The sequence below is a fragment of the Salvelinus namaycush genome, chromosome 7, assembly GCF_016432855.1.
Source record: "Salvelinus namaycush isolate Seneca chromosome 7, SaNama_1.0, whole genome shotgun sequence".
Lineage (NCBI taxonomy): Eukaryota > Metazoa > Chordata > Actinopteri > Salmoniformes > Salmonidae > Salvelinus > Salvelinus namaycush.
The window spans coordinates 15465873-15607373 of NC_052313.1; the positions used below are offsets into that span (position 1 = coordinate 15465873).

The 141501-nt window shown below is 42.9% G+C and overlaps 3 protein-coding genes and 1 pseudogene across 3 annotated transcripts; 1 reads left to right on the forward strand and 3 right to left on the reverse strand.

The window, feature by feature from the left end:
- Positions 1-1509: 1509 nt before the first annotated feature.
- Positions 1510-3596, reverse strand: LOC120050625 (annotated as a pseudogene).
- A 3085-nt stretch (positions 3597-6681) lies between these two features.
- On the forward strand, positions 6682-74767 carry dnah5l (dynein, axonemal, heavy chain 5 like). Its single transcript, XM_038997213.1, has 72 exons — positions 6682-6936; positions 8952-9140; positions 9225-9289; positions 9442-9490; positions 9943-10014; positions 10113-10214; positions 12321-12507; positions 13076-13241; positions 13560-13653; positions 14281-14379; positions 15903-16084; positions 26683-26802; positions 26994-27195; positions 27831-27926; positions 28048-28221; positions 29789-29878; positions 30366-30521; positions 30895-31034; positions 31242-31393; positions 31668-31846; positions 32420-32543; positions 32749-32918; positions 33144-33236; positions 33635-33838; positions 34073-34153; positions 34243-34647; positions 35534-35652; positions 35738-35874; positions 36011-36173; positions 36315-36426; positions 36512-36640; positions 36727-36926; positions 37371-37524; positions 37661-37927; positions 39575-39703; positions 39942-40157; positions 40663-40809; positions 41149-41321; positions 43158-43336; positions 43614-43801; positions 44398-44592; positions 46143-46277; positions 46453-46642; positions 47080-47297; positions 48314-48625; positions 48808-48897; positions 49135-49368; positions 49455-49622; positions 49722-49928; positions 50524-50853; positions 50991-51197; positions 51524-51754; positions 52391-52545; positions 52876-53540; positions 55428-55708; positions 56376-56591; positions 61724-61891; positions 62752-62970; positions 63059-63235; positions 64303-64485; positions 64763-64933; positions 65135-65513; positions 66677-66948; positions 69801-69965; positions 70094-70361; positions 70484-70605; positions 71380-71727; positions 71923-72111; positions 72263-72395; positions 72636-72844; positions 74041-74262; positions 74549-74767. The coding sequence occupies exons 1-72, from the start codon at positions 6682-6684 to the stop codon at positions 74765-74767; spliced, it is 13437 nt and encodes a 4478-aa protein (XP_038853141.1).
- A 2075-nt stretch (positions 74768-76842) lies between these two features.
- LOC120050627 (caveolae-associated protein 4a-like) lies at positions 76843-83740 on the reverse strand. The gene is made up of 2 exons (XM_038997215.1): positions 83384-83740; positions 76843-77421 (listed from the first exon to the last, which is right to left on the reverse strand). The coding sequence occupies exons 1-2, from the start codon at positions 83738-83740 to the stop codon at positions 76843-76845; spliced, it is 936 nt and encodes a 311-aa protein (XP_038853143.1).
- Positions 83741-98524: 14784 nt separating this feature from the next.
- Positions 98525-111924, reverse strand: LOC120050351 (tomoregulin-1-like). The gene is made up of 10 exons (XM_038996936.1): positions 111240-111924; positions 105974-106083; positions 105503-105632; positions 105316-105342; positions 105030-105126; positions 104002-104150; positions 101190-101246; positions 100349-100469; positions 100008-100169; positions 98525-99677 (listed from the first exon to the last, which is right to left on the reverse strand). Exons 1-10 carry the CDS (start codon positions 111454-111456, stop codon positions 99593-99595), a joined length of 1155 nt encoding a protein of 384 aa, XP_038852864.1. The 5' UTR covers positions 111457-111924; the 3' UTR covers positions 98525-99592.
- Between the last annotated feature and the right edge of the window lie 29577 nt (positions 111925-141501).

The window sequence follows — 141501 nt, forward strand, 5'->3', positions numbered from 1 at the left end:
ATACACTCAATTAGTATTTGGTAGCATTGCCTTTAAATTGTTTAACCTGGGTCAAATGTGTTGTGTAGCCTTCCACAAGCTTCCCACAATAAGTTGGGTGAATTTTGGCCCATTCCTCCTGACAGAGCTGGTGTAACTGAGTCAGGTTTGTAGGCCTCCTTGCTCGCACATGCACATTTTCTATAGGATTGAGGTCAGGGCTTTGTTATGGCCACTCCAATACCTTGACTTTGTTGTCCTTAAGCCATTTTGCCACAACTTTGGAAGTATGCTTGGGGTCATTGTCCATTTGGAAGACTCATTTGCGACCAAGCGTTAACTTCCTGACTGACTCACTTTTCGCACCAAAGTACGTTCATCTCTAGGACACGTCTCCTTCCTGAGCGGTATGACGGCTGCGTGGTCCCATGGTGTTTATACTTGTGTACTATTGTTTATACAGATGAACGTGGTACCTTCAGGCGTTTGGAAATTGCTCCCAAGGATGAACCAGACTTGTGGAGGTCTACAATTTTGTTTCTGAGGTCTTGGCTGATTTCTTTTGATTTTCAGCTGATGTCAAGCAAAGAGGCACTGAGTTTGAAGGTAGGCCTTGAAATACATCCACAGGTACACCTCCAAGTGACTCAAATGATGTCAATTAGCCTATCAGAAGCTTCAAAAGCCATGACACCATGTTCTGGAATTTTCCAAGCTGTTTAAAGGCACAGTCAACTTAGTGTATGTAAACTTCTGACCCACTGGAATTGTGATACAGTGAATTATAAGTGAAATAATCTGTCTGTTGGAAAAAGTACTTGTGTCATGCACAAAGTAGATGTCCTAAACGACTTTCCCAAACTATAGTTTGTTAACAAGAGATTTGTGGAGTGTTTGAAAAACAAGTTTTAATGACTCCAACCTAAGTGCATGTAAACGTCCGACTTCAACTGTATGTACAATGCTACAGGAGTTTCCATCAGCTGTTCAAGCTTCTTAATTTGAAAATATCCCAGGTCTAGCCAGTGAGCATGGCAAGCTCATCACCATCATCTTCCTCCTGTGTGCTTTCCCTCAAGGCATTCTCAAGTCTGATCCAGAACACCTCCTGGTCACGCTCGTCTGTGGCCCACAACACGTATGTTTTCCGATGCACCATTGTTCATAACCAAGTGTAAGGAGAGAGACAGGGATCTCTTCGAGAAACACCATCAGAAGAACGTCGCTCCCCTCACACAGAAGTCTGACTGGCCACCTGGAACTCCAGGGCCACTACTCACTGCGGAGAAAGTCACGGGTCACCATGCAGATTGTGCGTCTGGCATTGTAGATGGCTGTTTCAATGTTCTCTAGGATAGCCGTGCCCGGACGGAAGTCGCGGTGTTGCAAGCACAGTCGGAACAGAGCTGATCCTAATCCTAGTCCTTTCTAGACGGGCTACCAGCTCACTTACGGCTCATATCTGAAGCTGTAGCAACCTTTCCCCGCTGCCTTATGCCTTCGAAGGCGAGGCCGCAGGAGGCGGAGCATCTAATGGATGGCAAATTTCTGATTGTGCCAGATTAGGCACATGGTCACAGTCACCAAGTCCAGAAGGAAGGTGGCCAAGAAAAGGCTGTGGGAGAACTGGTCATAAGAGCTTGCTTTGTCATCTAATTCCCGCATGTAGTGAGCTGTCCCCATATTGTCACAGTGGCGGTCATAGATATGGGCTATGTGCACAGTAGGATCATTTAAAGCTTTTGAACCTGGCATTTGGGCGGGTACAGTACAGTGGGTTGTCGCTGATATCAAGGAATCGCAACATAGGGAGGTTATCAAACAAAGATTTCTCCAAAACGTGTAAATGGTTGGACTGAATTAGTAAAACCTTCAAGGAATTCCCTGGAGGCAGTAAGTTGTCGGGTAGAGTATCCAGGTCTGTTTTGTAAAAGGTCAGCATTTCCTGTGATTTAAGTGGATGAAGGACAGTACTAGATTGGTGTTACTGAAAGTGATGCCGGTCCCAAAATTCCGTCTTAAGTTGACAAGGGGGACAAAGGTATTTGGATGGAAATTGCTCAAAATTGTGCTTACTATGGATAAACTTCTTACGCGCACTTACTCCTTAAAGAAGCCCGGTCCAAAATGTTCAACTCCATCTCCACCAGGGCCTTGGTAGCGTAACTCCACATACTCCAGGGCGGAGTGTTGTCCTTACCAAAATAAAGGCAGTTGTTATACAACACCGGCTGTTTCAGTTTCACAAGACATTGTAAGATGGCAGGAGTTAATCTTTTGATATGCTTCCCAGGTCCAGGTAATCAATATGTTCCAGGTCTTGGAAGGATCCTTCCTCAATGTATTTGATAATGAGGCCGAGGTCCAGCTTTCACAAGTCTGCTGAGTTTGCTGAAAGGTTGATTGGTGATGTATCTAATGACACTGTATAGCATGTAAAACTCTTCAAGGTTCTGTAAGTCACTGAAAGTATGTTTTATGAATTCAATGATTTCATTTCGATAATAGACAAGCATCTAAGGTTCCTTAGAGGGAGGAACCAGCGAGGGTTGAGTTCTTGAATCTTGCTTCTATCTAGACTTACATGCTGACCAGACAGCACGCATGTTGATTTTGTCCCTCCACACCAGACGCGATCAGGACACGCAGGTTGAAATATCGAAACAAACTCTGAACCAATTATATTAATTTAGGGACAGGTCGAAAAGCATGAAACATTATTGGCAATTTAGCTAGCTAGCATGCTGTTGCTAGCTAACTTGTCCTGGGATATAAACATTGGGTTGTTATTTTACATGAAATTAACAAGGTCCTCTACTCCGACAATTAATCCACAGACAAGACGGTAAACCAGATTTGTTTCTTGTCAACTCTCCTTCTTCCTTCAGGCTTCTTTTTCTTCTTTGGACTTGATAAGGGGGTTGGCAACCAAATTTACTGTGCATTACTACAACCGACTGGAGTGTGGACCTCAGTTCATCTTTCAATCACCCTTGTGGGTATATACTCCTAAAAACCAATGAGGAGATGGCACGTGGGTAATTGCTCCTAAAAACCAAGGAGAAGATTTAAGAGGCAGGACTTGCAGCGCTTAGAGCGTCACAAATAGAACCAAGTTCTATTTTAGCGCCCGGCTACGCTAACGCACGCGAGCAGTGTGGGTGCAATGATTGAATAACATGTATGTGTACATTTATTTTGCAATGCTCGGTCACGCGACATAAGCGCTGTGGTCAGCATGTTAGGAACGCCTAATTTCTGAGGCCAGTAAACGTATCCATTTGAATGTTCAGCTAGTTATCATTAAGTTGTAAAGTTTAAAGACCCTCAAGGCTTTGGAAGGTGGTGTGAGAGATTTCCTTTAAACCACAGTCAAATAGATAAAGTATTTTAATTTTGCTCCCATCCTGCACGAGCTGGGATTCTCCCAAATCCCTAAGATTCGCTTTTTCGAAGACTACCATATTTGGTGTGGAAAATTCTAACAGGACAGAGACATTTGGAGGTAATTTGGATCTTCCAAGATTGATCTCTACTCTAGAAAGTGTGTCCGTTACATCCAGGAGGCCGCAAATAGTGAAATTAGATCTTTCAAGCGAAAAAGAGAATGCCACCATTGAAATTGTTTTCTTTGTCTCCATTGGAATTCCAGCCAGGAATTCTGTTTCTATCCCCATAAGGAGCAAGAGCTTCAATCTGTGGTTGTGAGCAAAAATGCCTGACTTTGGATATAATCCAGAGTTGTTTGAAAGGTTTATGTAGGCAAGAGCAGGAAAGCCACTGACGTTCAAATGGTCAATGTTGTTGCCCAAAAGACTAAGCCAGGACAAAGAGGTGGTGTTGTACACCCCATTCTGTACACTTTGTAGTTTATTCATATAAATGTCAGCCAATTCAATGTTAGGAAGGAACTAAAAAATGTAATAGGAAATTTTGTTAATTTTGTTTTTTGGACAAATCGAGGACCCTTAACTGTTTCAGGTCGGGGAATACGTCAACCTTGATCACTGAGTTGTTTCTGGAGATGTTTAGAAAAGACAGAATGTGTAGTCCTTTGAATTCACCTCCACTTAGAGATGTGAGTTTGTTCTGGTCCAGGGTTAGTACACCCAAATTACGGAACATGAGAAATGTCTCAGGCGGACTGTTTTGAATTTTGTTCTTGGACAGATTGATCTTGGTGGCATTTTGGGGGATGGTCTGTATAGCATCCGACACATTCACAATGTTTTGACTCCTACACCAGATAGTGGAGGGGTCATTATAGTTTTCCTGACACCCCTTAAATCCATAGCCCCAGCTGAACCTGATGTTGATGAGAAGCATGAATAAAAGAAAGGATCTTGACATCTTCTCTTCACGGCCAACTTAACCTGAAGTAAAGCAGGGTTTTAAACCGGAAATACAGAAAAGTAACACAAGCTAGTAATCTGAAAAAAATCACAACAGCTGTGATGGAAACAGGTCGTTTCGGTAAATATTATAAATGCCGACAGATCATTTGTTCGTTTCACATGGTGGGATATTTTTGTGTGGGTAAAATTTATTATGCAATAAATGGTGGTGGAAACGCCTTTATGCGCAAATATTGATATAATAACCATCATATTGAAAGTAAACTTGGAGTCACGCGATGATATGGTGTGTGGTCCTCCCACTACGACTCAGGAAACCATGCAGTTTATTAGGCTACAGATTATTAGTATTATTATGATGATGATGATCTTCACAGGGGGGTGAACGTACACAGTGATCTTGATGCTACTTTCCAATAAATATGAAGGGTCTTTTTCTGGTGACATGTTGATTGATGCTTGACTGCCATTTGACAAATAAAAATATAATCCCATGTAGACTAGTCTACCTGCACAGCCTACCCCCACTGTATCTGCGAGCTGTTGGCTGGAGCGCACGTGCCAAGACTACAGTAGGCACATTTTCTATTCAACGCAAACAGTTTTTGTGACTAAACTATCAATGGAAACACATTGAACATCCATTTTGTGTGCTACGTAATCGCGCACTGACTTTTATACAGACCAGAGAATCTTGTTTCTCGTGGTCTGAGAGTCTTTGGTGCCTTTTGGCACATGATTCCATATGTGTTATTTCATAGTTTTGATGTCTTCACTATTATTGTACAATGTAGAAAATAATAGAAATAAAGAAAAACCCTTGAATGAGTAGGTGTGTCCAAACTTTTGACTGGTACTGTACCACGGCTAAGGGCTGTGTCCAGGCACTCCGTGTTGCGCCGTGCTTAATAACAGCCCTTAGCCGTGCTATATTGGCCATATACAACACCCCCTCGGGCCTTATTGCTTAATAATAAACCTTGCTGAAATGTATCCCCTACATGCCTACAATCATCCCATACTGCATAATAATACATTGAGACGTTGGCGGCAGGTAGCCTAGCGGTTAAGAGCGTTGGGCTAGTAACTGAAAGGTCACTGGTTTGAACCACCGAACAGACTAGGTGAAAAATCTGTCTGTGCCATAATTGCACCTGTAAATCACGTCTGCTAAATGATGTACATTTAATTCGCTGTGGCTTTGTTTAAGCTGTAGCTACTACCTAGAAATAGTCTACCCCCAGGTAGTTATATGATATGGATGTCATAACGGAAGTTACCAAGACAATGATTAGTCAATCATGGTAAATACAAAAACACACTGTGATTTAACATACTTCTCATTTATAGAAGATGATATCTACCACTTGAAATACTACCTTATTGCATTATCTATGTTTGTTTCTCTTACAAAGGGCATGCTCCAATACATCTATTAAGCCTCACCACACCTCAAAATAAAACTTACCTGATTAATCAATAACATGATTTGATCAATTTTACAGTTCAACACATACACACACACACACACACACACACACACACACACACACACACACACACACACACACACACACACACACACACACACACACACACACACACACACACACACACACACAGAGAGAGACCGACAGACAGACATAGTTCAAGTATCATTCGCGTTGCCAGACTTGAATGACCTCTAGTGTATTCATATGTGGGCAGGCATTTGTTTGACTTACTCCTCTGCTGGTTTTCAGTGGATTAGTCATCCTGGCCAGGGCTAACGTGTTTAGGGTTGCCATGACAACAGTCAAACTTTGTCAGAGTAATTCACCCATTGAGTGCCTTTAGCTTCAGCTAGCTGAGCTGACTCTAGAGGCTCTTTTACCACACATCCAGCAGGAGAGCAGGAAGAGACAGAGCAGAACAACGGAGGGGAAGGTCTGGTATATTCAACATTTAATTTAGAAATTGTTGGATTATTTATCCTGTGTTCTTTTCCATTTGTGTGGATGCGCATAGTGAATGTTATGGAAACACTTGAACTACAGTATCTATAGACAGTGCAGCGCATAGTTTGATTTCAGATTATCATTATACCTGGCATGGAGCATTAGACAATTGCACAATATAAGTTATTCAAATAATAATTTTCAATGGACAAATGGGTTTATTTGTTAAGACTATGTTGTTCAATACTGCAATAAAGTTATGCGTAGATCATGTAAAGGTGTAAGATAATTTTAGCAAACTGGATCAAATTAAGATCCTACACTTGTAGGACTCCAAGTTGGAGGCCTACATGGTGATATGATTTTAACCACCCAAAAGTGACTATTAACTAACTCCTCTGCGCTTTAAGATGTGTGACACTCAGAATCTCCAGCCAGTTGAAGTAGTGGACCCTGAGGTGGATGAGGGGTCTGGCATCCCCCCAGCGGAGAAGGTGGATCCAGGGGAGGAAGTGTCCAATCCTCCCACAGAGGAAAGCCTTGACTCTGGGGAGACGATGCAGGACAGCCCTGAGGAAGCAAAGAGGGAACCAGAGAACAAGGCCGAGGGAGAGCTAAGCCAGACAACTGCACCCGACCATTCAAATGAGTTAAAACCTCCACTTGTTAGTATACGAAAAGGTATTGTGCAGGTGCAGTGGCTTGCGAAAGTATTCACCCCCCCCCCTTGGCATTATTCCTATTTTGTTGTCTTACAACCTGGAATTAAAATATATTTTTTGGGGGGTTGTATCATTTGATTTACACAACATGCCTACCACTTTGAAGATGCATTTTTTTTTATTGTGAAACAAACAAGAGCCACCTTTTGCCGTAATTACAGCTGCAAGTCTAGGGGTATGTCTCTATAAGCTTGGCACATCTAGCTACAGGGATTTTTTCCCATTCTTCAAGGAAAAACTGCTCCAGCTCCTTCAAGTTGGATGGGTTCCGGTGTACAAAATCTTTAAGTCATACCACAGATTCTCAATTGGATTGAGGTCTGGGCTTTGACTAGGCCATTCCAAGACATTTAGATGTTTCCCCTTAAACCACTTGAGTGTTGCTTTAGCAGTATGCTTAGGGTTATTGTCCTGCTGGAAGGTAAACCTCTGTCCCAGTCTCAAATCTCTGGAAGACTGAAACAGGTTTCCCTCAAGAATTTCCTTGTATTTAGCGCCATCCATCATTCCTTCAATTCTGACCAGTTTCCCAGTCCCTGCTGATGAAAAACATCCCCACAGCATGATGCTGCCACCACCATGCTTCACTGTGGGAATGGTGTTCTCGAGGTGATGAGAGGTGTTGGGTTTGCGCCAGACATAGCATTTTCCTTGATGGCCAAAAAGCTAAATTTGAGTCTCATCTGACCAGGGTACCTTCTTCCATATGTTTAGGGTGTCTCCCACATGTCTTATGTCGAACACCAAACATGTTTGATTATTTTTTTCTTTCAGCAATGGCTTTTTTTCTGGCCATACTTCCGTAAAGCCCAGCTCTGTGGAGAGTATAGCTTATAGTGGTCCTATGAACAGATACTCCAATCTCCGCTGTGGAGCTTTGCAGCTCCTTCAGGGTTATCTTTGGTCTCTTTGGTGCCTCTCTGATTAATGCCCTTCTTGCCTGGTCTGTGAGATTTGGTGGGCGGCCCTCTCTTAGCAGGTTTGTTGTGTTGCCATAATCTTTCCATTTTTAAATAATGGATTTAATGGTGCTCCGTGGGATGTTCAACATTTGGGATATTTTTTTATAACCCAACCCTGATCTGTACTTCTCCACAACTTTGTCCCTGACCTGTTTGGATAGCTCCTTGGTCTTCATGGTGCCGCATGCTTGATGGTGCCCCTTGCTTAGTGGTGTTGCAGACACTGGCCTTTCAGAACAGGTGTATATATACTGAGATCATGTGACAGATCATGTGACACTTAGTTTGCACTGGTGGACTTTATTTAACTAATTATTTGACTTCTGAAGTTAATTGGTTGCAACAGGTCTTATTTAGGAACTTCATAGCATTTATTTCATTTATTTTTTGAAACAAGTTATTTTTTTCATTTCACTTCACCAATTTGGACTATTTTGTGTATGTCCATTACATGAAATCCAAATAAAAATACATTTAAATTATAGCTTGTAATGCAACAAAATAGGAAAACTACCAAGGGGGATGAATACTTTTGCAAGGCACTGTATATGGGTAGAACTATAGACATACAGGAAGTACAAACACAGACCATGCCATACAGTACATATAGATGTGAAGCTCTGATTTTATTGGCCACGAAAATAGACAGTCATGTTTTGCCATATCAACAGACGTGGGTGTGAGTGGACACAGGCGAATAGGAGCTCACAACCCTAAAAGCACCAATCACACGGCATCGGCAGCTCTTCCTTCCTCAACTGCCAGTACAACTGTGAGTATTTACGAAGTCAAGACAGCTGAAAGGGTACAAAGGGCGTTAACCCCTCAGTCATTTTAACTTTTGATGGGCAACAACTGATCAGTTATTCATATCTCACAATATGGGTGAAGTTTCTTAATGTGGAAAACCCTAAACCCTGTCTCCCTAAACGAATGTCACAGTAGCTCCGCCAGGTTGTGTTTTCTTTCACTCCCATTCTGTCCGGATGTGATTAGGTTTCAGGGAAACGGACGATGGTACTCTCCAACGAAGCCAGGAAAGAGATGGCCAAGCAGGCCAGGGCTGCCAAGGATGAGCGTCGGGCCATGCTAGACGCCCGCCACAAGTACCTCATAGCCAAGCTTGTGGACAGTGTGAGCCTGGGGGAGACTGAGGTGGAGGAGGCCTTTATATCGGATGACAAGGTAAGGGGGGTGGGGGGTTTGGTCAGACATTCACAAAATTAATCCAAACTCCAATAATACTAACTGTCATAAACTCTGCTCTAGTTCAATTTGATAGAGGAGTTTTTTGCGCCTAATGGATCAAAGAGGTTGATATTCTTCTATCAAGACATGAAAGCGGTAAACTGACCTTTCTCTTCATTGTCATCATTAAAAAAATGGAGTGAAGAACATCAGTCCTATAATATTACATGATGGTACTTTCCCCATCTCCCTTTTTTCAGCCTTCATCAAACCACCCAACCTGGGCAGACACAGTCAGTTCTACCCCCGGGCAGAAAAAGCTCTTTGTCACCACTGGAACTTCAGAGGTAACGTTTTGCTGCAGAATTGATTGAAGTCGGTGTTGGTTCTACTTCTACTTGAAATCCTCGTCCGGAACTTCTTCCATTTAATAATTATCTCTGACAAAAGTTTCTAGCCCTAAAAAGGGACTTGAATGCCATCATGGCTTTCCAAGACACAGGCTGTAATTTTCACATTATTTCTTTAAAGTATACAGTCCTGCACTCAACACCTTGCAGGCATAGTCATGGGGAAGAACACTCTTCGTGAAATATACCAGAGCCACCCTTCTCCAAACAAGCGTGTCAGAATTACCTCATAATTACTAGTTTGGTAATGTTTGTATTACGTTGGTATTGGAGACAGAGCCTCTGCCACTTCTTAAGTGTTGATTTCCATGGTATCAGTAAAAAACAAGACGCTTTCTTTGTTTCTCTCATTCACCAGACCATGTGATGGGTTGGCTCTTATGTTTCAGGCCTTACTTGAAAAGTGTTTGTTTTTCTTGAGAACGACAGACAAGGCCATAACGACCGCCAATGTTTCTCAGGTCAGTAAGCCTAGCGTTTCTGGCCACCACTTTAGTGGCACTGTTTATGGATTGTTTCATTGTTGTGCTATTGCTCTTGTACCACTTGTTTCTTCCAGGAAGTGAATTTCGGAATGCTAGACTGCACTAATGGGAGCATTTTGTACAGTATGGAGAAACTGTTCTCACAAATTATGCTGCCTGCACTCAAGTCTCAAGAGGTAATTCCCTATTGAGTATAATGCCCTATCAACATGCATGCTAAGTTGTTCAAAGTAGACAGAATAATCAAACACAACATAACAGGGCGCTGTAGTGAAGCGGACGACACAACAGTGGTAGGCCTGATCACCGACAACGATGAGACGGCCTATAGGGAGGAGGTCAGAGAACTGGCAGTGTGGTGCCAGAACAACAACTTCTCCCTCAATGTGAGCAAGACAAAGGAGCTGATCGTGGACTACAGGAAAAGGCGGGCCGAACAGGCCCCCATTAACATCAACGGGACTGTAGTGGAGCGGGTCGAGAGTTTCAGGTTCCTTGGTGTCCACATCACCAACAAACTATCATGGTCCAAACACACCAAGACAGACGTGAAGAGGGCCCGACAACACAGTTTCCCCCTCAGGAGACTGAAAAGATTTGGTATGGGTCCCCAGATCCTCAAAAAGTTCTGCAGCTGCACCATCGAGAGCATCTTGACCGGTTGCATCAAAGACCTATATTCTAGGTGGTGTCAGAGGAAGGCTCCAAAAATTGTCACAGACTCCAGTCACCCAAGTCATAGACTGTTATCTCTGCTACAGCACGGCAAGCGGTACCGGAGCGCCTAAGTCTAGGTCTAAAAGGCTCCTTAACAGCTTCTACCCCCAAGTCATAAGACTGATGAACACTGTATCCAATGGCCACCCAGACTATTTACATTGACCCCCCCCCCACCCAAACCCCTTTGTTTTTACACTACTGCTACTCTGTGTTTATCTATGTATAATCACTTTACCCCTACCTACATGTACAAATTACCTCAACTAACCTGTAGCTGTGCACATAAACTCGGTACCAGTACCCCCTGTATATAGCCTCGTTATTGTCATGTTATTGTGGTACTTTTTATTTAGTAAATATTTTCTTAACTCTGTTTCTTAAAACTGGGACGCAATCGTCCCACCGGCCAATAGCCAGGGAAAATACAGCGCGCCATATTCAAATAAAATGATATAAAAATCAAACTTTCATTAAATCACACATGTAAGATACCAAATTAAAGCTACACTCGTTGTGAATCCAGCCAACATGTCAGATTTCAAAAAGGCTTTTCGGCGAAAGCATAAGATGCTATTATCTGATGATAGCACAACAGTAAACAAACAGAGTAGCATATTTCAACACTGCAAGCACGACACAAAACGCAGAAATAAAATATAAATCATGCCTTACCTTTGACGAAATTCTTTTGTTGGCACTCCAATATGTCCCATAAACATCACATCACATCCCATAAACAAATGGTCCTTTTGTTCGATTAATTCCGTCGATATATATCCAAAATGTCAATTTATTTGGACCGTTTCATCCAAAAAAACACAGCTTCCAACTTTCACCCCTTCACTACAAAATATATCAAAAGTTACATGTAAACTTTACCAAAACATTTCAAACTACTTTTGTAATACAACGTTAGGTATTTTTAAACGCTAATAATCGATCAATTTGAAGACGGGTGTTCAATACAAAAAGAAAACAAACTGACGCAACTTTTTTCGTAACGTGCCTCTCTCAAAACATTTACTTCATGTGACCCTCATTTACGATAGCCCTACTTCTTCATTACACAAAGGAATAACCTCAACCGATTTCCAAGGACTGGTGACATCCATTGGAAGCGGTAGGAACTGCAAGCAAGTCCATTAGAAATCTGGTGTCTCTAAGAAAACTCATTGAAAAGACAGTGACATCAAAAAAAAAAAAAATCTGAATGGTTTGTCCTCAGGGTTTTGCCTGCTACATAAGTTCTGTTATTCTCACAGACATGATTCAAACAGTTTTAGAAACCTCAGAGTGTTTTCTATCCAAATCTACTAATAATATGCATATCTTATATTCTGGGGATGAGTAGCAGGCAGTTGAATTTTGGCATGCTATTTATCCGAAAGTGAAAATGCTGCCCCCTGCCCACAAGAAGTTTTAAGGGCTTGTATGTAAGCATTTCACGATAAGGTCTACTACACCTGTTGTATTCAGCGCATGTGACATATACAATTTGATTTGAACTCACCTATATCTCCTCTACTTCAACCCCAATAAATGTTTTGTTCAATGCTCACCAGAATTGGGGCTCCATGAAGGATGGACTTCAGAATGTTCAGATTCAGGACTTCCTGAGTTCAGTGGACAAGTTCATTAGCAACCTCTCCTCCGCCAGACTGAATATGGAGGGAAGGTTCCAACTCCACAGAGTGGACACTGGACAGAGCCTAAGCAGCCTGCTAGGCCCAGCAGACTACACAGCTGCAGGTATAGAAGTTACCTAAGTTATGGTTTTGAAGTTTTTGTGTGTGATTAGCGACTGTCCAATCTGTTGTATGTTGTGGGAAATGTATTAATTATTACTTATTTGCCTGTCACTGTTATGCCGAGCAATTATTCCCCCTTAGGGATTAATACAGTTGATTTAATTTAATTTAATTGGTAGTCCTGTGCAAAGACCCTCTGAAAAATCTATTTGAGTAGAATATACGATGTATAGTACAGCGCATCCACAGGAGGCTGCTGAGGGGAGGACGGCTCAAAATAATGGCTGGAATGGCACAAACAGAATGGCATCAAACACATGGAAACCATGCGTTTGATGTATTTGATACCGTTCCCCCGATTCCGCTCCAGCCATTACCACAAGCCCGTCCTCCCCAATAAAGATGCCACCAAACTCCTGTGTGTACATCCTACAAGGGCAGATACTGGACATGAACAAGCCTCATAGAGAAACGTCAACGTCAGCGGTACTGCTAAGCTCATACTGCATATGAGAAAAGAAATGCTCAAAGTAAGTCTGTAGCATAGACAGTTTGTCTCTTCCCTCCAGCCAATAACTCTGAACTGGTGGAGGAGCTGGAGGGAGTTCTCCTTCACTGGGCCCACCAGATCGAACAGGTGCTGACAGAGGGCGAGCAAATGAGGAAGGAGGCCGATGACATAGGGCCCTCTGCTGAACTGGAGCATTGGAAAAGCCGCATGACCACTTTTAACAGGTACCCATACTCACTTGTCATGCCACCCACCAGAACAATCCCCCCTTTTTCTGACACAGGTGTCAACTCCACACTCAGTCTGTCTCATTACAAAACCTTAGAACATCTGTTACATTTATGTAATTTGGCAGACATTAGGGTCAAGTGCCCTGCTCAAGGGCAAGGCCCTTTCGATTACTGGCCCAATGCTCTTAACTGCTATGTTTCCTGCCTATTCCAATGAATTGTTCTGTTATGCTGGCGAATGCTGCATGTCTTGTTTGGTGTGTTGGTTGAGAGCACACTAGTCTATATTGAATGTGATCTATGTTTTCTCAGCCTAATGGATGAGATCAAACGACCTCATGTGAAGAAAATTATTGGAGTGCTGCAGGTGGCCAAGTCAAAGACACTAAGGACTTGGAGAGAGCTGGTCAGTTTCACTCTCTCTATTTTCTATATACTGTATAAGTAAAGGCCTCTATTTTCTATATACTGTATAAGTAAAGGCCTCTATTTTCTATATACTGTATAAGTAAAGGCCTCTATTTTCTATATACTGTATAAGTAAAGGCCTCTATTTTCTATATACTGTATAAGTAAAGGCCTCTATTTTCTATATACTGTATAAGTAAAGGCCTCTATTTTCTATATACTGTATATGTAAAGGCCTCTATTTTCTATATACTCTATATGTAAAGGCCTCTATTTTCTATATACTCTATATGTAAAGGCAACCATTTATTATCAGTTACATTCAGTCAATTTTAACATGGATATTTTTAATTCAAGTGTTACTTTTTGGACTAATGCTCATATATGCTTATAATATATATGCATATAATGCTTGAATTGCACCGTTGGTTAATGGCCAGTAAGTAAGCATTTCTCAGTAAAGTCTACACATGTTGTGTTCGGCGCACGTGACAAATAAAGTTTGATTTGATATCCTGCTACAGAGTACAGTGATTTTCATTGTGCATTTCACACAGTTCAGTGGGGTTGTGTGGAAGTAAAATCAAGCCCTGTAGAAACATAACACAAATCTTATCTGCTGTAGGATGGAAACATCACTGTTGTGGCAAATGAAGCAAAAGACAATGTGAAATACCTCTACACATTGGAGAAGTTCTTTGGTCCACTTGGAAAGTGCACTCCGGTAAGAACGTTGACATCAAACAACATTTTATTGGTTGCATACATATATTTAGCAGATGTTATTGCAGGTGCAGCGAAGTGCTTGTGTTCCTAGCTCCAACAGTGCAGTAATATCTAACAATACACAACAACACGCACAAATCTAAAAGTAAAAGAATGGAATTAATAAATATAGAAATATTTGGACGAGCAATGTCGGATTCCGGAGTATATATATACTGTGTGTGTATATATACAGTTAATTACATTTTAATACATACATATAGACATTATATAGACAGTATGTGATGGGACAAACAGACATTATAGACAGTATGTGGTAGGATGTACAGACATTATGGACAGTATGTGGTGGGATGTACAGACATTATGGACAGTATGTGATGGGATGTGCAGACATTATGGACAGTATGTGGTGGGATGTACAGACATTATGGACAGTATGTGATGGGATGTACAGACATTATGGACAGTATGTGATGGGATGTACAGACATTATGGACAGTATGTGGTGGGATGTACAGACATTATGGACAGTATGTGGTGGGATGTACAGACATTATGGACAGTATGTGATGGGATGTACAGACATTATGGACAGTATGTGATGGGATGTACAGACATTATGGACAGTATGTGGTGGGATGTACAGACATTATGGACAGTATGTGATGGGATGTACAGACATTATGGACAGTATGTGGTGGGATGTACAGACATTATGGACAGTATGTGATGGGATGTACAGACATTATGGACAGTATGTGATGGGATGTACAGACATTATGGACAGTATGTGATGGGATGTACAGACATTATGGACAGTATGTGATGGGATGTACAGACATTATGGACAGTATGTGGTGGGATGTACAGACATTATGGACAGTATGTGGTGGGATGTACAGACATTATGGACAGTATGTGGATAGAATGTGTAGTATATCTGAGGAATAGTATATGTACAGCAATAGTTAAATAGGGTGGCCTTGACTAGAATACAGTATATACATGTGAAATAGGTAAAACAATATGTAAACATTATTAAAGTGACCGGTGTTTCATGTCTATGTACATAGGGCAGCAGCCTTTAAGGTGCATGGTAGAGTAACCGGGTTGTAGCCGGCTAGTGACAGTGACTAAGTTCAGGGCAGGGTACTGTGTGGAGGCTGGTGATAGCTATTTAACAGTCTAATGGCTTTGAGATAAAATCTGTTTTTCAGTGATATCAGGGTGGGTGGAAATATGCAATAGATTGATGAAAATGCTGCCAAATAATATTCTAAGACTATATATTCTGAAGGCTAGAAATTCTAATGCTTATGACTTTAGCCATTCGGATTAATGCTTTTGCAAAGTGCAAACAGTCCTCACAGCCTTAGCTCATGTATGTTTATATGCAGATCCTTGGAACTATGCATGCCACAAACAAACATAAGATATAAGACGACAAGACTAAAACACTGCACCTGTATGTGTACGACCAATTAGACAAGAGATGTCCCTGTTTATTACCTCTTCTAGACGACCATGTTGGAACACATCCCCAGCCTGATGAACAGCATCCGTATGATCCACAGCATCTCCCAGTACTACAACACCTCAGAGAGAATGACCTCTCTCTTTGTCAAGGTCACCAACCAGATGATTACAACCTGCAAGGCCTACCTATGCCAGGATGTGGCCAAGGTCTGGGATCATGACAGGTATTTATCCGGATATAATAATATATGTGATCACTGAAGGAATTGAACCCACAACCTAGGCATTGCTAGCAGCACACTCTTAGCAAATGAGCCACACAGCTGGCTGTCATCCTCCCTGGTACAAAATCAATGATGCTCTGCAATTGTTCTGGTCTGCTGAAGTAAACATGTATTACACGTCCTTAGCAGTGTTCCTGCCTGGTTGCTACAGAAACACGAGTGGACATTGTTAATGTTTTAAACCTGTATTGTCAGATTTATGACATGTTGCATTCTTAACATAAAAAAATGGCCCTTGTTATGCAATTTATGTATATATATATATATATATATATATATATATATATATATATATATATATATATATATATATATATATATATATATATACAATGCATTCGGAAAGTATTCAGACCCCTTGACTTTTTTCACATTTTATTACGTTACAGTCGTATTCTAAAATGGATTAAATAGATTGTTCCCTCAACAATCAACACACAATACCCCATAATGACAAAGCAAAAACAGGTTTTTAGAATTGCAAATGTATTAAAAATAAAAAATAGAAATAAAATATTTACATAAATATTCATACGCTTTGCTCAGTACTTTGTTGAAGCACCTTTGGCAGCGACTGCAGCTTCGAGACTTCTTGTGTATAACACTACATGCTTGGCACACCTGTATTTGGTGAGTTTCTCCCATTCTTCTCGGCAGATCCTCTCAAGTTCTGTCAGGTTGGATGGGGAGCGTTGCTGCACAGCTATTTTCAGGTCTCTCCAGAGATGTTAGATCGGGTTCAAGTCCGGGCTCTGGCTGGGCCACTCAAGGACATTCAGAGACTGTCCCAAAGCCACTCCTGCGTTGTCTTGGCTGTGTGCTTAGGGTCCTTGTCCTGTTGGAAGGTGAACCGTCGCCCCAGTCTGAGGTCCTGAGCGCTCTGGAGCAGGATTTCATCAAGGATCTCTCTGTACTTTTCTCTGTTCATCTTTCCCTCAATCCTGACTGGTCTCCCAGTCCCTACTGCTGAAAAACATCCCCACAGCATGATGCTGCCACCACCATGATTTACCATAGGGATGGTATCAGGTTTCCTCCAGACGTGACGTTTGGCGTTCAGGCAAAAGAGTTCCATCCTGGTTTCATCAGACCAGAGAATCTTGTTTCTTAGTCCTTTGGGTGCCTTTTGGCAAACTCCAAGCAGGCTGTCATTTACCTTTTACTGAGGAGTGTCTTCCGTCTGGCCACTCTACCATAAAGGCCTGATTGGTGGAGTGCTGCAGAGATGGTTGTCATTCTGGAAGGTTCTCCCATCTCCACAGAGGAACTCTGGAGCTCTGTCAGAGTGACCATCGGGTTCTTGGTCACCTCTCTGACCAAGGCCCTTCTCCCCCGCTTGCTCAGTTTGGCTGGGCGGTCAGCTCTAGGAAGAGTCTTGGTGGTTCCAGACTTCCATTTAAAAACGCTGAAGGCCACTGTGTTCTTGCGGACCTTCAATGCTGCAGACATTTTTTGGTAACCTTCCCCAGATCTGTGCCTCGACACAATCCTGTCTCTGAGCTCTACGGACAATTCCTTCGACCTTATGGCTTGGTTTATGTTCTGACATGCATTGTCAACTGTGGATCCTCATATAGACAGGTGTGTGCCTTAATGGAAACAGGATGCACCTGAGCTCAAAGTCTCATAGCAAAGGGTCTGAACACTTACAATAAGATATTTCTGTTTTTTTATTTTTAATACATTTGCAAACATTTCTAAAAACCTGTTCTCGTTTTGTCATTGTGGAGTATTGTGTGTAGATAAATAAGGAAAAAATTGAATTTAAATACATTTTAGAATAAGGCTGTAACGTAACAAAATGTGGAAAAAGGGAAGGGGTCTGAATACTTTCCGAATGCACTGTGTGTGTGTATGTATATATATATATATATTGGGTTCACTTAGAAATGTCCTTGTTTTTGAAAGAAAAGCACATTTTTGGTCAGAAATATAGTGTAGACATTGTTATTGTTGTAAATGACTATTGTAGCTCGAAACGGCAGATTTTTTAATGGAATATCTACGTCGGCATACATAGGCACATTATCAGCAACCATCACTCCTGTGTTCCAATGGCACGCTGTGTTAGCTAATCCAAGTTTATCATTTTAAAAGACTAATTGATAATTAGATAACACTTTTCCAATTATGTTTGCACAGCTGAAAACTGTTGTACTGATTAAAGAAGCAATAAAACGGTCCTTCTTTAGACTAGTTGAGTATCTGGAGCATCAGCATTTGTGGGTTCGATTACAGGCTCAGAATATATATATATATATATATATATATACAGTACGAGTCAAAGTTTGGACACATCTACTCATTCAAGGTTTTTTCTTTATTTTTACTATTTTCTACATTGTAGAATAATAGTGAAGACATCAAAACTATGAAATATCACATATGGAATCATGTAGTAACCCAAAAAGTTTTAAACAAATCCAAATATATTTTATATTCTTCAAAGTAGCCACCCTTTGACTTGATGACAGCTTTCCACACGTTTGGCATTCTCTCAACCAGCTTCACCTGGAATGCTTTTCAAACAACCTTGAAGGAGTTCCCACATATGCTGAGCACTTGTTGGCTGCTTTTCCTTCACTCTGCGGTCCAACTCATCCCAAACCATCTCAATTGGGTTGAGGTCAGGTGATTGTGGAGGCCTGATTTGTTTAACTCTTTTTTGATTACAACATGATTCCATGTGTGTGTGACTGACGGTTTCAAATCGGTCTTATGTAGCAAAATATGCAATTGTGTTTTTTACATTGGATAAAAGTAGAGACGCAGCGCTACAAAATGGTATATCATTCCCTACAGTTGAGGAAATTTGGCTTTGGAAGTTGATAAACTTGATAAACTATAGCTAACCAAGCAAATAGCTCTTTCTGTCAAAATTAGAAACGTGTAATATCTGAAAATGTATCTAGCTAGACTATCTTACATCATTATACATATACATCGTATACATCATTCATTGTTGGACGCGTCTCCTGTCGGATGCGATGGTTGCCCTTAGTTTGAAGACATAATCCAGAGACAGGTGTTTTCGCCATCTCCTTAGCTATCATACTCGAATTCCACTGATTTCAAAACTCAGTCCTTCAGAAAGCGATACATTTAAAAAAAATTAAAAAAGCAGTGTTAGACAGGATTACCTAGACATACTGACCAGCTGAAATTGACAGAAGCGTGCTATATGGCAGACCAATCCAAACTCATCTCTCAGCATGTCCAGCCGACTCATTATCTTAACCAATCATGGCTAGCGGGAAGGTTGCTCACTTTTTCCGTGGCTAAACCAACTAGGCTTGTATTTAACAATTTTATTCGTATTTCCAGATGGCATACAAGTTTGTTATAAAGGCATATAAAAGTTCACATGTTTGAGAAGGCATTTCTGCCAAAAAACGCATTTTTATTTTAAAAAGAGTTTACATTAATAGTGACCCGTGAAACAGGTCACGTGTTATTTCATAGGTTTGATGTCTTCACTATTATTCTACAATGTAGAAAATAGTAAAAATATAGAAAAACCCCTGAATAAGTAGGTGTGTCCAAACTTTTGACTGGTACTGTGTGTGTGTGTGTGTGTGTGTTATATATACAGTGGGGCAAAAAAGTATTTAGTCAGCCACCAATTGTGCAAGTTCTCCCACTTAAAAAGATGAGAGAGGCCTGTAATTTTCATCATAGGTACACTTCAACTATGACAGACAAGATGAGAAAAAAAAATCCAGAAAATCACATTGTAGGATTTTTAATGAATTTATTTGCAAATTATGGTGGAAAATAAGTATTTGGTCACCGTCAAACAAGCAAGATTTCTGGCTCTCACAGACCTGTAACTTCTTCTTTAAGAGGCTCCTCTGTCCTCCACTCGTTACCTGTATTAATGGCACCTGTTTGAACTTGTTATCAGTATAAAAGACACCTGTCCACAACCTCAAACAGTCACACTCCAAACTCCACTATGGCCAAGACCAAAGAGCTGTCAAAGGACACCAGAAACAAAATTGTAGACCTGCACCAGGCTGGAAAGACTGAATCTGCAATAGGTAAGCAGCTTGGTTTGAAGAAATCAACTGTGGGAGCAATTATTAGGAAATGGAAGACATACAAGACCACTGATAATCTCCCTTGATCTGGGGCTCCACGCAAGATCTCACCCCGTGGGGTCAAAATGATCACAAGAACGGTGAGCAAAAATCCCAGAACCACATGGGGGGACCTAGTGAATGACCTGCAGAGAGCTGGGACCAAAGTAACAAAGCCTACCATCAGTAACACACTACGCCGCCAAGGACTCAAATCCTGCAGTGCCAGACGTGTCCCCCTGCTTAAGCCAGTACATGTCCAGGCCCGTCTGAAGTTTGCTAGAGAGCATTTGGATGATCCAGAAGAAGATTGGGAGAATGTCATATGGTCAGATAAAACCAAAATAGAACTTTTTGGTAAAAACTCAACTCGTCGTGTTTGGAGGACAAAGAATGCTGAGTTGCATCCAAAGAACACCATACCTACTGTGAAGCATGGGGGTGGAAACATCATGCTTTGGGGCTGTTTTTCTGCAAAGGGACCAGGACGACTGATCCGTGTAAAGGACAGAATGAATGGAGAGATTGAGATTTTGAGATTTTTTGTGAAAACCTCCTTCCATCAGCAAGGGCATTGAAGATGAAACGTGGCTGGGTCTTTCAGCATGACAATGATCCCAAACACACCACCCGGGCAACGAAGGAGTGGCTTCGTAAGAAGCATTTCAAGGTCCTGGAGTGGCCTAGCCAGTCTCCAGATCTCAACCCCATAGAAAATCTTTGGAGGGAGTTGAAAGTCCGTGTTGCCCAGCAACAGCCCCAAAACATCACTGCTCTAGAGGAGCTCTGCATGGAGGAATGGGCCAAAATACCAGCAACAGTGTGTGAAAACCTTGTGAAGACTTACAGAACACGTTTGACCTCTGTCATTGCCAACAAAGGGTATATAACAAAGTATTGAGATAAACTTTTGTTATTGCCCCACTGTATATGTACACAGTTAAAGTTCACATACACTTAGGTTGGAGTCATTAAAACTTGTTTTTCAGAAACAAAATTGTAGACCTGCACACCAGAAACAAATCTCTTGTTAACAAATCTCTTGTTAACAAACTATAGTTTGGGCAAGTCGGGTAGGACATCTACTTTGTGCATGACACAAGTAATTTTTCCAACAATTGTTTACAGACAGATTATTTCACTTATAATTCACTGTATCACAATTCCAGTGGGTCAGAAGTTTGCATACACTAAGTTGACTGTGCCTTTAAACAGCTTGGAAAATTACAGAACATGGTGTCATGGCTTTTGAAGCTTCTGATAGGCTAATTGACATCATTTGAGTCAATTGGAGGTGTACCTGTGGATGTATTTCAAGGCCTACCTTCAAACTCAGTGCCTCTTTGCTTGACATCAGGTGAAAATCAAAAGAAATCAGCCAAGACCTCAGCAACAAAATTGTAGACCTCCACAAGTCTGGTTCATCCTTGGGAGCAATTTCCAAACGCCTGAAGGCACTACGTTCATCTGTACAAACAATAGTACGCAAGTATAAGCACCATGGGACCACGCAGCCGTCATACTGCTCAGGAAGGAGACACGTTCTGTCTCCTAGAGATGAACGTACTTTGGTGCGAAAGTGCAAATCAATCCCAGAACAACAGCAAAGGACCTTGTGAAGATGCTGGAGGAAACAGGTACAAAAGTATCTATATCCACAGTAAAACAAGTCCTATATCGACATAACCTGAAAGGCCGCTCAGCAAGGAAGAAGCCACTGCTCCAAAACCGCCATAAAAAAGCCAGACTACGGTTTGCAACTGCACATGGGGACAAAGATCGTACTTTTTGGAGAAATGTCCACTGGTCTGATGAAACAAAAATAGAACTGTTTGGCAATAATGACCATTGTTATGTTTGGAGGAAAAAGGGGGAGGCTTGCAAGCCGAAGAACACCATCCCAACTGTGAAGCACGGGGGTGGCAGCAACATGTTGTGGGGGTGCTTTGCTGCAGGAGGGTCTGGTGCACTTCACAAAATAGATGGCATCATGAGGAAAGAAAAGTATGTGGATATATTGAAGCAACATCTGAAGACATCAGTCAGGAAGTTAAAGCTTGGTTGCAAATGGGTCTTCCAAATGGACAATGACCCCAAGCATACTTCCAAAGTTGTGGCAAAATGGCTTAAGGACAACAAAGTCAAGGTATTGGAGTGGCCATCACAAAGCCCTGACCTCAATCCTATAGAACATTTGTGGGCAGAACTGAAAAAGTGTGTGCGAACAAGGATGCCTACAAACCTGATTCAGTTACACCAGCCCTGTCATGAGGAATGGGCCAAAATTCACTCAACTTATTGTGGGAAGCTTGTGGAAGGCTACCCAAACGTTTGACCCAAGTTAAACAATTTAAAGGCAATGCTACCAAATACTAATTGAGTGTATGTAAACACTGGGAATGTGATGAAACAAATTAAAGCTGAAATAAATCATTCTCTCTACTATTATTCTGACATTTCACATTCTTAAAATAAAGTGGTGATCCTAACTGACCTAAGACAGGGAATCTTTACTAGGATTAAATGTCAGGAATTGTGAAAAACTGAGTTTAAATGTATTTGGCTAAGGTGTATGTAAACTTCCGACTTCAACTGTATGTGTATATATATATACACTGCTCAAAAAAATAAAGGGAACACTTAAACAACACAATGTAACTCCAAGTCAATCACACTTCTGTGAAATCAAACTGTCCACTTAGGAAGCAACACTGATTGACAATAAATTTCACATGTTGTTGTGCAAATGGAATAGACAAAAGGTGGAAATTATAGGCAATTAGCAAGACACCCCCCAAAACAGGAGTGATTCTGCAGGTGGTGACCACAGACCACTTCTCAGTTCCTATGCTTCCTGGCTGATGTTTTGGTCACTTTTGAATGCTGGCGGTGCTCTCAATCTAGTGGTAGCATGAGACGGAGTCTACAACCCACACAAGTGGCTCAGGTAGTGCAGTTCATCCAGGATGGCACATCAATGCGAACTGTGGCAAAAAGGTTTGCTGTGTCTGTCAGCGTAGTGTCCAGAGCATGCAGGCGCTACCAGGAGACAGGCCAGTACATCAGGAGACGTGGAGGAGGCCGTAGGAGGGCAACAACCCAGCAGCAGGACCGGTACCTCCGCCTTTGTGCAAGGAGGTGCACTGCCAGAGCCCTGCAAAATGACCTCCAGCAGGCCACAAATGTGCATGTGTCTGCTCAAACGGTCAGAAACAGACTCCATGAGGGTGGTATGAGGGCCCGACGTCCACAGGTGGGGGTTGTGCTTACAGCCCAACACCGTGCAGGACGTTTGGCATTTGCCAGAGAACACCAAGATTGGCAAATTCGCCACTGGCGCCCTGTGCTCTTCACAGAGGAAAGCAGGTTCACACTGAGCACTTGAGCACATGTGACAGACGTGACAGAGTCTGGAGATGCCGTGGAGAACGTTCTGCTGCCTGCAACATCCTCCAGCATGACCGGTTTGGCGATGGGTCAGTCATGGTGTGGGGTGGCATTTCTTTGTGGGGACGCACAGCCCTCCATGTGCTCGCCAGAGGTAGCCTGACTGCCATTAGGTACCGAGATGAGATCCTCAGACCCCTTGTGAGACCATATGCTGACACATGCACATTTGTGGCCTGCTGGAGGTCATTTTGAAGGGCTCTGGCAGTGCACCTCCTTGCACTAAGGCGGAGGTACCGGTCCTGCTGCTGGGTTGTTGCCCTCCTACGGCCTCCTCCACGTCTCCTGATGTACTGGCCTGTCTCCTGGTAGCGCCTGCATGCTCTGGACACTACGCTGACAGACACAGCAAACCTTTTTGCCACAGTTCGCATTGATGTGCCATCCTGGATGAACTGCACTACCTGAGCCACTTGTGTGGGTTGTAGACTCCGTCTCATGCTACCACTAGATTGAGAGCACCGCCAGCATTCAAAAGTGACCAAAACATCAGCCAGGAAGCATAGGAACTGAGAAGTGGTCTGTGGTCACCACCTGCAGAATCACTCCTGTTTTGGGGGGTGTCTTGCTAATTGCCTATAATTTCCACCTTTTGTCTATTCCATTTGCACAACAGCATGTGAAATTTATTGTCAATCAGTGTTGCTTCCTAAGTGGACAGTTTGATTTCACAGAAGTGTGATTGACTTGGAGTTACATTGTGTTGTTTAAGTGTTCCCTTTATTTTTTTGAGCAGTGTATATACACACACACACAGTGGCAAGCAAACTGTATGTGAAACCTTTGGAATTACCTGGATTTCTGTATAGATTTGTCATAAAATTTGATCTGATCTTCATCTAAGTCACAACAATAGACAAACACAGTCTGCTTAAACTAATAACACACAAACAATTATACGTTTTCATGCCTTTATTGAACACACTGTGTAAACATTCACAGTGCAGGGTGGAAAAAGTATGTGAACCCTTGGATTTAATAACTGGTTGACCCTCCTTTTTGCAGCAATAACCTCAACCGAACATTTTCTGTCGGAGCGGATCAGACCTGCACAACGGTCAGGAGGATTTTTGGACCATTCGTCTTTACAAAACCATGTCAGTTCAGAAATATTCTTGGGATGTCTGGTGTGAACTGCTCTTTTGAGGTCATGCCACAGCATCTCAATCGGGTTGAGGTCAGGACTCTGACTGGGCCACTCCAAAAGGCATAGTTTCTTCTGTTAAAGCCATTCTGTTGTTGATTTACCTCTGTGTTTTTTGTCGTTGTCCTGTTGCACCACTCAACTTGTTGAGCTTCAATTGGCGGACAGATAGCCTTACATTCTCCTGCAAAATGTGTTGATTAACTTGGGAATTCATTTTTCCGTCGATGATAGCAAGCTGTCTAGGCCCTGAGGCAGCAAAGCAGCCCCAAACCCCGATGCTCCCTCCACTATACTTTACAGTGGGGATGAAGTTTTGATGTTGGTGTGCTGGGCCTTTTTTTCTCCACACATAGTGTTGTATGTTCCTTCCAAACAACTCAACTGTAGTTTCATCTGTCCACAGAATATTTTGCCAGTAGTGCTGTGGAACATCCAGGTGCTCTTTTGCAAACCTCTGGCGTGCAGCAATGTTTTTTTTGGACAGCAGTGGCTTCTTCCGTGGTGTCCTCCCATGTCCTCCCACACCATTCTTGTTTCGTGTTTTACGTATCGTAGACTCGTCAACAGAGATGTTAGCATGTCCCAGAGATTTCTGTAAGTCTTTAGCTGAAACTATAGGATTCTTCTTATCCTCATTGAGTATTCTGAGCTGTGTTCTTGCAGTCTTCTTTGCAAGACGGCCACTCTTAGGGAGAGTAGCAACAGGGCTGAACTTTCTCCATTTATAGACAATTTGCCTTACCATGGACTGATCAACATCAAGGCTTTTAGAGATACTTTTGCAACCATTTCCTGCTTTATGCAAGTCAACAATTCTTAATCTTAGGTATTTTGAGATCTCTTTTCTTCCAGGGATGGTTCACATCAGGCAATGCTTCTTGTGAATAGCAAACTCACATTTTGTGAGTGCTTTTTATAGGGCAGGGCAGCTCTAACCAACATCTCCAATCTCGTCTCATTGATTGGACTCGAGGTTAGCTGACTCCTGACTCCAATTAGCTTTTGGAGAAGTCATTAGCCTAGGGGTTCACATACTTTTTCCAACCTACACTGTGAAAGTTTAAATTATGTATTCAATATAGATAAGAAAATATAATCATTTTTGTGTTATTAGTTTAAGCACACTATGTTTGTCTATTGTTGTGACTTAGATGAAGATCAGATCAAATTTGATGACCAATTTATGCAGAAATCCAGGAAATTCCAAAGGGTTCACATACTTTTTCTTGCCACTGTATATATACTGTATGCCATAATTATACCACATTATACACATAAATATACCCCATATTAATCAATCTCCATGTGTGACAAATTAAACCCTGAATGAAAAATATTGATTTATTTTACAATCTACCAAACTGCAGCTATAAACCGTTTCGACCTATTTCCGTAAAGTAAGTAAGCCTCTGAAATTGAAGTAGGGATGCAGGCAATTTTTCAGCACAGTCATGGTATGCAAGCAATATTATAAGTCACCCAATAACTTCTTGCAGAAAGTGACCCTGCTTTCCAACTCAAAGACTCTGTAAACTGCAGTACTATGCTCATATTTCAGGACAAATCTACTCTGAAAAATGTTGCTTCATTCATAAGTACATTTGTCTATTCTAGAGGACATTCAAATTAAAGCAGTTAATTTGACATTTTAGCTTCCAAATAATCAACAACTATGGTGATGCATGTGAGGTTATGTTTAAAATTGTGCTTAAGTAAAGTAAACCTACGACTGTGCCAAGCAACTATTGCGAAATAAATATTATAGTATAATTATATTATTCACACTTTGGAAGGATTTCTATGCCTTATTTGTTAGCATATGAAACAGTGTTGTTGAAGGACGTCTATGGCATGTCTCCTCTCAGAAACGAGATGTTGAGGAGGATCAGAGAATGCACACAGCTCAACCAGGAGTATCAGCTGTGCTTCCAGAGGGTGCGAGAGAAGCTTCGGGACAACCCCAACGACAAGCAGTTTGAGTTCAGGTAAACTTTTCTTTTCCTATTCTCAGTTACCTGAGTTACCTGAGAATAGTTCTCAGTTACCTGAGAATAGGAAAAAACTCAGTTTTACCAATAAAAAACTCAGTTTTACCTATAAAAAACTCAGTTTTACCAATAAAATAGTTCAAAAACGAATTTAGCGCACCTCAAATAAACACTTCATTCCACTGCAGTGAGAATTACATCTTCGGCAAATTCGACACATTCTGCAAGCGACTGGAGAAGATTGCAGACATGGCCTCCATTTTGGAGGACCTCGCATCTCTGCAACACATGAAAGTGGAGGGGATCGAAAAGATCTTTGTTCGCTATCAGACCATTGTGACCACCGCCAAGTCCAAGACCTACAATGTGCTTGACCACCGCAAGTTGGAGGTACTATTTTATTTTAATTAGATATTTGACCTATATTTTACCAGGCAGGTCAATTAAGAAAAACATTGCATTTACAATGATTGCCTGGCAAGAGACATAAAGCCTACTGTGGGGCAGGGGGCGGGGATAAAAATGAAACACAGACGGAAGACACTTGGCAACAGTACAGATACATCACCAGACAGACAGTGGAAGCAAAGCACATCACGACAAGAAAGGCATCGCCGCACTACATGAAGAGAGTCCTATGGCAACAAACACCATGGCACAAACAATGTTAAGGGCAGACAACAGAACAAGAGAAAACGACAAAGTGTCAGACCACAATACAAGTAGCATAGCACTACTGAATAGCCAAATGGAGAGATAGAGGCAACAAATAATAGCAGCGCAAGCAGCCAGTCAGAAAACAGAGTGAGAGTGTCCATGATTGAGTCCTTAATATCAAATGTATGATGAAGTGCTGGTTGTAAAAACAGACGATAATACCAATTGATCAATCTGGCTAGTACAACTGCCATAACTCCATGAAATTGTAATAAAATGGTTTCTGTGAGGGTTTTAAGTTGATCAAAAGAATTGTATTGAATTGTCTCTGAATTGTATGAGTGCTACAGATCCTGCTCTTTGCTCAGTTTGACAGTGACTACACAGAGTTCAAGATCCAGATCCAAGGACTCTTCCAGTCTCTCCAGTCATTGCTAGTGACCTGGTTTGAGCAGTCACTAACCGTGAGTTCTGATCCAAAAGTCTCTATGACATCTAAGGGTACCAACTAATCTCGAATTGTAAAGCATGCTTCTATGATGATTGGTCACCTTTCACTTTGCTGAATTCTTTCTCTACCATTAGACTGAGCGAATGCTTGAACTCCTCTCTAAGTTTGAGAATGGCGTCGGTAAGCAGCTGGACCTCACAGACAAATACATGGCAGTACTGCAGCGCTATAGCCGAGACCTGGAGCTTGTCAGGAAGCTCTATCAAAAGCAGAAGGACAACCCTCCCATTCCGCGAAACATGCCTCCTGTGAGTCCAGCAAATTGGTAGCATTTCATGATAAAAGCATGATGAATTATGTGTTTTTCTTCCAGCATTCTTAAAAATAAAGGAGAGCCGCACACTCTAGGAGCTCAGATGCAAAAAATATTTAATTTACCAACGTTTCGACAGGCAAGCTGTCTTCATCAGGGTACAATCACAGACACTGCGGGATGACTCATTTCTATAGTGTCAAGACACACAGGTGTCTGTAATCATGGCCAAGAGTGGCCTAATATCATTGGTTAATTTCTCAAATATTAAAATGGCATAGAAAGAGCAGCATACAATAAATACAAATGGATGGCATACGATCATAGACTCACTTAAGACCACCCAAGCCTACAAACAACCACAATGGCAAAGTCACAACAATCACAAGAATGGCTTCAGATCAAAGTCCACGTTGAGACCGAAGGGAGCAAGGGTCTTTAAGTTAAAGATCCAGGCAGCCTCTCGTTTTAACAATAAATTATCAAGGTCACCGCCTCTCCTAGTGAGGGTGACATGTTCGATGCCAATATAACGCAGAGACAAAATCGAGTGGCCTGCCTCCAAAAAGTGGGCCGCAACTGGGTAGGTCAAGTTTTGGCACCTAATGGTGCTACGATGCTCTGAGATACGTACTTTTAATTCACGCTTTGTTTTACCCACATAATTTTTACCACAAGGACAAGTTATAAGATAAATAACTGCCTTAGTGGAGCACGTAATAACACCTTTGATTGGGATCGATTTCCCTGTTTGTGGATGTTTGAAGGATCTGCATTTATAAGTGCCATTGCATTGAGCGCAGCCATTACACTTATAATTTCTATCCAGTAGGGGCGCAAATAGACGTTGTTCAGGAATATCTTGGGGTGGTAAATCAGAGTGTACCAATTGGTCTCTGAGATATCTGCCCCGCGAAAATACGACCAAGGGAAGGTCCGAAAACACATTACCGAGACTATCATCGGATTTTAGAATGAGCCAATGTTTGTGAACGATTCCCTTAATTTGTTCAGAGCGCTTTGAATAGCAGGTAGTTAGAATGCAAGAATGCGTCTTTTTGCGAGACTGCCCTTGAAAAAGGTCATGTCTCATTCACTGTTTTGTTATAGTATAATGTACTCAGACCTCTGTGGCTACTGCAAAATACATTTCGCACATTTGCTGGCTGCCCATAGAGCTATGCAGCACTTCCTCAGTTACATTTGATGTAGGATGACTATGGTGTTAATGTCACAGCCTGTATGAAAGAGGATCTAATGCAGGGCTCCTCCAACCCTGTTCCTGGAGAGCAACCGTCCTGTATTTTTTTCACATCTGATTATAATAATTAGCTGGTTGATGAGATGAATCCGGTTAGAACCAAGCCGGGTTGGAGTGAAAACCTACAAGAGGGTAGCTCTCCAGGAACAGGGTTGGAGAGCCCTGATCTAATGCATTTATCCCTTTTCAGACATTTAAGGCGTACTAAACAAATACAGTGTGAAGAACACAGTCAGCACATACAGAATGTCAAGAGTCTTTTTGGTCTTCATAAGTTTTAAAATGCTTCTCTCTCTGGCAGGTTGCAGGGAAGATTATGTGGTCGCGGCAACTATTCCGAAAGATTGAGTTACCTATGTCTATCCTGAAAAACAAAATGGACATTCTAAAGGTAGTGTTTTACAATTTCAATAACATTTCCTCAATTGTTTTGTTTCATATGTAACCCTAAATTAGGTAGATGTGATACTTTGGATTGACACTTTACCAACTTTGTGTCTTCTGAATTCATACTTTTGTGTGGGAAGCAAATCAAAGGAAATTAAATGTAATGTGACATCAATGAAATGTGATATCTACAGTACCTAATTTGTATGGTGGGTGGGTGTCTTGCTAATTGCCTATAATTTCCACCTTTTGTCTATTCCATTTGCACAACAGCATGTGAAATGTATTGTCAATCAGTGTTGCTTCCTAAGTGGACAGTTTGATTCCACAGAAGTGTGATTGACTTGGAGTTACATTGTGTTGTTTAAGTGTTCCCTTTATTTTTTTGAGCAGTGTATTTAGAATGCATGCCCAGTACATTGCTTCATTCTGAGCAGTATGCTCATGTAGATATTGTTACAGAGACTCATGCTTCTGTTTTTGTCTGGCAGACCCCTGAGATGAGGAAGGTGATCAGAAGCTATAACAAGATGGCCGCCGTTCTCCTTGAGTTCGAGCTCCTGTACCACAGAGGCTGGAGCCAAGCCGTGGAGATGGGCCGTCACGGCCTGAATGCATCGCTGCTCGTCAGAGACCCAGAAACAAAGGTTCTGCCCATTCCAAAGTGCTGCTAATGTCGACATTATATTCAGACAATGGCCTTTTACTTAGAGGCCAAAGCAACACCTTGCATTATTTTTCATAATGTCAACATTATATAAGCGTGTGTTGTGCAAATTTGAGATTTACATTAACATTTTTGTCATTTAGCAGACGCTCTTATTCTTAGCGACTTACAGGAGCAATTAGGGTTAAGTGCCTTGCTCAAGGACACATCGGCAGATTCTTCACATAGTTGTCTCGTGGATTCGAACCCGCAACCTTTCCGTTATTGGCCCAACGCTTTTCACCGCTAGGCCTACCCTCTCCGATTTCTCTCTGTTAACTCACCCTTCAATATTGTGATTCTTACCTGCCCAGAAGATATATGTTAATCTTGACTCCTTGGTCCTGGAGGTTCTGCATGAGGCTAAGTGCATGCATAAGCTTGGCGTAACGGTCCCAACGGTGATCCTGAATATGTGTGCCAAAGAAGTCGAGCTGAAGGCCCAGCAAAACAGGTGAGATATTATTGATTGAATCAAGTGTTTCAGTAATCAAGTGTTGAACTAAACCAAAACACCCTGTATCTCCCAGGATCAGGTTTGGTGACCAGGTGTTGACTATGGGTCTAATGTACAATACATGTCTATTTTTTACAACAGTTGAAGCAAAAATGCCCATGGTATCATAGAGGATGTTTTAATAGTGAAATCCCTTTGTCCCAGGCTACAGGAAATGCTGCAGGACTTTGAAGCAGTCTTATCCAGGATCCCTCCCATCCTCCTCCCCCTGATGCAGCCCTTCATCAGACATGTGGAGAACTCTCTCTCCCCAGGGCTCACTACTCTCTCCTGGACATCACTCAACACTGACAGATGTGAGAGAAACACTCTGTAGTTTACTGGTACAATTCGAAAGGGTTCTCCTATTCCAGTCCTGGGGACGGTTGTACAGTATGTGTGCAGGCGTTAGTTCCAACCCTGTGGTAATACACCTGATTCAGCTAATCATAACCCATTAGGAGGATTATGATTGGGTTAAATATCTGAATCAGGTGTGTTACTGCAGGGCTGGATTTAAGCATTGAATCTGGGATTGTGTTCTTTCAGTAATATTCAGACTTAACCAAACAGACTGTCCTTTTCTTGTAGTCATAGAGAATGTATATGGAGTACTGCAAGAACTGGAGCAAGTTGCAAAGGTTGCCATGGATACACTGGAGTGTCGCATCGAGAGAATCCTACAGGCCATGTCATCCACTGCCCTGCTGGTGCTGCCCGAGGATATGCCCGTTTCATCCCAAAACTTTCATAGCCAAGCTGAGGACACTGTGAGGTCTGCTGGGAAGGCACTGAGCATGTGAGTGCTGACTGAGCTCTACAAATTATACAGAAAGGTCAATTATGCCTTTGTTGGGTTAGTCCAATATGTGAAATCTTAGTGTCATTACATGGTTTGATATGGACTTGCAACAAGTGACCAACAGACAAAGGAAAATAAATGATTGGTGTTTTCAGAGTAATCGTCTCTCTATTACCATTACCAACAACAGCATCATTGATCAAATCATCAGGGTATCATTGTTTGAAACGTTTGCTCAGTTTCACTTCAGCTGTTTATCTTGATTTCACTGCAGCCAAAGTAAACAAGTGGAAATGTCTATGTACGAGATGACTGATGAGCTGAAAAAGAGGATGACGCCAGCAGAAGTAGTCAACCTAGAGGTGGGTTAGTGTGACTGACTCGGGGAACAGCGCAAGTTTTCAGGTCTCAGGACAAAGTTACTTTTCACACAAGTGTGGTTCAAGAAACCACCTCTGTTATACATTAGCAGTAAACGCACAACTACACCTGTCAACAATGATAGAGCCTTTGTGTAACGCCTCAATGTTCTCTGATTCAGGGGTCTCTCCAGTGTCTACACCCGGATGCTAAACAGAAGACACGCTGCCAGTCGTGTCTAGCCTGTTGCTTTTACAACCTGATGGCTCAGCTGTGCCAGAGGAACACAGAGGCCCTGGTCAAAGGTGAGATTTACGATTGTTCTTTTACCTATGTGAGGTCATCGGGGTTGGGATCAACTCTGTTTTAATCAAACCAAGACATTCATTCAAATGCAATAATTTAATGAAAACAATACACATTGGCAATAATAGTTAGTTGCTTTTGACTGAGTACCAAAACTGCCCTAAACTGACGTATGTTTTCCTATAATCATTTACATTTTCATAGCTACAAGGTCATCCCTTGATTCTCTGAGGCGAAGGCTTCATGTGGCGAGTTCCAAGTACCAGTCGTCCTCGTACCTGAGTCGAGCACAGGTCCAGGTTCCTCTCTTCAAGGCCTCTATTCAGCTGGCCATTCCCAACATCGTCCTCAAGCCCAGTCTGGAGGACATCCAGGTACTCCTTGACACATTTAAAGAAATAGTCCACAGTCAAAGTTTGTTGGCAAATTGGATAAAAAAGATTAATGGAGAATATATATATTTAAGTCTATTTTATGTTATGAATATACACGTTAGTGTGTTTATTGCTATCTCTTCACTATTCAATTATTTTCCACTGATAAATCACATAGTATGGTGGCATTGTCCTCTGTCTTTGTCCCTTGCTTGTGTCTCACAGAGTACTGTCAACAAAGTTGTGAGCATTGTGCTGTCAATGGCTACAGACATCCCACTATGGACATTTTCCCATCTACATCACAAGCAGCTTCAGGTATGCTTGCTATCTGGTCGATGTATCTGCTGCTTATTACGTCTGTTGTGTTGCCTTGGACTTCTCTACTGTGAATATTTCTTATTGTTGTATATTTGATGAATTTGTACCTTTTCTCCATATAGTGTGTTTTATTTATTTTTAGTGTTATATTTATTTTTATTGTGTGTTGTCCTGTTCACTGTTAGCCAGGTTGTATTGTAAATGAGAATTGGTTCTCAATTGACTTCTCTGGTTAAATAAAAGTGGAATAAATAAATCAAATAAATAAACTAAAGATTCCTGAATGGTATTACTATCATATTTCTTTCTTATAATTATTCCTACCTTAAATATTGTTCAGAAATTGAATGTAAGAAGTGATCCAAATTGGGGTCTTTTCCTGTGCCCCTCTCCAGGCAGAGCAGGCTGCAGTGAGGGACGCTGGGGACGACGGCCCCCTGACCAAGCAGCTGGTCCTCAAGCCCCTGGACCGGCAGCTGGCCGAGCACAAGGACGTCACCAAGGCCGTCATCCAGCTGGGTTCCATCGTGTCCTCCCTCAGGACCGAGGCCGGGGATGTACTGCAGGAGTTCCATCAATTCTCCACCCTGTGGAATCAGGTCTGCTGGGCTGGAAATGTTAGCGATACATAAAAGAATGCTGGTGGCATCATCTTTGAATGATCCATTAGTATTCAAGTTCTACCAGAGCCAGGAATGTACGAAGCCAAGAATGAAAGAGAGAAAGACACAATGTCGATGAATTGATGTACTGTATCCAATGATTTGATATGATTTGATCATATTTGACCGTTCGGATCTACTATATAACATGACTCGTATTGTTCTCCCCAGGACCCAGAGGAGGAAGTGAAAACCTTCCTGGAGACCAGTCCATCCCTCCCAGCGTTCAGCACTCAGATTTCCTCCTACTCTGTTAGTGACATTCACTCATTGTTTTACATATTGGATGGTTGTCATTAGATTTTGATCTGTTTGATGTGTTACTTGCTCACCTCATGCAGACAATGGAAGCTCAGATTGAAGGCTTGCCAGCCTCCTGCACTGTGGGTTCAGTCCTGTTCCACACAGACCACCTTAAGCTCTCCCTGACCCAGGAGTGCCGTGCCTGGAAACGGGCCTTTGGAGCCGCGCTGAACAGCCAGGCCTCAGCCGACATGGCCGACATCTACTCCTTTGTGGACGGCCTGACCAAGAGGCTCCAGAGGCCTGTCGAAGACCTGGAGGACGTTAGGGGAGCCATGGCCTCTCTCCGAGAGGTCAGAGAGGCAGAGATCCGGATAGACGCCACCATCGGCCCCGTGGAGGAGTCGTTTGCCCTGCTCAACCGCCACGAGTTGATCTTCAGCGACGGGAACGCAGAGAAGGTGGATGGGCTGACGTACACCTGGAGGAACCTTAATGCACTGGTGGGTGGAAAACGAAACCTGTCATGTATTTCACGTCACATTTTCTCACCTGACATTTTATTGTTCCTCTATTCACTTGTCCTGTGTGGAGTGCTGTTTCTGATGCCAAACATTCTCTTGAGCTCTGCATGGCTTGTCAATCACCTTGTAACCCACTGAGGCAAAATATAATGAATTTGATGAAGTTTAAGACTCATGTACATTGACTGTGGTAGTTGTTGCAGCCAACCAAGACATATATTCTGTACATGTGGCAGTAGAGGGCAGCAAACCACTGAGTATGTGATGAACATGCTCTCTCTCAAGTATGAGTCAAAGATGGTGGATAAATGAAGGCCGTTTACCATTTTTATTTATGTCACGGTTCCTGTCTGCTTTAAGGCCCAGTGCATTCAAAAACATGATTTCCTGTGTTTTATATATATATTTACACACCATGCAGTTGGAATAATACTGTGAAATTGTGAGAATTATGATATTGCCCTTTTAGTGTAAGAGCTGTTTGAAAAGACCGCCTGAAATGTCCACCTCTTTTAGTGGGATGGATTTTTGGCCTGCCTGGTGACCAGGCAGTAAATTAGTTAGATTAAAAATAAAGAGTTCCAAACCTCTCTGCCAGCTTGACCATTTTAATTGAAAAAAATCACAGTAAGGTATTTAATTGTTACCCAGAAATGATTTGATATTGAGATATAAACAGTTGCATTGGACCTTTAAGGGCTGGCTCTCCCATAGGCACCAATGCTTTAGCAGCTTGATCTGGTCTGCTTAGTTCATTAACTGTAAATGAATCAGAAAAAAGGAGCAAGTGAGATGTCTCACTTCCTCTTCCATCTCTGTTTGAGCTGTGCTCTGCATCTGAAACCAAAACAATGTCCATCAAAAGGTGATGGAAACCCAAAACACTCTGGTGAAGATTCAACCTGCCATGAAGGCAGACCTACTGTCAGGGGTGGAGACCTTCCAGAACTCTGTCCAGACCTACTACTCAGATTATGACAAAAGGTAGAATACAGTTATATTTTCCATTCAGACATTTTGCTCAATAGTTGATAGATTCCTGTAATCCACATGCTTTATGTTCATCAAGTGGCCCTGGAGTGGAGGGGTTGACCCCAGATGAAGCCAGCGACAGACTGCAGAGCTTCCAGGCCCAGTTCAATGAGCTGTGGAGAAAATATGTTACCTACTCTGGAGGGGAGGAGCTATTCGGCCTCTCAGTTAACGGTGACTATTCTCACATTCATATCCACATTGAAATACACTGTTTCCTGGAACCATATTTTACATATCTTTGGACTTCAAAACACTTTCAATGGAGATTCAGGACTAGGCTAATATGGCTAATATCTCTCATTAACAGAATATCCCGATCTTCAGAGAATTAAAAGAGAGCTGGGTCTTTTGTCGAAACTTTACACGCTCTACAACTCTGTCACTGAAAGTGTCACTAGTTACTATGATATCCAATGGGCTGACCTAAACATAGACAAGATCAACAATGAACTGCAGGATTTCCAGAACAGGTAGAATCCCATGGACTGTGATATATACATGTCAATATGCTGTATTGGAAAATAATCTAAACGATAGATAACAGTTAAAATTGAGTTGCTGACTAATCCTTGTGAACATTGTGATTACTCTATTTTTCCACTTTCCATAAGAATCCGGAAACTTCCCAAGGCGTTGAAGGAGTGGCAAGCCTTTAGTGACCTGAAGAAGACAATCGATGACTTCAACGAGACGTGCCCCCTACTTTACATGATGGCTAACAAGGTGAAACAATACCTTTCATTTAATCATCTACAACTCATATTGCTTTTCCTGACGTTTGTCCCTTTCAATCCCCTCTCCCTTTCAGGCGATGATGTCCAGGCATTGGAGCCGCATGAGTGACCTCACAGGTCACATCTTTGAGGTGGAGTCGGAGAGCTTTGCCCTCAGAAACATCATGGAGGCACCACTGCTCAAATACAAAGAGGATATTGAGGTACTATGTCACCAAATCACCTCACCAAAATGGGCAAACAATATACTTGTAAAATAGAATTAGGCGTGCTGTGTTTATCTGGACAGGATGTGTGCATCAGCGCGGTGAAGGAGAGGGACATTGAGGCCAAACTGAAAGACGTAGTGGCAGAGTGGAGCAGCCACACGCTCACCTTCGCCCCCTTCAGGAACCGGGGGGAACTGCTACTGAAGGGTACTGACACTGCAGAGAAGGTGGCCCTCATGGAGGACAGTCTGATGGTGCTGGCCTCGCTCATGAGCAACCGGTAGGTACCACCACATCCTCATGTTTGATTTGATCAACTGGGTTTCGAACCCAGGTACGACAATATTAGTAATCAGACATGAATTCAGAATTAAATTCAATGTTTACTGTATCTCTTCTAGGTGACCATACAGAAAGTTGTCGATGGCAGCAGGTAGCCTAGTGGTTGAGCGGCAGATAGCGTAGCGGTTTGAGAATTGGGCCAGTAACCAAAAGGTTGCTATTTCGAATCCCTGACCCGACAAGGTGAAAAATCTATCTGTGCCCTTGAGCAAGGCATTTAACCCTAATTGCTCCAAGGTCGCTGTTGATAATGGCAGACTCTGGCTGTGACCCCACTCTCCAAGGGTGTCTCGGGGAGAGTGGGATATGCAACAAAAAACACATTTCCAATTCACTCGTGTATTAATACCCACTGTACATGTGTGAAAATATACTTTCCCAGGTATAATGCCCCATTCAAGCCTTCCATCCAGCAGTGGGTGCTGAAGCTGTCTAACACCACTGAGGTCATAGAGAAATGGTTGACGGTTCAGAACCTGTGGATCTACCTGGAGGCCGTATTTGTCGGAGGGGATATCGCTAAGCAGCTGCCCCAGGTCAGAACAAGCTGAACCATGCTCTGTTAACCTGTTGATTCACTATTGTTTCACTTGAATGTGGATTCAATTGGAGCTTAGTGTGGATTCCAGGCTACTCAAGTAAGAATATGGCTATTAAATTTGTCCCATATAGGAAGCCAAGAGGTTCCAGAACATCGACAAGTCCTGGCAGAAGATCATGCAGCGTGCCCACGAGATGACAGGTGTGGTGCAGTGCTGTGTGGGGGACGAGACCCTCAGCCAGCTGTTGCCCCATCTTCTGGAGCAGCTGGAGGTGTGTCAGAAGTCTCTGAGCGGCTACCTGGAGAAGAAGAGGCTTGTGTTCCCTCGGTTCTTCTTTGTCTCCGACCCTGCTCTACTGGAGATCCTGGGACAGGCCTCAGACTCCCACACCATACAGGTACTGGACTGGACAAACTAAAAACATTCTATGGCTGGGTTACGTTAGGGCAACATTTTCTTCTACTGTTTCTCCATGTCTGGTATGGCCATAGATACACTACCATGCCAAAAGTATGTGGACACCTGCTCATTGAACAGCTCATTCCAACATCTTGGGGATTAGTATAGACTTGGTCCCCCCTTTGCTGCAATAACAGCCTCCACTCTTCTGGGAAGGCTTTCCACTAGATGTTGGAACATTGCTGCGGGGACTTGCTTCCATTAATCCACAATAGCATTAGGGCACTGAGGTTGGGTGATTAGGCCTGGCTCGCAGTCGGCGTTCCAATTTGTCCCAAAGACGTTCGATGGAGTTGAGGTCAAGGCTCTGTGCAGGCCAGTCAATTTCTTCCACACCAATCTCGACAAACCATTTCTGTATGGACCTCACTTTGTGCACGGGGGCATTGTCATGCTGAAACAGGAAAGGACGTTCCCCAAACTGTTGCCACAAAGTTGGAAGCACAGAATCGTCTAGAATGTCATTGCATGCTGTAGCATTATGATTTCCCTTCACTGGAGCTAAGGGACCCGAACCATGAAAAACAGCCCCAGACCATTATTCCTCCTCCATCAAACTTTACAGTTGGCACTATGCATTGGGGCAGGTAGCGTTCTCCTGGCATCTGCCAAACCCAGATTTGTCCATCGGGCTGCCAGCTGGTGAAGCGTGATTAATCACTCCAGAGAACGCGTTTCCACTGCTCCAGAGTCCAATGGTGGCAAGCTTTACACCCCTTCAGCCAACGCTTGAAACACATTTCATGAAGCTTCCGACGAACAGTTATTGTGCTGACGTTGCTTCTGGAGGCAGTTTGGAACTCAGTAATGAGTGTTGCAACCGAGGACAGATGATTTGTACACGCTTCAGCACTCAGTGGTCCCATTCTCTGAAATTGTGGGGCTTACCACTTCGCGGCTGAGCTGTTGTTGCTCCTAGACATTTTCACTTCTGCTCTAGCAGGGCAGAAATTTGACTAACTGACTTGTTGAAAAGGTGGCATACTATGACGGTGCCACGTTGAATGTCACTGAGGGGCGGCAGGTAGCCTGGCAGTTAGGACCGTTGGGCCAGTAACCGAAAGGTAGCTGGATCGAATCCCTGAGCTGACATGGTAAAAATCTTTCATTCTGCCCCTGAGCAAAGCAGTTAACCCACTGTTCCACAGGCGCTGATGACATGAATGTTGAGTAAGGCAGCCCCCCCACCTCTCTGATTCAGAGTGGTTGGGTTAAATGCGGAAAACACATTTCAGTGGAATTCATTCAGTGGTATAACTGACTAGGTATCCCCCAGCCATTCTGCTGCCAATGTTTGTCTATGGAGATTGCATGGCTGTGTGCTCAATTTTATAGACCTGCAGCAACGGGTGTGGCTGCTATAGCCGAAACCACTAATTTGAAGAGGTGTCCACATGTATTAATTGCTTGGTGTTTTAACTATTGTCTCAATGTGTAACTGTGCAGTCTGCATGATGTTTTTTGACTGCATAAAATGAAATCAATCAAAATCAATGAAATGTAGTGAGGTTCTAGTTCTATCATTTGTCGTTATCACAAATTAAACCTCTCTCAAACTGTAACTTCTCTTCTCCTTTGGGTACAGGCTCATATGCTGAGTCTTTTCGACAATGTGAACTGTGTGGTTTTCCATGATAAGAACTATGACCAGATCCTAAGCTTCCAGTCCCAGGAGGGAGAGACAGTAGACTTGTCCGAACCTGTTTTGGCTCAGGTACACTTAACCTACTGTACACACTGCTGAGTTGAAGGCAATGCTCCTCAATGCGTGACTCACATTTGGCATTGGTGTTCGGATACGTTTCAATACAAAATGGAAGTTTCTTATTCCCATAATAAAAAGCCATTCTGCTTTCATTCCTGATCATCCATCTATTTTATATGTTCACTGGTAGACTAATCATGAGGCCCAGATCCATTACTGAACATTGTTCTCTGATGGTGTCCGATAGGGAAATGTGGAAGCCTGGCTGGGGCTTTTGCTGGACAGAGTGAGGAAGACCATCCATGGCATTATCCGGCAGGCTCACATGTCCATCAGTGACGCAGGACTAAAGATGGTGGAGTTCCAGTCTGTGTTCCCAGCCCAGGTGGGTCTTCTGGGCATCCAGATGATCTGGACCAGGGATGCAGAGGAAGCCCTGGGGTTCAGCAAGGGAGACAAAAAGGTAACAATCTGGGCATTCCACTACTGTACATGTAAGATACTTGCAAGTATTTGAGTTGTGCTTGATTTAGCTTGGAGCTTCCACTTTTGGGACCATTCCATTGGTGCTATTATACTGGGCAAAGTATATATTGTAGAATGTGGTTATACTGTACCTGAAAGGGAATTGTATTTTTTTATTTTATTTAACTAGGCAAGTCAGTTAATAAGAACAAATTCTTATTTACAATGACGGCCTACCCTGGCCGAACCTTAACCCGAACGACGCTGGGCCAATTGTGCACCGCCCTATGGGACTCCCAATCACGGCCGGTTGTAATACAGCCTGGAATCAAACCAGAGTCTGTAGCACTGAGATGCAGTGCCATAGACCGCTGCGCCACTCGGGAGCCGGAATCTTCACCTCTAGACAAGAAGTAGCTTTATTTCTAAAATTTGATTGTGTTGATTCATTGTTGAATAATCTCTTTTGTGTCTTCTTCTTACTTCTTGACTTGATTGCACAGATCATGCAAACTACCAATCAAAAGTTTGGGGATATCCTGAATGAGCTGATTGATATGACCACTCGAGAATTGACCAGGAATGAACGCACCAAGTATGAGACTCTGATCACCATCCATGTGCATCAGAAAGACATATTCGACGACCTGGTGAGCATCCCTTTTGCATTTTTTCAAAGAACCCTACATATTTTTATAAGACTTTTCCCCAACCACATACAAGTTGATGTATTAATTATCTTAGAAGCCTTATAGTGTTTTTTGCAAAAGCCCCGCAATAGTAAGATATTGGAATGACATCTTTTTTTTCAATGCAACATTTATACAACCTATTTTTCAGTAAGAAAGGGGGCACATTTTTCATGAACAACCTCTAGAATATTCATTGGGCATTTCATAAGGTATCTTATTAAGCTTTGCATGAGTCTCCCTCAGGTTATACTATATAAACGTAATCCATGACTAAATCCACATCCCAATATCACTCAGGTGCGAATGAACATCCGATCGACATTAGACTTTGAGTGGCAGAAGCAATCCCGCTTCTACTTCATCGAGGACAAGGACAGATGTATAATCCAGATCACTGACGTGGAGTTTAGCTACTGCAATGAGTATCTGGGCTGTACCGACAGACTGGTCATCACCCCTCTCACTGACAGGTCTTTAATAATTACACTAATGGTATTCTATCTACTCTGAAACTCCTGCTTGTATTATAGTGTTATTGTCTTACTGGGACATATTATGGGCAGATTTCCCAAGCACAGATTAAGCCTAGTGCTGGTCAAAAAAGCATATTCAGTGATGATTCAGGATAAATCTCTGGGAACCCAGCTCTATGATATCTACTGTAATGCATACCCGCGCAGACAATACGGCTGAAAAGATCTTATCCAATTGCAAGAATGAGTTTGTTGTAACAACTAAGCAAACTTAAATCAGTTTTACCAAATTTTTACCAGCATGTCACATGTGCAACCAGAGAAAAAAATCCTAGACCACCTTTACGCCACACAGAGATGCATACAAAGCTCTCCCTCGCCCTCCATTTGGCAAATCTGACCATAATTCTATCCTCCTGATTCCTGCTTACAAGCAAAAACTAAAGCAGGAAGCACCAGTGACTCGCTCAATAGGGAAGAGGTCAGATGACACGGATGCTCCACTACAGGACTGTTTTGCTAGCACAGACTGGAAAATGTTCCGGGATTCATTCAATGGCATTGAGGAGGACACCACCTCAGTCATCGGGTTCATCAATAAGTGCATCGACAACGTCGTCCCCACAGCGACTGTACGTACATATCCCAACCAGAAGCCATGGATTACAGGCAACATCCGCATCGAGCTAAAGGCTAGAGCAGCCACTTTCAAGGAGTGGGAGACTAATCTGGACGCTTATAAAAAATTATGCTATGCCCTCAGACGAACCATCAAACAAGCAAAGCGTCAATACAGGATTAAGATTGAATCCTACTACACCGGCTCTGACGCTCGTCGGATGTGGCAGGGCTTGAAAACTATTATGAATTACAAAGGGAAACCCAGACGCGAGCTGCCAAGTGACGCGAGCCTACCAGATTAGCTAAATGCCTTTTATCAACGGGGCTGTAATGGAGCGGGTCGAGAGTTTCAAGTTCCTTGGTGTCCACATCACCAACAATCAATCATGGTCCAAATATACCAAGACAGTCGTGAAGAGGGCACGACAAAACCTTTTCCCCCTCAGAAGACTGAAAAGATTTGGAATAGGTCCCCAGATCCTCAAAAGGTTCTACAGCTGCACCATCGAGAGCATCCTGACTGGTTACATCAATGCCTGGTTTGGCAACTGCTCGGCATCTGACCGTAAGGCGCTACAGAGGGTAGTGCGTGCGGCCCACTACATCACTTGGGCCAAGCTTCCTGCCATCCAGGACCTATACAATAGGCAGTGTCAGAGGAAAGCCCATAAAATTGTCAGAGACTCCAGTCACCCAAGTTACAGACTGTTTTCTCTGCTACCACACGGCAAGCGGTACCGGAGCGCCAAGTCTAAGATCAAAAGGCTCCTCGACAGCTTCTACCCCCAAGCCATTAGACTGCTGAAAAATTAATAAAATCGCCACCGGACAATTTACATTGACCCCCTCCCTTTTGTACATTGCTGAAATTCGCTGTTTATTATCTATGCATAGTCACTTCACCCCCACCTACATGTACAAATTACCTCAACTAACCTGTACCCTCACACACTGACTCGGTACCGGTGCCCCCTGTATATAGCCTCGTTATTGTTATTCTTATTGTGTTACTTTTTATTATTACTTTTTATTTTAGACTACTTGGTAAATATTTTCTTAACTCTTCTTGAAATGCACTGTTGGGTTAAGGGCTTATAAGTAAGGATTTCACGGTAAAGTCTACACTTGCTGTATTCTGCGCATGTGACTAATGAAGTTTGATTTGATTTGACCGTCAGCACAATGATGACTGACATGTTAGGACTCCACTAGGTGTTACATCACCCTGTCCCAGGCCCTGGGTATGAGTATGGGCGGAGCCCCGGCAGGGCCGGCTGGTACAGGTAAGACCGAGACCACCAAAGACATGGGCCGTTGCCTGGGGAAGTACGTTGTCGTCTTCAACTGCTCTGACCAGATGGACTATAGAGGGCTAGGACGAATCTATAAAGGTACTAAAGCTTGTCTATGGGGAGATAACATGGAAAGGTCTCTGACTTAACAATTAATCAAAGCTAAATATGATCTGTCAATAGTCATAAAACATTGTTATGAATGTTGCTCTGACACACATAAAGAGGTTATGAGGGTTTTACTAAATGTGTCAGAAAGACATATGTACAGTATGGCCCCTTTAAATGAAGCATTTCCTAAAAAATAACCGCCATAGCATATGGAATTATGCAGAGTACATAAAGGGTATAAACGAAGAGCAAACGTTATCTGCAGGTTTGGCTCAGTCAGGTGCATGGGGCTGCTTCGATGAGTTCAACCGCATTGAGCTCCCTGTCCTGTCAGTAGCAGCCCAGCAGATCTATATAGTGTTGCAGTGCAAAAAGAACAAGAAGACACAGTTTATCTTCACGGATGGGGACTTGGTGGAAATGGACAGAGAGTTTGGCATCTTCCTAACCATGGTGAGAGAATATCACATTTCACATTTGCACTAACATTGTGCTTCATGCATGTAAGGTTCAAATACCAACTGTGAAAGGAAGATTTACTAGACATTATTTAGTGTGGGATGCACACTCTTTTATTTTTTTCACTACCAATTTCGATCTTGTCTCATCGCTGCACCTCTCCAACGTGCTCGGGAGGTGAAGGTCGAGTCATGCATCCACTGAAACATGACCCGCCAAACCCCGCTTCTTAATACCCGCCCGCTTAACCCGGAAGCCAGCCGCACCAATGTGTAGGAGAAAACACCGTTCACCTGACGACCGAGGTCAGCCTGTAGGAGTTGCTAGAGCGCGATGAGCAAAGTAAAGGCCCCCTGCCAAACCCTCCCTTAACCTGGGCAACGCTGGGCCAATTGTGAGGCGCCCTATGGGACTTCCGATCACGGCCGGTTGTGATACAGGTCTGTAGTGATGCCTCTCGCACTGCAATGCAGTGCCTTAGACCGCTGCACCACTCGGGAGGCCCCTTGGTTTACTTAATTCCTTCTTGAGTCAATTGTCAACGTTTTGTCTCCTATTATCTCTGTTCTACTGGTCTTCTCAAATGGCAGAACCCTGGATATGCTGGCCGCCAGGAGCTTCCGGAGAACCTGAAGATCCAGTTCCGTACGGTGGCCATGATGGTTCCAGACAGAGCCATCATCATGAGGGTGAAGCTAGCCAGCGCTGGTTTCCGTGACAACCAAGTCCTCAGCCGCAAGTTCTACACCCTGTACAAGCTGTGTGAAGAGCAGCTCTCCAAGCAGGTAACATCAAGGTGGTTGGTTTCTCAAATGACTGCCTCTCCTGGTTCACCAACTACTTCTCAGACAGAGTTCAGTGTGTCAAATCGGAGGGCATGTTGTCCGGACCTCTGGCAGTCTCTATGGGGGTGCCACAGGGTTCAATTCTCGGCCGACTCTCTTCTCTGTATACATCAATGATGTCACTCTTGCTGCTGGTGATTCTCTGATCCACCTCTATGCAGACGACACCATTCTATATACTTCTGGCCCTTCTTTGGACACTGTGTTAACTAACCTCCAGACGAGCTTCAAAGCCATACAACTCTCCTTCCGTGGCCTCCAACTGCTCTTAAATGCTAGTAAAACTAAATGCATGCTCTTCAACCGATCGTTGCCCGCATCTGCCCGCCCGTCCAGCATCACTACTCTGGACAGTTCTGACTTAGAATATGTGGACAACTACAAATACCTAGGTGTCTGGTTAGACTGTAAACTCTCCTTCCAGACTCACATTAAGCATCTCCAATCCAAAATTAAATCTAGAATCGGCTTCCTATTTCGCAACAAAGCATCCTTCACTCATGCTGCCAAACATACCCTCGTAAAACTGACTATCCTACCGATCCGCGATGTCATTTACAAAATAGCCTCCAACACTCTAGTCAGCAAATTGGAGTCTATCACAGTGCCATCCGTTTTGTCACCAAAGCTCCATATACTGTCCACCACTGCGACCTGTATGCTCTCGTTGGCTGGCCCTCGCTTCATATTCGTCGCCAAACCCACTGGCTCCAGGTCATCTATAAGTCTTTGCTAGGTAAAGCCCCACCATATCTCAGCTCACTGGTCACCATAGCAGCACCCACCCGTATCACGCGCTCCAGCAGGTATATTTCACTGGTCACCCCCAAAGCCAATTCCTACTTTGGCCATCTTTCCTTTCAGTTCTCTGCTGCCAATGACTGGAACGAACTGCAAAAATCACTGGAGCTGGAGACTCATATCTCCCTCATTAACTTTAAGCACCAGCGGTCAGAGCAGCTCACAGATCACTGCACCTGTACATAGCCCATCTGTAAATAGCCCATCCAACTATCTCATCCCCATACTGTTATTTATTTATTTTGCTCCTTTTCACCCCAGTATCTCTACTTGCACATTCATCTTCTGCACATCTATTACTCCAGTGTTTAATTGCTATATTGTAATTATTTTGCCACTATGGCCTATTTATTGCCTTACCTCACTTATCCTACCTCATTTGCACACACTGTATATAGACTTTTTCTATTGTATTATTGACTGTATGTTTGTTTATTCAATGTGTAACTCTGTGTTGTTGTTTGTGTCGCACTGTTTTACTTTATCTTGGCCAGGTCGCAGTTGTAAATGAGAACTTGTTCTCAACTAGCCTACCTGGTTAAATAAAGGTGAAATAAAAATAAAATAAAATAACGGTCAAAAGGTCACAGTAGCACCATAGACAGTACACACTTGTAATCAATCCTCATCAAGAACTTTGGTCACCAGTCAGATTGATTATAAACGTCTCCTCTCACATGCTCTTCAAGGTCCACTATGACTTTGGGCTGCGGAACATCTTGTCAGTGTTGAGGACACTGGGTTCAGTGAAGAGGTCCAACCCCACTGAGCCAGAGAAAACGGTAGTGATGCGGGTGCTGCGCGACATGAACCTCTCCAAACTGGTACACTCAAGTTTTCTTCTACCCTACAATCCAAGTGGTACTTCACCTCTATCCTTCACACTGAATCTAGAAGGATCTGAATTTGTGTCATCCTCAATGATTTTAGGAATTCACATGAATGATTTACATTTTTTATGGTAAAAAAAATAAACCAAATCCCCGTGTCTCTGACCAGGTGGATGAGGACGAGCCTCTGTTCATGAGTCTGATCAACGACCTGTTCCCTGGGATCATTCTGGACAAAGCAGGCTACCCCGACCTGGAGGCTGCCATCCACACCCAGACCCAGCAGGCTGGCCTCATACCTCACCAGCCCTGGGTACTCAAACTGGTGCAGCTCTACGAGACCCAGCGGGTTCGCCACGGTTAGTCAACGTGCACTGGAACCTTCTGTTTTAAAGCTGTAGTGGAGATAGTTTGGTGTTTGCCATGGTCAGTGATTCTTCACTACAGGGTTTGGCAACTCCTGTCCTGGAGGGCCGAAACCATTCTGTTTTTCTTCTTCTACCAGTTAGTTAATTGCACTCACCTGGTGTCCCAGGTCTAAATCAGTCTCTGATTAGGAGGAAATAATAAAAACCTGGCATTTTATGGTCTTGGAGCTGGCTATCCCTGCTTTCCCACAGCCCTCTATTGTAAAGCATGCATTAGACTAATGCATGTCATAACACGTGCCACAAGCAGTTGTAACAGGTAGTGCAAACTAGTGTGAACCGTTTGCTCTACACACTGATATTCCTCTGCAGGCCACAGCCCCTTCTCTTCCTCTCATTCTGTGTTGATCTCATTCTCTCGCCTGCAGGTATGATGACACTAGGCCCCAGCGGAGCTGGAAAAACCACGTGCATCCACACACTGATGAGGGCCATGTTGGATTGTGGCACCCCTCACCGAGAGATGAGGATGAACCCCAAGGCCATTACTGCCTCCCAGATGTTTGGTACCCTGGATGTAGCCACCAACGACTGGACTGATGGGGTCTTCTCAACCCTGTGGAGGAAAACACTTAAAGCCAAGAAGGTCAGCAAGGTCAATAGAGTTGGAAGGGTGGTGTACTAGTTACAGTGTGCTCCAAAAGTATTGGGACAGTGACACATTGTTTGTCGTTTTGGCTCTGTACTCCAGCACTTTGGATTTGAAATGATACAATGAGGACTATGAGGTTAAAGTGCACACTGTCAGCTTTAATTTGAGTGTATTTTCATCCATATCAGGTGAAGCATTTAGAAATTACAGAACTTTTTGTACATAGTCCCCCCATTTTAGGGGACCAAAAGTATTTGGTCAAATTCACTTATGTGTATCAAAGTAGTCAAAAATGAAGTATTTGATCCCATATTTATAGCACACAATGACTACATCAATCTTGTGTCTCTACAAAATTGTTGGATGCATTTACTGTTTTTTGTTTTGGTTGTGTTTCAGATTATTTTGTGCCCAGTAGAAATGAATGGGACATAATGTATTGTCTCATTTAGGAGTCACTTTTATTGTAAATAAGAATAGAATATGTTTCTAAACACTTCTACATAAATGTGGATGCTACCATGATTATGGATAATCCTGAATGAATTGTGAAAAATGATGAGTGAGAAAATTAGACACACATAAGTGTCACTGTCCGAATAGTGTCACTGTAGTTAGGTGTACTGGGAAGTTAAAAGGGCAGTGCAGTCAAATGTGAATTTCCTGTGTTTTATATATATGTCCACACTCACCGAGAGATGGCTTCCAGTCCATTCTCTCGCCTGTAGGTATGATGACAGCTGAGTATGGAATAATACTGTGAAATTGTGAAAATTATGATAATGCCATTTTACTGTAAGAGTGGTTTGAAATTTCCGCTTGTTTGCATGGCTGGGGTTTTTGGATCGCCCTCCTCTGCCAATAACAGCTAGTTTCCAGGTTACATATCCCTCCCATTAGGCTCCTCCAATTAGGCCCCTCACAATTAGTTATGAGTTATGACTATCTATGCCAGATGGTTGTCGTACTAGTTCTCATTTTTATTCTATTTAACTGTTTCTCTTCCCAAGGGGGAGCACATCTGGATCGTGCTGGACGGCCCTGTGGACGCCATCTGGATTGAAAACCTCAACTCAGTCCTGGATGACAACAAGACCCTGACCCTGGCTAATGGCGACCGCATCCCTATGGCGCCTAACTGTAAGGTGGTGTTTGAGCCCCACAACATCGACAACGCCTCCCCGGCCACAGTGTCTCGCAACGGCATGGTGTTCATGAGCTCCTCTGTGCTGGACTGGAAGCCTATTCTTCAGGCCTGGCTCCAGAGGGTGCCACCACAGCAAGCAGAGGTGCTCCAGGGCTGCTTCCATAGTGTTTTCCAGGTCTGTCTGAATATCATACTGTACTTCCATTCTCTTTCCCTACTGTAGGGTCAAACCCAGAAAGAGACACAAACACATGCAGTATGGAGGCATACACACACTTTGCTGACATTTGTTCCCATGAGAATAATCCTCTGTGGTCTTCCTGAATCTCCTGAGTCTCTACCTTATTCCATGTACAGGATTTGATCAACTTTGTCTTCACTGCTGTGTCTCCCAAAATGCCCATCCTGGAGTGTATGTACATCAAGCAGACCATTGACCTCCTGCAGGTAAGCAGAATAGCCACACTGAAATCCTGTAAAAGGCACACTTGAAATTCAAATATTTTACTTATTTATTCTTAGAAATATATGTAATTTTAATCAAACTGAACTAGTCATAATACCTCCCACATTCTATTATGACAATAACATTGAATTCAATAGACATGTCCACCCCAATGGCTGAAGTGTTGAACATATCAAACTTATTTAAAAGGCAAAGCTCAATGTGGAACCTTTTTCCAGGGTCTACTTCCTGCAGTGGAGGAAAAGCAGTCTCAGGGGGATGTATCACGGCTCTTTGTGTTTGCTGTCATGTGGTCAGTGGGGGCTCTGCTGGAGCTGGAGGACAGATCCAAGATGGAGGCCTTCTTAGAGGCACACCCTGCCACTCTGGACCTGCCCCAGACTCAAGGAGACCAGACCATCTTTGAGTTCATGGTCAATGAACGTGGCCAGTGGGAGCACTGGTCCAAGAAGGTATGGCTTGTGCTGTTGCTGTTAATTGATCAATCAATCACTCCACTAATCATTGCTCTCTCTCTGCATGATGACGTCACCTCCAGGTGCCAGAGTACAAGTATCCCACAGACTCTGTCCCGGACTACTCATCTATCCTGGTGCCCAACGTGGACAACGTGAGGACAGACTTCCTGATGCAGACCATCATGAAACAAGGCAAAGCCGTGTTGCTCATTGGGGAACAGGGGACCGCTAAGACCGTCATGATCAAGGTCTGAGATATAGATTTGTGAATGTAGATATGGGTTTTATGACTATCTATGACCATAATACCTCTTTATAGGATCTCAATCCTAGTCGTTCCATTGCAGGGCTATACCAGTAAGTTTGATCCTGAAACTCAGCTGAGCAAGAGCTTAAACTTCTCCTCGGCCACCCTGCCCAGTATGTTCCAGAGGACCATAGAGAGCTACATTGACAAGAGGATGGGCTCCACCTACGGGCCGCCGGCAGGCAAGAAGATGACTGTGTTTGTGGATGACATCAACATGCCCGTTATCAACGAGTGGGGTGACCAGGTTAGTGCCATTTTGTAACATGAATCCAGACGTTAATGTTGATCGTAGCAATCAACATGAACCTGGCTTTATTTACACTTTAACCAAAATATTGTAGTATTTCTCTTAATAAATTGCAATCTCATCTTTTGTGCATCCATCCAACAGATAACCAATGAGATTGTGTGCCCATCCAACAGATAACCAATGAGATTGTGTGTCCATCCAACAGATAACCAATGAAATTGTGTGTCCATCCAACAGATAACCAATGAAATTGTGTGTCCATCCAACAGATAACCAATGAAATTGTGTGTCCATCCAACAGATAACCAATGAGATTGTGTGTCCATCCAACAGATAACAAATGAAATTGTGCGTCCATCCAACAGATAACCAATGAGATTGTGTGTCCATCCAACAGATAACCAATGAGATTGTGTGTCCATCCAACAGATAACCAATGAGATTGTGTGTCCATCCAACAGATAACCAATGAGATTGTGTGTCCATCCAACAGATAACCAATGAGATTGTGTGTCCATCCAACAGATAACCAATGAGATTGTACGTCCATCCAGCAGATAACCAATGAGATTGTACGTCCATCCAACAGATAACCAATGAGATAGTGCGTCAGCTGATGGAGCAGGGTGGTTTCTACAGCCTGGAGAGACCAGGGGAGTTCACCAGTGTGGTGGATGTTCAGCTGGTGGCGGCCATGATCCACCCCGGAGGCGGGCGCAACGACGTGCCTCAGCGCCTCAAGAGGCAGTTCAGCACCTTCAACTGCACTCTGCCCTCCAACTCCTCCATCGACAAGATCTTCCGCACTGTGGCACAGGGCTACTTCTGCCCCGAGAGGGGCTTCCCTGAGGAGGTGTGCACCCTGGCCAGCGCCCTGGTGCCCACCACTAGGAGGGTGTGGCAAGCTGTCAAAGCCAAGGTACAGTACTGTGACATACCTAACACAGCCAGAGGAGGATGGAGGGAGTCTGGTTCCTCTTGAGATGAGTTTTTCCTTGCCACTGTGCTGCTGCTTGTGCTTCGGGGGTGTTTCATCCATTTATGTGACATCCTCAGATGCTGCCCTCCCCAGCCAAGTTCCACTACATCTTCAACCTGCGGGATCTCAGTCGTATCTGGCAGGGTATTCTAACGGTGAGGACCGAGGTGTGCCAGGGGCCAGAGGTGCTGGCGTCACTCTTCCACCACGAGTGTACCCGGGTCATTGCTGACCGTTTCGTTGACCACAAGGACAGACAGAGCTTTGACAGCATGCTGGAGAAGGTGGGTATGGAGTGTGGATTCTGTTCATATATCCTCTGTTATGCAGTTTGAATTGGTGTCCTGTTCTCAACAGGTGTTACTTTATAAAAGATGGACACATAGTTATGCATTTGAATATCACATTTTCTAATTATAGATTTTTTTTGAAATTGGCTTAGTTTCGTTATAGAATAACAAGTGTTTTGATTTCATATTTTACTTTTAATAACACTACATCTTTCTCACTATATTTCTGAAAACATATTTATATTTAAACATCAATCTTACTCGCATTGTTAAACACATTATCAAACTGGTTACCAACCACAGAGAGCTGTCTCCCTTAGGTTACAATGGAGGAGCATGGAACAGCCACGATAGAGCACCCCCAGTGGGAAGCCTACTTTGTGGACTTCCTGAAGGATGCCCCCGAAACCACAGGGGAGGAGCCGGAGGACATGGAGCTGGAGGCCCCCAAGGTCTATGAGCCCATCCCGTCCTTCCAGGCCCTGTCGGAGCGCCTCGCCACGTTCCAACTGCAGTACAACGAGGCAGTCAGAGGCAGTGCCATGGACCTGGTCTTCTTCAAGGTAAAAACAAACTACAGTATTACCCCTTTCACACTACCGAAACGAGTCAAGCAATACATCAGTGACCTGTTTACACTGTACAGTACAGTTCTGGTTGGCTTGACAGTGTGAAAAGGATAACAGTGAATTTAGCATTCTATTCTAAATTATAAACTGGGTGGTTCGATCACTGAATGCTGATTGGCTGACAGCTGTGGTATATCAGACTGTATACCACGGGTATGACAAAATATTTATTTTACTGCTATAATTGCATTGGTAACCAGTTTATAATAGCAATAAGGCACCTCTGGGGTTTGTGGTAGATGGCCATTATACTACGGCTAAGGGCTGTATCCAGGCACTCCGCTTTGAGTTGTACATAAAACAAGCCCTTAGCCGTGGTATATTGGCCATCTACCACAAACCCCGAGGTGCCTTATTGCTTAAGTATCCTGTATGATGGGATTTACCAGTTGGCATACTCCCCTATCTTCCGGTAGCTTCAGCCATTGTCATTATTGACTGACACGTTAGTAAATACACAAATACACTGCCATGTTTTCACTCAACAACATGTAGTAGTATCCTGCAGTAGCTCTGTATTCCTATTGGCTGATGCTCCTTCTCTTTATTGCCGGGCAGGATGCCATGATCCACCTGATGAAGATCAGTCGTATTGTCCGCACCCCTCAAGGGAACGCCCTCTTGGTGGGGGTGGGTGGCTCGGGGAAGCAGAGCCTCACCCGCCTGGCCTCCTTCATCGCTGGATACCAGAGCTTTCAAATCATCCTGACCAGGTTGGCCTTCTAGATACTAGCCTAATCATCATCATAAAGACACCCAAACCCTAATCATCATCATACAGACATCCTAACCAGTGGTTCCCAACCCTGGTCTGGATCCTGTGGTCTGTACTCTGTATTCAGTTACAGAGAGATTGGGTTAATAATCACATAATTGATCCTCATAGATCAGTGGAGCATGCGGTAGACCGTGTACCTTTTTGATAGGCTAATGACAGTACCATAGTAGATTTTAGAAGATGAAATAGTGGATTACCATTTGATTGAATCTTGTTAACTGGAGTTGGTGTGAAGAAAATTCTGTTTATCTCATTCATTCGACAGGACGTACAACACCAACAACCTCATGGAGGACCTGAAGTCTTTGTACCGCATCGCCGGACAACAGGGCAAAGGAGTCACCTTCATCTTCACCGACAACGATATCAAGGAGGAGTCCTTCCTGGAGTACATGAACAATGTGCTGGCCTCGGGCGAAGTCTCCAACCTGTTCGCCCGTGACGAAGTCGATGAAATCACCCAGGACCTCATCCCAGCCATGAAACGCGAGCACCCTCGCCGCCCACCTACCGCCGAAAACCTCTACGACTACTTCCTGTCGCGTGTGAGGAGCAACCTGCACGTGGTGTTGTGCTTCTCGCCGGTGGGGGAGAAGTTCCGAACAAGAGCCCTCAAGTTCCCAGGTCTGATATCGGGCTGTACTATTGACTGGTTCCAGCGTTGGCCACGGGACGCACTAGTGGCAGTCGCACATCACTTTCTGTCCCAGTATACGTTCCAATGCTCTGAGGAAGTTAAGCAGAGTGTAGTCCACACCATGGGGACCTTTCAGGACCTGGTGGCCGAGAAGTGCACAGAGTACTTTGAACGGTTCCGCCGTCAAACCTATGTCACTCCCAGGTCCTACCTGTCCTTCATCGACGGCTATAAGATCATCTACTCAGAGAAGATCGCTCAAGTGGGCATGCTTGCTGAGCGCATGAAAACAGGTAAGGTAATACTATTCAAAAACAAATATATGTGTTGTTTTACAGGGTCAGCCATAGTACTACGGCACCACTGGAGCAAAGCTGGAGACATTGTAACAAGTGCATTGTTGCACTTTTTGCACTGACAGACAGTATTAATTTATTATAAGTGAATGGCTATAACGTCTTGTTTATCGCCATTAATCAAATCAAATTTCAAATCAAATCAAATCAAATGTATTTATATAGCCCTTCTTACATCAGCTGATATCTCAAAGTGCTGTACAGAAACCCAGCCTAAAACCTCACACAGCAAGCAATGCAGGTGTAGAAGCACGGTGGCTCCCTAGAAAGGCCAGAACCTAGGAAGAAACCTAGAGAGGAACCAGGCTATGAGGGGTGGCCAGTCCTCTTCTGGCTGTGCCGGGTGGAGATTATAACAGAACATGACCAAGATGTTCAAATGTTCATAAATGACCAGCATGGTCAAATAATAGTAATCACAGTGAACAGGTCAGGGTTCCATAGCCACAGGCAGAACAGTTGAAACTGGAGCAGCAGCACGGCCAGGTGGACTGGGGACAACAAGGAGTCACCATGCCAGGTAGTCCTGAGGCATGGTCTTAGTGCTCAGGTCCTCTGAGCGAGAGAAAGAAAGAGAGAAAGAGAGAATTAGAGAGAGCATACTTAAATTCACACAGGACACCAGATAAGACAGGAGAAATACTCCAGATATAACAGACTGACCCTAGCCCCCCGACACATAAATACTGGAGATTAAGACAGGAGGGGTCAGGAATAGGGTTAGAGGCAGAGAATCCCAGTTGAGAGAGGGGAACCGGCCAGGCAGAGACAGCAAGGGCGGTTCGTTGCTCCAGTGCCTTTCCGTTCACCTTCACACTCCTGGGCCAGACTATACTCAATCATAGGACCTACCGAAGAGATGAGTCTTCAATAAAGACTTAAAGGTTGAGACCGAGTCTGCGTCTCTCACATGGGTAGGCAGACCATTCCATAAAAATGGAGCTCTATAGGAGAAAGCCCTGCCTCCAGCTGTTTGCTTAGAAATTCTAGGGACAATTAGGAGGCCTGGGTCTTGTGACCGTAGCGTACGTGTAGGTATGTAACGACAGGACCAAATCGGAAAGATAGGTAGGAGCAAGCCCATATAATGCTTTGTAGGTTAGCAGTAAAACCTTGAAATCAGCCCTTGCCTTAACAGGAAGCCAGTGTAGGGAGGCTAGCACTGGAGTAATATGATCACATTTTTTGGTTCTAGTCAGGATTCTAGCAGCCGTATTTAGCACTAACTGAAGTTTATTTAGTGCTTTCTCCGGGTAGCCGGAAAGCAGAGCATTGCAGTAGTCTAACCAAGAAGTAACAAAAGCATGGATGAATTTTTCAGCATAAGTTTTGGACAGAAAATTTCAGATTTTTGCAATGTTACGTAAATGGAAAAAAGCTGTCCTTGAAACAATCTTGATATGTTCGCCAAAAGAGAGATCAGGGTCCAGAGTAACACCGAGGTCCTTCACAGTTTTATTTGAGACGACTGTACAACCATCAAGATTAATTGTCAGATTCAACAGAAGATCTCTTTGTTTCTTGGGACCTAGAACAAGCATCTCTGTTTTCTCCGAGTTTAAAAGTAGAAAGTTTGCAGCCACCCACTTCCTTATGTCTGAAACACAGGTTTCGAGCGAGGGCAATTTTGGGGCTTCACCATGTTTCATTGAAATGTACAGCTGTGTGTCATCCGCATAGCAGTGAAAGTTAACATTATATTTTCGAATGACATCCCCAAGAGGTAAAATATATAGTGAAAACAATAGTGGTCCTAAAACGGAACCTTGAGGAACACCGATTAAAGTTATTTTTCACCACCTGACAAAATCTCACTCTCCCCAGGCCTGGCCAAGCTGATGGAGGCAGAGCAGTCTGTGAGCCAGCTGTCCAAGGAGCTGGCTGTTAAGGAACAGGAGCTGGAGGTGGCCTCCAAGAAGGCTGACGGCGTCTTGCAGGAGGTAACAGCCAAGGCCCAGGCGGCCGAGAAGGTCAAGATGCAGGTTCAGAAAGTGAAGGACAAGGCTCAGGCCATCGTGGACGAGATTGAAGCCGATAAGAAAGTGGCCGAGAGGAAGCTAGAGGCAGCCAAGCCTGCATTAGCAGCCGCAGAGACCGCATTGCAGGTGAGAATAGGATTTGTTACATTGTTGAGTTTGCTTTTTCTGTCCATCGTATCAGTCGAAGTACAGTAATGATCCCAAACCATTAGTGCAGTAATGATCCCACACCATTATTGCAGTAATGATCCCACACCATTAGTATAGTAGTGATCCTGCACCATTAGTACAGTAAAGATCCCGCACCATTAGTACAGTTGTGAACCCGCACCATCAGTACAGTAGTGATCCTGCACGATTAGTACAGTAAAGATCCCGCACCATTAGTACAGTAGTGATCACGCACCATTAGTACAGTAATGATCTCGCACCATTAGTACAGTAAAGATCCCGCACCATTAGTACAGTAGTGATCCCGCACCATTAGTATAGTAGTGATCCTGTACCATTAGTACATTAAAGATCCCGCACCATTAGTACAGTAGTGATCCCGCACCATTAGTACATTAATGATCATGCACCATTAGTACAGTGGTGATCCCGCACCATTAGTACAGTAATGATCCCGCACAATTAGTATAGTAATGTTCCCGCACCATTAGTACAGTAAAGATCCCGCACCATTATGGTGCCACCAACCCCAAGCTAACTGAGTGTTTCAGAAAGTGACTAAAATTAAAGCCATTTGAAAAGGGAAATCAGAATTATTTTTTCAGTGTCCTGTTTTCCCCAGACCATTAAGCCTGCGGACATCGCCACAGTGAGGAAACTGGGCAAGCCCCCACACCTGATCATGCGCATCATGGACGCCGTGCTGCTGCTGTTCCAGCGCAGGGTGGACCCTGTCACCCAGGACCCAGAGAGACCCTGCCCCCGGCCCTCGTGGAGCGAGGCCCTCAAACTAATGCAGCAGTCTGGCTTCGTCAGCATGCTGGTTAACTTTAGTAAGGTAAGCCATACTAAAGGTAGAAGAGGTTCCAAGATGTATGGGCATATTTAATCAGTCTTAAATGATCAAATTCACCTTGTCCAAGTGCATTCTCGAGTGGTTATAAAAGTCTTAAGACTTCACATAGACTTACACCAGTGGTCACCAACCTCAAGATCACTTTCGCAGTCAAAAAGCAGCTGAGATCTACAGCTCAGATTTTTTTTTACATTAACCTCACACAAACAGTTTTGAAGGAATGAGGTTTGGGCAGTAGGCCTAATACATTATCACAGCATATTGGCTATATGATTGGCCTGCCAATATTGTTAATCAGACCATATTATATTTCAAAACTCGAGCTTTGATAACAAAATAGATCAGTTGGTTTAGCACTGTTGAGGCACTGTGGAGCATGAATTGAAATAATTCGCTTTTTTATTTTACTGGACTGATGGTAACTACATCTGATGGTCAACAAGGTAAAATCAAAACGTCAATGATCTTCAGGTCGAAAAGTCGGAGCTCTAGAAAGATGCTAGAGTTTCCGACTTGGAATTCCGAGTTGGATGACCGTTCAAAACGATTTTTCCCAACCGCCTCTCACGGTCCCTGCTCTCTCCTTCCTTTCCTCTGGTGAGACTGACCAGAGAGAGGGGACACCGTCTTCCACCTGATGGCGAAACTTGAGTCGCACCGCATCTGCTTCATGCACAAATTCATGTTGTTCCTATGACCAGAGAAATTTAAATATTCCTTCATATTTACAATCGACACAACGATACTTGGCTACTCATTCATTGCAGCTGCAGCCCGAGCGGATGTACGGAGAAGCACGTTTTGTAATAGTGTTTAATAAAAACAGTGACAGTGTTGAATATCAACTTAAACATGAACTCACTCATAAAAACACCAGCTCTTTTCTGTATTCATTGACAGTCTCTCTGTGGTCATGGTTTTAAAAGTTATTAAATCTTACATAGGCTGGTAGCCTATTAAACTTGGCTGTGGCCAGGGTCATGGAAGCTCTGTAGCCACGGTGATTTGAGCTAACCAATTGGGCAGCGCAGTAGGTTCACTCGATTTAGTCACAGATATGCCGGTCCGCTGGGTAGGCGGAGTTTGTCTCATGGGAACACTTTGCTTATTCGGTGCGCAGGACTTTTGAATCAAGTGCACCTACTGGGATCAGCTCAACACAATTTTAAAAAAGGAGCGCAAGCCTTTATCGTTTGTTGGCTTTTCTACAGAAATATTTGGTGATCGACTAGGAATGCCTTGAAGATCGACCAGTAGATCGCAATCGACCCGGTTGGCAACCACTGACTTACACCAACTATATAGGCTCGATATAACCAGCCATTTTCCTTTCCATGCAAGGCTTTAACTAGGAATTTTCAGCCATGCGGCCATAATCTTTAACGTCTGCCTTGAACAGTATGGCCAGAGTCATATGTACTGTATCTAGAGTATGGAGGATTTTCATTTGAGCCCGTTTGCTGCAACAGGAATTGTGAATTATTATTTGGATTATAATTAATGGACATTTTTGTAGGGGTCGAAACATTTTTTGTCAGGGGAAAATCAAGTTTGAAATGTCGAAGTGGAAATGACAAACTTCAGAAGCATTTTTAAACCTCAAATACACTACAGGTTTTACATTTCCTGCATTGCAGGAAAGTTCTACTGCAACAGGGGAATACAATGAAGATCCTACATCTGAATATGGACCTAGGTATTTGTATTTGTATGTATTATGAATCCCCATTAGCTGCTACCAAGGCAGCAGCTACTCTTCCTTGGGTCCAGCAAAACTAAGGCAGTTTATACAATTTTAAAAACATTACAATACATTCACAGACTGTGTGCCATCAGGCCCCTACTCCACCACTACCACATATATACAGTACAAAATCCACGTGTACGTGTGTGTCCTGTTCTGAACTAATTGCAATTTTCCTAAGTCCTTTTTTGTGGCACCTGACCACACGACTGAACAGTTGTCCAGGTCCGACAAAACTAGGGCCTGTAGGACCTGCCTTGTTGACAGTGCTGATAAGAAGGTAGAGCATCTGTCACGATCACTGTCTTCAAACTCCTTGTCATAAATGAGCCAAGGCGCAGCGGACATGTAATTCCACATCTTTAATAAAGTGAAACCTTCACAAAAAAACAGGTAAACAGAAACCGAACGTGACGCAACCGTGGCGCACACAAACACACACAGAAAATAAATAATTACCCACAAACACAGGTGGGAAAAAGGCTGCCTAAGTATGATTCCCAATCAGAGACAACGATAGACAGCTGCCTCTGATTGGGAACCATACCCGGCCAACAAAGAAACAGACAAACTAGAATGCCCACCCAAATCACACCCCGACCTCACCAAATAGAGAAATAAAAAGGCTCTCTAAGGTCAGGGCGTGACAGCATCGCCTTATCATGGACATACTTCTCCCCATTTTAGCTACTGTTGTATCAATATGTTTTGACCATGACAGTTTACAATCCAGGGTAACTCCAAGCAGTTTAGTCACCTCAACTTGCTAAATTCCACATTATTTATTACAAGATTTAGTTGAGTTTTAGGGTTTAGTGAATGATTTGTCCCAAATACAATGCTTTTAGTTTAAAAAAACATTTAGGACTAACGTATTCCTTGCCACCCACTCTGAAACTAACTGCAACTCTTTGTTAAGTGTTGCAGTAATTTCAGTTGATGTAGTAGCTGACATGTGTAGTGTTGAGTCATCCGCATACATAGACACTCTGGCTTTCCTCAAAGCCAGTGGCAATTCATTAGTAAAGATTGAAAAAAGTAAAGGGCCTAGACAGATGCCTTGGGGAATTTCGGATTCTACTTGGATTATGTTGGATAGGCTTCCATTAAAGAACACCCTCTGTGTTCTGTTACACAGGTAACTCTTTATCCACAGTATAGCAGTGGGTGTAAAGCCATAACACATACATTTTGCCAGCAGCAGACTATGATTGATAATGTCAAAGGCCAGACTGAAGTCTAACAAAACATCCCCCACAATCTTTTTATTATCAATTTCTCTCAGCCAATCATCAGTCATTTGTGTAAGTGCTGTACTTCTCTATAAGCATGCTGAAAGTTTGTTGTCAATTTGTTTTTTGTAAAACAGTATTGTATCTGGTCAAACACAATTTTTTCCAAAAGTTTACTAGGAGTTGGTAACAGGCTGATTGGTTGCCTATTTGACCCAGTAAAGGGGGCTTTACTACTCTTAGGTAGCGGAATGACTTTTACTTCCCTCCAAGCCTGAGGGCACATATTTTCTAGTAGGCTTAAATTGAAGATGTGGCAAATAGGAGTGACAATATCGTCCGCTATTATCCTCAGTAATTTTCCATCCAAATTGACAGACCCTGGTGGCTTGTCATTGTTGATAGACAACAATAATTTTTTCACCTCTTCCACACTAACTTTATGGAATTTAAAATTACAATGCTTCTCTTTCATAATTTGGTCATAAATACTTGGATGTGTAGTGTCAGCATTTGTTGATGGCATGCTATGCCTAAGTTTGCTAATCTTGCCAAAAAATCATTAAAATAGTTGGCAATATCAGTTGGTTTTGTGATGAATGAGCCATCTGTTTCAATGAATGATGGAGCTGAGTTTGCCTTTTTTCCTAGAATTTCCTTTAAGGTGCTCCAAAGCTTTTTACTATCATTTTTGTATATCATTTATCTTGGTTTCATAGTGTAGTTTCTTCTTCTTTTTATTCAGTTTAGTCACATTTGTGCAGCCAGACTTATTTGCCATTCCTTTTGCCTCATCCCTCTCAACCATACAATTTTTCAATTCCTCATCTATACATGGGGATTTAACAGTTTTTACAGTCATTTTCTTAATGGATGCATGCTTATTAGCAACTGGAATAAGCAGTTTCATAAATGTGTCAAGTGCAGTCTCTGTTTGCTCATCATTACACACCATGGACCAATAGATATTCTTACATCAACAACATAGGAATCACTACAAAACTTCTTGTATGACCTCTTATACACTATATTAGGCCCAGCCTTTGTAACTTTGGTTTTCCTAGATATGGCTACTATATTGTGATCACTGCATCCGATGGATCTGGATACTACTTTCAAGCAAATTTCTGCAGCATTAGAAAATATGTGATCAATACATGTTGATGATTTCATTCCTGTGCTGTTTGTAACTACTTTGGTAGGTTGGCTGATAACCTGAACCAGGTTGCAGGCACTGGTTACAGTTTGAAGCTTTTTCTTGAGTGGGCAGCTTGATTAAACCTGTCCGTCTGAGACGTGTTAACCCTATGGGGACTCTCTGTCTAAAATGTCTCACCTACAGTATAGCTAACAGGTTTGAAAGTAAAGCCCCTTCTCAGATCATTACTAGCCTAGGTTATAAATACAACTCTGTCATTCACTGTCTATCAGTATTTGTGGCTTCAATACAGCACTTTCATTCACTGTCTATAGCAGCTCTAGAGTTTTTTTCCCCAAACTGTCTGCACTCATCTGACACACACACACACACACACACACACACACACACACACACACACACACACACACACACACACACACACACACACACACACACACACACACACACACACACACACACACACACACACACACACACACACACACACACACACACATTCACTTACTTAGGAGGGGATTAGGAAAGCTGTCCAGGCAGTGAAATATGGACGCCAGGGGATAGCCCCCGCATAGTGACTGTGTGGCAGTGTGAAATAGAAACAGAGGTGCCAGAGGTGCCAGAGGTGCCAGTGAAGTCAAGGAACTTGGAGTTTTTGGAGTTGTGAAACAACATGCCGTCTGAAATGACTGACTGACCTTCCTCTGTCCAATCTGTCATGAGCCTTTTAATAGATGTTTATCAAATTAACTAATTGGCCAGATAGCCCACTTACCTGGTGCCGCTGATTTAAAAGAGACTGAACATCAGAATTACAGTTTTTCAGTCTTCCTTGCCTGAAGTTGAATATCCCTGTAATAGAACATGTAATTACAACATAACGGATGTCAGATTCCAGTTTTCTGTACTTTCCATTACGACTTATGCCCCCACATCACTTCCAATGCATTTGTTTACTCTTGTACTCTCACGTCACCAGGATTCTATCACTGAGGAGGTAGTGGAGCTGTTGGCACCATACCTGGACATGGAGGACTACAACCTGGAGGCAGCCAAGAGGATCTGTGGTAACGTGGCTGGCCTCTGTTCCTGGACTGAAGCTATGAAGGACTTCTTTTCCATTAATAAAGAGGTCCTCCCTTTGAAGGTACACTACTCAACAACCATGGACCCTTCTTTGAAGGGAATATACTGTATACTTATGAGTGGGTCCTCTTGCTCAGTTGTGCACCGGGGCCTCCCACTCCTCTTTCTATTCTGGTTAGAGCCAGTTTGCGCTGTTCTGTGAAGGGAGTAGTATACAGCGTTGAACGAGATCTTCAGTTTCTAGGCAATTTCTCGCATGGAATAGCCTTCATTTCTCAGAACAAGAATAGACGAGTTTCAGAAGAAAGTTCTTTGTTTCTGGCCATTTTGAGTCTGTAATCGAACCCACAAATGCTGATGCTCCAGACACTCAACTAGTCTAAAGCAGTTTTACTGCTTCTTTAATTACAACAACAGTTTTCAGCTGTGCTAACATTTTTGCAAAATGGTTTTCTAATGATCAATTAGCCTTTTAAAATGATAAACTTGGATTAGCTAACATAACGTGACATTGAAACACAGGAGTGATGGTTGCTGATAATGGGCCTCTGTACGCCTATGTAGATATTCCATTAAAAATCAGCTGTTTCCAGCAACATTAGTCATTTACGACATTAACAATGTCTGCACTGTATTTCTAATCAATTTGATGTTATTTGTATGGACAAAAAAAAATGCTTTTCTTTCAAAAACAAGGACATTTCTAAGTGACCCCAAACTTTTGAACAGGACCACTTCCATTACACTTCACCCCCCTTGACTGGCTGGGTACAAACCCAGGTCTTCTGCACACTACTGTGTAAGTCTGTGTTAGCCCACTGAGTTACATACAGCCTAGTCATTAACTCAGGGAGCTAACACAAATCCTCAGTTCTCAAACAAGGTTACTCACCTAACCAATTCTTTTGAATATGTCCCCAGGCCAACCTGACCCTGCAGGAGGCCCGACTTGGTGTGGCCCAGGGGGAGTTGTCCCGGGCTCAGGAGCAGCTAGACGCTAAGCAGCGGGAGCTGGATGAGGTGCAGGCGCTCTATGACGCCGCCATGAGGGAGAAGCAGACCCTAATGGACGACGCCACAGTCTGCCGACGCAAGATGGCCAACGCCACCGCACTAATCGACGGGCTTGGTGGTGAGAAGGTGAGGCGCTTTAGCCAACTCCTCAAACTGTCATGCCATATGATTGTTGACATCTCCATGCGTCTATCTTGTTGTGTTTGTCTGTCAGATCCGCTGGACTGAGAGCAGCGCCCTGTTCCAGACTCAGATCAGACATCTGGTTGGGGATGTGTTGCTGGCTACTGGCTTCCTGTCCTACGCTGGTCCCTTTAACCAGGAATACCGCAACCTATTGCTGCAGCTCTGGAGAAAGGAGATGGGCAGCCACCACATCCCCTACAGTGATGTAAGACTCAGCTACACTCTTCACTGTTCTTGTCCCATTTGTCCATATAGATTCAAGGTCTTAACTTTGTAACAGTGATGTTAGTACATAGTCACTACATTTGATATTATCATTGGACAAAATTATCACATTGAGCTGATTAGTTGTGCTGTTTGAGACCATACTGGAATTGACCTTGAATTGACCATAACTGCTGTAGGAGCTGAATGTGATCAGCATGCTGGTGGACAATGCCACTGTGGGGGAGTGGAACCTTCAGGGCCTACCCAATGACGACCTGTCCATCCAGAACGGCATTATCGTCACCAAGGCCTCACGCTACCCCCTCCTCATCGACCCACAAGGCCAGGGAAAGATCTGGATCAAGAACCGTGAGAAGGATAGGGAGCTAGAGGTAACGAGGACTGAGTAGCTACAGTTATCTCACCCATAAAAAGTCAGTCTGTATGAGATAAATGTCTGGAGAAACAGACAACATTTCTTTAATCCAAATGAACTTGACCCTACCTGTTTTGTATAAAACAATAAAAATAAACCATGAAGTGAACATAGGTTTTTATTACCATCTCTGTTACTGACTGTTTCAGGTGACATCTTTGAACCACAAGTACTTCCGCTCCCACCTGGAGGACAGCATGTCTCTGGGGCGCCCCCTACTGATCGAGGACGTAGGAGAGGAGCTAGATCCTGCCCTGGACAACATTCTGGAGAAGAACTTCATCAAGTCTGGCTCCACATATAAAGTAATATGCTGCTTTTTGTCATCAATGTAGATGTATAGGGTTTGTGCTGTCTTGGAGTTAAACGTCTTGGAGTCGTGTTTGTGCTTGCACAGCTGATAGTTTGCAAATACTATCTGATAGATAATTACACTAGTGCCTGGAAAACTGTAATTTTTGCTCTAGTTTCGACCTCCTTTTGTTTTATTAAGCTCCATGTGGGATATGAACGTCATCGTTTTTAATATTGGGTCCAAGATGCCCGTGCTATGACAACAAGCCTCCGGCTCTCTGTTGCCATTTCATAGAGTATCTCTTCCAGCCCTCTGTTGCCTGTCCTGTCCCCAGGTGAAGGTAGGAGACAAAGAGGTGGATGTGATGAAGGAGTTCACCCTCTATATCACCACTAAGCTGGCTAACCCGGCCTACACCCCTGAGATCAGTGCTAAGACTGCTGTGGTGGACTTCACTGTCACTCTCAAAGGCCTGGAGGACCAGCTGCTTGGCCGGGTCATCCAAATAGAGAAACAGGTACAGGGATCCCATTTATGCAGTATACCTATAGAGTACATAACTGGGGTTGCCATTCATATTGTTTGAGTAAAGCTAGTCAAATACAGCTGTCAGTCACACAGAGTTTATACAGAGTTTAAAGAAATACAAGTACCTCCTTGCTCTTACAAGACATGCTTATTCTCTCTGTCTGTGTGTGCGTCTCTCTCTCTCTCTCTCTCTCTCTCTCTCTCTCTCTCTCTCTCTCTCTCTCTCTCTCTCTCTCTCTCTCTCTCTCTCTCTCTCTCTCTCTCAGGAGCTGGAGTCAGAGCGTGTGAAGCTCTTGGAAGAAGTGACTTCCAACAAGAGGAAGATGCAGGAGCTGGAGGATAACCTCCTGTACAGACTGACCAGCACTGAGGGCTCTCTGGTGGAGGACGAGTCCCTTATCGAGGTCCTGAGAGTCACCAAGACCACAGCAGAGGAGGTATCTGTGTTTTGGATTGGCCAAATGTGCATGATTTCTTTCCAATTATGAAGTATGAAAGAAATTAATGCATGCAAGAGCATCATTTTTTAAATACATTTTTAGATATACCTATATGTATTTCCACTATATGTATTGATTTAAATGTTCTCAGATTTGTGACACAGTAGTCCAACATTGTACTTAAAATGTTCCCAACAGGTGAGTGAGAAGCTAAAGGTGGCAGCCGATACCGAGGTGAAGATCAATCTGGCCAGGGAGGAGTACCGTCTGGTGGCCACACGGGGCAGCATACTCTACTTCCTCATAGTGGAGATGAGCCTGGTCAACATCATGTACCAGACCTCCCTCCGCCAGTTCCTGGGCATCTTTGACTCGTCAATGGAGAAATCCACCAAGTCCCAGATCACCTCTAAAAGGATCCTCAACATCATTGAGTTTCTGACCTACCAGGCATTTCGATATACAGCTAGAGGCCTGTATGAGGATCACAAGTTCCTCTTCACCCTCCTGCTGGCCCTGAAGGTCGACCTGCAGGCCAGGAACATCTCCCACAGCGACTTTCAAACCTTCATCAAAGGTTTGGCCAGTTACATTCATATTTTCCATTGCAACTTTCAGACCTTTATCACATTAACATTGGATTGTTTCAGTACCTCCTGATTTGTTATGAATGTGGCTGATGTTTTCAACTTCCCAGACATCCAACTTGGAAATGACATTGATAGCTAAATAGAGCTTACCTTTTTTTTGTTTTTGCATCCAATTTTTTTTCTGTGTAGTAAGATTTCAGAACCTGTCATAGAAGCAATGAGTTTAAACAGTAGCATTCCAATAACGGAAACTAGTTTTATCCCTACCTGACTACTACCGTGTATGATTTATGATTAGGTTATGATAAGACTGGCCACATGACCTGGCCAGGATAAACTGTGAGGCCTAACTGTAGCCTAGAGCCTATATTTTCCTGGTCACCTATCTGATTTAAAAAAGACAATTTCAACGTAACCCTTCAATTAATATCAGTCATTACTAATCACACATACCTTTATCAATGTGTCTTTTCACAACGAAAAAGTGACACCCATCACTTTGCTCTTATCACCCATGTAGGGTATCTCATAGTGTGTCTCACATGCGACTTGGCCCACCCACAAGGGGGGTAACTGAATACCCCAGCCCTAGTTCAGCTTACATCACACTGCTGACTGTATGCATCCAGATCTATTTTAGCCCCCTGAATTCCCCCTCTCACACACCAATGGTATTAGGACTTTCTTTGACTGCGATAATGTACATCAAGCTATGTATTTGGAAGAACTCTTTGTTTTCTCTTATTGTATTTGCATACAGTTCTTCTTATTTCCAACATTGACTCGTTTTCAACCTTTACAGTAAAGAGAATTGTTATCCGTCATGCTTCCATCTTAAAATGAACCCAGTATTCACTAAGCAAACCCTCTGAGTTTAATGTGCTTCTTCACCCTCAACCCCACTTAGATTTGTGTAAATTGAGATGTGAGATTTGTTACAAATCGGCAGTGCGTCGTCATATGGGAAGCTTAATAATTCTCACTTTCTCTCTCTTACATTTGTTGCCGTTATTCAATTCAATCATTATTAAACCATGAGTAGTAAGGATATTAACTGTGCACCATGCATTACAGAAGATCCTACACATATTTAGAACTTCAAATGAGTGTATAGTTATACACATATGGAATATATCTCCTCCTCTCCTAGGAGGTGCAGCTCTGGACCTGAACTCTGTGGAGCCCAAGCCGCGGCGCTGGATCCTGGACATAACGTGGCTGAACCTGGTCCAGCTGTCCAGCGTGCACCCCTTCACCCAGCTGTTGACCCAGGTCACCCACAACGACCGCTCCTGGAGGGCCTGGTTCGACGAGCCTGCGCCCGAGGAGGCCCCGGTGCCTGACGGATACGACAGCATGCTGGACACATTCAGGAAGTTATTGTTGATCAGGAGCTGGTGCCCCGACCGGACCATTGCACAGGTGGGTGGGCCTATCTGTTGTTATTTAGGCCTCACGTACGAATTGGGTCAGAGTCTGCTCAATCAACATTTCCTGTGCTATCGGCAACAATATATTTTTGTTTCAACAGAAGAAATGCATATCCGTGTATTTTCAAGATACTAGTTTGTATTTACCCCTTCAATTAAATGTAATTTCCCACATACAGCAAAAGCTTTTGACCCAGAACAACTCAAACGTTACTAATCTTTCCTTGAGTCTGGATGGTACCTTTAATATTTGTATGCAGGCACAGTGCTCCAGAAATGAAGGTGGCAGGTAGCCTAGCGGTGAAGAGCTTTGAGCCAGTGACAGAAAGGTCGCTGGTTCAAATCCCAGAGCCGACTCTGTGGAAAATCTGCCGATGTTCCCTTGAGCAAGGCACTTCATCATAATTGCTTCTGTAAGTTGCTCTGGATAAGAGCATCTGCTAAAATACTAAAATGTAAATGTAAAATAAACGTGCTGGCCTCAAACTTGTCATACCATTCAAGAGCAAATTACCTTTTTTTCAAATCTAAATTAAGACTTGCTGAGTAATGTAATTTGACAAGTTCATTTACTTAGTAACCGTGGAAACTCTGGGGAAGACGGTGAGAAAGAGAGAAAAGCACAGGTGTACTGTAATCATTTACAAATGCGTACGTTACAGACAAGCGTCTCCCCTTTCAGTTCTGACTTGGGAGGGAACTATAAAAAGCCTCTCTGAAATGAGCGAACAGCTGACAGTCCGCATAGCCAGCGATTACCCATTCAAATCCACCATCTCTCCTTCTCGACCAAACCATTGCCAAGTTACACAAACCAGACTTTGTAGGGTGGGTCCAAATCCTTCAAACACTGAGTAAATGTTATGTTTGTCTGAAGAAACAAGACAAAGAACTGTTGATGGTACAATGCCTAGTTTTACATCAGTAAACCAAAGTGAATACATTTTATCATCATTTAATATCAGCGAAATTTAATGGCTTCGAAAATATTTCAACATGTTCCAAATGAATTTGGCACTAAGTATGCAGGAACTCTATTAAAATGAATAGGCATCGAAGTAGGGTTAGGGTGTGGTACTTTCCCACCTTTTGTGAAATCACACTTCTCCCCACTTTTGGACAGCCGGAGGAGCTAAGGCACTGAATTCCCATGTCAAATCTGATCTGAGGTATCCACTTTAGAAATGCTACCCACATGTACGTACTAAGGGGAGGCAGCTGATTACATTTTGACATGCATGACAGGTGGAAACTGAGTTTGAGGCTCTTTGCCAAATATCTACTAAGCTAGGACCAGTGGTGTGAAGTACTTAAGTAAAATATACTTTCAAGTATTACTTAAGTAGGTTTTTTGGGGATCTGTACTTTACTTTACTATTTTTATTTTTGACAACTTTTGCTTCACTACATTCCTAAAGAAAATAATGCACTATTTACTCCATACATTTTCCCTGACACCTAAAAGTACTCCTTACATTTTGAATGCTTAGCAGGACAGGAAAATGGTCCAATTCACTCACTTATCAAGAGAACATTCCTGGTCATCTACTGCCTCTGATCTGGTGGACTCACTAAAGTGTTGGAGTGTGCCCCTGGCTATCTGTAATTTAGAAAACAAGAAAATAGTGCTATCTGGTTTACTTAATATAAGGAATTTGAAATGATTTATACTTTTACTTTTTATACTTACTTACATACATTTTAACAGTTACATTTACCTTTGATACTTAACTATATTTAAAACCAAATACTTTTAGACTTTTACTCAAGTAGTATTTTACTGGGTGACTTTCACTTTAACTTGAGTCATTTTCTTTTAACATATCTTTACTTTTACTCAAGTATGACAATTTGGTGCTTTTTCCACCACTGGCTAGGACTATTCCACAAACCTACAGGGTGATTCCATGCTAGCGTAGCCCCAAAATATTGTTTGTATCTCAGATTGTTCTGGCAATTCTTACATAGAAACTTCATAGGGCGGAAGGATGTTTGACATGCTTTTTACATTTGTATCACAAACCATTTTTGAGAAAATCATGATGAAAGTGGCCATTTTAGGCCCTTTTAGACCTAAAATGCCCTCTTCAGATACCATATATATTTTTGACCTACGCTGGCGTGGAATCACCCTACATGCTCCTGGAAGTGGAGTGACATAGTTGGTAAGACCGTGGCTGTGGTGATAGTAATGGCAAGGTTGTGGGTTGAAGTCCTACAAGGATCACATACACTGAACACAAATGTATGCACTCAATGTACTATACATTGTGCTGTAAACAAAAAAAAATCATATTCAATTGAAAACTAATGTTTTGTTCTCCAGACATGTTTCTTCTCCTTTGGGCAGTGTGGTGTTGAATACTACCTGTCTATGTCTCTTCAGCCAACGCATTTCCAATCATCTCTATTAATAGAATGCGACTCACTTTTAAAGGAAGAACAACTGTACAGTACTGCTCTCTATGCTCTTAGGCTGCAGATCCTCTGTGCAACATGTCAATGATTCTGCTTTAGGTTACTGCTATGTGATCCGAATAAAATCCTTTCCCCATTGGCCATATAATTATCACCCTGCAATATAAACTTTTCGCAAATAAAAATAGATGGATTCAAACATGTAGGTTTTTATTTCATAGTTCTCTGTCATCTTAGAACCCAGGTTGATCCACCAAATGTTGCCTCTTCAATAATGACAAAATGAAAACCTCCAATAAAGCCATAGATTTATCTAAAGCATTATCCAAAGCTAATGAAACATTTCCGTGTTGAAAATCCTCAGCTGCAGTGGTATAGCCTGTGTTCTCCACATTAGCTGGTGAATCCCTTTGGTTTTTGTTCCAGGCACGGCATTACATCGCTGAGTCGCTGGGGCCTAAGTACGCCGAGGGGGTCATTCTGGACATGGAGTCCATGTGGGCGGAGAGTGACAAGAGGACTCCCATGGTGTGCTTCCTGTCTATGGGCTCCGACCCCACAGAGAACATAGAGAGGCTTGCAAAAGCAAAGGTAACTTAAGTGGCAAGTTTCTCAGACATAGATTAAGCCTACTCCTAGACTAAAAAGCATGATGCATCTGTTTTCTACTGTATGTATTTGACTGTTTTGCTGATCTTGTGTACGGCATGTACCTGTAGGGAGCACCATGCAGACCCATCTCCATGGGACAGGGCCAGGAAGTGCACGCTCGCAGGTTATTGGCCAACAGTATGGCTGACGGAGGTTGGCTCCTCCTCCAGAACTGCCACCTGGGCCTGGACTTCCTGGACGAGCTGCTGGAGTCGGTCACCAACACCGAAAACATCCACAGCGGTTGTAGGGTGTGGCTGACCACCGAGGTCCACCCCAAGTTCCCCATCAACTTCCTGCAGTCGTCCATCAAGTTCACCAATGAGCCTCCTCAAGGTACATGTAAACCACTTCTTCTGTGTTAACTTCATAATCTGGATTGATGAACATGGCATATACAGTATCTTCGTATTATTAATTTGTGTCATACCAGATTTGTGGTCTTATGTTGTGTCCAGGTATGAAAGCAGGGTTGAAAAGGACCTACAATGGTGTGACTCAGGAGATGCTGGAGATCACTAACCTGCCCCAGTGGAGACCTCTGTTATACGCTGTGGCCTTCCTCCACACTACTGTTCAGGTCTGACTGAACAACATCATTTCAAACCTGATTCACCCCCATATCATACCCCGTATCATAATCCCATATCCCCATATCATACCATCAAATGAAATACCCATATCCCCAATGGCTGTTGTTTCTCCAACATTTTCAGCGTTCACATCAATAACAGTCTTTCCATCTACTGTTCCATGTTTTCCTTCCCTTTTCTCTGGTTTTTACTAGTACTCTGCCTCTGTATTTCTCTGGTTATTACTAGTACTCTGCCTCTGTATTTCTCTGGTTCTTACTAGTGCTCTGCCTCTGTATTTCTCTGGTTATTACTAGTACTCTGCCTCTGTATTTCTCTGGTTCTTACTAGTGCTCTGCCTCTGTATTTCTCTGTTCTTACTAGTGATCTGCCTCTTATTTCTCTGGTTCTTACTAGTACTCTGCCTCTGTATTTCTCTGTTATTACTAGTACTCTGCCTCTGTATTTCTCTGTTCTTACTAGTGATCTGCCTCTTATTTCTCTGGTTCTTACTAGTACTCTGCCTCTGTATTTCTCTGTTCTTACTAGTGCTCTGCCTCTGTACCTCTCTCTTTCCCCTCTGCAGGACAGGGAACCCTTTGAAAATCAGTAGGTCTACTGTGAAACGCTCACATTCTGTACATTACAATCTATGCTTTAACTATACAGTTATTACTTCTAATGATATTTTACCCAGTGAAAATAAATGAATGAATGGATGAACCAATGATGTCCATCAATCTCTCTATCAATCTCATGTGTGTTGGTTTTTCTCCATGCAGGAGAGGCGTAAGTTTGGCCCCCTGGGCTGGAACATCCCGTACGAGTTCAACCAGGCAGACTTCACCTCCAGCATGCAGTTTGTCCAGAACCACCTGGACGAGTTGGACGTGAAGCGTGGCGTCAACTGGAGCTGCCTGCGCTACATGCTGGGCGAGGTCCAATATGGCGGCCGCGTAACAGACGACCTGGACAAACACCTTCTTAACACCTTCACCCGCGTGTGGTTCAGCGAGAGCACATTCGCCGACAAGTTCTGTTTCTACAAGGGTTATACTATACCCAAAGCCAAGAATGTGCCGGATTACCTGCTCCACATTGAGACCCTGCCGCTGGTCGACTCGCCAGAGGTAAGAGGGGGGAGAGATGTTATTGGTGTGACATTAGTGCTACATCTTTATTTTCTGCTTGCAGTTAGCAGACGGTTCATGTTAGACAGGTTTTGGTTATTTTTGAATAGGCTACTATCACACTGGAGCAACAAACATATTTTCCTCTACTCAAACATACAACACATATACTAACCACAGTTGTGTGACCAACAGGTATTCGGTCTTCATCCTAATGCTGATATTACGTACCAGACAAACATGGCCAACGAGATCCTAAGCACCATCATCAATATCCAACCCAAGGACAGTGGAGGAGGGGGAGGGGAGACAAGAGAGGCCACTGTCCAGAAACTGGCCAACGAGATGCTGGACAAGCTGCCACCAGACTACGTTCCACATGAGGTAACCAACCTGACATGGACAAGGTTGATTGTGTCAATCAGGGGTTGGGGTCAACAATTGTTATATCTTGGCTATGTAAAGATACCATATGTACCACAGATCAACTGAACAACTACATCATTAATAAGGTCCCCTCTACTTTGTGCTTCAGGTGAGAGCTCATCTTCAGAAAATGGGCCTTTTCCAGCCCATGAACATCTTTCTGCGGCAGGAGCTTGACCGCATGCAGCGAATCATAGGCTGTGTACGGAGTACTCTCACCGATCTGAAACTGGCCATTGATGGTAAGTCTCTAAAAAACACATACTGTAAATGCATACAGAGGTACTATAAAAAAGATAATCTGTAATAAAATCAACAACTTTCACACTCTACAGTGTAATTAGCATGGAAATACAATACATAGCTAGTTAGCAACTTTTGAAAAGAAATTAGACAACATTTTTCTCTACTCCAAAATCGAAGTGAGACCTTTGAGTCTGGTTATAGGTTTCAAGTCCCTGAACTAAATTATCTACCATTAGGGACCATTATCATGTCAGAGGATTTGAGGGATGCCCTGGACAGCATGTATGACGCTCGCATCCCCAAGCTGTGGCAGAAGATCAGCTGGGACTCAGCGACGCTGGGCTTCTGGTTCACGGAGCTACTGGAGAGGAACCAGCAGTTTCATACCTGGATCTCCAGTGGACGGCCCCACCAGTTCTGGCTCACTGGCTTCTTCAACCCACAGGTAGGACCGCCTTGATTCAATCTTATGTAGCAAAATTTGAAATTGTGTTTCTTTACATTGGATAAAAGCAGAGACAAAGAGCTACAGTGGTGTATCATACACTGCATTTGAAGAACAATGGGAAAGTAATTCTGCTTTGAAAGTTGATCAACTTTGAGAAAATGGCCTTTGAATGTTTTGGTACCTACTGGAGAGCTCTTCTTTGTCTACACCCCTTCAGCATCGTTCACACCCTCTTAAGTTTTAGTCCCACCCAACTCTTTAAGGGTTGATCTGAGTGTTCTGTCCTAACGACAGTCAAGCACCCAAGCTAACTGGCGAACGTTGGCTAGCTACTTCAAGACACAAATGAGAGAACAGCTCACTGACTATTTTACTCGCCCTAGCAGAGCTGGTTAGGCTGTTTTTATATTATCCAGAGCGTTGGTGACGGCAACTGTGCTGCTGGCAACAATTTATGCTTTTTTGCCAACGTTTACTGACACCGGACATATTCAACTGGTGTTGAGTGTTCGTAAATTTGTCAGTTATTCTGCGCTCTGGCATACTCAGACGAGAGTGCTCTGAAATCGGAGTAGTTAGCCAGAGTGAATTTACCAGCTACATCTATCAACAGTTGTCGCTGTGACATTCTATTGAAATGGTTACTTGCATAGTGGAGTCTTTTGTTAAGACATGTAGCTAGCTAGCTAGCTAGGTAAACAATTAACCATAATCACAACTCATGACATTACTACCCTGCATGAATCTGCAGGTAGCTAACCAACCAGGTTCAATGTTAGCTAGCTAACATTAGGCTATAACTAGCAATGCAAATGGCTCTGAGATACAAATAATAAGATCATACACGTAATGCTAGCTAGCTAACAGTACACTTTTTAACTTAAAATGAAAACGACTTTATGTTCAAATGGCTCTCCTGTGAAGTGGTGACCCGCGACATATGCCTAGTTTCCTGAAACGAGTCACTTACTGCAAATGTACAAGCTCAGAGGTGGAGCAGACATGGCAGTCGCACCAATGAATATCTGGTTACAGTACTTCGTGTGGAACTTGTACTGTTTATGTATTACCTGGGAATAATGTATATTACATTATGATAGAAATGTTATGATTTTAAATAGTGTTCTTTTAAAGCACCCAGCAACAATGTTTTCAAAGTCATGCCATGATAAACTGTGTGTGGTTTGTCATAGGGCTTTCTGACTGCCATGAGGCAGGAGACCACGAGGATGAACCTGGCCAAAGGCTGGGCTCTGGACACTGTCGTCCTGCACAACGATGTCACCCGGATGATGAGGGAGGACGTCACAGCGCCACCGCCAGACGACATGGGCGGAGTCTACATCTACGGACTCTTCCTGGACGGGGCAGGGTGGGACAAAAGAAACGCCAAACTCACAGAGTCACCTCCAAAGGTTAGCATATAGCATTATCTCATTTTCCACTGAGAATATTTATGCTCATTATTATTTGCTTCACAAGATCGATGGTAAAAACTTTGAATGAACCAGACCTGGGTTCTGTCAACAACAACATCATACCAATGAAATAGTCCCGAAAGTGAAAACTCTAAATTCAAGTGCACCTTGATTACTTGTATTTGACATAATGTATTTCACCCAGGTCTGTAATGAATTTCCTTTGAGTCTGAAGTTGTTAGAAACCAGCCTATTGAGTCTCACCCCCGTCTTTCACTTCCAGGTCCTTTTCACAGTCCTCCCTGTGGTCCACGTCTATGCTATCAGCACGTTGGCTTCCGATGCCAAGCGTCAGCAAGGGATAAGCCTGTACGCCTGTCCCGTGTATAAGAAACCCAGACGCACAGACCTCACCTTCATCTTCTCTCTGCTGCTGCGCACTTTCCAGGCCCCTGACCACTGGACACTGAGGGGAGTGGCTCTGCTCTGTGACTGCAAATGAGTGGACATTTCATTTCAAGTGGTTAGTCATTTTAGTTTTGCAAAACACGTTTGTGTGGCAGTGGATAGGTAGGGGTGCGTGTGTGTGAATGAGTGACTGTGTGTGTGTCTCAACCACATACTGAATATGACAATGACGACAATGTATGTGTTTATCTAATTCCAAGTGATTTCTCAGAATTACTATTTGTCTACGTAGTGCAAATGAATTGATTAATCAATAATGCTAGTATTTTGTGCAGCCAAATTACTATATTTGGAATTTTTATTAAACACATTTTCAAAGAATACCAGTAGATGTAAACAATGCACAAGTCGTATATAAATTCTTGTTTTTGAATAACTCATCATATCCTGGTATTTTATTTGTTGAAGTGCTGTAGAAAAGATAGCTGTTATGACATGTTTCCCCTATTCCAATTTATCCACTAAAATCAACCCCTCTGACACTTTACCCTGTCAAAAAGCATTTGAATAGCATCATGTCGCATCATAGTAATAACACTTTTATAACATTTTAATAATTATGTAATAAATCATAGCATAGCAAACAAGGATGCCAGTATTTTCTTTTCACAGTTCTATACCTTATGACTGGGTTATGTGTGTTGTAATACGAGTGTGGTTGTCATAAGCTGTTACGACACATTTTATGGGAATTTACAAAAGCTTTCGACTACTGTCTTGTCTACTATCTTAATTAACATATTTTGGACGTGTAGAAGATAATTACCATAGCAACAGTTAGTGTAGTACTGCAACGAGGTTAGACCTTTTTAAACCGTGTTCATTGAATAGAAACAAAATCTACAGTTAACAAGAGTATTGGACAATTGAATAAATAATAACATGCACAATGTGTTACCTCTCCTTAGCAGCAGAGAGGCTTAAAATCCATCCTATATATGTAAAGTGGCATAAACTTGAAATAATATCTATAGTCATGCCAAATCACTCACACTATAACAGCAAAAAATATCTAGAAATGGCTTCATATATTTAACCATACTAAATGAGCAGAAGATGCAAATATTCAAGAATCTGCTTGTGTCCTTAGGGAGTTAAATGATGTACTTACAATGTCTATTCCTACTGGCCATTTGTATAGCTAATTATTGTTTATTTTTTAAATGTCATATCATAGATATTTGACATAATACACAGTAGTTTCCTCACTCACCGTTTCATATAATATAATCATATTTGCCATTTAGCAGAAGCTTTTATCTTAGTCATGCGTGCATACAGTATGTCTGGTTCCGGGAATCGAACCCACTACCCTGGTGTTAGAAGCGCCATCCTCTACCAACTGAGCTACAAAGGACCAATTTAGAAATTAACCCATTTTCCAATGAAATGATATATACTTGTTATATATGTTTATATATGCATTATTCCTCAGACAACAGCTGATTTTAGTTTTTCTCTGCAAAAACTGCACAAGAAATGTTATCTATTCACTGAATTCTGGTTCGGCGGGCATGAGTTGACATCATTCAGTCCTGAAGCTCATCACTCTTCACATACCTTCACACAAGACATTTCTCTGTCAAGTTATTGTTTTTCATACGTAACATTAACCTTAATTAAACCATTCATACCTAAACTCAATTTCAACTTCCATCATTTCAGTAGTTTAGCCTTAACATCCCATATTCAGCCTTTCAACATGCAAATTAACGACAATTGAATGTCCGTTATGTTGTAAGTATGTTGATTATGAAGATGTTGAAAGTCTGTAGAAAATGTCCAATCCCTCAAACTTGCTGTAATTCTTTTCAGTTTATTTGTTTTGAATACTTGAAAGTCCATGTCTAATGTAAACAGGAAAAAAAGAAAAAAAATATATATATTTACTTGTTCTATATAAATCCTTGAATTCCCAAAACATCGATGACTTACAAATTTTACAGGAGTGTGTGGATTATATAAACTCATCGTGTTGACACCCTAACTGGCCTGTTTCTGGGACCGGGACTACTGGGACTATGGGTCACAGGCCAATCCTAAAAAAAAAATTAAAACAAGGAAAAATAACATGTATGTTGTTGTTTTTCAGTTTCCTTGACCGCTGTTTTAGGAGAGCTGCTTGATATCATTTATCGGTACCTCATCCTCTCCATCCTCAGCCTCCTTGGTCACCTCCGTGTAGGCGAGGTCAGGGCTTGCGGATTTGCGTCCCTTGGGTGGCGGGATGGGTGCGGCACCCTCAGTGACCCCCTCGGCCCCCTCCTGGCCCTCCGCCACAGTCCTCTCCTTCTTCAGTTTGGCGGGCACATGGCTGGCAATAGATTCCTTGAGCCGCGAGCCGGACTGCTTGAGCCTCTCGCCGGACTGGCGGATCTTCTCCCGGCGCTCAGTCGATACGATGCGCTCACCCATCTGGCCAACCTTGCTGTTCATGTTCTCTTTCGTCTTGGTCATGTTCGCGCGGGAGAAGGTAGATTTGAAGCTCTCGATGCGGCTCAGGCCTGATTTCTTCATCTTGGCGGCTGTGGACGAGGCTTCCTCCACCACCATGTACTCCTCATCAGACTCAGGGGGGAGCTCAAAGTGGTCTGGCTCCACTTCGGCCGCCGACGGTTTGGGTGCCTTGGGTTGACTGGGTCCTTTGGGTTCCTTTCCGGCTGCCACAGCTGGCACCTCACTGTCACCCTGTAATGAGATCAGAAACCAGGTTGAGTGTCTCAGAACCACCTCAAAACAACCAAAGGGACACACAAAAGCGCTTGTGTGTCTGCTTGCTAGTATACATCTGTAACCTGTAAAACCACACATTTCACTGCACCTATCCAGTGTATGTGACAATAAAACATTATTTTTTTTTGTCTGCCTGCTAGTATACATCTGTAATATCAAGTGGTAGCACTTTGTTTCAGGTTTAATGATATCTGACCTCTGACAGAAGGATTGCAATAGTATTGAGGTTGAATACATAGAAAATAAAGACCGAAATTAAAAGTCTTGATGTTGATAATATTGACTTTTTTGCCTTAGTTGTTGAATGAAGAATCTGACGTCTTGACAATCCTGAGAAGCATAGACCAACTGCTCTCGCTTAATGCTGCGTGTCCCATAACTCAGTTATTTAATGGGTTCATGTTTCATACAGTACTTCACTCATTAAAGTCAATGTTTGAAATGAGAGCAGCCACTCATGAAGACATTGCCAAGAACCATAAATAATTGTATGAATTACCATAGATGGCAGCTAAATTGGTATCTGCAACCCAACACTGTATCCAGCCCACACTGTGAGCTTCAGTTAATCAGTGAATTTGGTTCAAACCATTATTTGGGACTCTATATCTGTTAACCCAATGAGTCCCACCGTGATGACGGCGCAAATTGGAATTCTAACCCCTTTTAAACTGGACTTTGAATGACTTGAGCTACAAACTATTAAAAGCTATCATTGAAAGGCTCTCACAAACATGCACATGTAACATGCTCTGCTCTATGATGCTCACAAGCTACACAAGAGTCATTAGAAGGTAAGGGGTTCTTCTACATAGAAGATCATAGGAAATCCAAGGACATGGCGTATATAATACTGCAATAAGCTCACATAGTTGCTGTCTTAAACACCAAACTCTGCACAGTTGTCGCTGACTAGTTGGATATTAATTTCCCAGTTAGCAAACAATTTCTGTACTTAGAGCATTCATATAAATAAATACAAAATGATCAGGTTTTTGCTTTGGCTGAACTTTTCTTATTAACATTGGTCAATAAAACTTATGAATACAACTGTTTATGTCAAATTAACTTGTGTTCTACTTGTAACCCTGGTTGTCCTGAAAGGAAAATGGTTAAACACTTAATTGGGAGGCTAAATATAAAGGCTGGACTTGCAGATAAATGAAAGTCAATGAAAAGGAGATTTTTGCTGGGGTCTCGGGACTGATAGGGTTAATAAGACAGGTCAACAAAATTTCACAGATTGACCCTAATTGGCTGTTTTTTCCCCACCTACAATCACTTAATAACAGTATGATTTCAGTATTACAAAAAAACACCCTCCATTCTAAAATGTAAATGAATTATGTTCTACGTGCATCTCAGAATTAAGTTATTGGCCTCTAATATTCTATGAAAACACAAGACTTTAATGATATTTCAAAAATAATAATTTATTACATAATTCGAAATGTATGCACTTTATAGAATATGCCATAAAGGCCTACAGTATTTCACAACATGTCAAAAGTTGGGTAGAAAGACTAAGGTTTTGATACAACATTGTGTCACCTGAGAGTTTAGCACCATTCATTTAGATATGTGTTCATTAAATAACGCGTTTAAGGAGAACTGGTTTGATAGTCTTTGGCATATATCAGATGTGTACTGGTTCACTTGGGTCTCTCGTTTCCCTCTCCTGCTTGAAGTTATTTGGGAATTGGAGATGCTTCAGTACGTTTCCATGGGCCTCCAGCTCATTCATCCTTTCAAGAAATGTTCACAAGAGAAAAACCATGTCTTAACATCATATCTTAACATTATACATCAACTGTTTCATGTGTTTGAATGGCAGTTACATAGAGTGCATTCGGAAAGTATTCAGAACCCTTCACTTTTTCTACATTTTGTGACATTACCACCTCAATTCTAAACTGGATTAAGTCGTTTTTTCCCTCATCAATCTACCCCATAATGACAAAGCAAAAACAGGTTTTTAAAATGTTTGCAAGTGTATTAATAATAAAAAACGGAAATATCCCATTTACACAAGGATTCAGACCCGTTACTCATTACTTTGTTGAAGCACCTTAGGCAGCGATTACAGCCTTGAGTCTTTCTGGGTATGACGCTACAAGCTTGGCACACCTGTATTTGGGGAGTTTCTCCCTTTCTTCTCTGCAGATCCTCTCAAGCTCTGTCAGGTTGGTTGGGGAGCGTTGCTGCACTGCTATTTTCAGGGTCGTTGTCTTGTTGGAAGGTGAACCTTCGCCCCAGTCTGAGATACTGAGCGCTATGGAGCAGGTTTTCATCAAGGATCTCTCTGTACTTTGATCTGTTCATCTTTCCCTCGATCCTGACTAGCCTCCCAGTCCCTGGTACTGAAAAACATCCCCACAGCATGATGCTGCCACCACCATGCTTCACCGTAGGGATGGTGCCAGGTTTCCTCCAGACGTGACGCTTGGCATTCCAATCAAAGAGTTTCATCAGACCAGAGAATCTTGTTTCTCATGGACTGAGTCCTTTAGGTGCCTTTTGGGAAACTCCAAGCGGGCTGTCATGTGCCTTTTACTGAGGAGTGGCTTCCGTCTGGCCACTACCATAAAGGCCTGATTGGTGGAGTGCTACAGAGATGGTTGTCCTTCTGGAAGGTTCTCCCATCTCCACAGAGGAACTCTGGAACTCTATCAGAGTCACCATTGGGTTCTTGGTCACCTCCCTGACCAAGGCCCTTCTCCCCCGATTGCTCAGTTTGGCCGGGAGGTCAGCTCTAAGCATTAACTTACACATTTATTAAAAATAAATTAGCAAAAATGTATATAAACCTGTTTTCACTTTGTCATTATGGGGTACAGTGTGTAGATTGAAGAGGGGAAAAAGTAATTTAATCAATTTTAGAATAAGGCTGTAACATAACAAAATGTGGAAAAAGTCAAGTGGTCTGAAAACTTTCGAATTTCAAAGTATCATGCCAAAGCCTTACACGTATTCAAGTTCCATTTATGGGTGAGGAAGTTTGCTTCCAATGCTGAATTCAGAGTTGCAGTGCTGTTCCAATATACTCTAACGAGGCATGTACCATTTGCTATATGAAATATTACTACTATTAATGTACTGTATCATTAATATGCCTCTTACGTATTATAGAACACCTGATCTAAACACTTAAGCTAAAAGTTCAAACCTATGACTTTATAAAATTACAGCCTCACACGCGTAGGATTAACATGCTAAACCTTTATGATAGGCCAAGCCCAATAAAACTCTGCGAAATGAAGCCAAAGAAATTATCACTTTTGAAGTCTATTAAATACAATTTCAATATATAACTTAGCCCTATCACGAGGACATCGTTCTGAGAATGTCCTCCCTCATTTTCTGTATAAACTGTCATTTTGTACATAGTTATATATTTACTTACTTATTTACATACTGACTTACCTACTTACTTACTAATTGGTCTTACTTATTTAATTACTAATGTGTCTTACTTACTAAACTACTTACTAACTAATTTGTCTTACTTACTAATTTGTTTTACCTACTTACTTATTAATTTGTCTTACCTACTTACTTACTTACTTACTCATTAATCTTACTTACTAATTTGTCTTATTTAATTACTAATTTGTCTTACTTAATTACTAAATTGTCTTACTTACTAATTAGCCTTACTTAATAATATGTCTTACTTACTTATGCCCTTGCATTCATATAATTCTAAGAGAGGTTTATTGACAATCACAGCCTCATACCTAATACTTTATTAGGAGGTGAGGGCCTTGACAGGAAAAGGCTCTCAGCATAAAAACAGAAAGAGGACCCTGTGCACAGCAGGCTCTCAGAATAACCTTGTATAATAACTTTGAATAATGTTGTCAGCTGTCATTAAGACCCAGCAAATAGCAGCAGACCCCTTTACAAAGACTGGAGGTGCTCTTCATTATTAGAGCGAGACTGTTCTATTAGTGTTATATTCTGACTTAAATTCCAAATAAGTCTTTTTTTTGCCATTTCAATGTTCTCTTGCCCAACATTAGCTGGAAAAACAAAGAGTGCTCTTTATTAATATTCATGAACTGCCTTACAGTACGTCGAGCTGATTTCTGTCAAGAGAGTAACTTGTTTTACAGTTTATTTCTCTAAAGAAATTGGGAGATACTTTAATGTGTTGTCAACATTAGAGCCATCTCTTTTGCTGAGACCAAACATTGTGAATTATATTACCTCAATCACCTCAGCTACCTCGTACCCCCAGCACATTGACTCGGTACCGGTACTCTTGTTGTTGTTATTTTATGTTACCACTGTATTTCCTTAATCTTTTTTAAATTTAATTTTTTACAAATGTTCATACTATTCAGCTCTGCATTGTTGGGAAAGGGGTCGTAAGTAAGCATTTTACAGTAAAGTCTACACCTGTTGTATTCGGCGCATGTGACAAATAAGATTTGATTTGATAAATCTGTGCCACTGCAGGTTTAGGCTACAAGGGAAATCTAGGAAGATTAGTTACATCCATAATCTTTTTCTTTCGATCCTCTTATACCGATCTAAATATAAGTGAATCGTCACTAACCATGTACATGTTGGGTTTGTGCAGCTTATCCCAAAAAATTGCTAAATTTGAATTCTAATTTGCATTTACCAATTTTCATTTAAATGATGACATAAAAAGAGCACCTAGTGGTCACTAAATGGCACAACCGCAGAATGGCAGACAGTGTGGTGAATTTGTCAATCCCAGTATACCAAGAGAATCAACCAACATTACTGTAACCATGCTACAGATGTCCCCACTCCTTGTTTGATTCCTAAACCTCCCTATCATGTTTCATTTTCACTTCCCCCTTTAGCGTAAAAATGGAATGGAAGTGTCTTAACCGTATGACCCATTCTGGGCCAGGCAAACGTTATTTGAAGTATTGCAAAATTGAGTACTGAGCAATTAGTAGAATTAAGTTGGTATCACTTTACTTTACCCCCTTATTACCTGGTATTTACTTCAAGACTGTAGGGAAACAGCATAAGTACATACTGTTACAAAAATATTTGAAGTAACTTCTAGAAATTACTGTTGGTAGTAATTTCACAATAAAAAAATGATAAACACCAGTGGTAATATTAATATAAAATAAAACATTATCTGTAATGCATTTGAGTAAAAACTGGTGTTAAAATGTTTGAAAATTGATCCGGTGTTAGAGTCATCTTTAATTACAGCATCCATTTTCATAGAAGGGAGAGTATGAATTAAATCAACTCATTGCATGCCTTCAAAGCAATAGTTTCTTATTCAACATTAGTACTGTATGTCACACACACACTTGCATGCCAAACTGCATATTTTTCATTGATTATGCGGCTGCCAGTGAATCCAGTTTGTTTATAGAAAAAGCATGTTGTTCTTTGTTATTTGACCTCCCCCTTTCTTTCCTAGTCTGAAATAAAATGGCAGCCAAGATTCACTCCGCCCCATACGTGGCTGCTTAATCCAAATCGTATCGTCATTTGCAATTTGCCACATAGATTCGTATTCTTGAGTGCAGCATCTAACCTTTTAATAGACTGCACTATATCTTACGTCCTGTCAAGGCAACTCAGGCCCTGAAATAATCAGGTCAACGGCAGGCTTGCAGCTGTTAGCTTTGAAGGCCAAAGTAAAATTAAGCCTGCACCAATAAACCATCTGAAAGAGTCCATGCTTTGATTTAACTTTTAACACCCTCAATTTTAACAGATTCTTTCAGGCCCCCTGTCTCCATGTTGTTTCTGCCATCAAAATCTCAACTAAAGTCCATGAGTTTGAACAATTTACCACATTCTTCTACAACTCTTGAGAGTATGATCCTTAAATAACCAGTTAGAGGATGAAGATGACAATGGTGAGTACCCCTTGCTTCTGACAGCAATGACATTGGCTGAATGGGCTTACCTGGTAGATAACAACCCGGAACTTGTTCTTGGCCAACAGTTCCTCCTGGGTTATTTCCACCTTCTTGACGCGGATGTTCTGATTCTCCACCCGTACCCGGACATCCTTGATGTGGCAGCTGACCGTCCGCGTTTTCTCCAGCAGCTTGTCCACTGTGCTGCTGGTGGCGGCGTGGTTTACCGTCAGCTTCACCACGTCCTCCTGGATGGTCTTGACGCTGTTCTCCAATTCTAGCTGCCTCTCCTCCATACGTGTCTGACACGTCTGCACGTTGTCAATGATGCCCGCCACACGCTCCAATAGCGCCATGATGGACGTCGTGTCGTCCCCCACAGCCAGACCCAGTTTATCAGCCATGGTTGGTGTCGTCAACCGCCTCGTCTCGGATCCAAAGGGTTGAGGTTAGAAATCTTTGTTTTTCTTAGTGGTCAGTAGAAACCGCAGAAAGGATAACCAGGCCTCTAGGTAGCTTCGACCTGAGACTTGTCAGACCAGCAGGTGTTAGGAAGGGTTTGCTTGCTGGATCATTGGGCCATGGAGGGCAGCAGACACCTCGGCCAAAGAGACTCACCGTGCTACTGGTCCCTCACCCAGGTCAAATGCAAAAGGACATGGAGGCTCCTCCTCTCTAGGGTGTGGGCAGCTCAGGGGGATATGAGAGGGCAGATGCCGCCAGTCAGGGCTCAGCGAGAGAGACAAAGAGAGAGACATGGGGGCCAGACTTGACATGCGTTCGCCCAAGCTAAAAATACTGAGCGTTAAGTGACTCCTCTACATTTTTGGAAGATGTGTGGCTGGGATAATGGAAACACCCCTATCCATTCTACACTCATCTTCTATAAGCGAGTTATTATTTTTTCCATTGCACCATTGGACAACTAGCTACAGTTGAAGTTGGAAGTTTACATACACTTAGGTTGGAGTCATTAAAACTCATTTTTCAACCTCTCCACAAATTTCTTGTTAACAAACTATAGTTTTGGCAAGTCGGTTAAAACATCTACTTTGTGCATAACACAAGTAATCTTTCCAACAATTGTTTACAAACAGATTATTTCACTTATAATTCACCGTATCACAATTCCAGTGGGTCAGAGGTTTACATACACCAAGTTGACTGTGCCTTTAAACAGCTTGGAAAATGATGTCATGGCTTTAGAAGCTTCTGATAGGCTAATTGACATCATTTGAGTCAATTAGAGGTGTACCTGTGGATGTATTTCAAGGCCTACCTTCAAACTCAGTGCCTCTTTGCTTGAAATCATGGGAAAATCAAAAGAAATCAGCGAAGACCTCAGAAACAAAATTGTAGACCTCCACAAGTCTGATTCATTCTTGGGAGCAATTTCCAAACACCTGAAGGTACCACATTCATCTGTACAAACAATAGTACGCAAGTATAAACACCATGGGACCACGCAGCCGTCATACCGCTCAGGAAGGAGATATGTTCTGTCTCCTAGAGATGAATGTACTTTGGTTCGAAAAGTGCAAATCAATCCCAGAACAACAGCAAAGGACCTTGTGAAGATGCTGAAGGAAACAGGTACAAAAGTATCTATATCCACAGTAAAACGTCCTATATCGACATAACCTGAAAGGCCACTCAGCAAGGAAGAAGCCTGCTCCGAAACCACCATAAAAAAGACAGACTACGGTTTGCAATTGCACATGGGGACAAAGATCGTACTGTTTGGACAAATGTTCTCTGATGTAATGAAACAAAAATAGAACTGTTTGGCCATAATGACCATTGTTATGTTTGGAGGAAAAAGGAGGAGGCTTGAAAGCTGATGATCATCCCAAACATGAATCACGGGGGTGGCAGCATCATGTTGTGGGGGTGCTTTGCTGCAGGAGGGACTGGTGCACTTCACAAAATAGATGGCAACACGAGGAAAGAAAATTACGTGGATATATTGAAGCAACAACTCAAGACATCAGTCACGAAGTTAAAGCTTGGTCGCAAATGAGTCTTCCAAATGGACAATGACCCCAAGCATACTTCCAAAGTTGTGGCAAAATGTCTTAAGGACAACAAAGTCAAGGTATTGGAGTGGCCATCACAAAGCCCTGACCTCAATCCCATAGAAAATTTGTGGGCAGAACTGAAAAAGTGTGTGCGAGCAAGGAGGCCTACAAACCTGACTCAGTTACACCAGCTCTGTCAGGAGGAATGGGCCAACATTCACCCAACTTCTTGTGAGAAGCTTGTGGAAGGCTACCCGAAACGTTTGACCCAAGTGAAACAATGTAAAGGCAATGCTACCAAATACTAATTGAGTGTATGTAAACTTCTGACCCACTGGGAATGTGATGAAATAAATAAATGCTGAAATTAATCATTCTCTCTGCTATTATTCTGACATTTCACATTCTTAAAATAAAGTGGTGATCCTAACTGACCTAAGACATAGGAATTTTTACTAGGATTAAATGTCAGGAATTGTGAAAAACGGAGTTTAAATGTATTTGGCTAAGGTGTATGTAAACTTCCAACTTCAACTGTATATATTGCTTTGAGTGTCTATAGCACAATCAAGAGCATGCCTTTAATTGGAAAAGCCTCTATGAGTCTATCATCAAATACATTAGACCTTTTACACTAAGGTACATGCCAACTGTTGCCCCATTTAAAATTGGTATCCAGAGGTCTATGCTGTCCCCTGAGAGGTCTATGCTATCCCCTGGCAGACCCCTCGGAACAGAGGATGGGCATGCGTTCCATGAAGTATATGCTAGTATGGAGGTTGGAACAGCCCAAGCCTCCTGCATACTATGGGAGTGACATCACACGTGTGACCTTGTGATACTGCATACAGACTTAAAACATGGGTCCAACAGGATTACAGGCCTAAGAGTTCAATAATTGTGTATTCCCTTGTGTAGTGTTGTGCCTTTTATGATATGAATGCTTAGCTTGTCTTCTACACATCATTTTATTTAGGCTAGTCCAAGGGAACTTCCATGATTGGGTGTCTCAGTATAGCATGGGTAATGTAATCTCTGTTAATCAGAGGAAGATTATTATTGGACAAAGAATTTGACTCAATTCAGTGTGTCAGTACTCAGTATCCTCAGTATGAAATAAAGTCGACTAATCAGTTACTGATTGGTCCATTAAATTCTAAAAGGTGCATGGAAACCATTCTACATTATCAGTAGAATCAGAAGCCCTTGCGAGTTGTGGATCCCTGCTGTAGATTGACTTTTCTCTTGCCACTGATCAAAATAAAAAAAATAGGTTGATTTCTATTTCATGTGATAAGTTACAATTGAGTTGCAAGCAGGTTGTTCAGAGTGACACACGGAGCGACCCAGGCGCAACTTCATTGGAAGAAAACAAAGGACGTGTGTTGAATGGTTTAACCTTCATTTCAACAGGTACGTTGATTGAGAACACATTCCCATTTACAACAACGAGCACATATTTTTCTAAATACCAAAAGGTCGGGCTGGATGAGTAGGCCTCCATCACTTAGCAATCTGTGCGAGGCGATCCTTCCTGACAGGGAGGGGGCTAGGCACTTCCAGTGGGAACTAGAGAGGGAAAAGGGGACTCTCCAACTCCTAAAATGATGCCACCAGCTGTTGTCTATAATTAAACTCTTGCCATATCTATAATTATCCATGTCCTGTCATAGCAGAGGGCAGGCTTACTTCATACAAATGAACTCTTCATCCATATGAAAGTTACCCCTTACTCACTAACATCACCCAGTGTAGATAATATCCCCAAATACCATCACCCATCTCTGCCTCATATCCCCATGTGTCCCTCCCCGAGAACTCTTAAACTATTTCACAGCCCTGTTTTATGCTGACAGAATTGAACTCCTTACAATCATAGGGTAGGATCAGAGGGCAATCCTTGACAGAATCGGTTAAACCGGTCAAGTCATAATAATATATGCCATTTAGCAGACACTTACCCAAAGTGATAGTCATGCGTGAATTCATTTTACATATGGGTGGTCGTGGGAATTTAACCCGGTACCCTGGTGTTAGAAGCAGCAGCATGCTCTACCAACTGAGCTACAAAGTGTCTGTAAATGTAATGAATGTTGAGAAGTAAAAGGGTCTGCTGCCAGACACTTTTGTACCCGTCAGCATCGTACCCTTCAGGGTTCTGTCCAGAAAATGACATGTTTATCATGTGAAAGGGGTGTTACACTGAATTTAATACTGTGTATAACATAAATAGGGGCGGCAGGTAGCCTAGTGGTTAGAGTGTTGGGCCAGTAGCCGAAAGGCTGCTGGATCAAATCCCTGAGCTGACAAGGTAAAAATCTGTAGTTCTACTCCTGAACAAGGCAGTTAACCCACTGTTCCTAGGCTGTCATTGTAAATAAGAATTTGTTCTTAACTGACTTGCCTAAATAAAGGTTAAAAAAAAACGTGATTATTCAGTGATGCCTCTTCGCTCTTTAAACTCTCCTCTTCTGACCCACCTTCTAGGCTGGCTTATTTATCGTTATAAAAACACTGACCTGATGTGCCAAGTGTGAATTTACTGCATCTTTGATGAGTAAGGTGTCTCCCTTTACGTAATTGGCCACTGTCAGTTGATAGCTTGAAGCTTCTCCGTGTGGGTTCACTTGGGCTCATTGCAGCAGGTTTAGTTGTCTTTGTAATGAAAAATAAAATAAAAAATAATGACATTTTGTCATTTCAATTCAACTCAAAGTCCACATTTTGAAAAGCTAAAAAGCTCTAAGATTTCAGCACATCACCTTTGAATAGTCATTCACTCTAATCCTATTCATTGACATGGAATCTTCAGAGACATTTTGACAGTAATGGTCAGAGGTATAACAGACACTGTATGTGGCTTTATCTCCCTCTGCTGTAGCCTTGTGTCTACTGTAGTTCTAATGAGGTCACCAATGTTATGGCTTTTTACACCTACCCAAGTCAACCAAAAACATAGTTTTATTTATTTTTATCAAATCACATTTTATTTGTCACATGCGCCGAATACAACAGGTGTAAACCTTACAGTGAAATGCTTACTTACAAGCCCTTAACCAACAATGCAGTTTTAAGAAAAAGACCTTAAAAAATATATATAATAATAATAATAAAAGTAACAAATAATTAAGAGCAGCAGTAAAATAACAATAGAGAGGGTATATACAGGGGGTACCGGTACAGAGTCAATGTGCGGGGGCACCGGTTAGTCGAGGTAATTGAGGTAATATACAGTATGCATGTAGATAGAGTTATTTAAGTGACTTATGCATAGATAATAACGGAGAGTAGCAGCAGTGTAAAAGAGTGAAGAGGGTGTGCAGGGGGCAATGCAAATAGTCTGGTTAGCCATGTGATTAGATGGTCAGTAGTCTTATGGCTTGGGGGTAGAAGCTGTTTAGAAGCCTCTTGGACATTGGGTACCGCTTGCCGTGCGGTAGCAGAGAGAACAGTTTATGACTTGGGTGGCTGAAGTCCAGTTGCAGAGGAAGGTATTAAGTCCCAGGGTCCTTAGCTTATTGATGAGCTTTGAGGGCACTATGGTGTTGAACACTGAGCTGTAGTCAATGAATAGCATTCTCATATAGGTGTTCCTTTAGTCCAGGTGGGAAAGGAGAGCAATAGAGATTGCATCATCTGTGGATCTGTTGAGGCGGTATGCAAATTGGGGTGGGTCTAGGGTATCTGGGATAATGGTGTTGATGTGAGCCATGACCAGCCTTTCAAAGCACTTCATGGCTACAGATGTGAGTGCTATGGGTCGGTAGTCATTTAGGCAAGTTACCTTAGTGTTCTTGGGCACAGGAACTATTTAGTTAAACCCAGCGTAATTGTGTCTCTGCGTATTATATTGTCTATTATGTATATATTTTTATTAATTGCACCCTGTCCTGGATGATTGGTGTAGCTCTCTCAGGTGTGAGGGGTTAGATCTCAGAGTCGAAGACAGAGAAGACAAAGCCTTCTTCTGCAACCTGCAAAAGAAACGTGATCTGTCAAAAACTCATACATAACGTTAAAGTAGATGGTACTACAGAGGTCTCAAACTATCAACCTGTCTTTATTAAATCCACATTTCTAGAAAAGATAGATAAGTAAATACAACAGAATATTGTATATCTCGTACACACTAAAAGTACTGACCTCAGTGTCTCCAATTTACACCAGGGATTTCCCAGTCCTCCCAGAGCTGTTTCACTCCTGAATCCTGTAGGTCGTTGTAACTCAGGTCAAACTCTCTCAGATGTGGTGGCAGGTAGCCTAGTGGTTAGTGTTGGGCCAGTAACCGAACGGTTGCTAGATCGAATCCCTGAGCTGACAAGGTAAAAATCTGTTGTTTTGCCCCTGAACAAGGCAGTTATCCCATTGTTCCTAGGCTGTCATTGTAAATAAGATTTTTTTAACTGACTGCCTAGTTAAATAAAAGATGTGACCTGAGAACTGATGCCAACACTTCACAGCCTTTCTCTTTGAATTGACATTGATTCAATCTGGACAAGAGAAAATAATAAGAATTATAACATTTGGGCCATGTACAATCTACAGACAACTGAAAAGGTTTGATTATGAACAGCATTTGTCCCCTCAGTGTCTCCAGCCTACAGTGTGGATTCCCCAGTCCAACGGAGAGCAGCTTCAACTCTGTCAGGTGTGAAGAGTTTGAGCTGATTGCTAAAGACAATAATTCACAGCCTCTCTGTGATGTGGCATCAATTCACACTAAATAAGAAAATATAATTACTGGGTTACTCAATCTAGACAGAAATATTAGACCACTCAGAGGTATGTTAGGGATGGGTGTGAATTCTTCAAACTGAAACAAAATTTACATTTGATACAGAATTATAGCATTGTAATAGCCTATCTAAAGTCAGTCATAATCTGACTGGTAGACAGAATTGTTCTGTGAATTGGTTTGTTCAAATACTCACAGTGCAGTTCTGGAGGCTTTGACTACAGACAAAACCCTTAGAAGACCCTTCTCAGATCTGTAGTATTTCTTCAGGTCAAAGACTTCCAGCACCTCTTCTGAAGTCAGCAGAAGATTTTGTTCGTTTTGTTCGTAGGCCTATAATAGTCTGAATGGACTCTAGTGAGAGGCCGAGAAGGAAACAGAGGAGCAGGTCCAGATGTCCATATATACTCTGTATGGACTCATCCACTGCATTCTTGTATACTGTATGTTGATTGATGGTTGACATTTCAACAATGTTGGACATTTGGAAACGAATCTCTGGCTGACTAGTGGATTCGTATTGCTGTCATTGAAGGTGAGAAACACATATAAAGCAGACAGAAACTCCTGGATGTTCAGATGCACAAAGCAGTAGACCTTTCCATAATGCAGCCCATAATCCTCTCTGATGATCTGTGTACACACTCCTGAGTACACTGATGCATCTCTGACATCAATGGCGCACTCCCTCAGGTCTCCCGCGTAGAAAATCAGATTGCCTTTCTCCAGCTGTTTGAAGGCCAGCTTTCCCAGTGCCAGAATGCTCTTTATACACCAGACAAGGTCCCCATCATGGTCTCCGACATACTTCTGATTCCTCTGTTTGGTTTGAAATATCAGGAAATATATGTACATTTGAGTAAGAGTGTTGGGGATCACTCCACTCTCCACTTCACCTAACAGTATCTGTAGAACAATTGAAGTAATCCCGTAGAAGACAGATATGTGGCACATGATGTGGAGGCTCCTTCACGTCTTTATGTGTGAGATTATTCTTCTGGCTAGGTTCTCATCAGGGTTCTCTTCCTGAAGTAGTACTCCTTCTACGGGTCATTGAACTCTCGTACCTTTGTCACCTGGCCAACACACTCAGGAGGGATCTGATTGGCTGCTGCAGGACGGGAGGTTATCCAGAGGAGAGCAGAGGGAAGCAGATTCCCCTTGATGAGGTTTGTCAGCAGCATGTCCACTGAGGTTGGCTTTGTGACATCGTACAAGCTCCTTATGTTCTTGAAGTCTAGAGGAAGTCGGCACTCATCAAGACCATCAAGGACAACCAAAACCTTGTATTTGTTGTAGTTAGATATTCCTGATTCATTTATTTCAGAAAAGAAATATCCAAGAAGTTCAGAAAGGCTGTGTTTTGTCTCTGTCATCAAATTCAGCTCTTGAAAAGGAATTGGGAATATGAATTGGATATCCTGATTGGCTTTTCCAATTCAGAATTAATTTCTGCACAGAGACTGTTTTTACCAGTGACACCCTTTGTCAGTACAGTTCTGATAGGTTTGTCTTTTCCAGGTAAAGGTCTGAAGAAGTTGTTGCATGTGATTGGTGTATATTGGATGGCTGGTCTCCAGGATACTGTCTCAATCTGTCTCATCTCATGTTCATCACGTACCTCTCCATTTCCACCGTCTGTGATGTAGACCTCTGTGTGTATCTTATATTGACAAGTGTTGGGTTTCCTTATACTGCAGTTCCTTCAAATACACTTTAAAACGTCTTCAGGTTGGATTTTAGTTTATCTTGGTCCTCGTCAATAAACGTATCTGTATGATGCACAAAATATACAATTTTATAGAACATTTGTTTGGCTGTTTGGTTTTACCACTTCCAACTGATTTGTCTCCAGTCATGCTATTTCTATGTGAAAGTACAAAGTATTGTATCTCTTACTTTTCTCCAGCGTGTCAGCGGGCTCCATTTGATTCATGTTTCTCATAACATGTAGTGTGATGTTCAGAGCACCCTCTCTGGCACTGCTCGCCTACTTCTGATGTTCAGTTTCCATCACTTCCTGTCTGTCCACTCTTGGTATGCTTTACGAAGAATCCCCTTGAACCTCTTCAGGTCGTTCCTTACAACCAAAAAGATATGACATTTCCCTCAACCAATTGAAACAAACAATTAAAAAGAAACGAAATAGAGAAGATAAGGTCATGACTTTGTGGGGAAATTTAGTTTGAGGCTCTGTGTATATATTAAAGGCATAAATTAAAGACATACTGTATCAAGCATAAACAAATATGTCAGTTCAAATTATGTTGGGTGTTTATCATACAATCAAGGCAAACAGAAAGATTTTCACTGTTTACTAAATGTCTGTTTGCTGACATATTTTTTTAGCTTACACTGAATGTGGAGTCCAGGTCCGTTTGATGACTCTGGGCAGATTGACCAGAGTCAGTCTCAGCTTCTCAGTTGGAGTCATTCTCATTCAGACTAATTTTGGAGACAGTGATGTTCTCCCTTTGTCCAGACAGACTCCTGCTGAAGGAATGAATGAAATTGTATTTCTGCGTCAAATCGTCAATTGGCAACCCATCCCTTATGGGATTAATTGACACATAAACAAACAATACAATAATTCACTGTGGTAATTAAATGATCATTCTTCCGGTGTTCTCTGCATTGTGCATCACATAAAGAGAGAAAACAAATGTAAGGTAAAAATCTATACATAATAGTAAATAAGGTTATCCAAACAATAATTATATCCCTAGAGCAGTAAAATAATATACATACATACATACATACATACATACATACATACATACATACATACATACATACATACATACATACATACATACATACATATATACATACATACATACATACATACATACATACATACATACATACATACACAGATACATACATACATACATACATACATACATACATACATACATACATACATACATACATACATACATACATACATACATACATACATACATACATACATACATACATACATACATACATACACAGATACATACATACATACATACATACATACATACATACATACATACATACATACATACATACATACATACATACATACATACATACACAGATACATACATACATACATACACAGATAAATACATTCAGAAAAAAAAGAAACAGAAGGCATTTGAACCCAGTCTGGCAAAAAGAGGAGATACATATGGCAGACAAGCCTATACACAATCTATATACACACGTGCCATTTACCAAATAGAAGCTAAATATTTGTACAATTTAATTATAGGTAGCCCTTTTTTATTTATTCCAGGCTTTATCTAAGTATTCCGCAAACGGAAATACACAATGGACAAAAAAACATTTCAGTTTCTCCTCATCACTCAGCCACATAATGGCAGGGTATATCTGGTGTGCTTTCTGGAATAAGAGCAAGCATTATTCCATGTGGTAGAAAGGGCAATAGAGGATAAAATGAGTTTCATTCTCTATTTCTTCGAGGTCACAATAGTTACATAGCTGTTCCTCTTCCATTTCACCTCAATACCGACCTGTTTCAATACGCAGAGGCAATATCCCTGATCTTAACTGTGCACATAGCAATCTCTTGCTTTTAGGTAGGTTATACATAATATATCTCTCACATACGAATTCAACACACAGCTCTCTGCGTCCTCCCCCAACATGCATTGTTTGTAGTTTTCCTCTGGACATGTAAGAGAATCTTACAGAACTCTGTATGCAGGGTGTGAATGGGGTGTTTTTCCCATTGGGGAAATCGTGTTTTGCAAGTGGACCCCACACCTCGCTGCCATTACATTTACATTTAAGTCATTTAGCAGACGCTCTTATCCAGAGCGACTTACAAATTGGTGCATTCACCTTATGATATCCAGTGGAACAACCACTTTACAATAGTGCATCTAACTCTTTTAAGGGGGAGGGGGGGTTAGAAGGATTACTTTATCCTATCCTAGGTATTCCTTAAAGAGGTGGGGTTTCAGGTGTCTCCGGAAGGTGGTGATTGACTCCGCTGACCTGGCGTCGTGAGGGAGTTTGTTCCACCATTGGGGTGCCAGAGCAGCGAACAGTTTTGACTGGGCTGAGCGGGAACTGTACTTCCTCAGAGGTAGGGAGGCGAGCAGGCCAGAGGTGGATGAACGCAGTGCCCTTGTTTGGGTGTAGGGCCTGATCAGAGCCTGAAGGTACGGAGGTGCCGTTCCCCTCACAGCTCCGTAGGCAAGCACCATGGTCTTGTAGCGGATGCGAGCTTCAACTGGAAGCCAGTGGAGAGAGCGGAGGAGCGGGGTGACGTGAGAGAACTTGGGAAGGTTGAACACCAGACGGGCTGCGGCGTTCTGGATGAGTTGTAGGGGTTTAATAGCACAGGCAGGGAGCCCAGCCAACAGCGAGTTGCAGTAATCCAGACGGGAGATGACAAGTGCCTGGATTAGGACCTGCGCCGCTTCCTGTGTGAGGCAGGGTCGTACTCTGCGAATGTTGTAGAGCATGAACCTACAGGAACGGGTCACCGCCTTGATGTGAGTTGAGAACGACAGGGTGTTGTCCAGGATCACGCCAAGGTTCTTAGCACTCTGGGAGGAGGACACAATGGAGTTGTCAACCGTGATGGCGAGATCATGGAACGGGCAGTCCTTCCCCGGGAGGAAGAGCAGCTCCGTCTTGCCGAGGTTCAGCTTGAGGTGGTGATCCGTCATCCACACTGATATGTCTGCCAGACATGCAGAGATGCGATTCGCCACCTGGTTATCAGAGGGGGGAAAGGAGAAGATTAATTGTGTGTCGTCTGCATAGCAATGATAGGAGAGACCATGTGAGGATATGACAGAGCCAAGTGACTTGGTGTATAGCGAGAATAGGAGAGGGCCTAGAACAGAGCCCTGGGGGACACCAGTGGTGCCATAAAGTGCAATTGGTTCAATTACATTTTCAATTAGTTTTGGCTAAATGTATTTATCTCTCGGTTCATTCACTGTCTCATTTAGGTGTCCAGTTGAGCTTATTTTTTAAACCTAAGTAATAGTAGTGTGTGCAGTACTCTGTATATTTAGGACCATTTGAGAACTTGAATATCCCTGAAATCTGGATATTCTTCAGAAAATCATTATTTTGGGGGTTTTGGGGTTTACTGCCAGGGCCCAGGGCTCTGCTGTAGGCCATGTGCTGTGGGAGACAGAAAGCACAGGTCATCTGCGAAGAGCAGGCATTTAACCTTTGAACTGTGTGCCAAATAGAATCAAATGCCTTTTGGAAGTCGATAAAGCAAGCGTACATTTTGGTATTATTTTGGTGGAGATGTTTATATATCAGGGTGTGTATGGGTGTAAATACGATCGGTCGTGCGATGTTTTGGTATAAATCCAGATTGGCTTTTACTCAGGACATTGTACTTATTAAGGAAGTTTAGAACTCTTACATTTATAATACTACAGAAAACATTCCCCAGGTTAATGTTCACACAAATGCCTCTATAATTGTATCCTGGACTTCCTGACGGGCTGCCCCCAGGTGGTAAGGGTAGGTAAAAACACATTTGCCACGCCGATCTTCAACACTGGAGCCCCTCAGGGGTGTGTGCTCAGTTCCCTCTTGTAGAGTGGGTCTAGGGTTTCTGGGGTAATGGTGTTAATGTGAGCCATGACCAGCCGTTAGGCAGGTTACCTAAGTGTTCTTGGGCACAGGGACTATGGTGGTCTGCTTGAAACATGTTGATATTACAGACTCAATCAGGGACATGTTGAAAATGTCAGTGAAGACACCTGCCAGTTGGTCAGCACATGCCCGGAGCACCCGTCCTGGTAATCCGTCTGGCCCAGCGGCCTTGTGAATGTTGACCTGTTTAAAGGTCTTACTCACGTCGGCTACGGAGAGCGTGATCACACAGTTGTCCAGAACAGCTGGTGCTCTCATGCACGCCTCAGTGTTGCTTGCCTCGAAGAGAGCATAGAAGTGATTTAGCTCGTCTGGTAGGCTCGTGTCACTGGGAAGCTTGCGGCTGTGCTTCCCTTTGTAGTCTGTAATAGTTTGCAGGCCCTGCCTCATCCGACGAGCATCGGAGCCGGTGTAGTACGATTAAATCTTAGTCCTGTATTGGCGCTTTGCCTGTTTGATGGTTCGTCTGAGGGCATAGCGGGATTTCTTATAAGCGTCCGGGTTAGAGTCCCGCTCCTTGAAGGCAGCAGCTCTACCCTTTAGCTCAGTGCAGATGTTGCCTGTAATCCATGGTTTCTGATTGGGGTATGTACGTACAGTCACTGTGGGGACGACGACACCAATGCACTTATTGATGAAGCCAGTGACTAATGTGGTGTACTCCTGAATGCCATCAGAGGAATCCCAGAACATATTCCAGTCTGTGTATAGCAAAACAGTCCTGTAGCTTAGCATCTGCGTCATCTGACCACTTCTTTATCGACCGAGTCACTGGTGCTTCCTGCTTTAGTTTTGCTTGTAGGCAGGAATCAGGAGGATAGAATTATGGTCAGATTTGCCAAATGGGGGGCAAGGGAGTGCTTTGTATGCGTCTCTGTGTGGTGTAAAGGTGGTCTAGAGTTTTTTTCCTCTGGTTGCACATTTAACATGCTGATAGAAATGAGGTAAGACAGATTTCAGTTTTAACGTCCCCGGCCACTAGGAGTGCCACCTCTGGGTGGGCGTTTTCCTGTTTGCTCATTTCCTCATACAGCTGACTGAGTGAGGTCTTAGTGCCAGCATCCATCTGTGGTTGTAAATAAACAGCCACGAAAAATATAGATGAAAACTCTCTTGGAAAATAGTGTGGTCTACAGCTTATCATGAAATACTCTACTTCAGGCGAGCAAAATCTAGAGACTTCCTTAGATTTCGTGCACCAGCTATTGTTTACAAATATACACAGACCGCCCCCCCCCCCCTCGTCTTACCGGAGTGCACTGTTCTAGCTAGCTGGTGCAGCGTATATCCCGCCAGCTGAATGTTATCCATGTTGTCATTCGTCCACGATTCGGTGAAACATAAAATATTACAGTTTTTAATGTTACCGTTGGTAGGATATTCGTGATCGTACCTCATCTAATTTATTGTCCAATGATTGTATGTTAGCAAGTAATATTGATGGTAAAGGCAGACTTCCCACTCACCGTCAGAGGATCATTATAAGGCACCCCACCCTGTGTCCTCTATACCTGTGTCTCTTTCTCCTGCCAGTGACAGGGACTTTGTCTAAACAGAAGTGAGTGATCGCTGTCCTGATGTCCAGAAGCTCTTTTTTGCCATAAGATACGATGGCAGAAACATTATGTACAAAATAAGTTACAAATAACGCAGAAAAAAACACATAATAGCACAATTGGTTAGGCGCCCGTAAAACGGCTGCCATTTCTTCCGGTGCCATCTTCCTCCATTTAAGTGTATGGAAGGGGGTGAGAACCACGAGCCTCCTAGGTTTTGTATTGAAGTCAATGTACCCAGTGGAGTACAGAAGCTAGCTATCCTCAGGCTACACCATGGTGCTACCCCACATAGTACTGCTGAGGCTACTAAAGGCCATTGCAAAACACTGAGTTTTAATAAATTATTTGGTGACGTGAATATATTTAGTATAGTTTTATCTAAAAAGGATAACTGGAAAATGCTTCACTATTTTTATGAAATTCACTAAGATTGTCCTCCCCTTGTTCTGAGGAGCCTCCCTGCCATAACATGATTTAGCCACCACTATGCTTGAAAATATGGAGAGTGTTATTGTATTTGCCCCAACATAACACTTTGTATACAGGACAAAAAAGTAAATTGCTTTGCCACATTTTTTGCAGTATTACATTCGTGCCTTGTTGCAAACAGGTTTTAGAATATGTTTATTCTGTACAGGCTTCCTTCTTTTCACTCTGTCATTAAGGTTAATATTGTGGAGTAACTACAATGTTGTTCACCCATCCTCAGTTTTCTCCAATCACAGCCATTAAACTCTAACTGTTTCATGGTGAAATCCCTGAGCGGTTTCCTTCCTCTCCGGAAACTGAGTTAGGAAGGACGTCTGTATCTTTGTAGTGACTGGGTGTATTGGTACACCATCCAAAGTGTAATTAATAACTTCACCATGCTCAAAGGGATATTCAATGTCTGCCTTTTTCTTTTTTTACCCATCTACCAATAGGTGCCCTTCTTTGCGAGGCATTGGAAAACCCCCCTGGTCTTTGTGGTTCAATTTGTTTGAAATGTACCGCTCGACTGAGGGACCTTACAGATAATTGTATGTGTGGGGTACAGAGATGAGGGAGTCATTCAAAAATCATGTTAAACACTATTATTGCACAAAGAATCAGTCCATGCAACTTATTATTTGACATGTTAAACACATTTCTACTCCAGAATGAATTTAGGCTTGCCATAACAAAGTGGTTGAATACTTATTGACTCAAGACATTTCAGTTTAATTTTTAATTAATTTGTAAAAATGTCTAAAAACATAATCCCACTTTGACATTAATAGGGTATTGTGTGTCGGCCAGTGACAAATAATCTCAATTTTAATCAATTTTAAATTCAGGATGTAACACAACAAAATGTGCAACAAGTCAAGGGATGTGAATACTTTCTGATAGGCACTGTACATGCAGTTTTATAACTAGGGCTCAGAGCCTTTCCCAGCCATGTGACTTGTCCAGGGAAAACAAAACTGCAATAATGCTGTCTGATAAAATACCTGTTTGATTCCAAATGTTATACAATGTTATAGATTTTTTGATTTAACAAAGTAAATCAAGAACTGCATTAAAATCAGTGCATTTATTTTTACAATCACATCATATGAATAGGCCTTTTCTTCCATAACAACTTTAACATTGTGATAAATTATTTCGGCTCCGTCATTGAACTAGTCATAATAATATGAAGGCAACACGAGTGTTTAAAATACAGATAATTTAATACTACTAAAACTACATCACTAAACACATTCACAGCTCATGCTATATGCAACTATTTCATTAGCAATAATACAAACAACATTAGAACATAGAAGAAAAAAAATTATATATAAAAACATTTAAATTAGTACCTAGTCAAAAAAATTGTTCCATCCCCGGAATGGTATATTGAAAAGTAACCAAAACAAACTGTACACATCAGCTTTTACCTCATTTATAGAAAACTGCATTTGGTATATAGTTGTATTTCGTTAAAAAAAGAAAAGAAAAGGTACTGAGAGAAAGTCAGAGATGCTGATAAATAGCAGGAGTCCAGACCCTAGGTATCCAAGGTTTGTGTGCCTAAATATACCAATACCACCTTGCAAACAATGGATGATCAGAGTAGAATGGCTGTCCATTTTCTGCCCGTAGGAAAAAATAAATAATGCAGCAGTCTGAAAAAAAGCAGCAAGAGCTGCATATGTCCAGAAGGGAGAGAAAACTAAGGCCCCATTAGAGAAAATAAATAAATAAACATCCATTCAAAATAAAGGAGACAAAACAACAGATATCAAAAAATGTGATCCATATGGTGCAAAAATGCACACAAAAAAACTGCTACATCATCCTGGATGAAGTCCCAGAGGGAAAGTGTCCAAGGTGTTGCTGTTGTCTTCGCCCCCTCTGGGTTTTGGGACACCTCCTATTAAACAAAAGACAATGGAATGACATCAATCTCTCATTTTTGACTGCCTCATAAAACACATTACTCAGCACTTTAGAAATGAGTTTGAAAAATATGAAATCAATTACGATTGTAAAAATTTGTATAGCTAAGTATACACCTTTCATAGAGTAACCATCTTTTGTCAAATGACACACATTGTCACATTTGGAATAGAATCTTCCATAAGACTTGAGACTAATTTATGCTACTGTACAAAACACGGCTTATAAAATACAGAATATTTAAATCTGCTTATCAGAAATGTGCTAATAAGATCAGATAGGTCACTTTGGAGAGCACACCCACCTTGTGAAACACATGACAACAGCGACAATGATGGCGATCTGTACGGCTCCGATGACGGCTGCTATGAGAACGTAGTGGAGTTTCTGTCCACTGGGCACCACGTACAGGATGTTGAAGTCTTGGATTTCATCACACTGCTGGCCAGTGTAGCCCGAGTCACACCTGGGGAGACAACCAAACCGCTGGCACTTAATTTCATGATACAGAAATTACCAGGTGTTTACTAAGAAATTACATGGTGAGATGGTAATTACACAATAATTATCTATGAATTAGGTCAAAAAGAGATTAAACATAGCATACGCAGGTATGTAAGACAAAAGGACACCATGTTATCTTACCGGCAGGTGGGGATGCTATACTTCATTTCACATTGGCCGTGTTCACAGAAGTTGGCGTAGTCCTCTGTGCAGAGGGTGGGGATCCCTCCATAAGCGCTATCCTCCCCTATGTCTACCGTGTCTTTAAAAGGTATACAGAAAATCACAAATATTAATATGGATGATATAAATATTAAAGAGCGAGCTAGGCCTTGTTCTCAGTTGCAAATCAAATATAACTGACATGACAGAGCAGAAATATGCTTTGCAGATATGTAATAGTATCAAATCAAATCAAATTTTATTTATATAGCCCTTCTTACATCAGCTGATATCTCAAAGTGCTGTACAGAAACCCAGCCTAAAACACCAAACAGCAAGCAATGCAGGTGTAGAAGCACGGTGGCTAGGAAAAACTCCCTAGAAAGGCTAAAACCTAGGAAGAAACCTAGAGAGGAACCAGGCTATGAGGGGTGGCCAGTCCTCTTCTGGCTGTGACGGGTGGCGATTATAACAGAACATGGCCAAGATGTTCAAATGTTCATAAATGACCAGCATGGTCAAATAATAATAATCACAGTAGTTGTCGAGTCAGCACCTCAGGAGTAAATGTCAGTTGGCTTTTCATAGCCGATCATTAAGAGTATGTCTACCGCTCCTGCGGTCTCTAGAGAGTTGAAAACAGCAGGTCTGGGACAGGTAGCACGTCCGGTGAACAGGTCAGGGTTCCATAGCCTCAGGCAGAACAGTTGAAATAGTACAACAGTATTATTTCCATATAGACAACATGAACCATGGTCTGAGGTAAATCAACTACCATAACAACATCCTAACAGAGTGTGGTAAAAGGGAGCAGCCATACCAAAAAGATCAGTCTTGCTGTTGCTACCATCGTCTTCGTTTTTCTTCTTCCCTTTTTCTGAAAAAAAACAAATCTTTTTGAGTGCAAGACAGAAATTTCCCAATATTGCAAATCGGTTGAAAAATTATTTTCTGAGCGAGCCATCCTTTCAGTAGCTACAGACAGCAGCATTTTAAATGTGAAAGAATTCATTAGGCTAGTGGTTGCTTAAAAATAGTTTTTCAACTGTAAGAAGTTGAAAAGAAATCGAATTGGCGGGACTCCAGGGAAATAGTGTTCAAGCTCCATGTTCTAAGAGAGCCCTAACCACAAGGATTATACGATTATCAGAGAGCGCACCGTGGCTTGATTATCAGAGAGCGCACCGTGGCTTGATTATCAGAGAGCGCACCGTGGCTTGATTATCAGAGAGCGCACCGTGGCTTGATTATCAGAGAGCGCACCGTGGCTTGATTATCTGAGAGCGCAGCATGGATTGATTATCTGAGAGCGCAGCATGGATTGATTAACAGAGAGCGCACCATGGCTTGATTATCAGAGAGCGCACCATGGCTTGATTATCAGAGAGCGCACCATGGCTTGATTATCAGAGAGCGCACGTGGCTTGATTATCAGAGAGCGCACCGTGGCTTGATTATCAGAGAGCGCACCGTGGCTTGATTATCAGAGAGCGCACCATGGCTTGATTATCAGAGAGCGCACCGTGGCTTGATTATCAGAGAGCGCACCGTGGCTTGATTATCAGAGAGCGCACCGTGGCTTGATTATCAGAGAGCGCACCGTGGCTTGATTATCTGAGAGCGCAGCATGGATTGATTATCTGAGAGCGCAGCATGGATTGATTATCTGAGAGCGCAGCATGGATTGATTATCAGAGAGCACACCATGGCTTGATTATCAGAGAGCGCACCATGGCTTGATTATCAGAGAGCGCACCGTGGCTTGATTATCAGAGAGCGCACCGTGGCTTGATTATCAGAGAGCGCACCGTGGCTTGATTATCAGAGAGCGCACCGTGGCTTGATTATCTGAGAGCGCACCATGGCTTGATTATCAGAGAGCACACCATGGCTTGAAAAGTGCCCCCACTTCTGGAGCAAGCGGTGGCTTGCTAGAGAGGAAAAGCTGTCATAGTATTTTACATACATTTCAGCTCCACCTCAAGGACGGACTATAAATGCTATGTCTGCTGTAATATAGTTAATATCCCAAGTAAAAATAGCAGTTAACTAGCATTTTGACATGGCCTCATTAAAATACATTTGGTTAATCAACAAACCAGTTGAATGTTAGTTATATGATGTAGATTTTGTACAAGATACCTACCATTTTCTATTACAAACTAATAACCGACGGTGCTGTTTAGGATGCACATTTCTGATATATAACAATAAGATAACCATAGATACAATGTGAGAGGTATGGCGGGTTTCTATTTGGGCCAGTCGAAGCATGAGGCTGTTGGTAACATTACTCTGACAGACAGTTATTGTAATGCACGCATGCCTTTGCAATGCTCATTTGCATTACAAAATGAAATAAATGACAGATAAGTGGCGAGTGACTGGGTTTAACTTGAGGGCAATTTGGCCTGTTGAGATGTAGGGTGACACACAGGCATGCTTCACTACATTTAATGGCCCTCCTGCAAGAATTGGCCAACTGCACCATCAGCAGAAATGCCTCCAAACTGATTTAAGAGATAGACACGTACATAGGGTCACATGACAAATGTTGTTAAAAAACATCTCAGGACATGCACAACAATTAGTCTCTGAGAAGAAATGTAATATCACTATGGTAACAAATAAACACTCTTATCCAGAGCGACTGACATTAGTAATGTGAAATGATAGGAATCCCATTCTAGGAATATTGGAACATCCATAACTTGTTCTCAGATTTCCAGGTTGGGATGTATTCTATTGCATTTTGAATAAGGTATGCAAGTTCATGTAATATTTAGGGTCAATGTATGCTCTGTGAAACAAAAAATATATAGATTATTTATGTAAATAGATCTTTTAGCCCTACACTTTAGAACTTGATTGTGGGACGTTTTTAAAAACAGGGACATATTTGGGGTAGTAAATCTTCGCCCTCAAATGGAGAATTACATTTTTTAAACGGCTTTAAACAGATGTTCTGGTAAGAAACATCTTTGTAGTTATCTGACCAGCTGGTTGCCCGATGCCCCTTGGTCATTATAATGTGGCCCAAACCTAATTGTGTGCATCCAGATTGAGGTTATGTCTGCATTTGAAAGAAGAATCTTAAGTCTTTTGATGCGCTGTAGAAAGATGTTGTATGTCGGGACAAACCTAATAGTCTCAGTCATCACCACACAGCACACGGCATTGTCATAGTGAGGATCAATCAACCAATTGGGGTGGGCGTCATAAACATCAGAGTTTGACAGGAACTAGCCATCATATAGGTCACTGGCAGGATAAAGTGATAAAGATTTAGAGGAAAGTCAAGACTGGTGGGTGGGATGCTTATATAAACAGCACATATCAGGAATATCAGGACTGGCACCAGGAACCCATGCAGGGGAGAATATCTAGGACATTGTATTCAACTATTAAGTAGGATGTCGCATTACAGCAGGATCCCCTCATCTCTACACCAAAAATCTCAGTCAAATATAAAATTGTGATTTATTTTCCTTCCTTGAGATTGTGAATAATAAATCAAATCCATCGAAAACCACAATCCATTGTTTTTTCCCACAATGCAGTGTAAATACAGGACATGGGGCACAAAATTACATGTTTCCAAATGACATTTTGATGTTAGAACATGGCATTACCTGGACACCTCCCTAGATGCTTCACGTCAATCTTCACCTGCTTCAAGCACGAAGCCTCTCTTACGTGACAGGGGGTAATGTAAGATTTTCCGTCTGTTCCACACACCGGGTTGTCATTATGGCCACTGCAGTCAATGTTGCACATACACCTGGGTGTCGAAGAAAACATTGATATAAAAATCTGTTTAATGAACACTGTATTAACACTGTGTTCACTAAAAGTGCCAAACATACATCATCAATCAATTTGAATCGAATGTGACAATCCAGGACCCCAGTACATGGAGAAAATAAGCGAAGATATCTATGATGGACTAGTGGTCACTAGTCGTCTTCCAGATGAAGACGAGTCCTCCTTTCAGAAACTACCGAGAGCACAACAGCTGATGAAGACGAGTCCTCCTTTCAGAAACTACTGAGAGCACAACAGCTGATGAAGACGAGTCCTCCTTTCAGAAACTACCGAGAGCACAACAGCTAATGAAGACGAGTCCTCCATTCAGAAACTACTGAGAGCACAATAGCTAATGAAGATGAGTCCTCAGAGACTACTGAGAGCCCAATAGCTGATGAAGACGAGTCCTCCTTTCAGAAACTACTGAGAGCACAATAGCTGATGAAGACGAGTCCTCCTTAGAGACTACTGAGAGCACAATAGCTGATGAAGAAGAATCCTCAGAGACTACTGAGAGCCCAATAGCTGATGAAGAAGAATCCTCAGAGACTACTGAGAGCCCAATAGCTGATGAAGACGAGTCCTCAGAGACTACTGAGAGCCCAAAAGCTGATGAAGACGAGTCCTCCTTTCAGAAACTACTGAGAGCACAATAGCTGATGAAGAAGAATCCTCAGAGACTACTGAGAGTACAACAGCTGATGAAGACGAGCCCTCCTTTCAGAAACTACTGAGAGCACAGTAGCTGATGAAGACGAGTCCTCCTTAGACTACTGAGAGTACAACAGCTGATGAAGACGAGTCCTCCTTAGAGACTACTGAGAGCACAATAGCTGCAGTGGAAAGTACTCACAATATATCCTCAGAGTCCACATCGCATTCTGCTCCAAACTTGCAGTTGACGCATTTTGTGGGCTTTTTCCCTCTGCCTGTGCCTGATCCTTCATCATCTGTAGAAAAGGAGAGTATTTAAAAAATGTTAGCTGTCAAACAGAGTTAATATTGTTCTATTAATGGTTGGATCTGCAAAGTTTTTGTTTAAGCAGGCTATGTTTAACCAGCTTTTACTGTAACATTGTAACATGGGTTGTCAAGTCAAACGTATTAAAGTGAAGCAAGACCAAGTTACGACACTGTACCTCCGTCGCCTGATCCAGAACTGCCATCTGTGTGTTACAGCATAAAAAATGAGTTAGCTTCAGCTTGGTCTAAAATGACTAATAACAAAATGACTAGGGACAGAACCCGAGTGATGAAAAATGCGCTCCATAAAGGTGATTCTGTACTTTCTTGAGTGAAAGTGTGCAGCCTGCGACTAAGACTCACCTGTATAGCAGGCCACGTCAGAGACCTGTGATATGGACTTCTGCTGCTTGCATGCTGCTCTCCTCAAGAAGCACTCATTCTGATAGGTGTCTCCGTTGGACCCACAAACAGGGATGTACTTCTTCGAGCACTAAGACACAACGGGCAATGAAAGGATGTTACTGAACCATCATAGCCTAGACCAGGGATCATCAAGTAGATTCAGCCACGGGACCAAATGTACTGCAAGAAGCCCAAACAGATATTACATTTGACTAACACCTTGTTTACATTTGTATACGATCACATACAGTATATCTCTATATTATGTGTGGGAATACTATGGGAACAGAGTTCCGAAATTAAAATAAATTGGAGCTGATTTGCTTTGGCAAAGCCATTCCTGCTTGCTTTCTTGCTCATGGCAATGGTAATGACAGTCTTACTTGACAACAGAGAACATGATAGCCTTTATTCCACTGTGTTACTTACATGGAACTGGCAGACACATTTCAGGTCAGCCCCATTCTCTTGACATGTCCCCCCGTAACGACATGATGCAGCGTCACACACTCTCAGGTCACTTTTCTTCTCAGACAAATCTGGTAAAAACAAGGTGTTCTTATCAGCAAGGCAGTGAAATACCCTTATTTTAGTGCTCCAATTGTAAAACCATATGAATATCTAGTATAGTCTATGTTGTGTACTAGTATTTATGTGTCATTGCTTTTCTATCTGGGAAAAACTTTCTAACATGAAGATTGGAGCAAATAGTGTGTGAAAACGTTCAACTCAAAACACAATTCTTTCCCAAACTACAGCCTTTGAGAAAAAACTCCTATGGTTTAGCCTACCTGGAAGCACTTTTCTTTACCTAAAATACAGCTAGCCTTGAATCCAAACTGATATGCTCTGTTTCATCACAAAACAGAGTAAATCTGTCTGGATTCCAGGCTAAAATACACTATGAACCAAAGCCCAGACAACTTAAGAGTTCACGGCCACTTGAATACATCTTCCAGTAATGACTTTCATCCATCCGACACACCAAAGCCCATAGCTTCCCCTTTAGCCAGAAATACACTTGAACATCTCTCACACGGAGCGGTATTTATCAGAGGAAGGAGAAGGACAAATCAATGGAAGAGAGGAGTCAATGTAGCGAAGACCCGGGTCATTAGCAACACGTAGCCATCCAACTCCTTTGCCACAAGACATCAATAGTCATCGCCTCATTTCGTCAATGGTTGGACTATTGAGAGATCCGGTACAAAGAGAGCTTAGCTACGCATCGTTTGTACAACTTTATTGAGAGTCAGTGGAATGTGCAATGTACAACAGTCACTGCCCAGCATAACTGGACTGAGAAATTGAGTCACTACTGGTCATTCGGACAAGTTGGTCCTCGTTTACACAGTAATGCCTTGGCATTGCATGATCATGGGAAAGCAAAGCCACAAACCATCAACAGGGACCTAGAAAGCTGACTTGAAAAGATTGGAGAAGAGAGTCAAGTCCGATCTGATAATTTGTAAGTCGCTCTGGATAAGAGCGTCTGCTAAATGACTTAAATGTAAATGTAAATGTAAATAATCTTTGATCAGGAGCTCAAGCACATTACGCGTGAGAGGCATTCCTGATAGGAAAAATATGATTTCAGGTTGCCAAAGTGGGCTTACAAGGCACTTATAGTAAAGTATGCCATCACAATATTGTTTGAATACGTTCATCATTAGCCTGGTCAGAAGTAGGGAATTACATTGGATTACATCATCAGGATCAATGAATTTGGTCAAAACAACTCCTCAGTGCTGCAAGTCTTCAATATTAACTTTAACCAACCAGTAACAGTAAACTGTCAAAAACATTATGGATGAAGTGAATTTAGAGGACATTCAGTTGTAGTATAATCTGTTTTTACTAGCTTTGATAACTACAGTAGGTGTGCAAAATGACTGCTGTGCTACTGTGCTAGAACAACTCTAGGTTCATGGACACCCTGAGGGAGAGTTTGAATCTCACAGAGCTCTAATGGAGGAATGAGAAGACCTTCCCAGCCTTCCAGGCAGGTTTGACAGCAGCCATTTACATCCTCCTGGGGTCAACAACATTATCACACAGCACTCCTATCAACTAGCAGAACATTGGAAAACCCCTGGTCTGTGAGATTTACAGGGAGGGGGGAGACATAGGGGGGAGGGAGAGAAGGAGAGAGAATGAGAGATAAATGAAGACATAAAAGGAGAGGAAGAGATAAAAGAGGGAGCGAAGGACAGAAAAAGAGGGAGCGAAGGAGAGTGAGAGAGAGGGATGGATGGAGGTAGGGAGAGAGAAAAAGAGAGAATAGGAGAGGTGATGGGAATGGAAGAATCCTACCCCACTGAGGTTTGAACTGAAGTTCCCTCCTGCTCTCATCGCCAGTCCCCATGAGGGAAGACATATCTCAACATGCAGTAGGAGCTTTATGGTGTCTTATCCCCACTGTTAGAGAAGGTTTAAGAAGAGGAAGCCACTACACAACTAATCCATTGTCTTGAGACAGGTAAGCACGCCACAGGGACTAATAATAACCCAACCTTTCAACAAATGGGAGGCAAAGTAGTTCCAGGCCAAAGATTATAATCAGCCACTCCTAACAATCCCCTCCTCTTCTAAATAGATCTGTGTGTTACTCAACCAATGGTCACAGTCTCGATATAAAGGGGCTAGCCCCGATCCTAGTCACCCTGTACATAAAGGACTATTGACCAAACTGTTCATTTCCTCATTACAGTCACTGTCGCCCTGGGATTCCGAAGCTAGCCCATTAAATACAGGCCATGACCTAAAACTCCTCTGTAATCAATCAATACCACCACTGTATAGGAACACTAGTCTTTAAAACACTGCAGTAGAAGTCATAGTGGTACCAGGGCTTGAATTAAATAAAACCCTAATGAAATAGCATTGATCCTGACCTGCAAAATAGGCGCATAGGTGCAGTAATGTAAGTACGGTAATTCTGGCTGTTTTACCAATGTTTGTTCTTTACAGCAGTGCAGGTTAACAACAACCGCACTTCCACTGAATTCAACCCAATCAATGCATGCCTTGAGAAATACAATCTGTATTTCTCAGTAACAGTGGGGAAACACCACACTTCACTGCATTTAAAGGGACAGTTCACTCTAAAATTAAAATGTTGTCCAATATTCTCAGAAGTAGTCTAATGTCAGGTCAAGCTTAATCCACATCCCACATTATCATTTGGGTATCCTAGATCCAGCAACATGCCTCAACCTGAAAACCATGGAAAAGAAAAGCCCCAAATAAAGGCAAGAAATGATACAGTGATTATATTTTCCATTCATTTCTGAAATGAATCTTTATATCCAGAATACTTACGGTTGCTAAGGTCACATCTGCTATGGGGTTTCCTAAGAGGTTTGGGATCAGCACCCAATTATAGGTTGTTTTTAGGAGCATTGAGGAGCAACCAGGACCATGGGGAAAAGGAATGGCCTGCTTATTGACGGAAGTTAATCAGGCAAGCAGCAAATGTAAACAAATAGCTTGACAAGAGGAAAACATTTGGCTTTATCAGGACAGCTCACTCTTCGCTATAAATTGGACTGCTTTTAAATAAAAGGGGAAACCGTAGCCTACTGAATGAACACAATACATAGGCCTTCATAACAAACAGTTATTATGGGAACGAGAGGACATCACTCATGGTTTATTGGATTATGGAGAGGGTGGAACTACATCCACAACAGGTTTACGTTTCCATTCATCTTAAATATCATCAAACATAGGCCAATCTGTCAAAGTCCCACTGAATGTTGGCTTTGGGTGGAAACCCTTAGGAAACCACATAGCAGATGTGAACTTTTAGCAAGCATATTATATATTCCGGATATAAAGAGTAAAATTAATTTACCCTCAATTTAACCCACGATGACACTGTATACCGGTGGTGTAAAGTACTTGAGTAAAACTACTTTAAAGTAATACTTAAGTCGTTTGGGGGTGGATGGGTGGGGTTATTTATATTTTTGATTACTTTTACTTCACTACATTCCTACAGAAAATAATGTACTTTTTACTCCATACATTTTCCCTAACACCCAAAAGTACTCGTTACATTTTGAATGCTAAGCAGGACAGGAAAATGTTCCAATTCCCGCACTCACATGCTGACCAGACCGGACACGTCGCGTGCGCGAGCGTCGCAAAATACATTTAGAAATCCATGTTATTCAATTATTGCACCCACACTGCTCGCGCGCGCCAACGAGCGTCTGCGACACCAAGGGCTAAAATAGATGTCGTTCCTATTTCTGACGCAGATCACGCTGCAAGTCCTGCCTCTCCCATCTCCTCATTGGTTTATAGAAGCAGGTACCCACGTGCCATCTCCTCATTGGTTATACCCACGTGGGTGATAGAAAGACGAACTGTTTTGCCGGTAGTCGTGGTAATACAATGAATGTTTAGATGCGATCACCATATAATTTAAACAATGAAAAAGCCTGGAAGGAGGAGAGATGACTAGAAACGATTCAGTTGGCCGTTTTATGTGTGGTTTAATTGTCGGAGTAGAGATCCTTGTGCATTTCAGGTAAAATAACAACTCAATGTTTATATCCCAGGACAAATTAGCTAGCAACAGCAAGCTAGCTAAATAGGACAAATTAACGTTAGCTAGCAAGAGCAAGCTAACTAGCTAAATTACCATACATGTTTAATGCTTTTCGACCTGTCCCCAAATTAATGTCATTGGTTCAGAGTTTGTTTTGATATTTTAACCTGCGTGTCGTGATCGCGTTTAGTGTGGGAGGGCAAAATAAATGTATGCACGATAGCGCACGATGGCGCAAGCGCGCAGCCGGTTTGGGCAAGGTGTTATGCAGAGAACATCCCTGGTCATCCCTACTGCCTCTGATCTGGCGGACTCACTGAACACACATGCTTCGTTTGTAAATTATGTCGAAGGTTGCACCTGGCTATCTGTAAATAAACAAAAACTAAGTGGTGCCGTCTAGTTTGCTTAACATAAGGAATTTGAAATAATTTACTTTTACTTTCGATACTTAATTATATTTTAGCAATTACATTTAATTTTGATACTTAAGGATATTTAATGCCAAATACTTTTAGACTTTTACTCAAGTAGTATTTTACTAGGTGACTTTCACTTTTACTTGAGTCATTTTCTATTAAGGTATCTTTACTTTTTTTACTCAATTAGGTCGGTTGGGTACTTTTTCTACAACTGGTGTATATAAACAAAAGTCATTACTCCTAACCAGGAAACTGAGAAATTACTGTTTCCATTTAATAATGAAACCCAAACAAAAACAGCAGGACAATCCAGGGTGGGGTTCAAATATGGAAATGTTTCCCTGCATGCACCTCACCAACAAGAGGGGATAGATCGAGCCACCCCCCAATAAACATGTCTATGAAATCACATTTCCCAAATGTATACATATTTTTTTTTTTAACATGCATTGACTCAGTGATTCCTCTTATGAAGCAGTGACACTGCCAGCTTTATGTCTGTCTTATCCAGACCAATTGAGCATGATGTGCTTTGTCTGCTGGGATAGGAGATTGCCCAATTACCGACCAGCGTTCATTCAGCAAGGACGATAAACACCTCATGAGCTCCTGTGTTGCAGAAACCCAGGATGTGTGTCGGATAAACACATATCATTCCCATAGAAGTGCTTGCTTTGGAAAAGTTTATTGATAAAGAAAATGTATTGATACTCACCCAAGCAGTCCTTGCCTTTTCCTGAGATACATTCGCTGCTCTCGGGGTAAGAGGCTTGTGCTCCAGGCAGTGTAGAGACGGCCAAAAGGCAGAGGAGAGAGAAAAAACGGCCTGCCGAGGGTCCGTGAGATGAGAGGGGATATCCTATGGACATGATGCTTAAGATGCTGAGTGGACACCGTATTTTCTCCAAATCACAACATATGCCTTTTTTCATTCAAATGGCAGAAATACATCAACGAATCCACCAGATGTGAATTGATAGACGGAGAACAAAACGCGTTGTTGTTGGCAAACTGTTTCACCCACGGCTAAAAAAAGGTTTCATCTCCTTTGCAGAACGGGGATTATCTCCCAGCATAGCCATAGAAAAAAACGGCATTATATCGGACTTTAGCTCACAAATTGCACAAACGAAATGTTGGCTTTGCTCTATTGATCGCTCGTCTGGCCGTCGTACGGGATAGGGTGTGCGATAATGAGCTATTTTGACTGTCGCATTTACCTTTGACGCGTCTGCCTCTATTTTATCCCAGCGGCAAACAGCTGGTTTAAAATGTCCCTCCGAGAATATCTCTGCATCCTTCCACAACACAATCCCACAAAGGCGAAAATAAATGATTTTGTTGTAGCAATTTACCCAGACAATGTCTGAGTGAGGTTTTGTGAATCACCATCAACAAAGGATTTCGGTGACGCTTAGGTATCACATGACGCGAGGCCACCCCCAATCATTGAAGCACACTTTGCCGTGGAGCGGCAAGATCACACCATAAAATGTGTGGGGAGGGGATTCCGGTTGTAGCCTACTGGGATACGTTATAAAGCGACATTTGCTAAAACTGTACAAAGGCTACAGCCTAAGGATACTAACTTTATTTCGTAATCAAGGAGTAAGACAATTACGTTAATTAAAGTATAAAAAATGCAAGCCATATGTGCTCTTTCACGTATAAAAAAATCTCTTCTCTGCCTATCTGGCAGATAGAAAATACAGATTGACAGTTTACCAATCCATGTTAAATTGATGATTCCCAGGTTACTTACCAACTAGTATAAATTACAATTTCACAAATTGTGAATCATGACATTTCTAAATAATAATTATGTTCAAAACACTCAAACTGATTGAGTGGCACTGTCAGTAGCAGTTGACCTCATGAGTAGCCTAACTAGAGGCTTATTACATGGTTTATTACACGCTTATACATGTTGGGAAGGGCTCGCAAGCAAGCATTTCATGGTAAAATATTTGGTACAATACATTTTGATAACATGGCTTATATATTACATGACTTATTACATGGCTCATATTGCGTCTTGTTAGGGTTGCGAAAGTTCAACTGAGATAGGAACAATAGTACACCTGAACTTGGTTAAATGAATTGTTTAATTCAAAAGTTAATAAATGGCAAATACAATTTCCGTATATACGGGTTCAATGTTTCATCACGCAGGATAAGACAGAGAACTGATTTGTTTCTGACAAAGATATTATATTATACTCGTGACAGAGGTTAGTTCCCACTTCCGAGCCGGCCTGTCAGAGTAGAGACTGGGCGTGGTTTAGACTCACCCAGCCTATCGTTGATGTTGGCGCCTTAAGCCAGTCCTGGCCCCTTAGCGCATGTGATGTCCCGACGCTGTTGCTGTGTAGATTACGCTCCTTCACCCCAAAGGCTGAGGTCAGACAGTTTTATAACATTGTCTGAGATATCTGCACCTGTTATACAATGTCCACTGTTCTCGCTCAAGGCTAACTACAGCTTCCCAGCTTCTTATCTGAGCTAACTGAAACTTCCAGCACACACACACAGACATCCAGGCGCCCAGACCAACAGGTTGTCAATATCAAATCACGTTTGTTATAGTATTCAATCACATATAATACAGTTGCTAATCACGTTTGTTATAGTATTGGGTTATAGTGTATGACTCAGAACCTCACATATGTTTTTCGTGTGTATCGTTTATCTGTTATTGTCTGGTCAGCAGTCTCCTGATTCACCCCCCTCCTGTGTCTCTCTAAGATTAGCACAGTCTCGGCCACACAGTACAGCGCCCACACTACTGATACATTTGTTTCATACCCACACATATTTCATACACACACATATTTCACACACACACACATTTCAGACTGCTTGTTCATATCTTATGCTCAGATACAGTTGTTGCAATTTCAGGCTGTGGCCTCATGGTTAGACAGAGCACTTTCAAACTTTAATGCATAAGAAGCCCTACTAGCTTATAGTTAGTTAAGCATGTCAAAAAACCTTATAAAAACCCCACAATCCCCCGTTTGACACCTAAAGGTGTCAACATAAACATTTTTTGATTAACATAGACATTTGTTTTTATTACATAAACATTTTTGATTGACATTTTTATTTTTGATTCCCCCGTTTGACACCTGTAAGGTGTCACAACCAATAAAAATTCCATCCCTTTTCCATATACTAGGTGGGCTCGTTACCACCCAGGAACTTAAAACCTTCTTAGGGAGAACAGTGTTATTAATAAACCTCCTTTACAGCAAACCATGGGTCATCCTCAGTCAAACCCCTCTGTTCATTGGTCTCGGCATCCTCCCTACTAGCTGCAAGCAGGGGCATCATGCCAGAGGCCTTAGCAGCATCTGCAATAGATTTCTTTGCACAAGGTAAAATGCAAGCAGTGCAAAAAATTAACATAGCAAAATACAATTATTAGGGTCAGAAATTCAGTAACCAACAATACAGTGTACTCACCAAACCAACCACCCAGCCAGGAGAACAGTCCACTCTCCTCCACACCTGCAAGACCCTTCATCTCCACAGATAACTTTTCCAACCCACTCAGAGCTTTTGAAATGCTCCCATCAGGACTGGTAGTGTTAGGGATAAACGTGCAACATTGTTCTCCAAACATTATACAAACACCCCCCTGGTTGGCCAGAATCATGTCTAGTGCTAGTCTATTTTATCTACTGGTTCGAGAGGTGGCATCGAATTGTTCAGCTATCCCTGTAAGTGCTGTATGGGTGTAGTTAACAAATCATTGTTGATTATAGTAGATATAATTGATCCAGGCATTATGCTTAGCATCAACAATAGCTGGGCCAATAATGGGCAATAAATGCCACAGGCCATCATTCCTGTTTAATGTCTGGAATTCGTGGGGAACCCCTATTGGGACCCCAACAGGTTGGTGTGGATGTTATCTGTACCCTCGGACCAAGGAGCGTCACGTTTCTGCCGTCTCCTGGGTTGGTCCCGAGCCTCTGTGTCATGTGCAGCTTCCAGGAGTTGGTTAGCTGTAACTTCAATAATAGTTAATGGTGTTATCAGACTGGCCAAAGCACATGTGCCCTGACAATCTCCTTTCAAAATGTGGGGTCAACCGCCTGGCAGGTCCACACACCCACCATACATCAGCAACACCTCTAGTTAATAGTGACATTAGTGATGCAGGCAGTAGTAGGGAACCTCCCATAGTCTATACCTCTACCTATACCAGTGTTACAGCCATATGCCTTAACCCCCCATGGTGTCTTCTGGGGAGGGACTTCTGGGAACACAAGACTCAAGAGTTTTCCACAGGGTTAAATTTGGCTTATTATAATAGAAACTTTCCAATATGCACATCCAACCTTTCCCATTGCTTAGGGCAAATGGGTGAGCAGCCAGAATAGGTCTGGCATGTCCACATACGACACAGTCCTTTCTATTAAGTGTTTTATTAGGCCAACCACATATTCTCCCTTCCCTCATAATCAGTTTCAGTTCCCAATTGGTCACTATCTGAGATGTCTTTCACATTTATTACCTGTACCAGATTGGAGAGCTTAGGTGGTGGTGTGGGACTTGGTCTTGAAGTGGTGGAGGAGGCCGGCTGAACCTGGTCTGTTGGAACTGGTGGTGGTTCTGGCAGTACTGTGATGGCAACATCCCCATCGTATCCTAAACAGACAACTCAGGACCACAAGCAATCCTGTAAAGCCCCACCCTCTCCCAGAGAAAACATCATCAGCCAGAGATCAAGCAACACTTTCACTTCTATGAACAAACACAGTGAGGAAAGGTCGGGAAAAGGAAATTCTTCATTAAGGAGTTGATCCCCGAACTCTATTAGTAACGGTTCTTCTCCTTAACTCTGTGATCATTCGGCAGTGTCAGTGTGTCTCACCCTCCAAGTGCGATATGCCCCCAGGTCGGGTTAATCACCTTCTCCTTTAATTCACCTGCAATGCATAAACTCTTGGACATACAGGTTTGGTTAACAAACAGTTTGTCATTTGTTCTATCTGATTATATATTTAACTTCTATGCCTATTTATTAGCTAGAATTTTTTATTTTTTATTATTATTATTAGTTTATTATCCAATAGGCCCCATCCTATCCTAGACCACAATGTACCCCTCCCCCGTTTGATACCTGGCTCTGCCCAGGTATCAACCTTATTAAATTTTCTTATGTTCTACATTATTATGTAGGAGCGCCCCTTTTATTTTCCACATGTCCAATTCTCCCTTTTGTCTCCATTCAGTAACTGTTATCTACCCATTCTGTTATCTCTGTCCTGGCACCCCTTCCAAAACTCCCTTCTCTGCTCTCAAACCTTCAAGGTCTCAGCAGTGCGGGGAGGGCCACTCTGTCTGCCCTTTGCCTTATCTGTCTGTAGCTTGGTCCCAAACATTAACTAAGTGTCTCACTGTTTTGACTTTATCTAAAATCATGGATTTAAAATTAACAACATGTCTTATAGTGTCAATCTCTAAAGTCCTTACATAACCTTAATAAACCTATCTCTATCTTCTTATGGCCAAAACAAATGCTAACCATATAAATTCCTTTCTTTACTAATAAGCTCTCTATCACTTTTATTTCCATGCCCTATAGGCTTAAAATATCTCCTGTTCAAACCAATTCAATAACAGCCCATTCAAAACCGTCATAGCCAATGTTTAAAAACAGAATCCTGACTCCTCTATGGTTAAAACTACAATTATGGTCAAGAGTTATAAACTCTATTATATCAATTTACCTCAAAACTAGTATTCCCAAATGACCACAATTTCATTATTCTCACTACATCCCCCCGTGGGTGATCAAACCACAGGAAAAATGCAACGAAAATAGGTCAAAAGGTTACACCTCCCCCTTACATTCGTGTTCCATACCATATCTAGACATATCAAAAGAACCCTTTATCTTAAAAAAGTCCCTTGTCTAAATAAAACTCAGAAAGTAAAACTCCTAATATTATCTTGTCTCTCGGAACACGGAAACCCCTTAACCCAAACGTTTACCACAAAAACAAAACCTAATAATTATGATAATACCCTCAAATCATTCGTTTTAAATTTCCCCGATGTTTCATGTAACTCATTCACACAACTGTGATAAACGTGTACTGTCCCTTTAATTCTCAGCCAGCCATACCAGTTATGCTAAATTTAAAGTTGTGGTTAAATATATGGATTTGCCAATCATTATCAAATGTTGAATATACAGGTTTAGTAAGTTTATCAAATAGATTAGTATAGTTCAAATAAAGATATGCGTTTACTAGCGCTCAACCTGTGTTCACTGTAAATCACTGTTAACTAACTGCAACAGGCAATAGTACGGATTCGATAAACCAAACCCAATTTATCACAAAGGTTGGATCTTGAATAGAATATACAACGTCAATCAACATCTCTTAATCAAAACTATACTGCAAGAAGTAAAGAAAATAGTGTACCTGAACAATGACCAAATCCATTCGAGTAACGTAATCGTGTATCCCCCCTAGTGACGTTGTTCTACGTCGTTACAAAACAAATCATCCTGTCCCTAGCAACGTACCCTGAAAATTAGTAGCATCAAAACTATCGTATAAGTAAAATCAACTTCTCAACTTTCTCTACTCCAAAGTTTAAACGTACCATATACTTCGCTAAATTTATATCGCATGTCAGCCAATCCATAACAATAATAACATTAGTCTGTAAATTTAACCGAAATAAGTTATTAAATGTATTCTCTCTACTCCGAATTGGTTTTAAGTTTTTCTCTATGTCACCAGCATTCAAACAGGCTCCCCGTCGACTGGGAGACCGTTGAGTGTGGCAATACTGCCATCTTCTGTCCATTCTCTGCATAGCTTTTCTCCCATCCACCTTTTCAATTTGAGCCATATGAGGTAGTTATTTATTTTTTATTTTTTGCTTAATTTTATCGTTATTTTTTCTTATCTATTATTACCCAGTAACTAGTGTGTCTGTGACTAATAATGTGAGAATATAGTATGTGGTTAATGTGTAACTTGAGTATATATGGTTACGTTATGTATATATGTCCTTACTCCCCTTCACATAAAAGCCTGATACAGTACATACAGAGGGATACAATCATAAAGCAACAGACATACAGTGTGACTTGTCTTATATCCAACACGTCTTATTCAATCAGTAAACTTGTCTTATCTCCAAAACATTGCCGTTAGATCATTTGCGCATATAACCTAACCTCTCTTCACCAACGCTTTGCCGTTTACTTGTAACAGGGGACATGTCTTATACAGTGAATTGCCGTCGAGGGTCCACCTAGACTTGTCTTATATCCAATTCTTCTGCCTTCCCCTGGACTATGTTGCCGTCCACTTTTAGTCGAGGGTCCACCTAGACTTATTAATCGACAATTTGTCTTATATCCCACATACCATGTAAATACATAAAAATCCGTGAACCCGGTATATTGCCGTTCATTTATTAGAACTTGTCTTATTTCCAATATTCCGCCATTCACGGTGGTTATGTGGCCATTGTCCTCAATCACTTCCCTAAAGTCTCATAGACTTTTAATAAAACAACCCTAGCTTAGATACATACACACACACAAACAGGCTTTTAATATCACGTCATACACATACAGGCATTCCATTGTTATTCTGTTGGCCAATTGAAAATGCATTCGCCATCAAGTAGTACGTAATTAAATAATACGTAGTTCGTTTTATCCTTACTTTGCTGTAGTGAACATATGGTTCAAAAATTTAGTAACTTACACCAGTTAGGTTTTCTCACAAAATAAATTTGGTTAAATCCAATATGCAGAATTTCAGTTTTGAAACAATAGGCTCTGCTTACCTGTTTTTAAGTAGACCCGGGCTTTTTGTGAGAGGACCCCGTCTGGCGACAGTCTAGGCCAAAGGCTGGATGACTCAATGTCCAGTGAAGTTCCCTCAGTTCACGGTCGGGGTCACCATTTGTTAGGGTTGCGAAAGTTCAACTGAGATAGGAACAATAGTACACCTGAACTTGGTTAAATGAATTGTTTAATTCAAAAGTTAATAAATGGCAAATACAATTTCCGTATATACGGGTTCAATGTTTCATCACGCAGGATAAGACAGAGAACTGATTTGTTTCTGACAAAGATATTATATTATACTCGTGACAGAGGTTAGTTCCCACTTCCGAGCCGGCCTGTCAGAGTAGAGACTGGGCGTGGTTTAGACTCACCCAGCCTATCGTTGATGTTGGCGCCTTAAGCCAGTCCTGGCCCCTTAGCGCATGTGATGTCCCGACGCTGTTGCTGTGTAGATTACGCTCCTTCACCCCAAAGGCTGAGGTCAGACAGTTTTATAACATTGTCTGAGATATCTGCACCTGTTATACAATGTCCACTGTTCTCGCTCAAGGCTAACTACAGCTTCCCAGCTTCTTATCTGAGCTAACTGAAACTTCCAGCACACACACACAGACATCCAGGCGCCCAGACCAACAGGTTGTCAATATCAAATCACGTTTGTTATAGTATTCAATCACATATAATACAGTTGCTAATCACGTTTGTTATAGTATTGGGTTATAGTGTATGACTCAGAACCTCACATATGTTTTTCGTGTGTATCGTTTATCTGTTATTGTCTGGTCAGCAGTCTCCTGATTCACCCCCCTCCTGTGTCTCTCTAAGATTAGCACAGTCTCGGCCACACAGTACAGCGCCCACACTACTGATACATTTGTTTCATACCCACACATATTTCGTACACACACATATTTCACACACACACACATTTCAGACTGCTTGTTCATATCTTATGCTCAGATACAGTTGTTGCAATTTCAGGCTGTGGCCTCATGGTTAGACAGAGCACTTTCAAACTTTAATGCATAAGAAGCCCTACTAGCTTATAGTTAGTTAAGCATGTCAAAAAACCTTATAAAAACCCCACAGTCTCTATGGTTCTCTCAGTCCTTGCACTGCAGTGGCGCAGCATGCCATGTGGTGTTGGAGACCACAACATCAGTGGCATTATTGATCCTGATAACACAACCACTCTTTCCATTTCATGTTTGGGCTGCTGTTCAAAAGACACATTGATGAGTATTACCACATATAACAATGCAATCACAGTCAAGCCTTTGCCAGACACCTGAGATTTCAGGATCACCGAAGAGATCACCAAAGATAAATCAGGACTAGTTTGACTAAAAGATGGATTCCTTTTTTCGGAGTGAAGACATGTGCCTTGCGGGGCTGTTTTCCCAAACTGAGTCAGCTCACAACTGCATCAATGAGTTTGAGCATCTAGGACTGGTGCAATTTAAAGATGTGAGTAAAACAATCACATTTACAGTCAAATCAGTGGAAATGTGGTACACTGTGTTGTTCACTGTATCTACCACTTTTATGTTTCTCATGAATATGTTGAAATATTAATTTAGTTGATATTTTTTTCATATTCAATTAATCAAATAAAAAAACATTTTTTTTGTAACGGTCACCCCAGTTTAAATAGGTGTTAAACTGAGCACAATATGGCTAATGGCATGAAGGTTACATCCATTTATCTGCACAACAGTCTATAACATATTGATTCTACCATGTACTCGGAATGCAATATCACTCTAAAATGTGTATTCGTATTAAAATGTTACTGTAAGTTGAAATCATATAGTCATTGAAGGAAAGAGCTGAAACTATCCAATGTATAATGCATTGTAATGTCAAATAACACGCAAAACGTGGATGGTCTGTATTATACATGGATAGGCCTTTTGATTGCCCTCTCAGGTTAAGATTAATGGATGTTGTCTGTGAAGCCTTCCCCAAAAAACATTCACCATGCAAAACCACACTTTTCTTTTTGTGCATAATTTATTATCATGCATTTACTTATGAAATTACATGATTGTAAAAGGTTATTGATTATTTTTGTCATTAAGTTTGGTTAAATTACTTGGTTCAGTGTTAGTTGTGTTTTCTAATGAAGGTGAACACTTCACACAGAGTATGAGAAAATAGTTGACACTGAAATCATTAATTAAACAGCTAATTGGGCTATTCCTAACAGGTAGGCTATATAAGCCAATTGAAGTATTGTCACGTTCCTGACCTGTTTTCTGTTGTTTGGTATGTGTTTATTGGTCAGGGCGTGAGTTTTGGGTGGGCAGTCTATGTTTTCTGTTTCTATGTTGGTTTTGGGTTGCCTGGTATGGCTCTCAATTAGAGGCAGGTGTTTGACGTTTCCTCTGATTGAGAGTCATATTAAGGTAGGTTGTTCTCACTGTTTGTTTGTGGGTGATTGTCGTCCGTGTCTGTGTCTGCGCACCACACGGGACTGTAGCGTTTGTTCGTTCGTTTGTTATAGTCTGTACCTGTTCCTACGTGCTTCGTGTTATATGTAAGTTTTCATGGTTTAGGTCTGTCTACATCGGTTTTGTTATTTTGTAATTTTCCAAGTGTTTTTCGTGTTTGTCTTAGTCTTTCAAATAAATCATTATGTATTCACAACCCGCTGCACTTTGGTCAAATCACTACTCCTCCTCTTCGTATGAAGAGGAGGAGGATTGCCGTTACAGAATCACCCACCAAACCCGGATCAAACAGCGGGTTAACGGACAGCGCACGAAGCAGGATTTCTGGTCTTGGGAGGAGATCATAGAAGGAAAAGGACCATGGGCTAAAGTTGAAGTGAATCGCCGCCCATGGGAACAGCTGGAGGCAGCTTGGAGAGCGGAGGAAACCGGAGAGAGGAACCGGCGTTATGAGGGGACGCGTCTAGCACGGAAGCCCGAAAAGCCCGCAAGTACAACCCAAAAATTTCTTGGGGGGGGGGGCTAAGAGGTAGTGGGTCTAGGGCAGGTAGGAGACCTGCGCCCACTTCCCAGGCTAACCGTGGAGAGCGGGAGTACGGGCAGACACCGTGTTACGCAGTAGAGCGCACGGTGTCTCCTGTACGTGTGCATAGCCCGGTGCGGGTTATGCCACCTCCCCGCACTGGTAGGGCTAGATTGAGCATTGAGCCAAGTGCCATGAAGCCGGCTCTACATATCTGGCCACCAGTACGTCTCCTTGGGCCGGCTTACATGGCACCAGCCTTACGCATGGTGTCCCCGGTTCGCCTACATAGCCCGGTGCGGGTTATTCCACCTCCCCGCACTGGTCAGGCGACGGGGAGCATACAACCAGGTAAGGTTGGGCAGGCTCGGTGCTCAAGGGAGCCAGTACGCCTACACGGTCCGGTATATCCGGCGCCACCTTCCCGCCCCAGCTCAGTACCACCAGTGCCTGCACCACGCACCAAGCCTCATGTGCGTCCTCAGAGCCCTGTACGCACTGTTCCTCCTCCACGCACTCTCCCTGTGGTGCGTGTCTCCAGCCCAGTGCCTCCAGTTTCGGCACCACGCAGCAAGCCTCCTGCGCGTCTCCAGAGCCCTGTACGCACTGTTCCTTCTCCCCGCACTCGCCCTGAGGTGCGTGCCCTCAGCCCGGTACCTCCAGTTCCGGTACCACGCACCAGGCCTATAGTGCGCATCGAGAGTCCAGTGTGCCCTGTTCCTGCTCCCCGCACTAGCCTTGAGGTGCGTGTCTCCAGTCCGGTACCACCAGTTCCGGCACCACGCACCAGGCCTACTGTGCGCCTCAGCGGGTCAGAGTCGGCCGTGTGCCCAACGCCTTCTGCACTGCCTGTCTGCCCAGCTCCGTCTGAGCCATCCGTCTGCCCAGTGCCATCGGAGCCATCCGTCTGCCCAGTGCCATCGGAGCCATCTGTCTGCCCAGCGCCGTCTGAGCCATCTGTCTGCCCAGCGCCGTCTGAGCCATCCGTCTGCCCAGCGCCTTCTGAGCCATCCGTCTGCCCAGCGCCTTCTGAGCCATCCGTCTGCCCAGCGCCTTCTGAGCCATCCGTCTGCCCAGCGCCTTCTGAGCCATCCGTCTGCCCAGCGCCTTCTGAGCCGCCCGTCTGTCCCGAGCCATTAGAGCCGCCCGTCTGTCCCGAGCCATTAGAGCCGTCCGTCAGTCAGGAGCCGCTAGAGCCGTCCGTCAGTCAGGAGCCGCCAGAGCCGCCAGCCAGTCAGGAGCCGCCAGAGCCGCCAGCCAGTCAGGAGCCGCCAGAGCCGCCAGCCAGTCAGGAGCCGCCAGAGCCGCCAGCCAGTCAGGAGCCGCCAGAGCCGCCAGCCAGTCAGGAGCCGCCAGAGCCGCCAGCCAGTCAGGAGCCGCCAGAGCCGCCAGCCAGTCAGGAGCCGCCAGAGCCGCCAGCCAGTCAGGAGCTGCCAGAGCCGCCAGCCAGTCAGGAGCTGCCAGATCCGCCAGCCAGTCAGGAGCTGCCAGAGCTGCCCTACAGTCATGAGCTGCCCTACAGTCATGAGCTGCCCTACAGTCATGAGCTGCCCTTCAGTCATGAGCTGCCCTACAGTCATGAGCTGCCCTACAGTCATGAGCTGCCCTTCAGTCATGAGCTGCCCTCCAGTCATGAGCTGCCCTCCAGTCATGAGCTGCCCTCCAGTCATGAGCTGCCCTCCAGTCATGAGCTGCCCTCCAGTCATGAGCTGCCCTCCAGTCATGAGCTGCCCTCCAGTCATGAGCTGCCCTCCAGTCATGAGCTGCCCAACAGTCATGAGCTGCCCTCCAGTCATGAGCTGCCACTCAGTCCGGAGCTGCCACTCAGTCCGGAGCTGCCACTCAGTCCGGAGCTGCCACCCAGTCCGGAGCTGCCACCCAGTCCGGAGCTGCCACTCAGTCCGGAGCTGCCATTAGTACAGAGTTGTCCCTCTGTCCTAAGCTACCTCTCTGTCCTGAGCTACCTCTCTGTCCTGAGCTACCTCTCTGTCCTGAGCTGTCTCCTCTACGTAGGAGGGGCCTTAGTGAAGGTTCCTGGACCATGGTCGGGGGCGAGGGTCGCCACTCAAAGGACGCTAAGGAGGGGGACAAAGACAGTGGTGGAGTGGTGTCCTCGTCCACCGCCGGAGCCGCCACCGCGGACAGATGCCCACCCAGACCCTCCCCTTGAGTTGTAGGGGTGCGCCCGGAGTTCGCACCTTGAGGGGGGGGTTCTGTCACGTTCCTGACCTGTTTTCTGTTGTTTGGTATGTGTTTATTGGTCAGGGCGTGAGTTTTGGGTGGGCAGTCTATGTTTTCTGTTTCTATGTTGGTTTTGGGTTGCCTGGTATGGCTCTCAATTAGAGGCAGGTGTTTGACGTTTCCTCTGATTGAGAGTCATATTAAGGTAGGTTGTTCTCACTGTTTGTTTGTGGGTGATTGTCGTCCGTGTCTGTGTCTGCGCACCACACGGGACTGTAGCGTTTGTTCGTTCGTTTGTTATAGTCTGTACCTGTTCCTACGTGCTTCGTGTTATATGTAAGTTTTCATGGTTTAGGTCTGTCTACATCGGTTTTGTTATTTTGTAATTTTCCAAGTGTTTTTCGTGTTTGTCTTAGTCTTTCAAATAAATCATTATGTATTCACAACCCGCTGCACTTTGGTCAAATCACTACTCCTCCTCTTCGTATGAAGAGGAGGAGGAATGCCGTTACAGAATCACCCACCAAACCCGGATCAAACAGCGGGTTAACGGACAGCGCACGAAGCAGGATTTCTGGTCTTGGGAGGAGATCATAGAAGGAAAAGGACCATGGGCTAAAGTTGAAGTGAATCGCCGCCCATGGGAACAGCTGGAGGCAGCTTGGAGAGCGGAGGAAACCGGAGAGAGGAACCGGCGTTATGAGGGGACGCGTCTAGCACGGAAGCCCGAAAAGCCCGCAAGTACAACCCAAAAATTTCTTGGGGGGGGGGGGGGGCTAAGAGGTAGTGGGTCTAGGGCAGGTAGGAGACCTGCGCCCACTTCCCAGGCTAACCGTGGAGAGCGGGAGTACGGGCAGACACCGTGTTACGCAGTAGAGCGCACGGTGTCTCCTGTACGTGTGCATAGCCCGGTGCGGGTTATTCCACCTCCCCGCACTGGTAGGGCTAGATTGAGCATTGAGCCAAGTGCCATGAAGCCGGCTCTACATATCTGGCCACCAGTACGTCTCCTTGGGCCGGCTTACATGGCACCAGCCTTACGCATGGTGTCCCCGGTTCGCCTACATAGCCCGGTGCGGGTTATTCCACCTCCCCGCACTGGTCAGGCGACGGGGAGCATACAACCAGGTAAGGTTGGGCAGGCTCGGTGCTCAAGGGAGCCAGTACGCCTACACGGTCCGGTATATCCGGCGCCACCTTCCCGCCCCAGCTCAGTACCACCAGTGCCTGCACCACGCACCAAGCCTCATGTGCGTCCTCAGAGCCCTGTACGCACTGTTCCTCCTCCACGCACTCTCCCTGTGGTGCGTGTCTCCAGCCCAGTGCCTCCAGTTTCGGCACCACGCAGCAAGCCTCCTGCGCGTCTCCAGAGCCCTGTACGCACTGTTCCTTCTCCCCGCACTCGCCCTGAGGTGCGTGCCCTCAGCCCGGTACCTCCAGTTCCGGTACCACGCACCAGGCCTATAGTGCGCATCGAGAGTCCAGTGTGCCCTGTTCCTGCTCCCCGCACTAGCCTTGAGGTGCGTGTCTCCAGTCCGGTACCACCAGTTCCGGCACCACGCACCAGGCCTACTGTGCGCCTCAGCGGGTCAGAGTCGGCCGTCTGCCCAACGCCTTCTGCACTGCCTGTCTGCCCAGCTCCGTCTGAGCCATCCGTCTGCCCAGTGCCATCGGAGCCATCCGTCTGCCCAGTGCCATCGGAGCCATCCGTCTGCCCAGCGCCGTCTGAGCCATCCGTCTGCCCAGCGCCTTCTGAGCCATCCGTCTGCCCAGCGCCTTCTGAGCCATCCGTCTGCCCAGCGCCTTCTGAGCCATCCGTCTGCCCAGCGCCTTCTGAGCCATCCGTCTGCCCAGCGCCTTCTGAGCCGCCCGTCTGTCCCGAGCCATTAGAGCCGCCCGTCTGTCCCGAGCCATTAGAGCCGTCCGTCAGTCAGGAGCCGCTAGAGCCGTCCGTCAGTCAGGAGCCGCCAGAGCCGCCAGCCAGTCAGGAGCCGCCAGAGCCGCCAGCCAGTCAGGAGCCGCCAGAGCCGCCAGCCAGTCAGGAGCCGCCAGAGCCGCCAGCCAGTCAGGAGCCGCCAGAGCCGCCAGCCAGTCAGGAGCCGCCAGAGCCGCCAGCCAGTCAGGAGCCGCCAGAGCCGCCAGCCAGTCAGGAGCTGCCAGATCCGCCAGCCAGTCAGGAGCTGCCAGATCCGCCAGCCAGTCAGGAGCTGCCAGAGCTGCCCTACAGTCATGAGCTGCCCTACAGTCATGAGCTGCCCTACAGTCATGAGCTGCCCTACAGTCATGAGCTGCCCTTCAGTCATGAGCTGCCCTTCAGTCATGAGCTGCCCTTCAGTCATGAGCTGCCCTCCAGTCATGAGCTGCCCTCCAGTCATGAGCTGCCCTCCAGTCATGAGCTGCCCTCCAGTCATGAGCTGCCCTCCAGTCATGAGCTGCCCAACAGTCATGAGCTGCCACTCAGTCCGGAGCTGCCACTCAGTCCGGAGCTGCCACTCAGTCCGGAGCTGCCACTCAGTCCGGAGCTGCCACCCAGTCCGGAGCTGCCACCCAGTCCGGAGCTGCCACCCAGTCCGGAGCTGCCACTCAGTCCGGAGCTGCCATTAGTACAGAGTTGTCCCTCTGTCCTAAGCTACCTCTCTGTCCTGAGCTACCTCTCTGTCCTGAGCTACCTCTCTGTCCTGAGCTGTCTCCTCTACGTAGGAGGGGCCTTAGTGAAGGTTCCTGGACCATGGTCGGGGGCGAGGGTCGCCACTCAAAGGACGCTAAGGAGGGGGACAAAGACAGTGGTGGAGTGGTGTCCTCGTCCACCGCCGGAGCCGCCACCGCGGACAGATGCCCACCCAGACCCTCCCCTTGAGTTGTAGGGGTGCGCCCGGAGTTCGCACCTTGAGGGGGGGGTTCTGTCACGTTCCTGACCTGTTTTCTGTTGTTTGGTATGTGTTTATTGGTCAGGGCGTGAGTTTTGGGTGGGCAGTCTATGTTTTCTGTTTCTATGTTGGTTTTGGGTTGCCTGGTATGGCTCTCAATTAGAGGCAGGTGTTTGACGTTTCCTCTGATTGAGAGTCATATTAAGGTAGGTTGTTCTCACTGTTTGTTTGTGGGTGATTGTTGTCCGTGTCTGTGTCTGCGCACCACACGGGACTGTAGCGTTTGTTCGTTCGTTTGTTATAGTCTGTACCTGTTCCTACGTGCTTCGTGTTATATGTAAGTTTTCATGGTTTAGGTCTGTCTACATCGGTTTTGTTATTTTGTAATTTTCCAAGTGTTTTTCGTGTTTGTCTTAGTCTTTCAAATAAATCATTATGTATTCACAACCCGCTGCACTTTGGTCAAATCACTACTCCTCCTCTTCGTATGAAGAGGAGGAGGAATGCCGTTACAAGTATACAGTATATTTGTATGTTTTAGCTAAATCCTGGAACAGTGGCCTTACAGTGTAGATTTTTGAGGGAAGTGAAGAAATGTGAGGAGATGGAGAGAATTATTCGTACTTTTGGTGTTTTTAAAGGTAGATTTAAATACATAGGACTCTGGACTAAAGCCCCTTTTGATTGAAACATATAATATTTCCTCACTAAATATTGTGCTACACTTCTACTAGGATTCCTGAAAAAGGAGGTTGTGAAGGCAAACATCCCCATCCCAGCAGTGAGAGAATATCTTTAACACAAAATGTTCTGGATTCAGAGGTGAGATCCTTGCTCTCATGGTTTTCTCCAACATAATATCTTTCCCAGCTTGTGTTATCATTAGTTTTACATTTAACTTGTTTATGCCAAGTTATGCCAACGACTATCCTTTGAAACAAACTGATTTGAATGGCATCCACATTCCTCTATTTCTGTTACCTCAGTCTATCTTTGATAAACTGGAGTAGGATCTGAAGGAGACCAACTCAAACTGAGACACTCAGGAAGAACTTCACTCAACTAATGGAGATCAACCATCTCCTGCAGATGACTGCTGACTTTTTTGAGGAGGTAAATGACCGATAGCATTAGACTTACGCCCTCCTATGACAAATACTGGGATGGCAAGATAAGAATGACATAAATGTCATAAAGAATAATAACATTAACAGTCCTGTTTTTTTCTCATGTTGTGCCTATAGGCTGAGTCCCAGCTGAGCTTCCTTCTGAGGACTCAGTGTACTGGTCCAGGATGACAAGCCAACGCAACAGTTACACCAGCACCAACTTGGGTGGATGTTTAACCTCATGTTACTAGTCAGGCTAACCATGGAAAAAAGCACTAGAGAAGGTCTTACAGTGTGTGTGCCTGCTACCCAATGGGCATGGGAAGTCATTATTACATAATTTTCAGGTTGTTGTCTGGTTGTTGAGAAGTCAGATAACCAGATTACAACCAAGTAACAACATATTTTTGCCCCCTTAGAAACATGATGCCTTCCTCTTCTTTCCTCTGGCAGGTTTGTGGTGGTTTTGGCTGTTTTCTGCTCATATGAGGATCTAGTTAAGAAGGATGTTTTTGTTGTATTTGTCCAAGGATACCAGGTCAGAGGAAAGATCAGAAAGCTATGTGATGGGTGAGGGAAATTATCCCTTGAGTATGTCAAAAGCCTTATGAAGTAAAATTATAAGAAAATAAAACTCCTCTCAAAGATTAACAATGCGTATGCACAAAAGGAGATGTGTAAGGGGTGCGCACTGGCGGCAGAGAAGTCAGGTGCAGGAGAGCAAAAACTGTGTTACAACGGCGCAGTTTAATAATAAAAATCACTGTAAACAGAATAATCAATACAATGGGTACAAAACCCGTCGCACACCAGAATAACGTGCACAAGCACTTACAATAAACAATTCCGGACAAGGACATGGGGGGAACATAGGGTTAAATACACAACATGTAATGATGGAATTGAAACCAGGTGTGTGGTTAGACAAGACAAAACAAATGGAAAATGAAAAGTGGATCGATGATGGCTAGAAGACTGGCGACGCCGACCACCGAACGCCGCCTGAATAAGGAGAGGAGCCAACTTCGGCGGAAGTCGTGACAAGATGAGAACAAATGTCAACACACACATTGAAGAACTTGGAATGGTAAATGGTCTGTTGTATAACCCTTTCACAATGTATGTAACTGAGGGATTGAAAATGATGGGTCAAGACTATTGCTATACTGTCAATCGCTATGTATTTTCACGGTTGCACAGATCACTGGTTTCAGAATGGAAAGTGTACAAGAAGATCTCATCAAATTAATTGACTTTTTTGTTACTTTGTTTCTTTTTTCCCCTCCCTCCCTCCCTCCCTCCCTCCCTCCCTCCCTCCCTCCCTCCCTCCCTCCCTCCCTTTCTTCCACTTCTCCTTGCTTCTATCAGGTCATGAAGAGGACAGAACAGTTCCGTGTGACTGCCCTCACTGCAGCAGCAGCAGCAGCCAACCTCCCGGAGTGGACCACTAAAGAAGATGAAGACCATCTATTACACACTGAACCTGTGTAACATAGACATCACACAGAAGCTGATTCTTGCTGAGATTTGGTGTCCTGTGTCTGACTTAAACCTGCTATGATAAAGTGATTAATAAGTACTCTGAACTTGATTTAATTACAAAGCATTCTGGGTGTACACAGACAGATTTAGGGTGCACATCAATGCAGATTTCTTAAAAATGAACTGTGTGCATGTGCATGTGAATACAAACACATGCACGTGAATACAAACACATGCATGTGCGCGTGTGCACACACAACCTGATATAGCCTTCGAATTCTGTAACACTCCATTCACATAACAGACCGGTAGCTCATTAACACAACTGAAGCAGCAGTGGCAGCCAATACTGATGAATGAAACCACTACAACAACAAGACCAGAATTAAACTACAGTTTTATGATGTTTCCAAACGTTATGTTTTTAATGTCTCATCTATCCTTTACCGGGTTCAATTCCAAAACAAGTTCTACAAAGAATCTGGGTACAAGTTCACACCACTTTACTTCGACAGGATGCTCAACGTGCAGTGATTTCAGATAGAGAAACATGCTATTGCTATTGCTAAAAGTCCGTTCTCATATGCATTTATTATTTATGGAGATATGCGTTTGTGTTAGTCATTGATCACATAAAGTTGAGCTCGATATGTGTATCCTATATGTAATCTATAACTGTCGTCATTGCATAAAAAAAGATGTGCAAGCAAGGTGTATCATTTGCCACAAGATGGCAGCACACAATCCTCAGTCAGTCATGGTTCTAAAAGTAAATTCAGCAACAAGAATGACCAAAAGCACAGTCAATACAGAGAGATGTAGATGAGCATCTACTCACTAAAAGATGTGTACACGTTGTATTTAAAATTAAAAATTAAAAGTAAATAAAAAGTTACATTCAACAAATCTGTGAAATGTCTTGGGATAGAATATGGAAAGATAAATTATTCTGTTGTGATTGCCTGTAGGGATTCTTCTTGTGCGTGCTTAGTGCATTGAAAGTAAAATCCCAAACCAATCAGTGTATCTGTTGTCTTGCAATAGGATTCATATCAAGAGTCTAATGCTAAATAAATACTTTTTTGTATTAACTAATGGGTCCTAATTGGCAAAATATTAAATTAGAGAGAAAAGCTTGATCTGTAGATTTGGGGGACAGATTAGTTATTTGTGGATGTGATACACTCTGTCGTCCTCTCGAGGAAAGAAAAGTGCATCCTTACCTAAACATCGACATTAGAATGTTCCATTGAAGAAACCACCAAGGAATGTAGGCTATATCTGCAGAGTTATTTAGGCCAGCTGTTGTTAAAATCTAAAAACTGTCTAAAAAGCATTGTAAAAAAAAAAAAATAACTAAAAAGGATTACAGTTTCAGCTCACCTAACTTCATGGGCTTTCAAACGCTTGAGGAAAGGAAAGGGGATTCCCCCAGTTACCTTCAAGCATAACAGTTGGCCTACATGACCATTCAGATTGACAATAACAATTATCCGCTACAAAAAAATGGTTGTAGTATGTTCATATTCATAGCTCAATTCGATAAGGATGGTCACAACCCTCTGAAGACTGACCAAGTGCATTCAGATTTGAAAATGACCATGTCTATAACACAGCTGTGAAACCATACTGGTCACTGTGGGTATCCTGGCGCTAGTCCATCCTTATGTCTGCCACAGTTTATTCTAAGCATTTCAGTATATGTCTGTTCCTTTGTCTTTGTAAAAAAAAGAGGAAGGTTGGGACTTGACTATGATGGTAATCCCGGGGATTGACTGCACAAGTGCTCCAGCCAGTATTAGACATGGCATAGGTACATTTTTATGTCTTATTTCATTTCTATGTGACATGGTGCATCTTGTGTGCCAAGACCTCATAGTTCTGTCAACACACAACTCCTCCAAATGACTGTAAGACACAGCGCAGAAGACTTATTAATGCACAACATTCAAGTGTTGAGGTCAGTTCCATCCACTTACAAATATTCAATTTAATACTAATATATGTCAAATATGTCTACAACTTTGTTCTGTCTCTATGGCATATGCAATGGCCTGCCAGTTATGGGTGTTTACTTGTCAAAACTGGAAAAAGGATAACTGATTTAGGCAAAGCCACCAGTCTTCTTAATTCTGGAGATTTGGTTAAATCATAAATCTTTGCTAGCGAGAGGGGGAGGGCAATCAGTGCTTAAAGCTGGACTGTGCTTTTGCAGTAAGTGCAAGTTGCGAGAGGCAGGTGAAAGCAGGTTAATTGAATTGGGCTTTAAAAAAAGTGGATTGAATATGAGAGCAAGTGTGTGGTCACCTCTTTGCCCTCATTCCTTATTCTCCTCTGAGGGCACTTTTCCCACTTGCTGAGCAGAATGTGCTTCATGCATGATCGAATCTCACTGAGGGGTCTCAACATAAATGTTTCATGCACATGTTTCATTCTGTGTGTGTGTGTGGGGGGGGGGGGGGGGGGGGGGGGGGGGTTAGGATTACAATTAGAGTTAGGGTTAGGGTAAGGGTTAAGTGGGTAGGTTTAGGGTTACGGGTTAAGGTTAGGGTTATGGTATGGATTACGGTTAGGGTATGGATTACGGTTAGGGTTAGGGAAAATAAGATTTTAGGTGCACACAAGGATAGAAGAACATAACGTGTGTGTGCATGTGTGTGTGTGCACATAAAGGTTATTAATTATATTATAAAACTGAAACGATAACTAATGATGAAAAAACAATTATTTAATTATTTAGTCAATTGAAATAAAATTATTAACAAACCCATTTGAAAAACGAAAACTATACTGAAACTATTTGACTCCAAAACTAACTAAAAATAAAATAAAACAATCACAAATTATGTTCGGGCAAAAACCTAATGGGGTTTTCAAGCTACTGAATCTGGTGGGTAAATGCTACCAGGAGAAGCTGATGTTTCAAATAGACCTAGCTTGAGCATCACTATTCCTAGCTATCGCTAGCTGACAGGGGAAAAAAACCTGCTAGGTAGCTAACTTGATTCTTCTAACATGTACTACTAAAGCACTGGATTGGTGTAAACATGGGCACGAGAGAGTTTCTTTCCTCCATATTTTTTTGCACCAATCTTCACGATATTCCTTTTAAATTCAAGTCACATTGAGATTTACTTTATATCTTAAACCTAACCTTAGCTATAGGTTTATCATTTGAACAACTGACCACAGCAAGGCCGATGTGTACAACTTTTCCGACGGTCTGTCTAACCGTGAATAATCACTGCATGCAATACGGTTTTGTAAACCTCAGAAATTCTAAGCTTAATTGTTCTCAGAAGGTCATACCATGGACCATTTAGCTATTTGGTTTAGAATTTTAGGACCCCTTTAGGTATATCCATTATTTTAATAAAAAGAATGTTTGATAAAATATTGAATTTGGCCTTTACTACTATAGCCCATAGAGACGCATTGAATATCACATTCATAAATGGCAAAAAAAGACAGTAAAAAAATTAATCATAAGGAATAAGGTTTTGAAATAAATAGCTCTGGAAATAAATACATATTTTTACATTTGTGAGCACAAAAACTACCTCCATACTTCCATTCATTTGTATGGGTTACCTATAGATGAGTTCATCGTGTTCGTGAGTCTCCCCTTTCTATAGAGTAGTCATATTATTTTGTAGGCCAAACCGTTCGGATGCTAGAGGTTTTCGTGAGAAGACCGATTTTCCTCGAATGTTTCCTGGTCTGACAAATAGCGATGGAGCTCTGCCACTTCCCACCGCAGAGGCGGAAGGGCGACATAGGTGGATGTGGTGGATTGAGACAGATCTCCACAGTCGTGGCCAAAAGTTTTGAGAATGACATCAATATTAATTTCCACAAAGTTTGCTGCTTCAGTGTCTTTAGATATTTTTGTCAGATGTTACTATGGAATACTGAAGTATAATTACAAGCATTTCATAAGTGTCAAAGGCTTTTATTGACAATTATATGAAGTTGATGCAAAGAGTCAATATTTGTTGTATGGGTTTTTGTGGGTTTTTGTTTGTCCACCTGCCTCTTGAGGATTGACCAAAAGTTCTCAATGGGATTAAGGCCTGGGGAGTTTCCTGGCCATGGACCCAAAATATCGATGTTTTGTTCCCCGAGCCACTTAGTTATCACTTTTGCCTTATGGCAAGGTGCTCCATCATGCTGGAAACGGCATTGTTCGTCACCAAACTGTTCCTGGATGGTTGGGAGAAGTTGCTTTTGGAGGATGTGTTGGTACCATTCTTTATTCATGATTGTGTTCTTAGGCAAAATTGTGAATAAGCCCACTCCCTTGGCTGAGAAGCAACCCCACACATGAATGGTCTCAGGATGCTTTACTGTTGGTATGACACAGGACTGATGGTAGCGCTCACCTTGTCTTCTCCGGACAAGCTTTTTTCCGGATGCCCCAAACAAATCGGAATGGGGATTCATCAGAGAAAACGACTTTTCCCCAGTCCTCAGCAGTCCAATCCCTGTACCTTTTGCAGAATATCAGTCTGTCCCTGATGTTTTTCCTGGAGAGAAGTGGCTTCTTTGCTGCCCTTCTTGACACCAGGCCATCTCCAAAAGTCTTTGCCTCACTGTGCGTGCAGATGCACTCACACCTGCCTGCTGCCATTCCTGAGCAAGCTCTGTACTGGTGGTGCCCCGATCCCGCAGCTGAATCAACTTTAGGAGACGGTCCTGGTGCTTGCTGGACTTTCTTGGGCGCCCTGAAGCCTTCTTCACAACAATTGAACCACTCTCCTTGAAGTTCTTGATGATCTGATAAATGGTTGATTTAGGTGCAATCTTATTGGCAGCAATATCCTTGCCTGTGAAGCCCTTTTGTGCAAAGCAATGATGACGGCATGTGTTTCCTTGCAGGTAACCGTGGTTGACAGAGGAAGAACAATGATTCCAAGCTTCCAGTCTGTTATCTGAACTTAATCAGCATGACAGAGTGATCTCCAGCCTTGTCCTCATCAACACTCACACCTGTGTTAACGAGAGAATCACTGACATGTTGTCAGCTGGTCCTTTTGTGGCAGGGCTGAAATGCAGTGGAAATGTTTTTTTGGATTCAGTTCATTTGAATGGCATAGAGGGACTTGGCAATTAATTGTAATTCATCTGATCACTCTTCATAACATTCTGGAGTATATGCAAATTGCCATCATACAAACTGAGGCAGCAGACATTGTGAAAATGTATATTTGTGTCATTCAAAACTTTTGGCCACGACTGTATTTTAAACTGAAGGATTTTAAAATGTTTGTTTTATTATGTTACTTAGATTAACGCACCTGGGTGTCAATAGACTCTAGGGGTTTAAACTAAATAAAAAACTACCAAATCAGGTCTGAAAACTAACTGAAAGTAAGTAAAAAGAAAAATGGAAAAACTCATAGAAATAAATACAAACAAAAATCTATAATAACTTTGGTGCACATGTGCCAATGGCAGCGTGTCAGAATCGCTGCATGTGAATCTCCTTATTATTGTAAAAAGAAAGAGTATGTACTCAGCCATATAAATTTAGGTGTGGATACACAGGGTTGGGTAGGTCACTTTCTAATTGTAATCTGTTACAGTTACTAGTTACCTGTCCGAAATTGTAATCAGTAATGTAACTTTTGGATTACTCAAACTCAGTAACGTAGTCTGATTACATTCCATTACTTTTAGATTACTTTCCCCTTAATTAAGAGGCATTAGAAGAAGACAAAAAGGTAAGGTTCCAATTGAACGACTTCTATTGCAGGATAAATCAATGTTACAGTTTACATAGCTGGCCATATATGGATGTTACATTTTACTTTATGAGTTGGTTATGTAGACTTCTTCTAACTGATCACTTTCTACTACATATAATAATACGGTTAAATGATATCTTTACATTAAAAACAAAAGTCCAGTCATTCCAATAAATGTTATACCCTTTGATATTCAAGAAGAGGACTTGGGAATATGGAAGTATAGATTAGCCAAATAGTTTATACCTGAGCATGACCCCAAAACGAAGGACTTATTAGCCTGCCCTACTCTGTTGTTTATGGATTTGTTGTCATGGAGGACTGATTGGGCTCATTGATTCGATTTGAAAAATAAATGCTGCGCTCATGGAATGGCAGGCTTTCAGCACAACTGAAAAGTGCTATTTACATGTGAAAATGAATGCCATATGCTACATATACTATAGGCCTATTGTTTACCTTTTTGTTGGTGACACATTGATGTCTTGAAAATATGAAGCTGTTTAAAAGGCAAATCTACAGATGAAACAATAACAAAACGGACACCCCACCTCTATTTTGGTAAAAAGCTGAGGGATGGGCATGGACAAATGTAACACCGCTCAGATTAATAGACAGGGCTATGGAAGCAAGGACTGACCATCCATGTTTTAACCATGTTATGAGGCTATACAGTGTTTGTTTACATTTACAATCTTCACAAACATTGGATCAAAACAAGCTTATATTTTGGGTTATCATGGAGTGTGACAGTTGAACTAAGCTCATGAGAAATGTAGAAGTTATATTCTTCAAGAATCAATGGATAAATATATAGAGTCCCAATCAAAAGTTTGGACACACCTACTCATTCAAGGTTTTTTCTTATTTATTTTTTTACTATTTTCTACATTGTAGAATAATAGTGAAGACATCAAAACTATAAAATAACACACAGGGAATAATGTAGTAACCAACAAAGTGTTAAACAAATCAAAATATATTTTATACTTGAGATTCTTCAATGTAGCCACCCTTTGCCTTGATGACAGTTTTGCACACTCTTGGCATTCTCTCAACCAGCTTCATGCGGTAGTCACCTGGAATGCATTAACAGGTGTGCCTTGATAAAAGTTAATTTGTGGAATTTCTTTCCTTCTCATTGCGTTTGAGCCAATCAGTTGTGTGGTGACAAGGAAGGGTTGGTATACAGAAGATAGCCCTATTTGGTAAAAGACCAAGTCCATATTATGGCAAGAACAGTTCAAATAAGCAAAGAGAAACGACAGTCCACCATTACTTTAAGACATGAAGGTCAGTCAATACGGAAAATTTCAAGAACTTTTAAAGTTTCTTCAAGTGCAGTCGCAAAAACCATCAAGCGCTATGATGAAAATGGCTCTCATGAGGACAGACACAGGTAAGGAAGACCCAGAGTTACCTCTGCGGCAGAGGATACGTTCATTAGAGTTAACTGCACCTCAGATTGCAGCCCAAATAAATACTTCAGAGTTCAAGTAACAGATATATCTCAACATCAACTGTTCAGAGGAGACTGTGAATCAGGCCTTCAAGATCGAATTGCTGCAAAGAAACCACTACTAAAGGACACCAATAATAAGAAGAGACTTGCTTGGGCCAAGAAACACGAGCAATGCACATTAGACCGGTGGAAATCTGTCCTTTGATCTGAGGAGTCCAAATTTTAGATTTTTAGCTCTAACCGCCGTGTCTTTGTGAGACGCAGAGTAGGGGAACTGATGATCTCCGCATGTGTGGTTCCCACTGTGAAGCTTGGAGAAGGAGGTGTGATGGTGTGGGGGTGCTTTGCTGGTAACACTGTCTGTGATTCATTTAGAATTCAAGGCACACTTAACCAGCATGGCTACCACAGCATTCTGAGCAATACGCCATCCCATCTGGTTTGCACTTAGTGGGACTATCATTTGTTTTTCAACAGGACAATGACCCAACACACCTCCAGGCTGTGTAAGGGCTATTTGACCAAGAAGGAGAGTGATGAAGTGCTGCATCAGATGACCTGGCCTCCACAATCACCCAACCTCAACCCAATTGAGATGGTTTGGGATGAGTTGGACCACAGAGTGAAGGGAAAGCAGCACACAAGTGCTCAGCATATGTGGGAACTCCTTCAAGACTGTTGGAAAAGCATGCCAGTTGAAGCTGGTTGAGAAAATGCCAAGAGTGTGCAAAGCTGTCATCAAGGCAAAGGGTGGCTACTTTGAAAAATCTCAAAAATAAAATATATTTTGATTTGTTTAACACTTTTTTTGCATACTACATGATACCATATGTGTTAATTCATAGTTTTGATGTCTTCACTATTATTCTACAATGTAGAAAATACAAAAAAACTAAGAAAAACCCTGGAATGAGTAGGTGTGTCCAAACTTTTGACTGGTACTGTATATTTAAGGACATGTTGTTTTGCATTGTCCACAAGAAGAACAACTTCTAAGATGTATGGTGTACTATATTGAAGCAGATTGCATACTGCAATACGTTTCAAACTTCACATCCTCAGTCAGACTTAACCTGGGGTCTTTTCCCACTGGGGTCTTTTCCCAACTTTTCTCACCTTATCATACACTGCAGGTTCTGCTTTCAACAAAACAATTGCATGAAAACATTCCAACAGAGCAATTAATTGATGTTGCTCATACAGTAGCCATCCCACTGGATGCTCACACTGGTTAAGACATATGGTGAACCTGTTAGCGTTATGATCCAGGTGACCTTGGTTGGACAGTTTCTGTTATTTAGCAAGGTGGGATTATGTTTCCTTTACTGTAGTTTTCCCCAGCAACCATAAGACAAGTAAACAAAATGGAAGACAGAGATATTCAAATTAGTTATCCACACATTTCTTGGATAAATGCCGTTGTAATTGTGTTAAAATTGGACATTTCAGTCAAGATCTTCGTTCTGCGGGTCTTGACTTTTTGCTTCCGCTCAGTGGGTAAGATTGCACTTCCAAATGAATTTATTTCACTGTCACCTAAATGTACTTAAAGAAAAAAGGTAACCCATTTGCCTTAAAGCTTTGTGTACTCAGAAATGCGTTGTTTGCAAAGTGATTCATTGTGCATGTTGAAAGCCTTTTTAAACTAGAAAAAGTATAATCGAAACAGTTTAATAATGCATTTTGCATTGAAGGCCCAGTGAGTGCCTCTCATGTTTACTCCTAATCAACACAGTAGACCTCAAACTGCATTTGATGTAAAGTGATTTATTAATAGTTTTAGTGATAACAAATTGAGTGGTTCCAACATTAAATGATGTTTCTCCCCACTGTATGGATGAAGATTGAAATTGTGTATGGGAAATATGAGTAAAAAATAAAATATAAAATGATATCATGCCCTGGTAGGGTGATGTATGTTGCCACAATGTACTTGTTTTTTGATTCAGTAGCGTTGTATTGAATGTTTTGATTCACTGTTCTGCATTGAGGGCGGTGTACATACTTGTTCCGTGGTTGCACCATCAGCCTGCCATTACCTGAATCTTAAACAAATTGTTCAGACTTGTGGTGTGGTATTTTTCTTTCTTTCCAAAGAACAAGAGGATGTTGACTATTCGTCTGATGCATACATTTTTTGTGCCATCCTAATCAAGCGATCACTTGTTTGAGGTCGTTTTTTCATGGAGACTGGTTCTGTGTGGGTTGATATCAAGACTGCCATCAGAATAAGATAGCAAATAGAATACAGATGGGTAAAGGCAGCCTACAGTAGTTGAGCGGAGCATTGAATTATGTTTCTCCCCACTGCATGGGTGAAGATATAAAATGTGTACGGGAAATATGAGTAAAAAACTAAAATATAAAATGATATCATGCCCTGGTAGGGTGATGTATGTTGCCACAATGTACTTGTTTTTTGATTCAGTAGCGTAGTATTGAATGTTTTGATTCACTGTTCTGCATTGAGGGCGGTGTACATACTTGTTCCGTGGTTGCACCATCAGCCTGCCATTACCTGAATCTTAAACAAATTGTTCAGACTTGTGGTGTGGTATTTTTATTTCTTTCCAAAGAACAAGAGGATATTGACTATTTCTGTGATTGGCAGATCACAGGGTCTGACATTCCAATCAAACTGCTAACACTGGGTACTGGTAAGCACAACACAACCAACTAACAGCATAACACAAAACACACATGTGTCTGTGCGGGTCGCTAGAATATGTTTGTAAAAAAAATAGTTTTCACATGTCTTGTACATCAGGTAAAGACAAAGAAAAGTCATCAACATTTTAAAATGAATAGATTTGGTAAATAGTTGTTCATTATTTTGACCTCATCCCCACGTTATAATTGGAAGTTGAAGTGTAATCTCTAACATAGCCTATTAGCTAGAAAGGTAACTCCAAACACATTTTCGCTAATAACAGCTGTTAAACAAAAGTTAGCCATATGTTGGCAAAAATGTATGTCCAAGTCAAGAAAGCTTACCAGCAGCCAGTGGTTGTCACGTTCCTGACCTGTTTTCCTTTGTTATGTATTTGTTTTAGTTGGTCAGGGCGTGAGTTGGGTGGGTTGGTCTAGGTTTGTTTTTCTATGTTGGGATTTTGTGTTCGGCCTGGTATGATTCTCAATCAGAGACAGGTGTGTATCGTTGTCCCTGATTGAGAGTCATACTAAGGCAGCCAGGGTTTCACTGGTGTTTTGTGGGTGTTTGTTTCCTGTGTCAGTGTTTGGGCCACACAGGACTGTTTTCAGGTTAGTCACGTTTGTAGAGTTTTGTAATTTGTAGTGTTTGTTGTTTGTTCATTAAAACATGAATACCTACTACTCCGCATCTTGGTCCGATCCATGCTCCTCCTCGTCTGAGGAGGAGAACGACTACGACAACCTTAACAGAAACACCCACCAGAACAGGATCAAGCGGAGTGGAGAAGGAAGGCAGGAACAACAGCAATGGGGAAAAGAGGAATGGACTTGGGAGGAGATCCTAGACGGTAAAGGACCCTGGGCAGAGCCAGTGGAGTGTCGCCGCCCCAAAGCGGAGCTGGAGGCAGCGAAAGCGGAGAGGAGGTTGTATGAGGCTAAAGCAAGGCAGAGCGGCTGGAAGCCCGAGAGGCTCACCCAAAAATTTCTTGGGGGGGGGCTAAAGGGGAGTGTGGCGAAGCCGGGTTGGTTACCTGAGCCAACTCCCCGGGCTTACCGTGGAGTGAGAGGGCGTCGTACTGGTCAGACACCGTGTTATGCGGTAAAGCGCACGGTGTCCCCAGTACGCGTGCTTAGCCCAGTGCGGGCTATTCCACCTTGCCGCACTGGGAGGGCTAGGTTGGGCATCGAGCCGGATGTCATGAAGCCGGCCCAACGTATCTGGCCTCCAGTACGTCTCCTCGGGCCGGCGTACATGGCACCAGCCTTACAGGTGGTGTCCCCGGTTCGCCTGCATAGCCCAGTGCGGGTTATTCCACCTCGCCGCACTGGCAGGGCTACGGGGACCATTCAACCTGGTAAGGTTGGGGAGGCTTGGTGCTCAAGAGCGCGTGTCCTCCTTCACGGTCCGGTATATCCGGCGCCACCTTCCCACCCCAGCTCAGTACCACCAGTGCCTACTCCACGCACCAGGCTTCCAGTGCGTTTCCAGAGCCCTGTTCCTCCTCCACGCACTCTCCCTATGGTGCGTGTCTCCAGCTCAGTGCCTCCAGTTCCGGTACCACGCACCAGGCCTACTGTGCGCCTCAGCAGGTCAGAGTCGGCCGTCTGCCCAACGCCGCCTGCACTGCTCGTCTGCCCAGCGCCGTCTGAACTGCCTGCCTGCCCAGCACCATCTGAGCCATCCGTCTGCCCAGCGCCGTCTGAGCCATCCGTCTGCCCAGCGCCGTCTGAGCCATCCGTCTGCCCAGCGCCGTCTGAGCCATCCGTCTGCCCAGCGCCATCTGAGCCATCCGTCTGCCACGAGCCTTCAGAGCCGCCCGTCTGTCCCGAGCCATTAGAGCCGTCCGTCAGTCAGGAGCCGCTAGAGCCGTCCGTCAGTCAGGAGCTGCCAGAGACGCTAGCCAGTCAGGAGCTGCCAGAGACGCCAGCCAGTCAGGAGCTGCCAGAGACGCCAGCCAGTCAGGAGCTGCCAGAGACGCCAGCCAGTCAGGAGCTGCCAGAGACGCCAGCCAGTCAGGAGCTGCCAGAGACGCCAGCCAGTCAGGAGCTGCCAGAGCTGCCCTACAGTCATGAGCTGCCCTACAGTCATGAGCTGCCCTACAGTCATGAGCCGCCCTACAGTCATGAGCCGCCCTACAGTCATGAGCCGCCCTACAGTCATGAGCCGCCCTACAGTCATGAGCCGCCCTACAGTCATGAGCCGCCCTACAGTCATGAGCCGCCCTACAGTCATGAGCTGCCACTCAGTCCGGAGCTGCCACTCAGTCCGGAGCTGCCACTCAGTCCGGAGCTGCCCCTTATCCTGGTGCTGCCCCTTATCCTGGTGCTGCCCCTTATCCTGGTGCTGCCCCTCAGTCAACTGCTACCCCTCAGTCTGTTACTGCCTTTTGGAATAGCGGGATTGACATGGAGGGTGAATATTGGGAGGAGGCCACGGAAGCGAGGGTTGACTATGGTGGGGTGGGGACCACGACCAGCGCCAGAGCCGCCACCGTGGACAGACGCCCACCCAGACCCTCCCCTAGACTTTGTGCTGGTGCGCCCGGAGTTCGCACCTTAAGGGGGGGGTTTTGTCACGTTCCTGACCTGTTTTCCTTTGTTATGTATTTGTTTTAGTTGGTCAGGGCGTGAGTTGGGTGGGTTGGTCTAGGTTTGTTTTTCTATGTT

Coding starts and splice junctions, on each gene's coding strand:
- dnah5l (XM_038997213.1), top strand. CDS start 6,682: ATGTGTGACACTCAGAATCTCCAGCCAGTTGAAGTAGTGGACCCTGAG. Junction 6,937..8,951: donor ATGAGTTAAAACCTCCACTT/GTTAGTATACGA, acceptor GGATGTGATTAG/GTTTCAGGGAAACGGACGAT. Junction 27,196..27,830: donor TTGACCACCGCAAGTTGGAG/GTACTATTTTAT, acceptor CTCTTTGCTCAG/TTTGACAGTGACTACACAGA.
- LOC120050627 (XM_038997215.1), bottom strand. CDS start 83,740: ATGGCTGATAAACTGGGTCTGGCTGTGGGGGACGACACGACGTCCATC. Junction 77,422..83,383: donor TCCGGGTTGTTATCTACCAG/GTAAGCCCATTC, acceptor ATCTCATTACAG/GGTGACAGTGAGGTGCCAGC.
- LOC120050351 (XM_038996936.1), bottom strand. CDS start 111,456: ATGAAAAAAGGCATATGTTGTGATTTGGAGAAAATACGGTGTCCACTC. Junction 101,247..104,001: donor GCATCTAGGGAGGTGTCCAG/GTAATGCCATGT, acceptor GTTTTTTTTCAG/AAAAAGGGAAGAAGAAAAAC. Junction 100,470..101,189: donor CAGCAAGACTGATCTTTTTG/GTATGGCTGCTC, acceptor TACCTTTTAAAG/ACACGGTAGACATAGGGGAG.